The sequence below is a fragment of the Arvicanthis niloticus genome, chromosome 13 (assembly GCF_011762505.2).
Source record: "Arvicanthis niloticus isolate mArvNil1 chromosome 13, mArvNil1.pat.X, whole genome shotgun sequence".
Taxonomy (NCBI): domain Eukaryota; kingdom Metazoa; phylum Chordata; class Mammalia; order Rodentia; family Muridae; genus Arvicanthis; species Arvicanthis niloticus.
This window is the reverse complement of record NC_047670.1, coordinates 29,708,440-29,852,618: the sequence shown is the minus strand read 5'-3', so window position 1 is coordinate 29,852,618 and position 144,179 is coordinate 29,708,440. Positions and strand designations below refer to the sequence as shown.

Sequence of the window (144,179 nt, the reverse complement as noted above, 5' to 3'; positions counted from 1 at the left end):
TTATTGTGGAATATCCTATTTTCTCCATCTATGGTGGTTGAACATTTTGCTGGGTATAATAGTGTGGGCTATCAATGGTCTCTTAGAGTCTGTTGCACATTGGTCCAGGGTCTTATGGCTTTAGAATGTCTGTTGAGATATTAGATCTAATTCTAATAGGTCTGCTTTTATATGCTATCTAGTCATTTTCCATTGCAGCTTTTAATATTTTTCACTGCTGTATACATTTACTATTTTGAATATTATATGCCCAGGGGACCTTATTTTTCAGTTTAATGTATTTGGTGTTCTTTATGCTTTTTGTACCTTTATAGACATCTTCTTTAGATTTTGAAATTTTACTTCTATGATTTTGTTGGAAATATTTGCTGGGTTTTCAAGCTGGGATTCTTTTCCTCTCTCTATTTCTATCATTCTTAGATTTGGTATTTTCATACTCTTTCTGATTTTCTGGATGTTTGTGTCAGGAAATTTTCAGATTTAACGCTTTTTTTTTTTTTCACCAAGCATTTATTTATTCTAATATGTCTTCATTGCCCAAGATTCTCTTTTGCATCTTTTTGTATTCTGTTGATAATGCTTGTCTGTTCAAGTTCCTAGATTCTTTTAGTTTCAGAGCACCCTCAGTTTGGTTTTTTTCTTTTATTATGGATTTTAATTCCACTCTTTGGTCTTCAATGTTTATTCATTTCTTTCCATTGTGTATTTGTGTTTCCATAGAATTCTGTAAGGAATTTAGTCATTTTTTTCTTTAAGGACCTCTTTATATTCATATAGTTGAATGTCTTTTTCTTGTAGTTTATCTATATTAAAATACTCAGGGCTTGCTATGGTAGGCCTGCTGGGCTCTAGTGAAGACACATTGTCCTGGCTGTTATTGACTGTGTTTTCATGCTGGTGTAGGCAACTGGGGTTGAGAAGATAGTAATTCTAGTTGCTGATTTCTATCTGGTCTTGTCTTTGTTGATTGGATACGTTTTTCCTGTTACTGTTGCCCTCTTTTGGTTCTTAGAAGGTTCTGGTGTCTGTGCATTGCTTGGTAGGAAATTCTTCTGTCATCCTGACCTCTGGTGTTTACAGGTAAAATGCGTTTCTATGTATGGAGAGTTGACACTAAGAAATGGAGATGGGCTATGGGAAGTGCTAAGCGGTCCAAGTAGGGGAGAAAAGTAGAGTCTTCTATACCAGAATTTTGCTTACTCTCCTGATAATGAAGAAAGACCACAACAGAAGATCAGCTCCAGAGCTGGGGATGAGACTACGGGATTAGACTTGCAGGAATGGAGAGAGAGGTGATAATCTTGCCATTAGCCTATATAGTTCTTTGGCCTGTGGGTTCTTACGGAAGGTCTGTTGGAGTTGCAGCTAAGATAAAGCACTGAATTAAGAAGAAGGAAGTTTGAGGGAAAGAGCTGTCTAGGTCTACTGGGGATGAGGACAAATGGGAAAGGGAGGCTATAGCAGGTGTTCTTCTACATACCTGAGGAAAGGTTGGGGAGAGGAAACCGAGGAGAGAATGAAGGTCTGTAATTAGCCTGTCAGTTAGCCTGTAATGCGTCCCTGGCTAGAGTCACATCAAGTTTGTACATGCATAACCTACATACATACATACATACATACATATATCCTACTTATTTTTCTTCAAGACTTCTCACATTTTATCATCCTTATTATGTAGTACATAGAGAATTTTTTCACAATTTATTAGTTTCTTTCATTAATTAGAAATGCATATCCATCATATAACTACTAACATTTTCCCTTTAAATTTAGCTTTATAATACTTTTTCTTCTGCTTCTACTCCTAGATTGAATTTTGCACTCATCAAAGTTGCTGAAGTTGTCCCAAGAGGCTATTGTTATTATCAGTAGGAGGGTGTAGACTAGCTTAGGCATCATCAATCAGTATTGAGTTTGCAGTGAAAATAGTTTAACATGCTGCTGACAGACATGCTAACTGTTCAAATGCTGTTTCTTAAGTGCTGTGTCTATCAGTGGGTGGCAATTTACCATTCAAGGGGAAGCTTGCATATGACCTATGTCACTTCATCTTCTAGAGTGATAACATAGCAACAGCTTTTGTTAGTTTGCAAAATGCTGAAACAGATTGAATTCTTGGCAAGATATAGAAAGAACTTTCACAGACTCTGCTTATTGTGGTGCACCCTGTGTCGGAAATGTCACTGGAGACAGACCCTGTGAGCTAGACTGTCCACACTGTGAGCAACACATCACCAAGCAAGCACCTTCTTTTCACAATCTTACTTGGCAAAGTGAAAATATTAGGAAAGAGTCACTAAACAAAAGCCCAATTATTGTTCTGTTACTTCTACTTCTGCCTTCACTGTTGATTTTAATATGCGTTAAATAATACAGAGACCCACTCTTCCTATTATTCAGCTTCCAGACTTGTTTTCAGAGTCTTAATATTGTATTTATATTTCTTAGGTAAAATAAAATTTATATTCCTATTGTAGAGACTGTTTTTCAAACCAACAGACCACACAGGATACCTTCTGAAAACTAGGTTGGCCTGACTTGAGAAACAAGGCTTTGTGAAACTGTAGACCGCAAAGACATTAAAGACTTGTAACAGTGTGTTTAATACTAAATGCTATCACAAAAGTGGACTTTTGTATTAAGCTTTGCTTTCTTGCAAAGGTCATGATGGAACTATAAGAGTTCCCCTGACTGTAGCTTAGACTCTGCTTTTCTCCTACTCCCACGAAAATAAGTTGTCATGACCGACAATAAAACGTCTATTTTATGACACTGCGGTCTCTGAGCATGCTTCAATCTTGACTCTGATACTACACTAGTTCCTTCTAAATGGAAAAACTTAGAAACAAGCAAAAAGAATCATAAGATAAAAAAAAAATGAGGAGTAGAGGATGGGTATAGGAAAAGTTGGAGGAGGCAGTGATATGGATTAAACTCATTGTATGAAACTCTCATGAACTAATAAAAATGCATATACTGTGTGTTATCATTGTAGATAAAGGGATTTACAACAAGTTGCCCAAAATATTGTCTGTTGTACTTCATGCCTAGAATGTTGGCAGAGGCGAGGATAGAAACTCTGCTTCAAGATTCCACATGTGGAGAGGTGAGCTGAGGTGGGTTTGACTTCCTCTATTGGGAATCCATTTAGGAGGCTTGGGTGATCATACTGGGTTCATTTATAATAGTGAACCTCAGTTCATCACCTTTCTTAACATGGCAGGGATAGGGGGTTAGTCCTATAGATATTCCAATATTATAAAAATAATGCAAATTATTTTCTCATAAATATATATCTCATAACTTGGAAGCCAACATTATGAAGCAGGCTTTAGAGAAAAGGCGATTCCAGAGTTAAACGGGCATCATGATCCACGTCTTTTGTTTACTCTGGCTTCTGGGCTTTCTAACTCTGAATAAACTCTAATTTCAAGAAGTCTCCTGCAGCATGTCAATAAAGAAAAATACTGCCAGTTTCTGGGTTGTAATGAGTCATTTAGATTTTATAACAAAAGAAGATAAGATGTCTACAAGTGACCAAATCCTCTAAACAAGGGAAAGTTAAGTGGAAAAGTTATGTGGAATAGATAAAGTATCTCAGGAGAAGATGTATGAAACTACAAAAAAGAAACTTACTCTGGGTTAAAAAAAGAAAAGAAACAGTGATTGTATCTCCAAAAGAAGAACCCTAATCCTAACCCTAATTTGTCTATATATGTCTGATTTATTTCAGCTAACAATAATAACAAAACAAGTGAAAAAAGGCAAAAAAAGGAAAATCTGCCCACTCTTTTTAAGACAATATCAAAGAATTGATAACTGGAAAATAACTCATACATATCAATATCAATAGGATAATGGTTGAACATAGGGAGATACATGTAGTATATATGTTTGTGTCATTGACTAATGCTCATCTATAAAAGGAACACCTGTAATCACATAAAATAATATGGATAACTCTAAAAATAAGGCTTTGTAAAATCCAGATATAAGAGTACATAGCACATTCAACTACATATATATATATATATATATATATATATATATATATATATATATATGAGAAAAGTCATCTCTAGGAAGCAAGCTTAGGTGTAATGGGAATGAGCGTAAAGGGACACTAAATATGGGGAGAGGGTGGTAATACTACAGATTGTTGTAGAGGTCCTGAGTAACAAAAAGGTGTGCATTTTCCAGTACACAGATAAGATTTGTGGCATATCTCATATATAGCTTCTGTAATAAAAATATTAAACTCTGATAAGTATAAGTGTTAACCTACTTAGGAGAACATGAATTGCTGTGTGCCATTTAATTTAAAATGCATAAATAATAAGGAAGACTTATACACGACTATAGTGATGGATAAATGTGATGAGAAAGTAGCAAAAAACCCTATGTATGAATGTATGTATGTATGAATGTATGTATGTATGTATGTATCTATCTATCTATCTATCTATCTATCTATCTATCTATCTATCTATCTATCTATCTATCTGTCTGTCTGTCTATGTTTGTGTAGCGGGAAGTATTTAAAAGGAGCGCTTCTGGCTAGCTCCCGGGTTAGTCGCCATGTTCCCACACAGTCTGCAGCCCAGCACAGACTGGAGCTGCAGAGCTCCAAACTCTCATCACCCAGCTCGCTAAGTTCCCACTACCACGTCATTCCCATGCTTCAAACCCCCACGGCCTTTGAGGGGCACATCATACAAACCCAGGCTTTGCCATGTATCTTTCTATCTTGAACTAGGTCGAGTTCCTGTGAGAAGAAAAAGCCACACAGAGTTTAGTAACATGGTAACTCAATTTCTTAGTGCACACTAAAACCTAATCATGTAAACCTATTAAATCTGACCTTCCGGCGATACCGGAAACTCTACCACTACATCTTGTCCACGTGCTCACCCACTGTCCAAAACAGCCTCTAACTCTTTTTTTCCTTCTCTTCCTCCGTCCAACCCAGAAGTCCTCCTGCCTCCTACTCGCCCAGTGATTGGCTACTTTATTTATTAGGAGATGGTTCACAAGAAGTCCTTGAGTATGTGACTCATTCCTTGTTTGCAGCCTCTCCTAGGAGAACGGAGTTAACATCAGAGTACAAAATACCAGGGCCATCCACAATATGTGTGTGTATGTGTGTGTGTGTGTGTGTGTGTGTGTGTGTGTGTGTGTGTGTGTGTGTGTATGCTTGTATAAATAAATATATAACATACAACAAATAATACTGAAAAAAAAAAAAAAAAAACTTCAATTGTGCCTTCTGGTAAATTTTCTTATAACAACAACTGTCAACAAATAAGCCTTAGAGCAGAGGTTGAAATTGTGGATTTGGCAACCAAGAAAGTGTTACCTAGAAACCTTTTGATGAATCCGAATTTTCTCTTCCACACCCTGTCAGAGTTCCTGAGTCTTAGGCTATGTAGTGCTCCAATCTCTACAGACAATAAAGGTATGTGTGCCTAGGATTTAATTGCTTGTGATAGTTAATTGCAACAACCCTTTCCAGCACATACATTTGACAGTCCCCAGTGTCCCCCGCCCAAGGAAGAGAGAAGGAAAATGGGAGGTTATATGTCCTATCTTACTGTCCTCTGCATGCAGCACCATTTGACAAACCTAGTGGCAATTGGTAACTCCTAGAGGAAGGGTGTAATTGGCATGTATGTCGTGACTTTCTGTATGTCTATGCTTCCTGTATTCATCTGTGTCCTGTTAATGGCACCAGTCTCCCTCTCTGACTCTCTCCTACATCCTGGAATAGAGATGTCATATCTGTTACCTAAAATTACTTCATATTTCACTCACATCCTACTGATGTTCCTCTTCTAGATTCTGAGGCCTTTCAATTATTTAATATCTCTAGGTCATTAATTTCTGAGGTGTTTATGCTCAAATATCTGAGTTATTCAGTTAATCTAGTGTTTATTTGACTCTGTTGGATGTTTTATAAATTTATAAATTTTATAAACTCCATTTTAAGCACATATGTATCCTGACTGTTAAAACTCCTTGATATATTGTACATTATGAACATAATTGCTTTAATATATTTCCTCTACATTTGTTCAAATAATATTAAAACTGTTGTCATATCTTATTTGCATAATTCTGTCATAACTCCATATATAAAAGTGTTAATGTTTCTTTTCAAACTAAGTTCACTCAAGTACTTCCAATAAATATATCATATTCTGTTTTTACAGTTAATACAGAAATTTGAGTTTTATTTGCATTCATTTATATTAAATTCCAAAGTTCCAATCAGCAATACATTTTGCTAATTTCTTTAATCAAAATGTTGGTTCTTACACTTTATAAGATAATCTTTGACTATTTTTAAAAGAACACTGTTTTCCATAGTATTTCTTCTTTGGCAGTAGCATGTAATATTTGAGAAGGTCTAGAGGATTCATTTGGCTAACAATTCACAAAGATACAAAGATGTAACTCATTCCTTATACTGGGGTTGATTTAGTAGCATATGATGTCTAGTTGACGCATTGTCTATTTGTTAACTGCATTTTAATCTGACTGTAGCTTCTGCTGTAGCAAGTTTCCACATGGCTTTTGAAAAAGTCTTGTGTTAGTGATCCCTCCCAATATTCTCTCTTCATCTACTTTATCCCTCTATTCTAATTTTTCCTTTATCCCTTATAACACTATATTCTATTTCCCCTTGTTGGAAGATCTATTCCTCCTGAATTGGCCTTTAGTAGTTCCATAACCTCTGTAGATATTCTAAATGAACCACACCTGTTTAAGCTTAGAAGCTACCGTCCTCATATAAGAGGAGAACAATGATGTTTGTCTTTCTGGGTCTTGGTTACCTCTCTCACAATGATTATGCCTAGCTTCATCTATTTACTTACAAGTTTCATAACTTCAAGTTTTCTTAACATTTGAATGATATTTTATAGTGTAAATGCACCACATGTTCATTATCTGTTCATCAGTTAATGGACATCTAGGTTGTTTTCAATTCCTGGCTATTGTGAACAGAGCGGCAATGAATGTGGATGAGCAGGTGTCTCTGTAGTAACATGTATAGCACATGCTCAGGAATAGTTGGCCAACACAAAATGGTCTCCCTCTCCCTCTCCCTCTCCCTCTCCCTCTCCCTCTCCCTCTCCCTCTCCCTCTCCCTCTCCCTCTCCCTCTCCCTCTCCCTCTCCCTCTCCCTCTCCCTCTCCCTCTCCCTCTCCCTCTCCCTCTCCCTCTCCCTCTCCCTCTCCCTCTCCCTCTCCCTCTCCCTCTCCCTCTCCCTCTCCCTCTCCCTCCTCCTCCCTCTCCTCCTCCCTCTCCTCCTTCCTCTCCTCCTCCCCCTCCCCTTCCCTCAGTGTGTGTGTGTGTGTGTGTGTGTGTGTGTGTGTGTGTGTGATATTTTTTGGCTTGGTTTGGTTTAAGAAAAATAAAGAATATGAAGGTTGGTAGAGGGACACTGGAGGAGTAGAAGAAAAAGAAGAGACACTAAATGATACAAATATATTTATAAAACCATTATTTCCTCCCTGAAGCTGTGGTTTGTGTAGTACAAAGGACCAGGACTTAGCATTGGGGATCTCAACATGGCACTCTTGCTTTTGCTTCTCTGTTGGTGGGTAGGTCATTTTTCCTTTCTTGCTGAAATTGTGCCTACCTTGTAAAATATGTAAGATAATATATAAATGTCCTTTGATAAATGTTTTATTAAATGAAGACTACTAACATTTTTTAAAGAATAGTGAGAAGGTATTTATGTACCTATAGGTCACCTCTCTTCTCTAGGGATTTAGGTTTTGTTTCAACTACTTTCCTGAGCTAGGTTCAATTTTTATCAACTGTCCATGGCATCTTCTTAGTAGTATTTTTAGAGCACTTATCTTATTTCATCTGACCCATCAGTTGAGGTAGAAGTCTAAATTCCATTTATTTGTATTATTGTTGACTGAGATAAGATCTTACTATGTAATTGCAGGCTCTCCTCAAATTCATGATCCTCCTGCCTCACCCTCCATGGTGCTAGGAATGTAGGCATATCCCATCACACCTGTCTAATCTCTACCTTTTTCTTGAAAAATATATGATAGAGTTTGACTAATTGTATCCTCTGTCTATTATTAGTACATAATTCACACTATAATCTACATACATAAGATGAAAAAACATGCACTTTAAAATTTGTTGTTTAAAATTGTACTTGCTTCCTATTTTGTTGTTCTTCATACAGGAATGTGGAGTGGTCTTTAGAGGAGTTAACAAACTGATAATGGGATATCAGTATGTCTCAGCCTTTGAGACAGGAAGGTTAGATTTTGAAGAAGTAACCTGAATGTGCCCACTAACCATGGGTTGAACATAAACATTATTTGTGTTCATCTTCTAAGATCAATGTGCCTTGGGCTTTTGTTTCTCATGATACTCTAACGGATTAGTGTAAACAGAATGGGATCAAACTATAGAACTTTATTCTTCCATAGTTCTCTGGGCTAGAAGCCCTAAATCTGGAGATAAGGGGGAAGGGAATCTATTTTATGTTTGTTTATTAGTTTGGTGACTGTTGATAATCTCTAGAATGCCTGAGGTATTATGCTGTATCACTCTCACTATCTTGACATTGCCACCTGTTCTTCTAGCTATGTCTTCAATCCCTTATCTCTTCTAAAGGCTTTTGTTATTTGATTTAAGTCTCCCTAGGAAATTTATGATGATTTTATTTTAAATTTTTTAACTTTGTTATGTTTTGCAAAAGACCTCCTTTTCAAATTAGGTAATATCCACAGGTTTTCTAGGAAGTTAAACGTGGACCTATCTTTTGGAGGATTCAATCTGTAAATATATCAAATAGAGAAAATCTTGAATTTAAGATTCACAAGGAGAAAAATTATGTGTATAACTTACTCTATACCTCAATGCCTGGCATCTAAGCAAATTTTGATACGTCTATTTTAACTTTATGATTGAAGGACTGTTTTGTTTCCAAGTATTATGAAGGAAATCAAATTTGGTTTTACTTAATTACTGAAATCCTGATAAAGTTCCTATAAAACAAACAGCTACAAGAAAACTTAATGCTTAAAAATGGTGATTTAGAATGGCCAAAAGTCTGCTGGTGGTTTATGTTTGGCTGGGTAGAGGCCAGAAGACAGCGGAGTCTTCATTCTGGATTCTGATAGCATAAATTATCTCTTTGTAGCTACTATAAAATGTTACCTTCCAGTGGCTGGTGAGATTTTTTCTGATAAAGTGTCAGTGAAGAATGATGAATTTATGTCCTCTTGGAAACATTCACCTGCAAAAGACCATAAATTTTAAAAAATCAAAACAATAAGAGCTCAATTTTAACCCCTGTGTTTTTCCACAAAGAGACAGTGGCTAGGTTCTGAGGAAAGCATCCATTCTTCAAATTTTCAGTTTCTGGTCTCCCAGAAATGCTCTGATTAGCTGATATTCACTCAGAAGTCAAGAGCTGCAGGGAAGCCCAGTGATTAGGACAGATAACATTGGAGAAATTGTCTGAATGACATTCTCTATGGCCTTCTGAGAGACACTTGACCGCTCTGTGTCTCAATTATTGGCAAATTGTAGAAAGTGGTAACAACACTTGCTTACCCTATGGGGGATGCTGTAAGAGCCAATTAACTGTAGTCAGTGTCACAAGAGATTGAAGGATGGGCGCCATTAAGTAGTTACAAAGCATTATCACTGTAGTGTGAGTGGTGAATGGAAAATGGAGGTTTAGGGGGGAAATTCATGAGTCTACCTTGCAACAGCTTCCTGACAAATTGCCAATAAAGCCTTCCTAATTTATCTCATTCTGCCAGTGTGGTGACTTGTCCCTAATAGTCTCTGCAGAAGACAGAGAGGAAGAGCAAAGAAGCCAAGTCCGTTACAAAACGTTGACAGTATGAAAGCAGGTACTACAAGTTTTTGTTCCACTAAAGCTGAATCTTAACTATTGTAAATTATATTTAGAATATAGACTGTAAAGGGTATATACAGGGAGTTTTATGTGAAGCTGGGGAGAAGGGGGATACATTTTTGAAGAGGTGCTTTATTAGTACCAGAAACTTAAGGTTTTCACTAGTGACCTGTAGGATTTAGATTGGTGCTTATTACCTTGACAAATTCTAGTGAGAAAGGAGACTACTGAAATGCGGATCATGGTTCTGGATAAGCATTCTGGCAATGTGTAAAGCCTCCCTGGGATTGAGTGGAAGAACTGCCTTAAGATGTGAAACTATTGACCAGTGAGCTCACTCAGTAGGTAAAGACACTTGGCACCAGGCCTAAAGACCTGGTAAACATACTCATGGTGGAAGAAGAGAACCAAATTGTGAAAGTTATCCACATGTCATGTGGTGTGTACATGACTACAGATACACAGACATGTGTACATCCAAAGGAACATTGACAATGAATAGATAAACAGATAAGTAAATGTAATAAAAATATAAAAATTGAAATAAAAGTATAATCACTTATGGACCTACAAGTTTGGCAGTTTGCAGGAATAGCCTAGGGAGAAAGAAAGAATAGTTGTCTTTAAATCCAAGAAAATCAGCCAAGCCCCACCTGGAGAAAGTGGCACTGAGCCATCTTTGATGTGTTTATTACCAGATCCTTTGGGTGAGAAAAAAGAGGGAGGAAAAAAAAAAATAGACTTGCATAAGAAAATAAAAAAAAAAATCTTTTAACACTGAAAGAACCAAGACTACTGGGAAAAAGAACATCTGCTCCACAGGAATTTGATTCTGCCTGGTGACCAAGAAGGAGATGTGAGGATTACAGGTAATATCCTTAAAACTGGAATAGCACAGAGCATTAAAAAACATGTTGACAATGATTGACAGAGAAGCAATAATTTTAGCCTGAGAGGAAAGGGACATTTTTCTCCAGGGAATGAGAAGAAAGACTTCTTATTATTTGACTTCCATTAATTCCTTCTGCCTTGTAGTCACTATCATCACTGTCCTTTAGTTATAGATGAATGCTGCATTAAGGACTTAGATATATTGGGGAGCTTCTATCCTTTCGAAGGATCAACCTCATGGGCATTCTAGAACAGCTCTTTGTAGACTGAAGAGAGTTGCTTGATGGTGATTTTGATCTAGACCAAAGTTTCCCATGAGGGAGGGCATGTATACTGCTTATCAATTATTTCCTTTTCATGTTTGGTATAGTTCCTCATCACTGACTGCAACAATGATAACTATAGCTAACCTTTATTAAATTTCTGATGTCTGCCAAGATTTAGTTTAAGTTCTCCCTCCCTCCCTACCTCTTTCCCATCCCTCACCCCTCACATACTCTTTCTCATTCACTCACTCATGCATTCATTTCTTTCTATCTATCTGCCTGTGGGTAGTGTTGTCTGGGAACGCTGAAAGTTCCTCCAGGCGGGAAATTAGGCAAGGCTGCTGTGGCTACAGTGGCTCATTAAAGGCTTCTCCACGGTTCCTCATAGCTCAGCCCCAATGACATGAGATGGGTTTCCAAAATGACTTTATTGGCATGATGGATGTGAAACTCAGAGCAGACCTGAGTTAAATAGGGAGGGGGGGAGGGGCTGGGGAAGAATGCTTAATTGGCTCCACCCTCTGGCCTTCAGGCATTTCATTAGTATGTAAATCTCTCTAGGGCCTGAGGCCTGTAGTCACGCCCTCTACCTGTGCCCTTTGGGCGGGGCTGTATTGCCCTGAACAGTGCAGGTCAATGGAGTTCCACACCACGTGTTAGAAGCCTGGATTCTGGTAATTCAGAGGAATAGATGCCTGTTCCTTACAAGCAATGGACACCTGTTGGGTCTCGGGCTTTCCATCCAGTCTTCAACCAAAACCAAGACCCCTTTCATGGCCCTATATCTATCTACCTATCTATCATCTATATCTATACTACCTATCTATCCTGCAAGCAATTCTAGGCAAGAGGCATGTGTTTGATCTTTGTTTTATAATGAGAAAACAAAGAAAGTCATGCTAATAGATGTGTATTTTGTATTCCTGGTAGAAACCATTGCACTGAATTTCTAAGTCTCTAGCAACTTAGTTGCCTACTGTATTCATAGACAAGATTTCTGTATGGTTGTTGGTTTTTTTTATCCATTTTGTGGAAATAAAATTATATACAACATGTTCTAAATTTATTCATACAGTTTAATGAGGTTCAAGAACTGTGGTTATTTCAGAACAATAAAAATAAGTTTTTTTTAAATCATGTTTAGTGTTTTCTACATGCCTTTTCACAGACTCACTTTCTCCTATGTCCCAAACACTAAACTACCTTATATGTCTAAACATTTGTTTCTTACAAATAGAATTACATAACATTGTTGTGTTTTATCTGAGTATTATATATTTAGATTTATCCATTTTAAAACCTTAGTAGTTCATTTCTTTCATTTGCTAATGCTCTGTAATGTGGCTATACTATGAAGAGTTAGCCATTAAGCTCATGATGCGTTTGTATGTTGTCTCTGTTTGTGCTCAGACTTTCATGTGAGCATTTCTCATGGAGATGTTGTACTTACACAAGAAACACTTTTGAGTCCTAGTCTAGTCATTCCATCCAGTGCTTCTGTTATCAATGTGTTAACATTCAAGTCTCTCTATATCTTAGCCCAGACATGGTCCAATTAGTCTTAGATTTTCACTAGATGTACGGTGTAGTGCATATGTGGTAGTAACTTATTATAACCTCATTTGCACTGTTTGGTGAATGACTCAGGATATCTTTTGTTTGTGTTTACTATCCATTTGAATAATTTGAATGTCTTCTTAGGAAATCAATGTCCAGTGTTTTGTTGTTCTTTGTCCTATTTGTATATCATTGTTAAACCTGCTTATGGGTTTTGTGTATTACCCCATGGTTACTGAGACTACATTATTTCTGCCCTTTGTATCTATGTGCCTAAGTTGAACCAATTTCTGTTGCTCTATCTTCTGTTTGATCACTTTTCATAAAGGTTTTTTGTTTGTTTGCTTGCTTGCTTGCTTAGCTTGCTTTGTTTTTAAACAGGGTTTCTGTGTATAATCCTGGCTGTCCTGTCTGGTTAGCTTCAAAGAGATTTGCCTGCCTCTGCCTCCAGAGTTCTGGAATTAAAGGAGCATGCTACCACTCTAACACTGCCTGACTTGTTTCTGAGGTTTTTTTTCTCATAAAGTGTAATGTAAATTTCTAATATGGAGGATATCTGATAGGTGATCCCTGTGAAGGGTCTTTTGACCCCAGGTTGAGAACCATTGTTCTAGATAATAGTAACTGTCACTGTGTTCTCTTTTCTATGAGTTCGATTTACATTTAGACTCAACACATAAGAGAGATCATAAGTACGTGCTTTGTGCCTGGCTGCTTAATTTGTTTTACTTAGCATAATGCTTTTCAAATCCTCTTCATGACTGGGTAGTAACCATGCCCCCCTTTGTTTGTGTGTGTGTGTGTCTGTGTGTTTGTGTGTGTCTGTGTGTATGTACATATATCATACTTTTCTTTCATTCATCTGTCAGCAGATATTTAGGTATTTCTGTCTTATAGATAATTCTGCAATAAATGTGAAGGGCGAGGAGACAGATAACTTTTTAACACATAGATAAAACTGATTTTTTTTCTTTAAATATAAATCTGGATAAGATTGATACATCCCATAAAAATTCTATTTTTAATTTTTTGAGGAACCTCAGTACATCTATGTATGCAGATTGCATTGGACTGATTTCTCACCAACATTGTACAATGTCCCTGTTTTCTCTACAACCTCAATGACTACTATTAAAAAAATCAAACATTCATACTTGGTATGAAATTATTTGTTTTGTGGTTTTGGTTATATTTTGCATGTGATAGATGAAATTCTGTTCTTCTTTGGCATGTTTATGTCTCCTTCAAACAAAACATCTACTTATATTCTCAGTCTACTTTAAAGTTGTATTTGTTTCTGCCATTCAATTCTGGGAGTTCCTTATTTATTTTTGGCATAGGTCAATTGTCAATTACATGGTTTGCAATTACTTTTTCCCATTGCCTGGGCTGACTCTTCACACTGTTACCTGTTTCCTTTGCTGTGTTGAAGCATCCTACTATGATGTAGTGAAAACTGCCCACCTCTACCTGTGTTGACTGTGCTTATGATACCATGCTTCCCCTCAAAATAGTCATTGTCAATACTGGCTTCCCAGAGGATTTTTTTCATATTTTCTTCTTCTATAAGTTTTTAAGGATGTCCGGTCTTATGTTTAAGCAGTTCATTCCCTTTAAATTGTTTGTGTACAAGCTGTAAAAATGAGGATCAAATTCAATATATTTCTTGTGGATATACAATTTTTCTAAGCAATGTTTATTAAACAGACTATTCTTCCCCATGGGATACTCTTGGCATCTTTGTTAAAGATTATCTGTCCAAGGGTTTCTTCTAAACTATACTTTGTTCTACAAGTCTATGTGTCTTTTTCTGCCAGTGCTGTATGTCTTGATACGCTATGGCTTTGTAATAGAATTTGGAGTCAGGAAGTGTGAGGCCCACAGCTTTCTTCTTCTTACATAACATTAAATGGGCTGTTCTTTGTCTTTCTTGTTTCTTACAGACTTTAAGTTTCAGGATTTTTTCTAATGTTGTGGAAATGCTACTGAAATTTTGATAGTTTTTCATTGAATCTGTAGATTGCTTTGAGTGGTCTGGATTAATCAGTACTGAATTGAGTAATTATGTTCTTTTCTCTCATAACCACTCATCTGTGCCCACCACCATTTGTCATAGGTAAGAAAACAGTGAGCCTCCCAACAGCATCCTGCATGCCCAGGAAAGCCCTATGTTCATCCACTAAACTCCCACCTTTCCCTGTGGGAAACTGAGTGGGAATTTCCTGATACTGAGTCTGCCATGGTATGGACATTAGCAAGCAGCCTGTATGGCATTGTCACTAAAGACTGTTGGCATCTGTCAAAGTTTTCCTCAGCTATGTTTAAGCCAGATTAATGGATTAATTTGTGATTCTCCGAAGCTCATTCCCATGCCACTATATTCAAGCCTGGTCTCACAACGCTCCTCTGGTTTGTGCAGCCTAACATTTAGTCAAATAACAGTGAAAATCGTTGTAGCACTTTACAGTTATTTTCTTCCACAGAACCACTTGTCTGGTTCTGGTTCATTTTGCTAAACCTTTTAGCTACCTAAGTTTTTCCAAGTTTTGGTCTCTGTTATATAAGCTGAGCAAGATGACCACTGTATATCCTGAACACCACTACTCTTATGCTTTAGCCATTCTTGGCATCTTAGTTAGGCGTTCCATTGCTGAAAAGAGACACCATGACCAAGGCAACTATTACAGAGGACAGCATTTAATTGAGACTAGCTTAGAGTCAGAGATTCAGTCCATTATCATTAAGGCTGGATGTATGGCATTGTCCAGGCAAGCAAGATGCTGGAGAAGAAGCTGAGAGTTCTGCAACTTGTTTGGAAGGCAGCCAGGAGAAGACTGTCTTGAGGTAGCTAGACAGGGGTTCTCAAAGTCCACCCCCATAGTGACACACTTCCTCCAACAAGGACAAACCTAATCCATGACAAAGCCACACCTAACAGTGTCATTTCCTGGGCCAAGCATATTCAAACCACCACACTCAGCCATTTAGATGTGCTATCCAACAGGAGACACTTTTGGAACTTCTGTTTTTGAGCTGCTTTCTCAACTGGGCAGTGATTTTCTGGTCATAAAAAAAAATGACTGTTGTCTTATTTCTTGCCAAAAGGGGGCATAAAATTAAAAGCTTGGAGATCTTTGTTTCATAATTTTTCTATTGCATTCCAGATCTATATAAATTAGATATCTCACAAGTGTTCTCAGAATGAGGATGGGATGGAAACAGGATTTGTTTTTGTCAGTAGCAACAGTCGTAAGTCATGCACGTTTCTAATCTTTATTGTCATTGCCTCTTTTAATGTTTAGTGTACATTTAAATCTAAACAGATTTGCTGACTAAAAATCTCCAACACTTTTAACTTTACTAGTCTACAAAGAAAAGTGAAAATTGTAAAATTTCCTTGAGTTGGCTATCCTTTGTTTTTATGGTAAATACAGAGAAATATCCATGTACTTAGTCTAAGCCTCAGCTTTACTATCATCTGAGTCTGCCTCCCATCTGAAAACTTAATGCTAAATACGAAAACATGAAAATGTGAGTCTGTGGATAGAAGCATTAAGGCATCTAGTGGATGACTTCACAGACTGGGAAGGGAGTGGAGGAATGAATTTGCTCTCTCTCACTCTTCTGTTGTGTGCCACAATATTCTTTTCTTTCTGCCATATCTGTTACACCATGTGAAAACACTGAGATACTGCCATCTCTGAAGGACAAAGCTTTACAAGACACCTGCTGGCAACTTGACCTTAGATTTTCCAGTCTTCAGAATGCTCAGAAATAAATTCACATTCTTTACAAATTACCAGGTCTCATATATTTTGTTACAGAAGAACAAATAAAGACATCCTTTCAGTCTATATTCATCTTTGAGAGCATTTTAGAGGGCAAGGTATGAAATTCGGCAGGGAGTGAATTCTCAACTTGAACTTTAACTTTATGTATCTTGGATTTTCATTATTTATGAGAGAAGAAAGTCTTGTCAAATGTTTGGAATATTTTGAAGACTCCTTGGAGAAATGTCAGTGCTGACTACAATATCTAGACAGGGCATTTTTAAAGCTTGACACTAAAACCTGCACATTCTCTTCACTATACTTCATCTGTAAGGAAAACTCATTCTGCCCTGGAATTAAGCAGCTTTGAATAGTAGGAGAAAATTTCTTATGAGTCAGTAGGTTGGGTAAAGAAAGCTACTTTCACTTATGTAAATGGGCATCAATCAATGTCTTGAATCAAAAATATCTGAAAAGGGACCAATCTCCAGCTCAATCTCCAGTTCCTGCTCACATCTATCTCCCCTTGTTCTTCTTTTTTTGGGGGGGTGGGAGGTTCGAGACAGGGTTTCTCTGTGTAGTCCCGGCTGTCCTGGAACTCACTCTGTAGACCAGGCTGGCCTCGAACTCAGAAATCCGCCTGTCTCTGCCTCCCAAGTGCTGGGATTAAAGGTGTGTGCCACCACCACCCGCCCTCTCCTTGTTCTTCAATGCTGGTGTATCTGGGTCTCAAACTACTCAAAGCAGAGTCAGACTCACATCAGCATGTGAGTACTCTGTCATTTGGAAGAAACCACTGGATTTTCTGGCTCGCCACCCTATAGATGACAGGCTGTAGGGCTTCTCAGCTTCTGTGGCTGCTTGAACCAATGTCCACAATAAATCCTGTCATATGTATGTATGTATCTATCTATCTATCTATCTATCTATCTATCTGCATATATCATCTATTTATATCTATATCTATCTATATCTATATATTGTGAGTTATGTTTCTCTGGCTAGTGTACTGGATGAAGATGAACTGCAAAACAAGATTATTTTCCTTGATCTAAAAGAATGTGTGGAATACCGACCAGTTACTGGTGAGGTGCACAAATTTATTTATTTATTTACCATTTTGTCATATGCAGAGTTTTGATGGTGCAGACTCATGTTTTCTAATACACTCCAGGCACCATGAGTGTAGCTTCTCCAGTACACCTTATGCCTCAACCAACAATGCACAAAGGCCAGCATTTATTAATATTTATGAGTACAGGAAGGAAGTAAATAACAGCAAGTGGCTTGTGTTTGTGTGCGTGCCAATGGGGAAGCTCTGCTTAGGGGTTCATCTAACATTCTAACCACTTTCCCCAACCTCATTTTCCAGTTCCCTAATTTGACAAAGGCACCCTTGATGCTTACAGGACACACTGAGGCACTGCCACCCTTAGATCTGAGGTTCAAAATGCCACTCGTGTCAGTTGACTGTGACCACGCAACAGAGCATGGCTTCCTGCAGTCTGGCTCTGGTGTGTGCTCTTCTCTTGGCCCGTTGGAAGCTCATACACATCATGGCCCCTGCTTTCATTCTGCTGTCAGCCCTGGTCTCAACCTTATCCCTTCCTCCTGTTACATCAGTCCAAGCATTGATGCCTTATCAGGCTCCTCTAGAAAGCGCTGCTAAAGGAGACCAGCCCCAGGAGTACCACATCACATCTTCAAAGGGTTCTGACAAAGCAAGAATGTGAAGACTGGGCCACTTTGATCCTGTAAAATAGATCTTAAGTGTGGCTGCTTGGAATCTTTCTCTGGAGGTCCCTCACGGCTGGGTGCCCATGGAAGAGTGAAGAAAAGGGGCCTGTGGATACAAGTGAAATAAGCCACATCAGAACTCTTAACTCCTCCCCCAGTTTTCTAGCTTTCTCCCCTCACGGACAAGGTATGAAAAATGTCTAAGAAAATTCCTCTACCCCTGCAAGGCAGGCATCTGAAATTTTCCAGAACGCTAACCTGAATCTCAGGTATTATTGGCACATTTTTTAATTTGTCCTCGGGGATGTATATAATTAAAGGTTATGAAATTTGGGCAATTATCTGGGCTCTTTCTTCCTAATGGCAGACAGCAAATATTAAAACGAAAACGGCGCTCAGCATTCACCGCTGCCAGCAACAGCAGTGGTTTTTTTTTTTTTTTTTAAAGGATCACATTCTTTCATGCCACACTTAATTGGGAATGAAAAAGGCCTTTCATGCTCCTGTTCACCTCTGTGTGCGTGCATGCGTGCATGCGTGTGTGCGTGCGTGCGTGCGTGCGTGCGTGCGTGCGTGTGTGTGTGTGTGTGTGTGTGTGTGTTTTACCTCCCTTTCTGTTTCTTGAGGGAAGCCCGTGAGGTGTACAGTCTAATTCTGTGTCCGCCATTGCTTCGGTGCTGGCTACCTCTTTTCTATCACTTAGCATAGCAAGGTCTTCCATCCAAGGAAGTGTGTCGATAAGCAGGCCTGTTCTAGGTCCTTTTGGTTTTGCTTTTAGAGAGATCCTTTGAAAAGTCTGGCTTTGGAAGTTTATTTTTAGAGAGTGTGAGACGCAGACTTCATCACACCTTGTAGATCCTACTGATGCTGCAGCGAGGCTCTGCCCCCACCCTCCTCAAGGAACACCCTAGAGCACCAACAAGCTCATAAGCTGTTTCTAAACCACACGAGGAAGACTTCTAACTCTCTCATCACCTGGCCTCAGTGGGTTTTCTTTAACTCATCAAAGGTGAGTGACCAAGGGTGACTGCTGTAAACAACCAGACCGATATCTATTTGTAACCATTTTTTTTTTTTTTATTAAGCTGATGATGGCTTAATAAACAATGACACCAATGACACCACTGTCATTCTTTTGTCCTCAGTTGCCCTGGTGGGAAGGGATAGGTTGTCTCTCTTTTACAGATAAGGCCAAGGACACTCAGAGACTGAAAGGACCACACAGTAAGGGGTGTGAGCTGACAGTCATGCGCAGTGACTTGAATGGAATGTGTATGCCCCGTCAACCATGAGATGACAGACTGCAGCAGCTGACATTTCCAGTAATGACCCAGAAGGGATTTTTTTTTCTCCTTATTAAGCATAGCAGGGTTAAAACTTACTCATCTTGACTCAGATGTGCCAGATGAACGGTTATTTTTTTTTCTTTTTAAAATAGCAGGTTTCATCCTGCTCTGAAATTCTCCTTTCTGACTATGATAATGGGATGTACTCATGGAGGTGGGGGGGGGTCTGTGGATGTTGCAGAGTGTGATGTGGAAGAGAATAGTTCATAAAAGTAATTTCACCTCTTTTTACTTAAGATACACATGTGTGCACACATACACACTTGTGTGTGGTGTGTATGATAATATGCCGACGATCTGTGTTGAACGATCAGCTTTCCAGGTGAAGCAGGTTCTTCTGTTTGTAGCTTCTTCCAATTTCCATGGTGCAAATGCTCCTTGTGGCTTAGTTTGGTCAACAACATAACACATGACATTACTGAATGTGGAGTCAAGATAAGATGCATAAAATAGTTTTTTTTTTTTTTTTTTTCCTGGCACTATACAGCAGCCCCATCAGTATTCTGGACACATATAAAAACGAAGCTACATAGCAGACCGTTGATATTTACCCAGGGGGTTGTACTTGGTCTTCTGAAGATATACCTGTGTGCAGGTATGACCCAAGAACCTTCAGTTTGGCAGAGGGATATCATCGTCCATGGTCAGTGGTATTTTTTAAGCTCATCTGTAGACTCCTCTAAGTAGTCCCCAGTCCTTTGTGCTATCTGATCCTCTATCAGTGTCCACAAAATGCCAGTAGATCAACTATCTGTTTAACTTTACACTGGCTTCCATCACAGACAACTGGGTGTCCTGTCGTCATCTCACGCTTTAAAGGGTTGACTTCCTACAGCCTCACTTCCCACTCTCCTGTTCACCAGCTCTTTCCCACTCATCATTTCATGATCCACAGTCTGTGAGGCTTCCTTAGACTTCCTCTAAACCATTTCCCTTCTGAATCCCATCAGTATGGCACCATCTGGATTGTTAAGGTTATTCTGAAAGGATCTTACTATCCCCAAATTCAAGAACATGGACTGCAAGCCATTCAGCTCCGAAATCCATGTATTTCTGTTAATTGTATCCCAGAATTTAAACTCCAATACCAAAAGTATCAGGAAAATAAAAGTGAAACCATGTATATTCCACATCTTACCTTACTTCCCCCACCCCCCAGTCTCAACAGCCTTCCATGATACACATCCCTCTTGTGTCATATCTTGGTTCCTAGCCTGTTCCTTGATGTTCCTGCTGGCAATTCTCCACTGCCTATGCATGCTCATTCTGAACTCTTGAGGGTCTGAGCTGAAGTGTTTGTTAGTTAGTTAGTTTGTTTGTTTGCTTGTTTGTTTTTCTGAAATGGCAGAGCACTTTCTTTTAAACTACCAAGTTTTGCACTAATTTCATGCTGGAACATACAACCTAGTAATTGACTTCTAAACGGTACTGTCTTTCTCTGACTGGATCGATGTTATTGTTTTTTAATGGGAATGAACGCACAGGGTAGGACATTTTTCGAGGTTCAGGAATCTATCCACTTAACATTCCTACTGATATTTCCCCCTCTAAACTAATCTCGATGAAAGCAGGTCACAACTAATCACTCCTTCCCAACATCTTCCTTCTTCTCATTCTTAAAAAATTTAATTAAAATGTAATTACATAATTTTACTCTTTCTTTCTTTCAACATGCCCCATGTCTTCCCCTTCCCTCCCTCTCCAATTCAAGGCCTATTATTATTGTTGTTGTTCTTGTTGTTATTATTAATTATATAGGTACATAAATATATAACTACAACCCATTGAGTCTGTTATTGTTTCTATATGTACGATTGAGGGCTAACTACTCGGCATTGCAAAGTGAATTAGGGAGATCATGCCCGGGGAGACCCTTCCTCTCTCACAAGTCATTAGTTGCCTTTAGTTCTTTGTGTAAAGGTGGGGCTCCCATGAAATGTCCCCTTCCATGTGAGCATGTCTCTTGATGATGTCATTGTCCATGTCTTGTTTAGGTCACTTTGCTGGGTTATCATGGTGTAGCTTCCCTGTCATTTTTAGGAGACACAGTCTCACATAATTTTTCTACCCTTTCTTCTGTGATGTTCCCTGAGCCTTAGGTACAGAATATGTGTTTCAGATAGATGAACTGGAGTTGGGCACCCTATGATCAGCTCACAGGGGGAGAGGGAAAGGGAGGGGGGGAAGGGGAGAGGGGGAGGGGAAGAGAGGGAGAGAGGGAGAGAGGGAGAGAGGGGGAGAGGGAGGGGAAGAGGGAGAGAGGGAGAGAGGGAGAGAGGAAGAGATGGGGAGAGAGAAAGAGAGGGGGAGAGAAGGGAAGAGGGGGAGGGGGAGAGGAGGGGGAGGGGGAGAGAGGGAGGAGGAGAGAGGGGGAGAAGGAGAGGGGGAGAGGAGAGGGGAGGAGGAGAGGGGGAGGAGGAGAAAGGGAGGAGGAGAGAGGGAAGAGGAGAGAGGGAGGAGGAGAGAGGGGGAGAAGGAGAGGGGGAGAGAGAGGGAGAGAGGGAGCGAGGGAGAGAGGGAGAGAGGGAGAAAGGGAGAGAGAGAGGGAGAGAGGGAGAGAGAGAGAGAGAGGGAGGAGAATGACTGAACCTGACACAGGCCGTGAAACCTCAAAGTCCATCCCAGTGACACAATAATTTTTCCAACAAGGCCACACCTCCCAATTCTTTCCTAAACAGTCCACACAACTGGGAGCCAAGCATTCAAATACATGAGCCTCTGGCCTCTATTCTCACTCAAACCACCAGAGTACTTTATCAAAAGCAATTGAACAGGTCACTCAACATACAACCTGAGAAAGTCAGAATAGAAAGCTGATCATGCCATCACGTGCATTTGCGTTAATACTCTGGCTAAAATGGTTCTCCAGAAGTTAAAATTGAACCCTCCTTCAAAACACAAGAATTTTCAAGTGTGCATGTGTTTAAATAATTTTCTACTAGTTGGACCAAACTCAGGAGAAAAATCTCTAGTGGAGCTTGACAGGTCCTGTCTTTCTTCAAGCATGTCGGTAGGGGGAGCTCGTGCTTCGTCCTGGAATCTGGAGCCAGTCTCCCAGCAAATACAGATGGCTTTTAAGTGAGAAAGAGATCTTTTTAAGAGAAGTTTCGGATGTGAGAAAATAAAAAGGAGAAGAAAGAAGAAAAGAAAAAAATCTGAATTTATATTTTTTATCAAATATTATCACTTTGGTTCATCATGCTTTGAAGAATGGAAAATGTGTGCTGTCTATAACAAACTATCAAACTCACCAGCATGCCCCGCCCTCAGAATGCCTTTTCTGGGTGTGAAACTACCTCTCCTGAGTAGCATGGTTTGTAACAAAGGTACAGATTTTCTCTTATGTGGGAGAAGCTGGCTTTTCTGACATTTATCAGTGAAGGTGTGAATGCTGACCTGATACCTTTAATCAAACGTGTCTGTAGAGAAAAGGTACGTGACCGGGAGACACAGCAGAGCTGGCTGTGGAGGTTTTGCTGGTGAAGACGCGATGGAGGGCCTTTCTCGGGTCCGGCTGTGGGAAGTGAAGCACAGTGCAGTGCGCTGGATTGTTGAAAGTATGTGGACTCGTGTTCATTTGTGTGCATGCAAGTTTGGGTACATGTGCATATTCTCATACACATGTGCCTTTTACATATCTGTGTTCTGAGCCAGTAAATGAGGTCAGCTGGAAATCCATAATAGAAACTCAGCCCTTTGGACCATCTCTAGATCCCCCTACCCCATTCTCACCTCTAAAAAGTGCGAGCTCACCTCAAACGTGAGAAAAATTTTTGAGAGGAAAAGCCGTCATTGTTTCTTCCTAGATATCTTGAAATAAAAAGAATGAAAGTTTTCCATGAAAAAAATGGCTTGCTGTGAGATTCTTCTCTGGAAAGTGATCGCTTGATATTTAATATTTAACTAGAATTGGAATTAGAACAGAATTGCTCTATTTTTCTTCATTTCTGAAGTTCATTTTTAAATAGTAGGCTCATTTAATGTATCTTTTATTTTTGGCAAAATAATACAGAAAAATCCCGCATATTCTTCCTTATCTGAGCAATCCAGCCAATGACGAATGATCCATATAAACAAATGTGCTCGTGGGAACAGTATAATATGTATAAGGGAGAACAAGAAGCTAAACAGTACAGGTGAGAAAGGGCTCACGTTTATGCAGTATTCAGGCAACGAGTAGTTTTAATAAAACTTTTAATAATAAGGTTTAAAATACAGTTTAAAATGATGGTGATTAAAAAGAGGCCTTTACTGTTTTTGTTTTTTTTTTAATTACATTTTGCTTTTTGTTAGTTTTGTTTGCCTGCTGCGCATCTCGGCACCTCAGACCCTACCCGGTGTAGGTTAACTGTTGGACAGTGATGCCATCTTGTGGCCAGACTAGAAATTAAGTTTAAATATTAAAGAGCAAACAAAATAGCCAATATTTGAAAGGTACGGGAGTTAACAAAAGTATAGAAGAACCGTTAAATTTGGGTCTCTCTCTCCTAACCACAGGACTCTCTAATTCAGAGCTTCCTACGGGAAGCACTTGATACCGGAACACTGACACGGCGAGCTCAGCCTATCACGTACTCGGACGAGTATAGCATTCATTCCCTGTTTTTGGTTAGAATTAAAGTTTGTCTGAGGAGGTGACATCACAGACTCTTAAAGTGTCACGTTCCTTCAAGTACTGAGTGAAGCTCTCATATTTTGACAGTTGCTGACAAGAGGAAAAGATTCCCAGGAGTTTGGGAAGGAAAGTCAATCATACTTGACCCTGGATGGAGATGAGTGAGAAAATGGCATTTGGGGCAGCTTAATTTTCTCAAATTGAATCCATCAAGAAATCTTTGAAATACTACCTCTTCAGATACTGTAGGGAGCGCTATTGCTTCGTGGTCCACTTCCATTGGACTCTTTCGGGTGGTTCTGCCTTTTTTTTTTTTTTCTTTCTTTTTCTTTTTATATCTGAAAGTTCTTTGTGAACAAATATTGCAGACTTGGTCTTATTAGGGTGTGTTTCCCAGGTGTGTTTACCTAGTGCAATGATATTTATTATCCTATTCTAGACTGGCTTTCTAGAATTGAATTCCCTCCTTCAGGAAGCGACTTATACTCAGAACTCTTTGGAGAATGTATCCTTTCCTTGTGCACGGTGTGGGTATATCTTTCTGATTTGTTCTTTGCATTGTAAGTGAATGAATTTGAAGCTAGGTGGCTTGCCTTTGATCAGTAAATAACGGTTTTCATTATAACTCCAAATAAAAAGAGATAAATCAGTGTTTATTGTCATTTAAGATGTGTTATGGGGAATACAAATGAGCCCTGTCGTTTTGGAAAGCTGAGAGAGACTGATGCACTGGAGATGACTCGGGGTCAGATGAAACTCATTAGAATCCCAGCTCAGCTACTCACCAGCTGCATACATCTGAATAAATTATAAAATAATGTGAAATTTGGTCTGTAAAACTAGAGCAATATTCCAATCACGGAAGGCCTCTGTGATGATTAGAGGTGATGATGTGAATGAAATATTTGCCAGTTCTTTATTACTGGGAGAAAATAAATCCTCTTCAGTTTTTGGATAGTCACGGGCATGTTGGTTCCTAACACATCAGGGTCCTAAAGGAAGCACAGACACCCTTTATCTCCTGTGAGAATCATCACATAAAACAAAGGGCATTTACTGTTGGCCCAAGTTGTGGAAACCATTTTGCTTTCAGTATACGGGATGGGAAATTGGTCTACAGATTTGAGGCAATTCCCATCAAATTCCCAATAACATTCTTCACAGGACAGAATCCTAACATTGGTACAGAGGCACACAGTATTATGAGTAACTAAAGCAACCTTCAACAGAAAGCAATACTGGAGTGACTATAACACACAAACTCAAATCGTGTTGCAGAGCCATAGTAACAAAGCCAGCAAGGAACTGGCACAGAGACAGACAGGTGCTATGCAGCAGGGAAATAAAATGGAAGAACAGGAAGTCAGCCACAGCTACACCCACCTCAGTTTGAAAAAGGTGTCAAAAGCACACATCACATAAAAGACAACTTTGTTATCCAGTGCTCTGGGGAAACTGGATTTCACTGGATTTCACATGAGATGAATAGAACTAAGCCATTTCTCACACACAGCACAAAACAAAAGCAAATAAAACCCCCAAACAAAACGACAACAACCAAACTCAAAAGTAGACTAAAGAGCTGAATCCAGGACTTGAAACTTTGAAACTGCAAGAAGAAAATACAGATGAAATAATTCCAAGCAAGGGCCTAGGCAAATACTCTCCAAAGAGGAGTGCCACAGGTTAGGGAGTAACCCCAAGAATTGACAAATGGGTTTACAGGAAAAAGATTCCACACAGCAAAGGACGCCATTGCTCAAGTGGAGAATAAGCCTGTATCTTTTCCAACTCTACATCAAATGTGGTATTAACATCCAGGGTTTATAAAGAACTGCAAAATATATACACCAAACCCCACATCAGCCAGACTCCTGTCTGATGCTTAAAAGACAGAATGGAATGAGCAGAAATCTAATTTTTATGCGGTTTCTTTACTGTTTATTTTGGAATTGCTGGTAAAAGCTGGCATGGCTGTTTCATAATGTGGACTTTTAAACAAATACCTCATCATGGTCAAGTATTAAAACTTGAGGCTATGTTTACCAGCTACTCATTCCACGGCACTCCTCCACTTTAACCCTCCCCCCACTTCAGCTCTAGGCTACTATGGTCTCAGCAAATTTTCAATAAGTTCAAATCCTAGAAGAACACCATCCCCATATTTTAGAGGCCCTCAAAGGCTGCATACAAGCTCCTCTAGTAATCTTCTTAAAAGGCAAGCAAGCTGCTGCCTGGTTCATGCTGCACCAAAAGCTTCAGCAACACAAACAATATGGCCACATATTCATTTTGTGTCGCTTGAGCCTTTTTTTGGAATCTAGACTGGTATTAACCACCTAGCAGATGGCAAGAGATTCAATTGACGATGGGCTACTGGTATTAATTTCAAGTTGCAGAAATAGTAATATAATCAATGAAAACTCATTAGCGGGGAAATACTTGCCTGTTTAAAATAAAAAGTAATAATATAATTTGTGTTACTGTTGGTCAAACTGTCTGTATACTTACACACCAGTGTGAGCATGCACACAGGCAGCAGATGGGAACGGGAGGGAAAGTAAGTCTCCTGAAAGATTTCGGGCAACTCTAAGACTTAATATTTTTTTAATGGTTCATAGGTGCAAACATCAAAACATGGAGACCAAAAGTTCCCAGTGCTTTTACAGAAACAAGATTGGATCAGTTCTCTAAGTTCTATAGAATCTTAATTAGAGGGGTTTTGGTTGTTGATTTTTGGTTTTGTTTTTCTTTGTTTTGCTTTTTGTTTTGTTTTTTTAACTTTTAGTAAGCACTATCAGCAGAATCTGTTTATCTCTGTGTGTTTTAATATATTACAGTAACTGTGGTCTCTTAAAAAAGAATTCAGCAATGTTCCTTCTGTTTCTATTTTGTAGAATAATTTGAAAAGTATTGGGGTTAACTCTTCTTTTAACGTTTGGTAGAATTCTGCACTAAAACCATCTGGCCCTGGGCCTTTTATGGTTGGGAGACTTTTAATTACTACTTCTGTTTCACTTGGAGCTACAGATTTGTTTAAATTGCTTATCTGATCTTGCCTTGACTTTGGTATATATTGAGAAAATTACCCATTTCCTTTAGATCTTCCAATTTGGCATAACCTTATCATTCTCTGAATATCCTCAGTGTCTCTTCTTAAGTCCTCCTTTCATCTCTAATTTTGTTAATTTAGATATTCTCTGTCTGCCTTTTAATTACTTTGGATAAGGGTTTGTGAATCTTATTTTTTTTTTAAGAATTGCCTTTTTAATTCAATTAATTCTTCGTATTATGTTGATCTCTGAGCATTTGACACTGCTCCATCCAGAAACGTATGCCCTCTAGGATAACGTTTGTACTAATTCTCAAATCCTCTATCACTGCTGGGTCTGAGTTTGTTCAGTATTTTCTTTTTCTATTTTTTTTATTGTTTCTAATTTTCTAATTCTGAGTCTAAATGTTTTAATCCAGTCGATTTCTTTCTTTTCTTTTTTCTTTTTTTTTTCTGTTAAGAAGTAGTTCACAGTCAACCTAGATGTCATTGAAAATACTCGACATGACCTCTCTCTTGGGAAGGCATCATGTTCATGAATAAATCTAAGCCCAGTTAAAATCAGGAGTTTTGTTGTTGTTGTTGTTGCTTTTGAAAGCCTAACAATTTTATATCTTACTAGGCTTTGCCCACTTCTGTTATTAAAATAAAATGTAAAAATACAAAATGATGAAGACACAAAGAAGAGTTACAATTCAAGATTCTCTTTTGATGATGAAAAAAGAATGGAAGATTCATGCTCCATGGAAGTTAGGAATCTCTGGGAGCAGTTTCACTGAAGCCATCTATAAATTTGAGGGTGAATCTTCTCATCCATTTTTCTTTTTGGATGCAGCTCCACATTTTTATATAATAAAACTTTTGAAAACACTTATTCTTATATTTGTACTTATGAGCCTAATGTTTAACAGCTGAGCCATCTCTCCAGCCCAATTTTTTATTCTTTAAGATTTTACTCTAATATATAATATATTAACTTTTTATTAATTCATTGTGAATTTCATATCATGCATCCCAATCCCCTTCATATCTCCCTCTGCAAGTACCCACCTTCTACACTTACAACCTCCTCCACAACTGAGAAAAAAAAAATCTCATTCAAGTGTGTCACAGTCTGCCCCACTGTGTACCCTTTTCTCCACACTTCTTTGCTTGCGAATGTTCGTTGTAATGACTATTCGGTCTGGTATGAGGCCTCTGGCTTCTGCTACTCTGTCAATACTGAAACCTCACTGGGACTCCTCTTAGATATCCTGTTGTGTCATGGATATCCTATAATTTTTGATCTGTAGGACCGGCCTTTTTATGCACTCCAGCGATTCGCTGATGGGGTGAACGATGGGTTGGACCAATTCAAAGCCCTGGATATGAACCTGAGAGGTATCTAAGCTGGTCAACCTGCTTGTTCTCCTCTCATGCCTTTGGGACTGCAAACCTCAGCAACCAGGACCAGTTCTACTCTGCTGCCCAGGCCAAGTTCAGGGCCCCGAGTGCTGTAGGTGGTGAGAAGCGGCCAGTTCTCCTGCTTGCATGCGCCCAGGGCCAGTTCTTCTATGATGCCCAGGGGAGGGATAGGGCCAGTTCTACACAGCCCTCAGGTAACAAAATGTCCCCGGGCAGCAGCCCAAACCAGGGACTTTCTCCTAACCTTTGATAGCAACAGACACCTGCTGCTGCAGGGCCACAGACCCAAACACGGCCCCTGGTAGTAGCACAGGCCAGGACCCCGCCATGGTGCTAGATGGCATCACTAGCTACTCTCATGAGGCTGCTCCTCACTCCTCTCGAGTCTCCAACTCTTCTCCTCTTCACTGTGCCCACATCCTTCTGTTTATCTTTCTCTTCCATTTCTTCACCACGTATTTGCTTCTCTTAGTTGCACCAGGATCTCTGAGTGCCTGGGGTCATCTCAGGAGTGGTCTCAGTTGTGCTATGCCCCACTTGTGTAGGTAGCATTATGGCATTATGGCACCAGGCAGGACATATCTTGGGCATCGTATCTTCCCCGTACCCCTAGGACTGCACAACACCAGATTCAAGGTTATCTCAGGCTAGCTCCCTATCCGGGCCCCATGACACTGGTCTGGTCAACATCTTGGGCGCTCTCCTTGCCCAGCCCACCTAAGTGGTTGCATTCAAAGGTCGTCTGTCTTAGGTTCATTCCAGCCCAGGGCCCACATTCCCAAGTGGGGTTCTTCTAGTCTCTGGCTTCTAGATTCAGGGAGTCCATCTGGGCCTGCCTGGTGCTGTACAGGTGGTCATCTCAAGCTAGCTCCCTGTTGGGCCCCCTGGTGCTGGACAGGAAGTTGTCTCAGGCTCACTTTAGGTCAGAACACTGAGCATAGACATAGCCTCTTGCCTCTCTGCCATCTACGGATGCACATGTGACACAACAGTCACAATGGCGTTCTTGTCAGAACGACCTAAGACAGGCTCAGTTTTGTTTATGAAATAGAAAAAAAAAGGGGGGGAGAGGTGGAGAGCTTTTGGGGCTGCTTGGCAGGAACATGACATTGGCCAAGGACAAGGAAGTGCGCTTCAGGCAGGAATCGGACATTAGACTAGAACAAAGAAGTAATCTCAGGCAGGAATCTAAATATTAGGCTAGAACAAAGAAATAATTTGTTGGACATTTATTGACAGTTTGCACTTCACCTTTTGACAATTGTCCAATGGTCTCATTAGCCCCTTTAGCTATTGGATTGTTTGATTTCTTATTTAGTTTTTATGACAGTTCTTTTTGAATATCCTATGTATTAACTCTTTGTCAGTGTCTAGTTTTCAAATATTTTCTCTTATTCTATAGCACATTTCTTTACTTGATTAAGCTTCTTAATTCCACAGGACTTCATTCCTTAGTTGTTGCCATTATTTCTTGAGACTGGAGTCTCATTCAGAAAACCCATGCACATCTTGAAGTATTTTCCCTCCTTTTCACTCTAACACCTTCTGGTCTTACATGAAGACATCTGATTCATCTGGAGCTGACTTTTGTACAGGGTGAAAGGCAGACTGGCCATGTGTGGATACCTTGATTTTCCAGCCTTTTTTTTTTTTTTTTTTTTTTTGTCAAAGAAGTTGTCCTTTCTACGATGTATATTTTCAACTTTCTTCTTTGTCTACTTTGAAGTTAGTATTGGATAGCCTGGATCTGCTCAATGACAGTTTTGAAGTTTGAAAGATATCATACAATTACTAGCAACAACTTGAGATTTTTTTTTTAGTAACAAACTTGGCAGTTTCTTCCTAAACATTCCCACCCATTTTCAGATTCTAACAATCAATTGGAGCTTTCCTCTTCATAAAACTCTCAGTGCATCTCTTTGTCCCCTTAACACTTTAGTCTCTACTCTCCTCTTCCTTTCTCCCCCTCACTTATCCCAACAGAAATCATTTTCTGGCTACCCCAAATACAAGATCTAATGAAAGTGTAGCCTTTTAAGTGGTCTTTATCTTGGCCAGAATAATCTGGTCTAACTGAGAATCACATTAAGGCCTTTCTATTAAAGAATTTTTTGTGAGCCTGAAATCTCAGTTGTCATTTGACTCCCTCAGCCTTTCCAGGCCTGGAGGAGCTTGCTCTCCATTTATATCATGATCTTGCACACCTGGAATCTTCCTTGGAAACAATCTTTAAGGATGTGTTGGAGGCTCCTGAGATGGGATTATCTTGGATTTTTTTTTCTAGTGTACCTCAAATGTAATCACACATATTCTGATAAGAGAAAACAAAACGTGGGCTATCATACAAAATACAAAGGGAGAGATTGCTATGGAATTCATCAAGAATGGTCTCTCCTTCAGGTATGTGTTGAAAATTTGCCTGGTAAATCTAATAAAACACTCAAGTTATGCAGTCTAGTATGTCTTTTTCTTTTTTTATTAATTAATCAATTCATTTAATTAACATCTTGATTTGAGCTTTGCCTCTCCCCACTCCTCCCAGACCCTTCCTTTCATCCATCACACCCTATCAATCTGCCCTACCTCCCTTTTTCCTCAGGAAAGGGAAGGCCTCCCATAGATCTCTACCTGCCTTGGTATATCAAGTTGTAATAGGACTGGTATCATCTCCTATTAAGGTCAGACAAGGCTGACCATTTATGGAAGGGGACCCAACAGAAAGCAACAGAGTCAGAGACAGACCCTGATCTTGCTGATAGAAGTCCCACATAGAACCAAGCTGTACATATGTTATATATGTGTAGGGGCCCTATGTCTGTCTGATGCACGCTCTCTGGTTGGTGGTTCATTCTCTCTGTGCCCCTATGGGCCCAGGTTAGCTGATTCTGTAGACTTTCTTGTGATGTTCTTGAACTCTCTGACTCTTTCAATCCTTCCTTCCCTCCCTCCACAAGATTCCCTGAATTCTGCCTAATGTTTGGCTGTGGGACTCTACATTTGTTTTCATCAGCTGCTGGCTGAAGTCACTCAGATGACTGTTATACTAGCCTCCTGCCTCCAAGTGTAGTAGAACGTCATTAATAGTGCCAGGAGTGGACTGTCTCTCATGGCATGGGACTCAAGTTGAGCCAGCCATTGCTTGCCCAGTCCTTCACTTTATTCTCCCTCTTTATCCCTGCACCTCTTATAGGCAGAAAAAATTGTGGGTTGAGGGTTTTGTAGTTGGGTTGGTATTTCCATCCTTCCATTAGAAGTCTTGCCTGGTTACAGATATATGTGTTTTTATGTGTATATGTATATAATATATTTACACATATATGATAGGATATGTGAACTCTTTTGGTCTGGCATGTTTTTATTTGGTGTAATTATTTTGAGATTCTGTATAAGAGATATTGTTTATTAGTTTATTTTTTCCACATCAATTCTTGAAATACATGTATACACACTGATTGAGTAGAAGTGGGGGAGAAGATTTTTTATTGAGGTTTCATTAAATTATAAATCCAACGGCAAAGAATTAAGCACTTAATATTGGGAATTCCAAAATACAAATGTGTATTTAGTTATTTATGTTCTCTTTAATTTCCAGTGTTTGGTACCCAGTGAATATGCTGTACACGTCTTTGTCAAGCTTACCTTTACTATTTCATATTTTATAATTCCACTGTAAACAAAATTGGGTTTTAATTTCACTAATGATTTCTTATGATAGAAATGCAATGAACTCTTGTATGTCGACCTTTATGTCCTCAGTGTTGCTCTCCTGGTTTATTAGTATTAGTAATTTTTGTGAATTCTTTAGAAGGTTCCATATATATATATATATATATATAATCATTTTATCAGTTAATAAAGTCAGTTACTTTTTCCTTTTACTGCACATAGCTTTCATGCAGTATATTCTGATTTCAGTTTCCATTCCCCCTAGTACTCCCAATTCCTTCCCACTTTTCCTTCCATCCAGACTCACATTCTTTCTGTCTCTTATGAGAAACAGACTTCTAAGGAATAATACTGAAACAAAATGAAACATAATAAAATCAATCAAAAACAATTTGGAATATGAAAGAACAATGAAACAAACAAACAAAAAGAGCCAAGGAAAAAGCACAAGAAACACACACACAGTAATCACATAAAAACACAAAATCTAAAACCATAATGCATATGTAAAAGACCTATGGAGCTAAAAGGAAAAAAAAAAAAGACCCAATAACATTGTGAGGCAAAGAATCTCAAAAATAAAGAAAAATGGCATTGTCATTTTTTGTTGGCCATCTACTGCTGGGAGGAAGCCTGCCCTGAGGAGTTGTTGGTTTCCCCGAGTAAGACTCCCTTGAAGAAAACTAAGTTTTCATTTGCAATAGGCTTTCAGTTGGAGCTAGCTTCCAGGTTAGGGATGTAGAGGCATGTTCGCGTCTCCTTTTAGCTCTATAGTCATGTCTGGTATGGACCTGTGCAGGCTGTGTGAGTGTTGCCATAGTCTGTGAGTTCATTTGTGTACAAACCCTCACATCTAGAAGGCCTGATTTCTCGGTGCCTCCCATCCTCTCTGGCTCATATTCTTTTGTTTTTCTCTGCCACAGAGGTGTCTGAGCCCTGAAGGGAGGAATTTGCTGAAGACATCCCTTTTAAGTGTTCGTGTTCCAAGGTCTCTCATTCCCTGCACATTGCCTGGCTATTGAACTCTATATTTGTTTCCATCTGCAGGAGGAAGTTTCTCTGATGATAGCTGATCAAGCCATGGATCTATGAGTATAGCTCAATGTCGTAATAAATAATTTCACTGCTATGTACCCTTAAAAAAAACAGCATTATTTGGTTTTCTTCTAGGTCCCTGGCCCATCTAATCCCAGGTTCTTGGACATCCAAGAACCCCATCATTGGAGGGTCTTAGTCAAATCAGATATTAGTTGGTTACTACAAATTGTGTCCTTACTGTACCAGGATATCTTTCAGGCAAGTCATTCTTTGTAGATGAAGAGTTTATGGGTTGGTTGGAATTTATGTTTCTCCTGCAGCATGCAGAGTACCTTCTAGTACCAAAAACACTAGCTGTTTAGGTGAGTGCTTAAGGAAAACACATGCTTGAATTCTGTGTTAAACAAGTTATGTAGGTATTGTGTTAAGCAATAGAATCTTACTGTCTGTGCCTTGGCAATATCCCGGGTTGTTTGGGGGTTCCTATAGGATCCCATTGGCTAAGAACTCAATAAGATGTAATTCATTTTCAGTACTGAAAGCTTAATTTAGTGAAGAGAGATATCCAGTTGGGGCTTTGTCTCCCCTGTTATTTGGTTACTTCATTTAGACATTCTAGGATGCTTCTGCCATATTAAGTTTCCACAGGACTCTTCAAATGACCCTTAGTTTTCACTATCCTTCCTGTATTCTCTCTTTTACCCACTACTCCCCCTGTCTGCCTGTTTTATCCTCCCATTCCATCCACACACACACCCCAGACCCAATCCATAACAATCTATTGTATTTTTCTTCCTAGGAAGTTTCACAATTCTCTCTCTCTCTCTCTCTCTCTCTCTCTCTCTCTCTCTCTCTCTCTTGCTCTCACTCTCTCCTACTCTCATATAAAATCTATGATTATAAGGACTGAAGCTTGTTTATCAATGACTTAGCTACTAATATCCACATACAAGTGTGTGCATACCATATTTGCTTTTCTGGTTCTGGGTTATCTCAGGATATATATATATATATATATATATATATATATATATATATATATGCTTAAATTAGTTTTTCTACAAATTTCATGATTTCACTTTTTTTTAGCAGCTAAGTATTACTCCATTTTGTAAATGTATCACATTCATTCATAAATTGATGGATTTAATTCCATCAATTGATTCATTCATAAATTGATGGATATCTAGGTGGTTTCTATTTGTGGCTATCATGAATGGAGCAGTAATGAACATGGTTGAGCAAGTACCTCTGTAACAGGATAAAGTATCCATTGGGTACTTATCCAAGAGTGATATAACTCAATCTTGAGGTAAATATATTCCCATCTTTCTGATGAATCACCACACTAATTTCATAGTGACTGTACAAGACTGCACTCCAACTAACAATGGATGAATGTTGTTATTCCACATCCTCACCAAAATGATCTATCTTTTTAAAAATTGATCTTGGCCATTTCCATTGGTGTAAGATGAAATCTCAAAGTAGTTTTAATTTTCATTTTCTGTATGACTAAAGATGTTGAATTTTTAAAAAAGTTTTTCTCATCATTTTCTGTTTCCTGTTTTGAAAATTCTCTGTTTAGATCTATAAGCCAATTTTTAGATGGGTTGTTTTATTGATATCCATTTTTATATCTTCATATATTTTAGATATTAGCCCTCTATCAAATATGCAGTTGGTAAAAATCCTTTCTCATTCTGTAGGATTCTGCTTTGTCTGAATGGTAGTGTCCTTTGCCATGTAGAAGCTTCTCAGTTTCTACTGCCTGTATTGTCTGTTTTCTGTTCAGAAATTCTTTTCTTTGACTTTGGATGCCAATGAGTTGAAAACTATTCCTTACGTTCTCTTCTATCAGATTCAGCATATTGGGCCTCATATTAAAGTTTTTGATCCATTTGTACTTGAGTTTTGTGCAGGTGATAAGTCTGTATCTATTTAGATTCTTCTACTTTGATCCAATTTGACCAGAATGATTTGTAGAAGATGCTGTCTTTTCTCCAGTATATATTTCTGCTTCTTTATTTAAAAAATCAGTTGTTCATAGGTATATGGTCTTATTTCTGGGTCTTCAATTCAGTCTCACTGATCAATATGTCTCTCTCTCTCTCTCTCTCTCTCTCTCTCTCTCTCTCTCTCTCTCTGTGTGTGTGTGTGTGTGTGTGTGTGAGTGAATAGCATGCTATTTTTATTACTATAGCTCTATAGTTTAATTTGAGTTAAGAGAATGATTTTATCATTCAAGAGTGTTTTAGCTATTCTGGATTTTTTTTACACATAAAGCTAAACATTGTCCTTTATAGTTCTATGAAGAATTATATTGAAATTTTGATGAGGATTGTTTTGAATCTATACATTGCTTTGGGTAGGATGGCCACTTTTAGTATGTTAATCTTACTGATTCATGAGCATTGGAGATTTTCTATCTTCTGATATCTTTCTGCACTGTCTGAAGGTTCTTATCACACAAATCTCTCGCTTGATTACAGTTACCCCAAGATATTTTATATTTTTGAAGACTATTTAAAAACGTATCTTTTCCCTGATTTCTCAGTCCATTTGTCATGTGTATATAAGAAAACCACTGATTTTTATGTGTTTTATATCCTGCTACTTTGCTGAAGATGCTCTACAGCTGTAGAAGATTCCTTCTGGGGTCACTAATATGTACTATGTTATCATCTGCAAATAGAAATGATCTGACTTCTTCATTTCCTAGTTTTATCTCTTGATCTCCTTCAGTTGTCTCATTGCTCTAGATAAGACTTCAAGAACTATTTGAATAGGTATGGAAAAGTGGAAAACCTTGTCTTGTTCTTGATTTTAGTAGTTTTGAGTTTCTCGCTATTGAAGTTCACGCTGGCTATGGGCTTGCTACCAACTGCCTTTATTGTTTTGAGGTATATCCCCTGTGACACTAATCTCTCTCGGACTTTTATCAAGAAGAGGTGGTGAATATTCTCAAAGGTCTTTTATGCTGCTGGTGAGATGATTATGGTTTTTTTCTATTCAATCTATTTATATAGAAGATTGCATTTATCAATGTACATATGTTTGCAAGTATTTTATTGAAATTTTTTATCTGTGTTTATGAGGGAAATTGGCTGGTAAATCTTGCTGAATCTTCATGTGATTTAGACATCATAGTAACTGTCACCTCATGAAACAAATTATACAATGTTCCTTCTATTTCTATTTTGTGGAATAATTTGAGGAGTATTGGCATTAACTTTTCTCCAAAAGTCTGATATATTCTGTGTTAAAACCATATAGTCCTGGGCTTATTTTTGTTTGGAAACTTAAATGACTGCTTGACTTTTCTCAAGGTTATGAGTCTGTTTAAATTGCTAATATGGTCTTGACTTAACTTTGTGTAGGTGGTATGTAGGGAAAAAAACTCATTTATTTCTTTTAGACATTCCAATTTGGTGGAGTACCAATTTTTAAAGTATGTCTTTACAATTCGCTGGGCTCCTTTTCATTGTCTGTTACATCTCCCTTTTCATTCTTCATTTTTATAATTTTGATCTCTCTCTCTCTCTCTCTCTCTCTCTCTCTCTCTCTCTCTCTCTCTCTCTCTCTCTCCCAGCCTTTTACGCCTTTTAGTTACTTTGGAAAAGGGTTTAACAATCATATTGAATTTCTCAAAGAACCAACTCTTTGTTTCATTGATGCTTTGTAAATTTTTTTGTTTTTAATTTATTAATTAGGCCTCCATTTGATTATTTCTTGGCTTCTACTCCTTTTGGGTATTACCTCTTCTTTTCTTTGTAGAGCTCTTAGGTGTGCAATTAGGTTACTAATATGAGATCATTGTATAGCTCCCTTTTGTATATAGATACTTAACGTTATACACTTGCCTCTTACAGCCATCTTCATTGGATCCCAAGGTTAGTGTAGGTTATCTTTTCATTTTCATTCAATTCTAAAAAATCTTTCATTTCTTTCTTAATTTTTGTCTTGACCCAGTTTTCACTCAGTAGATAGAGAGTTACTCAGTTTCCATGCATTTGTAAACTTCTTGTTGTTTCTCTGGTTGATGCCCAGCTTTAATCTGAAAAGATCAAAGGATCAGAAAAGAATCACAACATGATTTCAGTTTTTTGGTAGTTGTGGAGACTTGCTCTGTGTATGAGTATGTTGCCAGTTCTGGAGAAAGTTGCATGAGGTGCTGAGAAGATATATTCTTTTATTGGTCTGGGTGTATTTACAGAACCTTTCTATAAATGTTCTGCAGATATCTGTTATGTTTGTAATGTCTGGTTTGTAATGTCTGTTAGCTTCAGCATTTCTCTTTTAGTTTTGTCTGGATATACATATACACATATACATCATATACATACACATCATATACGTATACTCATATACATATACACATACACACATACGTGTGTGTGTGTGTATCCTCTGTTGCCTAATTTGGTAAAATATTTGGTTTTGTAATTATTGTTCCAGCGTTTCTAGATAGAACTTGCATCTCCTCAGAGGCTATGTCCAAACGATGTTCTGCAATGTACTGTAAGAAACTTGTGACAGTGTTTTCATGTTCCCTCTTCAGCCCTTTGTGCTTTGTTTAACACACATCTTATTTCTCTCTGTGTGTTCCTGGCAACTCACTATTATGCTTAAACAATAGTTATCTTAACATTGTGTTTTCACTCATGCAATTACATAGTCTGTTTTTCTTCAACTTGGGCTATTTTCAGATTTCTATTTCATAATAGTCTTTTTTTCCACTTGAAAGATTTTATTTTATCTTGAAATCTATTGCTAATAAATCTTTTCAGCCTTGGTATGAATCATGAAATCTTTATTCCACAGTCAGACTTAAAAGCCATTTTCACTGGGAATAGAATTCTAACTTAAAACTTTCCCAGTCTTTGCAGATGTTGTTCCACTCCTAGAAAGATTCCCCTCTGCCATTTTAAATTCTATCTTTTCAAGGTTTTCTGAATCCCATATTTGAATCATGTTCTTATCATGTGCCTTAAAGTAGTTTTATTTTGCTTAATGATCACAGGGATTCCTGCATCTGTGTGTTCTGTGATTTTTCATCAAATTTGGGGAAAGTTAGTATTAGTTTTTCAGGTTTATTATTATTTTTTTAATCACTTCAACTTTAGGAATTCCAGTTACATCTGTATTGGCCATCATAATGTTGTATATAGTTGACATTGATTGCCCCCCCATCATCTTTCTTGTTTCAATAATAATTGGATACTGCCAATTTCTGTGTTTATTATTATGTTTCTTACACTGATGACATGATCTTTTTACTACTCTTTACTTCAGACACTTCATTTTTTTCCATTTCTAGAAATTTATGTTTTCCATCTCTCATATCTTTGCTTTACTTCTTGTGATTTATTCTGCTGTTAAAAACATCAGACATAGTGTGTCCGTGTCTTAATACTGCTGGCTATTTCAGTGCCTGTGGTATGCATTTTCATTGTTTTTTGGTCACCTTACTATGACCATACTTTTCTGTTGGTTCTTTATGTGCCTCATAATATTTTAGGATTCTGGATTTTCCATAATTTACTTTGTTTGCAGATAGTTCTGTGTGCCTTTACAATCCTTGATCTTTCTTCTGGTAAACAAACATTTAGGTTGTATGAAAGTGACCTGACTTTTTCATTTTCAAGCTTTGAGTTTTTTAAAGCTGAGATTAGACGAGGCTGTAGCCCTAAAGCAGTACTTTATGAAGTACTGCTTACATGCTTATATTTTTTAGTTAAATGATTTTTCATATGAGTTAAATAGTTTCTCTTCAACTCTAGACAATAAGACCTCAAGCCAGTCCATGCTGCATATGAAGCCCAAGGGATATTCTTTTTGGTCCTTCCTGGTTGCTCCTTGGTTTTTGTATCTGTGTATACTGAGTAGTGCCCCATGTAGTGCGTAGTGGTAATCATGAACGAATTTTAGATTCTTTCTGCAGATTTTTAGAGCACTCCATTGTTGGGAACCGACTTTTAGCAGAAAGCGGCTAGATCATCTTTGCAGCCATCTGGAACCATATACCCTGACGAAAGACTTGGTTTTCAAAAGCCTATAACAGCTGAAGCACACTCTGATAAGTACATTGTTTATCCCACATAGCTTGTTTTGCTGTTTACTGCCCCCAGCTGCAAGGCGCACGTGGTAGTCACGCCTGCAAGGCATTGCAGTTCACGTGCTGTCCACGTGCTATCTACGCCATACATGACGCCTGTAAGGCTTACGTCATATCAACACCTGCAAGGCACGTGGTATCCACGCGCCTACAAGGCACGTGGCAAAAGCCTATAAATAGCTCAGAATTCCCTTCAATAAATGAGACTTGATCAGAATCTCTGTCTTGTCTCCATTCTTCGCGTCTCTTTCCCTTTATCCCCACTCTCTCTCGCTAGACCCTGACCCTCAGACCAGAGCAGCAGCTTGGGCCAAGACACAGTGGCCCCCAAACGTGGAGCGGAGCAGGCCGCAACATTTTGGCCCACAAAGCCGGGCAGTACGGCTGCGACAGTTTGGCGTCCTACGTCGGGCTCCAGTAGCCGCGACACTCCATGTGATGAAATCTTCTCTCTGTGATGCAGTCTTATCTGTGGTTGTTTATATATTTTAGGACTACAATAACTGCACTCTGACAGCTAATATTACCAAGGAGAACACTGAGCAATGCTTAAATTTTTTCTCCTATCAACCATCCTGATTACTCTCCAAGCACTAATATGGGAGATCTCCAGACTTACTGTACCCATCTCTCTTTTTTCTCACTCTTCTGCGCTGCCTTTTCTTCGATATCTAAAGAGCATTATTTTGTGTACTCTTTTGTTTTATTTAGCTTTTTGATGAGGTGATAGGACCAAACCTACCCTTCATTCTTAGTCATAACAAAACTTTGAAGTTTGGAAGTAGGTTTTAGATATTTCCATCATGACAGATTGGAAATTTCTCCTTATAGAATGTTCTCCAGAATTATAACATGTAAAAGAACTTTATGTTGTACCCTATATGTACTTGAAATTGTAGGAACTACTTAAAAGTCAAATTATTCCCTTGCAGGTTCTCTTGCTGGAGGGCGTGTTCTATTTGGACTTCTTATGTATACTGTAATGTGTGATACTTCATTTCACATTCTCCAATATGAAAATCGCCTTTGCTCAGCTTGATTTGGGCTGATTGCCAGCCCATTGCTTGGATCATTGCCTGGCTCAATTTAGCTGTAAATGTAACTAAAATAATGGTTTCACACATGGTTATTTTGGACATTATAATATAAGCAGATACAATCTGCTGCAGTCTAAGTATTCCAATGGTCACTATTCACCAGAAAATGTCAGTGTGGTCATGCTTTATAGCGATGACCTTAGTATACATAATTTAATTTTTCTGGCACTGGGAAATGGAGCACATCTGCGAATCACAGCTGGCAACTTCTTGGATTAATCTAGGCATAAATACAGCTGTATCCATGAATAAGCATCTAAAAGAAAGAAAGTCCAAAAGCAAACAAACAAAATAAAACAAAACAGAATGAGGACCAAAGGTCACTATAGGAATTCCTGTTCCTTACCTTGTTTGTTTATTCCACATCTTGAGCTAAGCAGTAGTGTATAGGTCAAATCTAACAAGGTGCATATGCAAAACGGTGCATAGCCTTTTAGTATCTTGTTCTTCGTGAAACAAATGGGATTGTGAAGCAAATGGTTTGTGAAGTTCTTTTCCCTGGAACTGTCTGCAACACTTGACACATTAAGCATCCCAGGCCCCAGCTAAGGCTTTGCATGATCAGTCTTTAAAGAGAGCAATAGTCCAGATAGAGTCAAGATAGTTTCCTGAGCTTTTTGAGTTTCTAAAGTGAAATAATTAAAAGAAAAATAACAAGAAAAAGCTCCTCTGGTGACATTAGGTAAAAAGTCCCTAGAGAAGAATTGGAGTGAGAAACCGACTATTTTGAGGAAGCACTTCAGTTCCTGGGGAAAGAGACTTTGTCCTTTTCTACAGTCTTTGCTTAGGGACAGAGGGAGAAGGTATCTATGCAAAAGAGATTGATGTCTTCTTCTTTGAAAGATTTAGGAAAAGGAACAAGTGTTTGGAGCAGAAGTGCGGGCTTCTACACATACAAGTCCAGAAGTGTTTATTGCTTTCTATCCCAAAAAGTTGTCTATGCTTCAAAATAATTTGTGTGTATCTGAGATTGGCTTACACTTCTGCTTCCTTCAACTGAAAATAGTCGTGGGCTTCCATAAAGGGGTAGCAAGGAACTAATAGACTTGAGACCCTTGCTGACATGGAGCAAGTCTGAAAAATGTTGATTTCCTCACAGAGAAACATAGACTTAACAACCCAGAAATAGAAAAGGTCAGAGTCTCCGCACCCCCCCCCCCACAACCCTTTTTTCTCTTTCTTAAGTTTGAAATCTTTCAAAAGTCAAACAAATCTCTTGAGAAAGGACAAACCATGAATGGATGAAAAGATTTGTTTCTGCTACTCAGCAGAATGATAAATTCACAATAAAAATGATAAAACAAATATTGTAGTAAAAGTTATTTTATTGTACATATGAATTTGGAGATTAAGCCAAGGAAGGATACAGTGGAAATGAATGTGATAGAGCTACACTTACTATTGTCTGGGTGTATTGCTAATATCAGCACTCCAAAAGTTTCTCATACAATAAATCTTGGGGTGAGAAGCAAGATTCAGTAAGAATAGACTAGACGTTAAAGAAAGGATGTGAGATAATAGAGTCTCAATTTCTGATTAAATTAATATACCTCAAAACTCAATGGCCAGAAATGGCCATTATTTTCACATAGCTGTCTTCTTGATAGGTAAGATTTAGATGTTTAGACAAGGCTTGACATGGCTTGGTGGCTCTACAAATCAGCTTGGGCAGATTTGTTTTATGTGTCTTTTTTACTGCTTTTTTAGCCATTTGGATAACAAACATCTATTTTTTTTAATAGTAGCTATGGAGTAGCAACGGGAAAATAGAAACACCTGGTACTTTTTATGGCTACATTTCCAGACAGGTATCCCATTACTTCAACCTACATTCACTGGTCAAAACAAGTCATGACAAGAGAAAGCAGAGATAGGCAAAGGCACTTTAAACAAAATAGCACGGCGTCAATGACAGTCAATGAATTGAGTCTGGTCATTCATTGTTCACAATAAAGGAGAAGATTTACTTTATTTTTATTTTTGGACTACAGCTATGCATTAGTTACTTTGCTTCTACTATGATAAAAACCCAAGGGCCACAAGCAACTTATGGGACGAGGAGTTTATTTTGGCATCCAGTTCCAAAAGGCTGAAATTCCATCATGCCAAGGATGCATGACAGCCAGCAGTAGGCACTGCAACAGGGAGAGGAAGCTTAGTGATTGTGTTTTATGGCCAAGCACAAAGCAGCTAGAAAAAGCTGGAACCGATGTGGGGCCTTTAAACTCTCAAAGGCTCCCTCCAGCAACATCCATCCATCCTCAGGTTCACCTCCTAACCCTCTACAAACAGTATAACCAACTGGAAACCATGTGTACAAACACCTGAGCCAATGGGAGACATTTCTCATTCAGATCACCACAAGCTGACAGCTAGACATGTGCTTTGCCAGCTACACACCTCAGCCTACAAAATAATACACAATGTGTGTCTTTTTTCACTACTGTGAGAAAAACAAGTTTCCATGAGGCCAAGTAACCTGTCCATTACAATGTAATGTAAGATTGGGATTCTATCAGGTCATAGTTCAAAACCTATGTCTTGCAAGACTATACTGTTGGACAAGTCTCAAATTTCTACATATTCAACCAGTTCTTTCTCCTAGATGATCTTGATGGTAGACAGATAGCTCTGAGGGCTTCACTTTTTTTCTTTCATTGTCTTACTTCCTTTCCTTTCTGACTTGCTAATTAATTCAATCGCTCTTCCCTGATTCCTGTTAGTAGGTAACACCGTGATTGATACCATCTGGAAAGCATCCATCCAAAGCTTCTGTGAGAACCCTCGCAGACTAGGAGCTATAAAAGGAGACCCTCTAGAGGAGCTGCATCTGTGAAAGTGATAAATGACCAGTCTTGAGCTTCTCTGCCGGGAGCCCTCCCTAGAGGTTGGGGAGCAGCACCCTCCCTGCTGTGGTGCCAGCTGTGTTCCTTGCCACGTGTTCAGTAGAGCATGTGCCCTCTGAATGGAGTGAAGAGGGTAGAAGCACCAAAGTCACATAAAGAGCTATCGACAGCCTCTCTGTTCCTCCCATTGTCTCAAGTGCCTTCTCCCTGGCCGATCATGCATCATACATTTAGAAGCCCAGATCCCAACAGCTGGAGATAAAACTCTCTGTTTAATGGAGAAAAACATGTTGATACTTTTAATTGGTCCCCAAAGAGAAACCCAAGGAACAATTTATTGGTTGATGGATTTGAGGCTTCCAACTTAGCAGAGCTGGGAAGCATATGCGAAAAATAAACACATTAAAGTTGTGGCTAATTATTAGACAGTTAATTTTATCTCATTTGGGATAGGGTGCTCAAGTGAAAATCAGTTTGGTTTAAATACATTCATGTTGAAGGCGCTGATGTATGTACTCACCTGCGAGTATAAACACATGAATCTTTACCAGATTGTTGTTACCAATGGTCTTGCCCCAGGGTTCTGAGTCCATGGGCTTGATTGAATCAGTGAAATCTCCATGCCCAGATCTACAACTTTATTGCTCACCTGAAAAAGAACTGGGGAGACCCAGGAACGCTATAAACAAAGCATCTGCTCATCACAAACACATGAGAATGTCAAGGCCGTGAACCTATGAAAATCAGCAGTTGCGACAATAACATGATGTATAAAAATCAACTCTTAAATCTCAATGGCCTGTACAACAAGCATTTTTTATTTATGAACGGGTAAATACATTGCTTACTCATGAGTTTTCTGATCAACTAAATCCAATACTGCTTCAGGTTAAAGGTCCATTTTTATTTTTATTTTTTTTTTATGGAAAGATCACTTAGTGAGGATGCATCAATCCTAGCTACCAGCACGTCACTCACACTTTCTCTTGGTGCCGATGTGCATGCCCACCTTCTTCTTGATGAACTTGAGTGTGCGCTTGTCCTCGGATACTGTGAGCAACTCCATGGACTGCTACCATAGGGCGCGAAGCCGCACACCTTGAGGATCAGCTTGGTGTGCTTGGTGAGATGCCCACAGTGCCATCTGTGTCTCTTGCTGACTCGTCATCACCCTGTGCCCTTGTTGAGGCCCATGGGGTAGCGCTGGGCCATGGCTTCTGCTCTCTGGTGGCAGCAGAGACAGGAAGCAAAGGTCCACTTCATGCCTGCAATTTTTCTTGACCTACTGTCAAAGTTTAAGGCATGTTCTTCCTATAGAAATGCGGAGCAAGAGCAGAGGTGGAGAAAACTTGGTGTAGTTTCAGGAGTATCATCTTGGAGTAGGTAAACAGTCCTGCTCATGCTCCTTTAACCTGAGAAACAGTGATAGGGTAATAGTATGTAGCCACCATAACCACCAAGCCAAATCTCTTGGGACATTTCTGACACTTATTGAGTCCCCTGTTAGTACTAGCCATTATTGTGTTATGAGAAACAAACTTCTATGAAGCTAGAGCTTGGGCTTCTCTCTCTTATACTGTCTTCAAACTCCAATTTTAAATGATTTCTTAGAGTAAAAATGTTCCTTCACTATAACTACTTATAAGGTTAATTTTATGAGTTTCTAAAATACTATTTTCCAAATACCAAATGACTTTCTAAGACCAAAATTTCTCAAATTGTTCCACAAAATAGAAGGGTAAAGAACACACCAAACTTATTTGACAAAGTGACTATAAACATGGTATTCAAAGTCAGATAACTACACAAAAATAATAGGAGCAATTATAGACAAATCTCTCTGATAAAATACACATGCAAAATCCTAAACAAAATATTCACAAAATGAGTTTAAGATCACATTAAGAAGATACGCCACAACCAATTTGATTTTTATTCTAAGGATTTTTATTCAAGGTTCAACAAACACAAACCATAATAATAGACTTCACTCACTGATCATCTTGTCAGATCGAGAAAAAGCATCTGACAAAAGATCATCATACCTTTATGGTAAAAGCCCTGAAGAAACTAGAAAGAAATAGAGTATTCCTTAACATCCACCTGCAAAATTAGAATACTGAAATTAGATTCATATCTCACTCTCTACAAAATAAAATAAATAAATAAATAAATTCAAACCAGATTAGATTAGACCTTGATTTAAAACCACTGAAATGGTTAAAGGAAAACAGGGAATACACTTTAGGAAATGGGCATAGATAATACATTCCCCATAGAACCTCACCAGCTCAGGAAGCAGCCACAAGCATTGACAAATGATACCATGGGGTAAGTTTCTCCACAACAGAAGTAACTATCAACACATGAGACAACCAACATAATGCGAGAAGATATTTACCAGCAACACACACAAAAAAGGAGTAATGTATAGGCTATGTGAAGATATGCAAAAAATAAACATGAAAAAACCAAAGCTGATCGTCAATAAGAGGACTGTAGACATCACAGAAATGCGAACTAAAACTACCCTGAGATTCATTCTATCCAAGTGAGAACAGTAACCTTGAGGCAAGCAAATGACAAGAAGCACTGTGAGGACACAGGGAAGGAGAAACGCTCACACTGCTGTGTGTGGGGAAGCCGGTACAGCCACTATGGAACTTTTCTAAAAAATGAGGCAAATAACTACCATATGGTCCACATCCTAACACAGACCTTATTTATCTCTTCACACACACACACACTCACACACACACACACACACACACACACACACACACACACACACACACAGTAAAGGTCAAGAAGCTAGAGAGAGAAGCTCCTGTGATGGGAACCTAAAGGACCAGGGTGGAGAAGAAAATAGAGCAAAATGGAAAAACATTGGGGCAAAGGGGCAAGGGAGGGGTCAGGGAGACGTGGGTGGAGCAGGGTGTGGGAGAACCAACCAAAAAGAAATAGGTATGAACCCTTAAACAGGAACTGATAAATTGGAAGCTAATTTAAAATGTTTCTACAAGAGAGCTCAGCTGGTAAAGACACTGCTGTATGGGCATGACAACCTGAATTTGATCCCTGGAACCTATGTAAAGGTCAAAGAGAGGACCGTTTTCTCAAAGCTGTCCTCTGACTTTCTCCTGCATGCTGTAACACACATGTTCTCCTAAGCATCACATATATATGATATATATTATATCATATTATATTTTATATATCTATATGTATCTATCTACATATATATCTATATGTATCTATATATATATATATCTATATCTCTCTATCTATCTCTCTATCTATCTCTCTATCTATCTATCTATCTATCTTTGGATCTCTTTCCCTTAACTAGGTTGTCTTTCCTAGCCACAATAGGAAAAGCAGCACCTAGTTATCCTGCAACTAAGCTGTGATCACGATGTAACACACACACACACACACACAGAGAGAGAGAGAGAGAGAGAGAGAGAGAGAGAGAGACAGACAGAGAGACAGAGAGACAGAGACAGAGAGACAGAGACAGAGAACAACTCAGCAAAGTTGCCCTCTGATTTCCTCATGCATGCTGTGACACACAAGCTTCTCTCAGTATCATATAGATAATATGCACACATACTTATGCATGTTTATATATGTATGTATACACACACACACAAACACACACACACACACACCAGTATTTTTTTTTTAATAAAAAGCCCAATATCTGTATCACTCATCCTCCATCAAAATTCAGGTATCCTGGATGAAGCAGGGGTGGAGGGCAGTCACAAAGAGTGTAAGATCCAAAGATAGTGTTTTCAGGACATAGTAGGGCAGCTGCACACATGAACACACCTCAGTTGTTATAACATGGATAATCCCTGTGGAAACTTAAGTCAACCAAATCCCAGTGAGGAGAGGGGAGGTGGGTACAAGACCTCACTCCTAGCTGAGGAGCTATTGGCAGTTGATGGCTACTGGGAGAGGAAGATTTTCTTTAAGAAAGTAGCAACCATGCTCCATGCACATTTATAACATATGAGAAGAACAGGATGCACTTAGAGGATGAGGCAGAAAAGAATACAAAGTCAGGTGGGTAGGGAAGGGAGGGCTGGATCTGGGAGGAGTTGGTGAAAGAATGAAGATGGTCAAAATTTGTATGAAATTCTCAAAGAACTAACTGAAAATTATTAAGTGGCTGGCGAGATGGTTCAGTGATTAAGACAGTGTACTGCTCTTGCAGAGGATTCAAGTTCAGTTCCTAGCACCCACATTAGAACCCAAATTCAGTTGCTAGCACCCATACCAAGAGACTTACAACCACCTATAATGACAGATCCAGGGAAGCCAATACTCTTTTCTGATCCTCATGGGCATTTGCATGTATGAGCAAATATGTTTGCACACACACATAAACTTAGAGAAAGAGGCAGATATACAGAGACAGGGAGAGAAAATTTAAAAATATATATAGAAATGCATTTAAAAGTCCCCAAATCCTTTCTACGTATTTAACTGTCACCCTCAGAAAGTGCAATTACACTTTTTCTTATATCTGTGGAAAGAATCTTAGAATTAGGCAATAATCGCTTCAGGTATGTCAGGAGGATGTATATCAACTCACTTTTGAATGAATATTAAGCATCTCAAACTATAACTTATCAACAGAAATTACTTATAATTATTTGATGATAGGCTTATTAAAATTATTGAGTGTGTAGTAGATTTTAAAAATTGAGATGAACAGCTAGACTATATAAATTTGTTAGAGCACCTTAAAATTAATAGTGACTAGTTATATAATAGGAAAATTATACTAAAATCTCAAAGGTTCGTATTAGAAGTGTTAAATTAGGCAAGTAACAGGAGGTACTATAGGGATGCAGAGGGGACATTAGATTTATGGAAGTTGGTAGATAATAATCATAAGGTTTACTAAAAATTCAATATAGGGACCATTGCTCTGGACCTTGAATGATGAGTTCATAGAGAAACAAAGATTCCCAAGAATATTTGGAGTTGTTTTCCCTGAGCTATGTGACTAGCTCTAGAAATTTCATTTCAATGGGATCTATCTGTATTCATTACTGAGTAGTTATCCATAGTTAAATTAATATTTTAAAGACATTTACCTATGTGTTCAGGGACAACAGCTCTGTGTTAACAGTGACCAAGAAATAGTGAAGCATGGAAAGATCCACTCACCACAAGGACAAAGTTGTCAGTTTCTTCCCAAAGCAGAAAACCACAACCAGCAAAATCCCCAAATCAAAGTAAACAAGCACTTGAGAATGATCAGGAAAAGCACGGGAAATCCAAATGACGTGTCCTTCACGTTCCAGAATTCTATTTTTTGTAGACTGGAGACCTGTGATGAAAATCTCTCTGGAGGAGAATTTTCATAGACAAGGGTGGGACTGTGGTTGGTCCCAGAGGCAATCCATTTTTGAGTATTGTGAGAGGTGAATAGTTCCTTGGTGCTAGAGGAAGAGGTAGTAAAGGAAAAAAAAAGATGAAATAGCATAGATATAAGTAAAAATATAAGTGGCAAATACTATAAACTTGTAATGATTAAAATAGTATAGCAGGAGATGTTGCTAAATTCATATTAGCCTAGTGTCTAGTTAGGTTTCTGTTCCTAATAAACACCAGGTTCGAACACTATGGGGAAGGAAAAGCTTTACTTCATCCTACAACTTACAGTCAATCATGAGTAGGCAGGAACTCAAGCTCAATGGGAACTTAGAGACAGGAACTGAAGCAGAGGCCATGGAAGAGTGCTGTTTGATGCCTTGCTCCTCATAACTTGCCCAGCTTGTTTTTGCTCCAACCCAGAACTACTATCTGCCGTGAGTAGAACCCTCCCACATGTATTATTAATTCAGACAATTCCCTATAGTCTTGTCTCAAGCCAACCTGATGGCAGCAGTTCCTCAATTGAGGTTCTCTTTTTCAAAATGACTCTCGTTGATGTGAAGTTGACAAAAAGCTAACCAGCACAGTTAAGGAAGTGTGAAAGTATATAAACAGTGCTCAGTGAGTGACTTGGAGGTCAGCCTGGGCCACATAAGATTCTGTTTCAACACCCAAAGAAGCCTCAGAACTCCACCAAGAAGAACATCCATAGCATCAATCACCGAAATGAATAAAAAGAAATGAAATTTAACACTTAACCAAATTATAGGGGCCCAAAATTCTACAAACACAGGAGAGGAGAGTTTTAAAATATGAAAGCAGAAATCTGTAACAAAATGGAAAATACGAAGTAGGTTTAATATTGCACAGATATGATTCTGTAGAAAACTCACGAAAACAGTCAATCTTTTTTTTTTATGCAATTGGGGAAGAAGTTGGAGGAACAGAAAGAGGTAAAGCAAAAAAAAAGGGGGGAAAGGAAATGTAGGAAGAAGGAGAAGGGAAAGGGAGAGGAGAGAGAGAGGACAGGAGGAGGTACAGGAGAGGGGTGGACAAACAGCCATTTGTGTCAGTTCTTACTGCTTTCCTGCAGGAGTCTGTCCAGTAGAAGAACTCACTGGACTCCCCTACAGATGGCGGAGTTTTGATTTATCATTCTGATACATAGTGATAAAGAAGAGAATGTAGATACTTGTCTTGCATTTCCAGCTTGACCAGCATTTTAGAAATTATTACCTCAGTGTTGGGGAGAAAACAAAGTTCTATCCAGAGTAACCTTCACTAGTAAATATAAAAAGTACAGAATTAGAAGGATTGTTTTGTAAGTGGGAGGGTATCATTGACCTGGCTGTTGCTAAACAATCTTTTGTCAGTGGCTTGTGTGCTTCACCCCTGCATCAATATAAACACCACTAAGGCATCAGGAATAAACCTTTTGGTCCAACCCAAAGGAGCTGGAGGTGATGCTCAAGTGTTCCCTGTTAGAACAGTGTCTCCATGCATCAGATGGACATCCACGGCGGCTAAGAACTGCTTTGTGTCACCTTGGCTTGCATTGTTTCATTTCTCCAACATCCCAGGAAGGATTGAAGTTGACTCAAGGATATTGGAATTTCTACTCTAATTCTTGATTTTGTTGTTGTTGCTGTTTTGGTTTTTCACTTTCTTATTTTGCCAGAGTGGGAAGTTGGAGACTATGGAAACTTCTTCATTGTTGGATGCTCAACAATGCCATCCTCTTTCTTCTTCCATGAGCCCTGCAAAACCTTCAAAACATCTTAATCCAAATTTCCTCCCAGGTCTGTTGAATAGCAATCTTGGCTTTTGAAGCCTGTCTGAACAACTGGGCCAAACTAAGTTCATTAGAGATCCTCTTAGAAAGAAAAATAACCTGTATATGATAGAAATATTCTAACAAATCAACAAGCCATGCATTGCTTTGAGCTTTTTATTAGGCTATTATAGTATGTTTGGGTACTCATAATTTGTATACATTCCTGCAGGGCTAAGTCTGAATTTCATAGGGTTCCATTTGTAGTCTACCCAATGTTGTATATCAATGTGTATTAAATTAGTGCATTTTGGTCATCAAGTTTCTCTGTAGAAAATATTGTGTGCTCTCTCTCTCTCTCTCTCTCTCTCTCTCTCTCTCTCTCTCTCTCTTTCTCTCTCTCTCTCTCTGTGTGTGTGTGTGTTGTAGTTTTAGTGCTTTGTATTGAGAAATAGGAAGATTTTTCCCATCTTGGAAGATGAATTTTTCAGTTTTTACAATAATTAATTATAGCAGTGTGGTACTGTTGCTGATGTTTGCAGAAGTTCTTATGCAGTGTTCCAATATTTTCCCCATTCTTCCAGTAGTGTCCCATCTATGAGTGACAATCTATGGGTTTTCTTTTCTGTGCCATGTGTGGCCAGCCACTTGTTTACCACTCTGTTCTACTCCAGCTTGCCATAGTGATGCCTCTATGTAGATTTACTCCAAAAGAGCAGCTGAGTGGTTGGTGTCTAAAATGGTGACAGAGATGTCACAAGACTGATTGATGGCATGCTTTGCTCTCAATGATCATGCTTACAAAGCAGCTGCTGGAGATGTTTCCAAGGCCAGCATTACCCATTGCTGCCAGGATTCACAGGACTACCTTGTTGAACTGAACAGCTGAAGCTTGCCCTCAGATGTAGGCCTGTGACAAAGCTGACAGTCTCCCAGTCTTTAATTCCGCACTCATGATGTGAACTCTATGTTCTGGCCTATTGACTTCAATCCAAATCGATGCGCTCAACTTTCATGCTGTGAGATGAAATCCTGAGACCCACTTCACCAAAATTTAGTCATGTGCATTTATTCTGACTGCTAGGATAATCGCAAATCTCTAGCAACAGATATGTGTCCCTGCTTTGTGTCAAATTAAGGGGATGGGTCCAAATTTAAAAATATCGGCGGTAGTTTGCTAGAAGCATTTGTAAAAACACAAAACAAAATGCACTCTAAATTCAAGGGAGAAGCGAGGCACAAAGCCTCCTAATGCCCACAATCTTGTCCTCATTTATTTTTACATTCAACAAATATTTATTAAACACTTACAATGGCCTACACCAGCGATTACAAATAGGTTCCATCTTGTGTGCCAACTCTGATCAACGGTAGGGTTCTCTCTGGCAGTCCCAGTGCACATGTGGGCTCAGCTGGGAAGTGCCATGAGTGATCAGCAGCCTGGCTTACCCAGGTAGCATTAAATAGCAGTGACAGCAAACACACCAGGTATTTGGTAGTCCTGCTGCAGTCTCTGGAGATGGAGCAATAAAGGAGATGCATGCATAATGTTAAAGAACTGAATTCCCTGACAACAAGAGTCCGGAGGGGGTTTATTTTACCTTTTGGCTTCCATTCCCTTTTCAGGAGATGTGCCCTGTCATTCAAGCCAGCACGGCTCCATATATTCGTGCATTTTTCTCAGTGGCTTCATCAGGAACTGCTACATTTGCAGCTGGCTATAGCTCACCCCCTTGTTAATGCACAAGACTAATTCATCTCCTGCCCAGAGGAATTGGAACTGACATTACAAAGAAAAATTGCCCCCCAACTCAAGAAAAGTCTGTCCTGGACCAATCTCAGAAAGTTCAGCTCCCTACAGAATGATACAATTTGACATCCCAATTATGGCAAGCCAGGAGGAGAGTGGGGGATGAAAGGAAGGGACTCACATTTCAAGCAGTAAAGGAAAACCATTTAGTTGGCTTGCATGCAGATGAAAGAGACCTCAGTCCCTGGAGCTAATTATTCACGGCATTAATTCAGGATGTGAGAGACATAGGATGCACCTTTGTAAAAATGCCCCAAGATAGTCAATTGAAGCTGATTAGTAAAAGCTAAGCTGGTGGGGAGGACTGAAGAGTGTGTGCAGGGAATCGTGATTCATGGTGTCTTGTCTAATTTCCCAAAGAATTGCTAGCATGTGCATTCTATAAAAATCGATTAATCATTTGAAGCCAGATGCATCCTTTATTGAACCTGGCCCTTCCTTATTAAATATAGAGATTAAGACCAGGAATAAGGAAATAATACTTAGAATGATCTATCATCATCCTTATATATTTTACTGCTAATGAAACAAAAATACATTTTTATTGAGATAATCAAATATAAAACTCAAGCGTCTCTTCAATTTCCTGATACAATTAATGGAAGGATACAAAAATCCGTTTCAAAGGAAGGCTCTTCTTCACCTTCACAGTCATGGTAATTAAAGCATCTGGATTGTTTCCCTTTCAGGTCTTAATAAGGGGTGAGATCAGTCTGGTTCTACAGATGGCAGAGTCTAGGTCATGCTTGGTTTGTTTTATAAAGGAGAAAAAAAAAAAAAGCCTTTGCTGAGGCAGAAATTCTTTCTTCCTGTGGCGTCTACAATGAAGACTTTACCATTTTTTTGTTTTTAACCAACATTTTTTGTCTTCTTGAGAGAGCCATTCTTTTGTTCTGGGAACTTCTTTTCTCCTGTCAGTTGCACCTTTATAATTCCAAGTAAGAATACCTATAATTCCGTGGCTTCCCTCTCCTGGCTCCCCAAAGAGTAGCCACTTGACTCAAGATAGGTTGACTTCTTCCTTGTTAGTTTAAAACATGGGAGCAGAGTGAGATGTAAATGATTTTGACCCATTGTCTGAAGTACTTGGAGGGGGGGATTCAGATTCCCTACCATGCATCATGGCTATGTTGGGGGAGGTGCAATGTACAAGAAGAAACGGAGAACAGAACGTACAAAACTAAAAAATGGGAACTTTTGACTCATTCGAACTTCCAGTTACCTTCTGTTAATTCCTTAATCTGATCAAACTAGATGCTAAAAGAAAATGGCGGCTCTCTATCATGAAGCACAGCAGCTGGAAGGCTGTTTATATTTCCTAGGGCTGGCAAATGTGTTACAAGGCCTTATGCCCTACCACACGATGCTATATTAGTCACAGCAGAATTTACCGCCAGTTCTGATAACAACACAGGAGAAAGTCTGCCGGTGGCGGGGGTGGTGGTGGTGGTGGAGGGCAGTAGGTACGGTAATTAAAATGTTGGTGTTTGTGTCTTAGTTCTACCATTTAATGTCTTAGTAGCCCCACACTTGTGGCGTGGATCCTCAATAATTTACAGTCCTCATACCTCATTTACAAAGTGGGAATTTTAGCTATAGTCACTTCTTTATGTAGGTGATACAGTCAGTTAATCTGATAATTAGTGTATAAGGTCTCTGTCATATAATGAGTACTGACCAGCGATGGGTCAGCTGGGTCGAAGTCGCCCAGTAATTATTCCATCATATTGACAAGGATGCAGAACATGAGAGAGGTTAAACAATGGCAAGGTCTCACGGCTGCTCACTCTAAGGTGGGCGTTCTTACCTAAGTGTTCCAGCTTAGAAGTACTCAATGCACTACAACGGCCGCTGTAACCAATTTCTGTTTCTGTACATTGTTTAAAATTATTTTTTACCCTTTCATTGTAGGACACTAAGAAACTTGATTGATTTGTGTTCTTACTTAGCCCTGACACAGCTGACAATGATCCTGACAGATAAATTGGTACAGACTTGTCTCCTGGGACCTTCTTGCCTGAGCAAGCATTTTCCCATCAGCTACTTAGGAGTGGGCACTAAGGTCTGGTTCATTCCAATTCTCCTTTCTCTCGGTTGCTTCCAAAGTGAATGAAAGCTGCGACCTCGTATGAGAACAAAATTGTTGCTTTTTTTCATAACCTTTGTTTTACAAAACATGCATTTTCTTTTGTGACCATTTTTATCTTTTATTTTAACCAATAAGGAAAAGTGACTCATAGAACACTGGTAATTGACTGAAACCCAAACAGCAAGGAGAACTGGATTCAAATCTCGAGGCCTTTGACCAGATTAAATACTATTAGGCAGTATAAATGACCAGAAAGTCTGAGTATCATTCAAAGGAGACATGAATGTCATCAAGTTTCAATAAAAGAGTATTTCTGGTTCTGGAAAAATGACCCCTATTATTGGACAAGTCTTTGGACACGCCAGATTGGTCAAAACCATTTTTTAATGAAACTGTATTTTAAATTGTATGCTAATTACTTGCTATTGCAGAATTAATAGAGAAACTCAAAGGAGGCTTGCCATCTTTTATCTTATGGTTTAAAGGTTATTTCTGCTCCCTTTCTGCCCTCTTTTCTTAAAACCTTGATATTCTCTCTTGATGTAAGAGTTGATTATTAAATTTTAAAATTGGGAGGCAATGAGGGTGGGAAAGAGGGAGGGATGCAAAGAGGGAGAGAGGGAGAGAGAGAGAGAGAGTTAGAGAGGAGTATGTGTTTGTGAGTGTGTGGACCAACAAAGGTGGGAAGGGGTGCTGGAACCTCTGGAGCTAAAGTTACAGGACGCTGTGAACTGTCAAATGTGGCTGCTGGGGACCAAACTAGAAACTTGTCAAGAGAAGTAAGCATCTTCCACCACTGAGCCCTCCATGCTTCTGGGAATCTCCTTCTGCCATCCTACTCCTACTTAAGGCTGAGTGGTAGAGCTCTTTAGGAATAAAAATTTTAAAGATTTTTCTCATCTAAATTGAGTAGCTAATATATCTTAAAACATGAAATTTTCTTCAAGAGGGGTTTTGTCTAAGTCCTGGCTTTTAAAACATGAATATTATTAATAATATTTGGAACTGAAAGGTAACAGTTAACTTTTCCAGCAACAAACATATATTCTTGTTTTAATTCATTTTAAATTACTACTGCTGCTACTACTACTACCACCACCACTATTATTATTATTATTATTATTATTATTATTATTATTATTATTATTATTATTATTATTATTATTTAGTGTGTGTGCATGATATGCAAGTGTGAATACGCATGTGCCCTGGTTGGCCCTGAGATCAAAGTCAGGTCACCAGGTGACCTGCACTGCAATGTCTACCTGCTGAGCCATCTCATGGATCCCTTCTTTCTATCTTTCTCAGTCTCTATCTGTATCATCTATATCACTACAGATAGATAGATAGATAGATAGATAGATAGATAGATAGATAGATAGATAGTTGGGGTTCTATTGCAGTGAAGAGACACCATGACCAAGGTAACTCTTATAAAGGCAAACATTTAATTGAGGCTGGCTTACAGTTTCAGAGGTTTATTTAGTCTATCATCATCATGGTGAGAAGCATGGCAGCATGCAGTGCAGACAGACCTGGTGCTGGAGGAACCAAGAGTTCTACATCTTGATCCAAAGGCAGACAGAAGGAGACTGTCTTCCATAGGCAGCCAGGAGGAAGCCTCAAAAGCCTGCCTACTCAGTGACACACCTTCTCCAACAAGGCCTCACACACTTCAACAAGGCCGCTTAATAGTGCCACGTCCCATGGGCCAAGCATATTCAAACCACCACACACTGTGTAAGTGTCAGATCTGAGATTTTATTTAACATGCTTAATATAAATCTTATTCCTCAGGCAATTGTTAACCTTAAGGCAGTTTTTAATGTCATAGTTTGTGTTGATCCAATGAGACAAATATTTCAAACATAAGAAGTGTTTCCTCAGAAAGGGTGTGGAGGTATGTGTTTGTGTGTGTGTCTGAGTGATTTAACAATTGATTTAAATAATAACCATGGCTTAACTTAACATTTACACATTTATCTAAACACAGCAAACATGTTTCAACATAGAATATAGAGAAAAAGACCAGAGTTTTAGGAGATGATTAAGTGATGTTTGTAAATACTTGTGCTTAGCAAGTTTTATCAGAGAGTCACATTACAGTCTTGGGAAGTCATACTATATGCAGAACTGAGTGTTTTCAAAAGAAGACATTGTAAATATATAACCTGGAAACTTTCTCACTACCTTTTAAAAATTCTTTCCCTCATTGCTTAGTTATTTTGCTGAGGGTTACTGTACATTTAGTACGTTTTTGCACATGAGCAATAAACATGTATGAAACATATTACATTACCCTTATATCATGACAACCAAACATGCAATGACACTTAATGCATATACATGTGATATACTTTGTGCCTGAGGCCATTTATTTGCAAATATTGCTGTTGAAGGTTAGGCTGGCTGCTTCCCGGCTGCCTCCAAATTGCTACAGGATGGATTTTTCTCAGGCAGAGAATGTGCATGGTCAAGATCTGTATCTTCCCCATATCGTTAGTTTCCTGTACAGCTGGATCTGTCCCAGTTCACTGCCCCAGAGCAAACAGAAGCTATTAATATTTTAATGAATTACCTTTGGGGCACCATGAAAAAAAAGAAGAAGAAGAAAAGAAGAAGAAGAAGAAGAAAGCAATAAGATCGCCAGTTTCCCCGAGGGATTGAGAAGCCTGAGGCAGTTTCATCTCCTGTCAGCCTTGGTCCTTGAAATGTTTCCCTTGCTAAGTCTCCACACTGTCATTTCTATCTTGGCATGTCTCAGCTACACCATTCTCAGCTCTCCCTTTCTGTTTTGCAATTATCCAGTTTGCTGCTGGGGAAAAAGAAAATCTCTAGGCAATGTTTGTAACACATTTTGAACCGTTTGGGGAAAGAGGAAAAAGAAGAGATTTAACCCTAAGCTTAAAACCACATCCTATTTCCTCATGAAATAAAAGCTAGTGATCATATCTGATATTAGCTTTGACTGGCACCATGATGAAAGATTCATTTGCTAGTCAGCACTCATAAAGACTTTCTTAAATGTCAGTGACAAAGAGACCCCAGAACTACTGTGAGTCTTCCTGGTGAGTTTTCTCCAGGTTTGAGCACTGCCTTAAATCTGGTTCTGGGGTTTTCCGCCCTTGAAGCCATGTCTGTTGAAGGCATTCTTGCAAAGTACGACAGAGCCACTAGATGGCAGGAGTGCACCGCCTAAGATGAGAGCCATCATCAAGCAGATAGCTTCAGCCTCCCTCCTGACTCCTGGCAGATGTGGGGGAGGAGATGCTGATTATTGATTGGTTCACTGACCCCTGTCTCCTCCTCTTCTCCTCCAGCTCTAATTGCAATCCTGGATGCAGTTCTCCCATGGCCACCTCTGTCAGGGTGGGTGGCTTTAAAAACTGTCCTGCTGGACCCTGTATGTGGATCTGCAAGATGACAGAGCCTCCTTAGTTCAAGGTGGTCTGAATATCTTTTAACTTACCCAGCCCAGTAATCCTGGAAACTGTCAGAAAAGAGTTCTAAATATGCCCCTGACTGGGAATTTTAGTGTGGTGGGTCAATAAACCTGTGTCTGATAAACACACCTGGCTGTCCGCCATACTGGTGTCTGCTCATGCATTTTTGCTTTCATTAAATGTGTATGTAGTTCCTACCATGAATTAGGTGCCAGGAATACAACCATGGGTGAGACATATTTAGGTCTTTCAAAAAATCTTCTCTTTAGGTACCAGAGATTTTAAAAGGCACAATAGATGATACAAGAAGGGCAGATGCAGGGCATGTTAGCATCTCAGTTGTAGGAGACAGAGAATATATATAGAGAGAACAGGGACAACTAGGAAGGGGACAGGCAAGGAGTCGGGGTAGGAAAACCCCAACCTAGTGTCTAACCTAGAGATTAGAAGAATCTGCAACTGAGGTAGGAGAGGCTGCTATGAAAGAAAAATTGTCTGGCTAACGTGAAGTCAGGCATGTGGCCAGTGAATCGGCAAGCCAAGACCAGATTGAGACAGTCTCCTCCATGCCATGACAAAAACACTTCTGTTTGAATTTCTGTTGTCAGTGGAGAGACCAAGGAAAAGGCAGAGCCCTTCTCCTATCCAGCCCTACAGATAGATCCTGGCAGAGCCCTGCTCCTGTCCAGCCTTATAGACAGTATGTACAATTACAAAATGCACAAGTTCGGTCATACAAGGAGACACAGTCATTAGCCTATGAGGAGGAGCAGGTGGATATTTGGAGGGTTTTTTTTTTTTTTTTTTTTTTTTTTTTTTTTTTTTTTTGCATACATAGAATGAGAAAACTGCTGACTCACAAATGACCTCTAACCTTTGTTTGGTGCAAGTACAAAGAGTGAGTAGCCAGTGAGTAGAGTAGCAGGCAGGCAGTTGATGTTGAATCTCAATGTATAATGTTCAAATAGCACAAAACTGTAAGTGGGTGTCATTCATCAGCTCGCCCATTTGAGTGGCTTCATGCATGATAGGCTTTACATAAAGCAATATCTGGTTGATATAAACAGCAGCAGGGTAAATGAAAACACCAGTTGCCTAACCTTCACGGAGCTAAGAGATCAACTTTTCTCTCCTTAATAAATTCCCTTTTTGTGTTTGTTTCTATTACACATTTTGGATGTGGCTGCACATACTGTATTTCAAAGCCTTTCATTAGACATCTCAGTAAAATTAGAGTAAAAGATGAGATGCTCAGGACAAATCAGCAAGCACTAAATTGATGGCTCCAGAGAGAGAGAGAGAGAGAGAGAGAGAGAGAGAGAGAGAGAGAGAGAGAGAAAGGAAACAAACATTTGAGTTACCATAACTTCTCCCTGGTGACATTCTAAAAACACACAAATCAACATTTTTTTTTTTTTTTTTAAAAAGAAGCATAACAGAAGACAGCTAAACATCTAGGTTCTAAAGGATGAAAATTGAATGCATGCTCCACAGACTGATATACTGTAAACACATGAAGAACTGTGGCCTTCTGCAGGTCCAGGCTTCAGCTAACAGTGTGTGTCCTGATTCAATGTTTATTGAGCTTTACTAGGCTGCAAGCAGGGATAACAATACAGGTACCTTCCTTCTCATCACTCTTAAGACCCACAAAGGACAACAGATCTCAGACAAGGAAATATAAGTGCAATGCATTGCTTTAATAAATATGAACCTTGCACTTACTCTCCAGTATTTCTCTTCTTTGTGACTGTGCTTCTGTAGAAAGAAATGTGTGCCGGTGCTTGTGAGATACAGGGTAACAGAGCCACAGGACATAAGTACATTGCCTTGGTCATCATTACAGAGACAGAATTCTGCTATGTTTGTGTCCGCACAAAATGAGCACCCGCTGAAAAGAGACAAGGAGTCTCCTAGGTCCTTAGAAAAAGCTGCTGCTGAAAGGTGGGAAGTGTGCTAGACTTCATCTCCCGTATCAACTCAAATTGATTGCAATTGGCTGCACAGAGAGCCCTGCTGAGCAGTGTTAGTAAGAAAGAAAGATTGTTTTTCAAATGAGCAATTGCTTAGGAAAGGAGAGGAGAGGCACATAGCATGTATTCCTTAATCTTTCACTACACTATCGCTTAATCAATATTATTGACATATTTAGAGAAAGGAAGCATAGAGGAGTGGAAACATACTGTTAAAAACTATGGGGATCAGACAAGCCATCTAAGGAGGAGAAGGCTGGTTGCTGAGTCTTGGAGACTCTGGCCTTCAGATCTTTGGGCAGGTGAATACTGTTGAAGGATAAGTTTTCATTATGGCTTTGGAATTACTGAGAACCCATGTTCAGGGAGGCCTCTTCCTATCATTGCATAATAATGAGTTTATTGAACACAGTGAATTATTTTGATATGAGTAAAAACTGCAGTCATCAAATCCGGATAATTTTCCTAACAATCACATGGAATATTTATCATTTCCACGTGTTGGGAACATTCAGTCAAGAAAGCCTTTTAACTTAGCTTCTATGGTTCATTAAGACTGGGAAGAAACTCAACAGATAAAAAGTTTGGGTACGTAAGAAACAGATAAAATCCTGATTCTGAAACTATATGCCTAAAAGTTAGGTAGCTGGTTTTGGAGAATGCACTTGGTCATGCCCTCCTGACATTTCTTGCTGATCATTCCAGACTTCTCAGGGACACAGCTTGGAAGTGGCTTCCTTGTGATTTTGATAAAACCTACATCTGTTAGCCAATGACTGAACTTGTAAAAAAAAATTAAACCATGATATGATAGCACCCAGTTCAAGTAACCTCGGGTCTATGTTTGAACCGATACAAACTTTAAAAATAATCAGATACATGAATTAAATGAATCAAATACATGAATTCAATTTTAATGTTTTTGGAAAGAAAATACTATTCAGCTTTGCTTCCTCTGGCCATCTGAATGTGCTAGGGAATAATATATTTCCATATCATTTCCAGATTCTAGAGCAGGCTGGTACTTGCCTGGTGGTTTCTATTTCCCATGACTCTGATACCTCCTTTCCATCATTGCATCTCCTCTGATTGGACTCCTCTGTTTCCCTGTCTCATAAGGGCATTTGTGAATACACTGGGCTAATATAATGGCCCGTTCTCAAGGTCCTTAAGTTATTCACAATTCCATTTGTTATGTAACACAATAGATCCATACTCACAAGGGCTAAAGTTGCAGGTTCCATAGAGATCTTTGGTTTTGAAAGTTTTTACATGCAATTTTTAAGTTTATCTGCACATTCTGTTAGTGATGTGAGATTTTTATTGTATTTTGTTTCTCACTTAAAGGACAAAACAAAAGTAAATTTGAAGGAAGGTAGATTTTTATTTTTGTTTTTTAAAACCCTTGGAACAAGTGCCATCCAGTAAATTGAAATGAACAGGGAAAAAATGCCTATTATTTGGTCTTTGACAGTTGATACTGTATCACTTGCAAGTGAGTTCCTCAAGATTGAGTCACAGAAACTCCATGTGTCACATGAAAGTAATGAGAAATAAAATTCCTTTAAAAAATATACCTCAAGACACTGTGGACTCAAATACTATACTAATGTTCAAATGATTTGGCAATCTGAGACACTCATGTGCAATTACATATAGCTCAAGAAGAAACGAAGAGGAGAATGGTAGCAGCAGAGGAGAGAAGAGTTATGAGCCACCAGTTTCAGCTACGACAGGGTGGTTTATTATAGCTCTCTGGATTTATTATATCCACTCACAAGTTCAGATGCTGAATGTCCCACATTGGTAGTGTGAGGCTAAGATGAAGAAGCCTGTATTGTTTTAGTCTGTTCAAACCAAGAATTTTAATGAGTTAACCGGAGTCTCTTGGCTTATGGTTTGCAAGCTTGGAGGTCAATAGTTGGTCAGCAAGACCGAATTCCATCTGCATGGTTGAGACAATAATGTGTCTTCATATTATTTCCAGATTCTGGAGCAGGCTGATACTTGCCTGATGGGCCCTTCTTCCCCTGGCTCTGACAGCTCTTTTGCATCACTACATCACTTCTGGCTTGCACACTTCTGCTTTCCTATTTACAAGGGTTTTTATGATTATACTGGGCCAATATAATGTCCCTTTCTCAAGACCATTAACTTCTAATTCCATTTGTTATGTAAAACAACACATCCACACTCACACATTATGGAGGAGATGGGACCACAAAAGTTCCTATACCATTATCTCCATGCTATTTTTATAGTTGTGACATTTGTAGGCTCCTCTATTCCAATTAAACTGCCATCTATCATCTAAAATTTATTAAGCACTAATCTCTACATCAGGCTCTATGCAATATCATATAAACCAAGTTTAAAAAGACAAAGCCTAGCTCATCATGATCTTTGATAATATTTAATCCACAGAGCTCATTGGGGAAATAATGATTTTTAAATCTTTCATTAACTCAAATATTAAGTAGTCAATTTTCAGTTCAAGCAGCTAATTTTGAAGATGGCTGTTTGTGTTTGCCATGTGGGATATCTGCTGCCTGGAATGTCTTCTACAATGTTAATCTCATTGCCTTGAAAAGAAGGTAAACCTAAAGTTGATCATTATTAACGGTGTTTTCCTATGTGTGCATATGTGTAGTCCTCACCATTGACTCCTCTTAGGACTTTGTAACTTCATTGTGGGATGAATGGAGAAGAGATTGAAGCTTTGATCTAGGAAAGCCCTGGCATGCTAAGCTCATTTTTTTGTGAATGTCTGAGAAACAAGAATGCTGAGAAAAACATGGGCAGCAGAGGCCTGGCACATGGGGTGTCCGAGGGCAACAGGGACTCTATTTGGAACTGAGTTAGGCATTCTTCATGGTGTATTTTGATAAGGAATGTGGCTATATTCTGCCATGTCCTGAGAACTTGTATGAAGCTGAATACAGAGATAGTAGACTAATTTGCTTGACAGAGAACATTTCCAAACCACGTGGCATTCATGTTATGTCATGCTTACTGTTCACTGCTCTCATCCAGGTCCGCAGTGAAAGTAAGAAAAGAGTGAATTAGAAAAAAATAAAGTGTGGACTTTACTGGGGAAAATTATGTGAACAGTAGAATTTGGGGCAAGGAGAGTATAGAGAGATGCAAAATATCAATAATTAATAAAGAGAGACGACAATCGAAAAGAAACCTGGTTACCTTCATTGAGGCAGGAAGAAAGGTATCATTATCATAAGATCCAAGCCATCAAAGGCTCCATATTATAAAAATACAAATGCATTTGAAAGGAAAGATCTAAACTCAGTGCCACTGAAGGGGTTCCCTGAATCTCAAAAACAACTAACCACCTAGAGAAATATTTCCTCAGGGTCAGCATATAGAAAGAGATGTAACTATATTCCAAAGAAACTAGACTCCATTCCAAGCCAGCAGAAGAGTTTTATACATATGACAATATACATATGACATTGGTTTACATGCATGGAAGATGAAGGCTTGAAGGAGCCACAGAGTCCTGTATCACAGTTTTCTAGAACTGTGGCGGCAAGAAAGTGTGTGACAGGGTTTGGATCCCAGAAGAAGGTGTCGGGAGGTCACTGGGTAAAGCTGAGTGGGTAATGCCAAATTTGCAGTGGGAACCCCTGAATATCAGATATACCAGAATCATGGAAAATCCTCTAAGGAAAGTGCCTAGCACAAAATAAAACCAGTAAAATGAAAGGGTAAGTGTGCTAAAGGCAGCAAAGCTGGATAGGCAGGGCTATATGAGCTCTTTAGAGTCTAGATAATTTCATCACAAGTCCCAGATGCTAGACACAAAGTTGTTGAATTTGATGCTTGCCCTATTGGATTTTCTTGCTATAAAATTAATTCATCCCTTTGCAATGAGAGTCTTTATCCTGTGTCATTATGCATTAAAAACATGAAAGTTGTCTTTTATTTTATAGGAATTTGTAGCAAAAAGATTTTCTTAACTCTCAGATCAGACTTGGGCTGTGAACTTTTAAACAGGCTTAGAATTGTTAAAAATCTGTTGGGACCATTGAAATTGGAATGTATTTTGGGGTAATGGGATGGCCATGAACCTGTGAAGATGTAGGAAGGAAGATTATTGCTTAAAGGTGGTATGTTCAAGTTAACAAAGATTGGTATTATGATGCTTCATAATTGCTATCAACTTTATAGGATCTGAAATCAACTAGAAGACAAGCTTCTAGACATGAGAATGAGTAATTATCTGGATATGGTCAGTGTGTGCAGAAAAGTGTAAAGAATTATCTAGATAAGGTGATGTGAATTGAGAACCTTCAAATGTCCTGTGGTCAGCACCATTCTGTGAGCTCGAATTCTATCCTGAATAAAACAGAGACCGCAGGCTGAGTGCCAGCATTCATCTCTCTCTGTGGTGCAGCGTGACCAGATGCTTTAAGTTCCTGCTGCTCTGTCTTTGCACTACATACACAGCAACTGCAAAAAAATAAATATATAAACTCCATTCCTCAAGCTTCTTTTGTGAGGTATTTTGTTGCAGTAGCTTGACAAGTAACTATACAACCTGTAATATCACAAGCAAAAAAAATGATCTATATATTTTGTGCTTTGATGATGGGATAATTTATTATGAAGAAATAGCGATTAGAACTGCCATGCAAAGAAGGGTAGTAGGTAAGTGTCTAACAATATCTAAATCAACTTTCTCATTAAACGGTCATACAGGAAGAAAATCTTAACCTATGTTCTGTGTTTGGTAAACCATTCTGGAAGACAGGCAGCTTTTTGAGAATGGAGAATCTGTTTCTGCATTGAATATTGACGTAAGTTGCTCTGTGAGTGAGGTTCAATCATTACCCCGTTAGGACCTGCTTTTCATATCTGTAAAATTAAATTTAGACTGAATAATATGCATGATTTCTTCTATGCTTTAAATTTTTATGGTTTTAATGATTTTGGAGAACATTGAGATGAACAAATCAATAAAATAAATGGATGTGTAATTGTCACTCACAAGAAAGAAGCCAACTTCTAAAATGTAACCGTACACCAATAAATTTGTGAGCTCTATGTAAAAGTATTGAGACTTTAGACTGCAGGTTGAGAAAGGGAAAAAGTTTAGAAAGTGAAAACCTTTTATTGAGCTGATGGCAGTGAGTTTTTAAAGGGTGGCAGTGATTAGACAAAGCTTTCCTAATTCCTCTGCTATTAACTCACAAAGGGCATTACCTGTTACTTGAAATGATGTCAATGTGACATTTACTTCAATTATTCATCATAAGAAGCCTGGTTTTCTTTCTCACTCGCCACATGTCTGAACCCTTCACTTTTGTGTGACTGTTTCCACTTTCTTCTGAATGTGATCTTGAAAAGGGTTGAGACAACTGAACACGAATAACAATTTATCCTCCTTCTCTGAGGAGTCGGGGAGGAAAAGAGACTTAGGAGATTTTCTGATGTCAGATATCTCAGTAATATTTAACTACATGTTGGGAAAAGCAAGCATTATTTTGTAATAAGACAATAAAATTATATTGCATTTTAGATAAAGGCAAAAATAAGGTAGTTTTCATAATTTTAAACATTATTATGACTGCAGACAAATTTAAATTACCTATTGTATTTTTAAAAACCTGACTTTATCTTTGTCTGACTTTTAAACCTGACTTTTGTCTACCTCTGTCTTACTCTAAATTACTGTTGTCTTTAAGATGCTGCAGTCTCCAAGATGATAAACACTGTGAACACAAAAGGCTAATGGAATACAGAATAGTACAGCATTAATTCTGAATTAGGTAAGGGTTACATTGGAGACAAGCTAAAAAATTCCAGAGGTATGATTTAATCATTTATCCTTCCCTTAAAACACAAACTACCAATTTGTACTTCTTCAGCTTCTACATATACTACCCAAGCCCTTTTTGCAGATCAGACTTAGCTTTGTTCCTGGGCCTTTGTGACTGTGGCAGGTAGGGTTACACTAATACTAATATTGTATTACTGTCGCTGCAACCAGTACCCAGCACTAACTGAGCTAATAAGTACCTGCAACCTGTAAACAATGTAAAAGACACTGACTGTCAAGGTCATCTCCGGGGAAGAGAGACACAGTGGACTGACACAATCAGTATGAGCAAGGCCAAGATGTGGCACTAGAGAGATGAGTCTGTCCTACAAAGAGCTTTCCTTGGACTTCAGTCTGTGGCCCATTTTGGTGAACACTTCAATATCACTAAGTGACAGGTCCTGGGTACCTAGAGAGATGATACAATCACTAGAATAGGGTTACCCTTCTAAAACCTTTATGGGAACAGGGAACTGTACATATTTTTTAAAAGTATAATTGGATACATTTTAACACATTTGTTCTCTCATATGGAGCCATGACCATGGTCAAGATCATGAACACTTCTAAAATTCAGTGAAGTTTCCTCTTGTCTCTCTCCAATCCCTCAGCAACTGCTATACTGTCCAAAGACAAACATTTGTCTGCTTTCTGTCCCTGTTGACTAATTTGTATTTTCAATAAATTTACTTGGCTGGAACTGTAGATGCTGAATGTTTCCTTGAGGGCTTTATTCTCTCTATGTTGATGTATGTACCAATAGTTCATCCTTCATGTAGCTTGGGTATCCATCTGCTGCATGGGCTGTCATTCAGTAAGTCACTCAAAGACAAACATTTCAATTTTTTTGAGGTTTTAATATTATAAATAAAGGTACTATAAACATTCATGTAAAAATAATTTCAAATTTGATATAAATAGAAAGCCTAGATCCAGTTTTTCCTCTGCTAAGTTGTTCCCATATCACTTCAGGTTGTGTAGTAGAAAGCACTGAAAAATGGTCACTATAATGCTATTCTTTGAATGCCTCATTCAATGTTTCCATTCCATCCAGTGTCAGACAATCATCTCTCCACAGAGGTTTCATTTTATTAGAATTGGTGACTTGGGTACATCACCAGTGCCCTGCACAGTGCCTTGTACTTTTTCTCACTATGGGACTTGTCATTAATTGTTTGTTCATCTTCTTCTCTCAGGGGATGTTTGTTCACTTTTCTTGTTTGCTCACTGAGGTAGAGACTTTACACGTGGCCCAGGATGTTTTGATCCTCCCTATGCAGCCTCAGTTGGTCTCAAATTTGAACTAACCCTGTGCCAGCCTCTGCAATGGTGAGATTACAGGTATAAACATGCATGCCTGCCTCTCAGAACCTCTTGGAGAACAAGAACATTTCATATTCACCATGGTATCATCACAAATTATAGTATCTTCCTAAACATATGTTAAATTATTGAAATAAGTGAGAAGGAAAGATTAGTTTCAATAATAATCACACAGGAGAAATGAGAAAGTTCCATAATTTGATCATATGGCTGTACAGCTGTACCCATGTACTAAAATTGCATTGTGCGCACTAAATGGATAAATTGCATGGTATGGTTTCAGTTTCCGCCTCTCCTCTCTGGATGTCCAGACTCTGCCATTGCATGAGCTCGGAGAGGACTAGATGAAGCCTGGAACAGATGAGGTCCAAGTCTGCTTTTTCCTGGACACACCAGGTTGCAAGGATGAAGCAGAGTCTAGAATAGGAAGGGAGAGTGAGAGGGATAGCAGCTTCTCTGACCATCCTCAATAAAACAGCTCTCTGAGATGTGCATATACCTTTACTTGGGTAGACTTACACACATATGCTTTATTGGGGTGAACCAATGGTTATATAGTTTTTGGAAAGGGGGTGGGAATATCTAAGGTGTGTTGGGGGCCGACTTTTAGCAGAAAGCGGCTATCAGCTTTGCAGCCATCTTGAGCCATATACCCTGACATGAGACTTGAATTACAATAGCCTACAACAGCTGAGAACACTCCGATAATCTTGGTTTAGATACCTTGAGAGTAAAGGTGCATGAGATTAAAGGTGTGTGATTTAAGAGTATGACTTAGAAGTATAGAGATCAGAGTTAGAGACAAGACCTAAGGGCATGATTAAAGGTGTAACTTAGAGGCGTGGCTTAGAATCAGACTATAGAAGACAGAACCAGACATCAGACTAGAAAGAGAGATTCATACACATCAGACATTAGGTAGAATCTGCCCTCACCCTTGCTCTTGCTGAACCCCGACCTGCAGACCGGAGCGGCAGCTTGGGCCGGGATACAGTGGCCACCCAAACATGGGTTGGCCCGGGCCTCAACATTTTGCCTGGGCTGCAACGTTTTTGGCCACCCCAACGTGGGGCTAGTGTGGACCCCAACATTATTTTGGCACCCAAACAGGGATTCAAGCTTGGGCCCCAACATTTATTTTGGCCACCCCAACGTGGGGCTAGTGTGGACCCCAACAGAGGTGGGCAAAGGTCATTGGCTGAAGGCTTAAGGTACTGATGATGCTCTATTTACTTGGGGAAGAATTCCAGGGGCTGTGTTACATGACTGACTACCTTGTAGCCACCTGGTTTGAGGTCACCAAACCAGGTTATATGCTCTGAAATAGACACAGAAAGAGGGAGGAGTTAGTTCTACTACTGCTGGTCTCAGGATGAGATTCCAATCCAATTTTTAAGATTTCCATCGAAGGAGTATTAAAGTGTATTTTTATAGACACTATCTTAAAAATAGTTATAATTTTACAGGAAAAAGTAAAATAACATTATAAAAGTTCCCATATATTCCATACCCTGTTTCTATTACTATCTCCCAAATTTGATGGACAGCTGTGACATGTTACTACTGATTAAAGTTGATAGTCTCTATGGATTTTTTTCAGCTGAACTTGGTGATCTTTTCTGTTCTAAGTTATCATCAAAGACACCATAATACACTCAACTGCCACATCTTCTTAGACTTGGTTGGGACAGTTTCTTCAACTTTCCTTGTATTCATTATCTTGACCTTTTGCTTGATTGTTCTTGAGGCTGGGAACAAATCTGAACTCATAATGAGGTCATTTAGTTTCCCAGATAATATGGAAATGGAAAATCTCCCACGTAGCAGAAGGCAGATGACATGTTTCTGTTGTTATTACTTTTTTTTAAACAATGGCTAAACATCATAGAAGACTTAATATTTAGACAAAAATACATTTGTTCAGTAAGGATGAAAAGTTTTTATGTTCATACAATAAAAATGTGATAAATTCAAGAGAAGCTCACTAATAGAGAGAGAGTATTTTGAGTAACACTGATGAACTCAAGAAGACCAAATCACAAGAACTCCATGATATGCACCTGAGAATTCTCAGGAAATAGGCTGTGACATGGTGCCACTGCAATGTGTCCTCCACATAAACAACAATAATTTTTGGAGTTTAGATCAAATTATAATGTCACATCTATTGTGGGGGGAAGGGGAAGAAAATGCAAGAAGGTTCTAGACTAGTGGTTCTCAACCTGTGGATTGTGGCCCCTACAATCTTTTGACAGGGGTCACCTAATACCATTTGAAGTATCAGATATTTGCATTATGATTCATAACAGTAGTAAAATTACAGCTATGAAGTAGTAATGCAAATTAATTTTATGGTGGGGTCACCACAACATGAGGAACTGTATAAAAGGGATATCGTATTAGGAAGGTTGAGAACTAGTCAGCTAGACATTATTGTTCATGGAATCTCATCTCATTACATCCGCTCTTCAGAAAGTGACTGAGAGTCGAGTTAAGTTTTGATCCTTGAATGAGTACAACCGAAGAGGCTTCTGCACACTTCCCTTCACACAATTCTTTAATAGATCCCACCTTAGGGGAAAATTGACAACCTCGCTAGGGATTTTAATTAACTTAATGATAAAAAGAAAATACCTGTTCTCTTCTTGGCTTTCCCTGATGCCATGTTGACCATGTTGTATGGAGAATTCAAGGCATTTATTTCCCTTAATAAGTAGTATTTATTTGGTGTCTGGAGTTAGTGATTTGGATGTTTCCGTTAAAGAAGCTCTCTACGCATTATTAGATTGTGTTGTCTACAGAGCAGGCTATAGTATGTGGAGGCATGTTCTTAGAAACTTAATGGGAAAATGCAACACATGCAATCACCCAGGGAGAAGAAAGAAACATGCAGAGTTCATGTATGAATCTCTATGTCTCCCTTCTGTATGTGTGTGTTTGTGTTTGTGTTTGTGTAAAGTGTGTGCCCATGTCTACACATGTCATAGTGCATGTGTAGTAATCAGAGGACAACTTTGGGTGTTGGTCCTTGCTTGTTCGTGGCTGCATACATTAAGCTACATGGTACGAAAACTTCCAGCAATTCTCTGGTCTCTGCCTCCAATCTTGCTGCAGCAGTGCTGGAATTATAGCCATACACTACTATACCTGGCTTTACATGGGTTCTGAGGGTTCATACTCCTGTCGCAATGCTTGTAAAGCAAGTTTCTTTACCTACTGAGCCATCTTTTCCCCACCTAGAGTAACTCTTATTGCTTCAATTTAGGAATTCATAAGCCTGCCAATGATGTCCTGATTCATATGTTGAGCTTAGATTTCTCTCAAGAACAGATTCTCACTCTGCTTAATGCTCCATGTCTCTACCATAGGAATTGTACCCTGTTCATTTATTTGCTTGAGAAGTCTCTCTCTCTCTCTCTCTCTCTCTCTCTCTCTCTCTCTCTCTCTTCACTTTACGTCTTAGTTGAACTCTCCCATTTCTACTCTTCTCCCGGTTCTACCCTTAAAAATGCCTCCCCCATTACTCCCTTCCCTTAGAGAAGAGGAAGCAGCCCTCCTTGAGTACCATCCCTGCTGGAACATCCAGTGGCCATAGGCCTAAGCTCACCCTCTCTCACTAAGGCCCACCCAGACAGTCTAGTTAGGGGAAGGGGATTCAGCAGCAGACAGTAGAGTCAGAAACAGCCTCTGTTTCAATTATTAGGGGATCCACATGAATCCCAAGCTACACATCTGTTACAAATGTGTAGGGGGCCTAGGTCCAGCCTCTACATGTTCTTTAGTTGGTGGTTTAGTCTCTGTGAGCACCCATGGACCCCAGGCTAGTTGACTTTGTAGTATAACTTGTTTCCAGTTTTCTTCATGCCACACCTACCCTTTGCGTTTTGGCATTGTACTCTATTGGATGAACAACTGTATGGTGTTACATGTGAATTATCACATGTATGTATGTGGGCTCTAGGTAGAACGAGTGGTCTCTTCATCATTGATTCCACTCACAGAGCCTAATACCACAGTTATGCATGGTATTTACATAGTGCATATATACATGTACCATGTATGTTAAACAATGTGGTTGGAGAAATTGTGTATTAGGCATCTCTGACTTATGCAGTCAGACATTTAGTAATTTGCCCAACACACATTTATAGAGGTTTTGCTATGTAATAACAATTCTCCTCACCTGATAAATAACAAAGTGCATGAGACCCTGTCCATGATATCTGGTATCTCATAAAGGACTAGAAAAAAAACAATATTGAGAAACTAAAGCCAAGCTTTATCCAGTAATCTTCAAGTATATTCATTTTAGACATAAAATGTGTGCCATTTTACTTAATAAAGATGTTAAAGATTTTGCAATGATCCTTGCATGTTGTTTCAATGCAATACAAAATAAAATGTGTTAAACTCTTAGGCTGAATTATCACCATCAGGAAATGTTTTAGAAGATAAACTATTTTCTAATAAAGGATATTGTCCCGATGAATATAAAACCTGGCTAAGAGAACGTGAATTCTATGCTATCTTGTAACTCAAGCTAGTCCTGGCAAAAGCCCAAATTCATCCTACAACCTTGCATACTTGAGCACAGATCAAGATGCAGCAGTTTAGGGACTGCCATAGCAAGTTAATGACAAAAATCTGATAATATTGATTATAGAAGGTACACTGAGAAATTGCCTTGAGAAATTAATTGAATACCTCACAAAGGCAAAACTGCCCACTATCGAGTCTTCCCCAGAAGCCTTATCTCTCTCCTTTCAACCCAGGAGAGGAAAGAGGAAGCTTTCAGGCAGGTGTGAGTATTTACCCCATGTCCCCTTGTTGTCTGCCTGCCTTTAAATCTATTCCGAAGACTCTGAGGTTAAACAAGGTTTTCATCGCTCCTTTGAAGTACAGAAAAGGGAAAAAATATTGCATTCTCCATGTTGAACCAGCCGTCAGGTAATTCTCATTACTGCTAAGATATTGGAACAGTTTGCACTGTGCTTCCAGAATGGAATTAGTCTCCACAGCTACAAAAACCAAATGTTCTTTATGTTCAGAATGGGAGAAATGCCACCCAATTTTTTATCCCCAGAGACAAGTTATAGCACAGAATAGGCAAAGTACAAAGATCAGCACTTGGTACAGTATTTCATTTTAGCACATCATTAGAGTGATTAAAAGTCTCTCCATATTTGAAGTCCTCCTATGCTCAATCTCAGTCAACACTGCCTCACTTCTTATGTTACCCTGAACATTGAAGCCAGGAAGTTTAATCTCCATTCTTTGTCCTTCCTGTGTCCTAGCACAGAGTTTCTCTCCTCTTCTCTCCTCTAAAGCTTTCCTTTCATCACCAAGGCTATGAGACATCAATGCCACTCTGGTGATTTGTTCGACTCCTTGCAAAGTAGTAAAGAAAAATAGTAGCTGAAGCAAGATGAGGGACTGACTGAGTATTTTTAACTCATGTCATTAGCACCAAGAATTCTTCCTGGGAACAACTGGGACAGTTCTCTCTTGATATCAATGGCCCAGACTCTTATGGTCTTTCTGTTGCTCTTTGGTTAATACTTGGCTTTTCTTCAGAGAGTTGCCTCACGGTTAAAAACTGGTCCACGTAATGCCATCCACTGTGTCTGAATTCCTGGAAGGAAGGAGTCAGAAAGGGGGAAAACAGAAAGGGCATCTTCCAATGTAGCTAGCCATATTTTAAAGCAGAGTGTCTGAACCTAAAAATATTTTCTTTTACTTCTTGGGTTATGATTTCTTCTATTTTGTTGGTGACTTGCAGCCATACCTACAAAGAAAGTCAAGGGACAGATATTGAATCTTAGTGAGACATCACTTCTGAAAGGGAGAAAGAAGCAAGGGAAGGGAAAAGATAGGAACAGAAATAAAATAGTATGGGTAACCATGGACTTGAGAAACTGGCAAGGCACTGCTCAGTTACTGTGTATTACCTGTCTTCAAATGCTTCCCTGTTAGTGTGCTGTGAAGAGACCGGTAAGAAAAGGAGCAGAAACTTGGCAAATCAGATTTGTGTGGGCTCAGATTCTACCTCGATACAAATTAGCTCTTGGGTCTTGCTCAAAAAAAATTAGTATTTTTAATATCCACTCCCTCTGTCTTTGTTACCTTTTTATGGATATGAAAAAACAGCATGACCAAGAAACATATAGAAGAAATGGCCTTGCATACAATTATAGAAAGTGAGTTCATGCCTGCCATCATGGAGAACAGGCAGGCAAGCAAGACACTCAAGAGCAGTAGCTGAGATCTTACATCTGATCCACAAGCTGGAGACCGAGAGAGATAACTGGGAATAACATGGACCTTTGAAACCTTTAGCATACCCTGAGTGACACACCCCTTCCAATGAGACACTTCCTAATCCTTCCCAAACAGTTCCACCAACTAAGCATCAAGTATTCAGATATATGAGCCTATCGGACTCATTCTTATTCAATCAGCACACTTCCCACATGTAAAAGAGAGATGAATGCACTTATTGGGAATATCTATTTATGAACTGAAGAACTGTACAGAGGAATGGCAGGGGCTGTAGCACAGTGCGTCCCTGTGCATTCCTAATCATGCCTATACTGTGACTCAGTGCTTTAAATTCTCTTTGAGGCCACATGTGTGGTTCTGGTTCCTGCAGGCACCTTACAATTTTGTTTTATTTTATATGTATAATTTTTTGCTTGTATGTCTATGTACTACGTGCATGCCTGGTAATCTAAAGAAACTAGAACACCGACCTGAAGTGATGTACCATCACATGAGTGTGGGAAATCAAACCTAGTTCCTCTGCATGAGCCATCATCTCTCCAGCTTCTCCTACAGACACCTTGCCCCTCCTCCTGCCTACCAAGTGAATATCGATGTCCTTGGTTTTTTTCTTGGTCTCCTGATTTCTGAGTGTTGTTTCTCATTGATTTCTTCATTTTAATGAGCACTCAAATGTTGGCCTGTAGCTCAGATTCCTTTTTTCAGCTTCAAACTCAATTTGTGAAGACTCCAATGTACAGTGAATAGTATTCCCTCTAAAAGAATTTTCCCCAAATCTAAGAATGTCAAAGCAAAAATATATGTATTTCTGTTTGTGTGTGAATGATTTGCCTGTGTGTATGTGCACCTCCTGACTCAATGCCCTTGGTGGCCAGAAGATGGCACTGCATTCTCTGTAAGTAGGATTAACAGTCAGGTATCTGGGCCAACATACCTGTGCTGGGAAGCAAACCGGAAGTCCTCACCAAGAGAGACAATCAAGTACTCTTAACTGTCAAGTCATCTCTCCTTCAGTAGAATAAAGATCTTGAAAAGATAATGTTCTGGATTACAATGAGTCTTAAATCCAAGGTCAGGTATATTTGTAAGAGTTTTTTTTTGTTTGTTTGTTTGGTTGGTTTTTTTTTTTTAGAGATTATATACAGTCTTAGAGAAAGAAGTCATGTGAAGACAGAGGTACAGACTGAACTAATGTTCCCACAAATCAAGACATCCCAAGGGCTGTCATGTATATGTATACATACATATATGAATACATACACACACAAGCACGCACACACATATACACGAATAAGAGGCAGACAAAGCAAAATTTCCCTTAGAGTCTCAGGAAAATGTGAATCCTGATTATCTGGATTTGACACTTCCAGATTACAGAGGTGTCTCCTTTGAGAGAGACTGTCAGTTCCAGAAAACTGAATGGCAGGTGGAGTAGACATTATCAGTTGAGTCTCTGTAGTCTGGACATGAGTGATGTCTGACACATCTGGCTACATCACTCTGGCTCCTGGCTGCAGTTCTCTGAGTAACATTAGCAACTCTATAACTACAGACAGAGCTGTGAACTTTTGGATTTTATGTTTTTTTCAGTTTCATTCTTTTCTTTCTTTAAAAATTGTTAGGATCCTTCGGGGCAAAGAACAAAGTTCTCATATCCAACCGTTTGGTTTATGAATTATTTGTTGTAAAAGAGTGGGAAGGTTTTTTTTTTTTCCAATAACCACACAAATCATCATTAAACTACTGGTTAGAGGCTACAAGATGAAAGTACAGCAGTAAAATAGAAGGGAAAATAATGTACGGTTCATATTTATGCCTTTGGGCTAACAAGTGATAATTGCCTTTAAAGGAATTGTGGCCATGTCGTTATATGTGAATAAATTCCGTGTTTGACCATCCCTTAGGTTGGCTTAAATCTTTGCAAATCTGTTTCACATGTTACATCCAAGAGTCTCAAGATCCATGGAGAATCCTAACAGCTATTTATGCTAAGAATTGCTGAAATGACGATGCACCGTGTGGCCTGACAGACTCACTCATAAATAACTAATGAAAAGGAAGAATGCGAAAAGATATTCTGTGTGAACTGGATGACTTTTTATTTACAGAGCTCTGAACTGTGTGCCAAGCAATATGTTCCAAATACTTTCTCCAAGACAAATGATGTTCAGCATCTTTACGTAGCTATTATTTATAGGAAGATTGTTCTTTCCTATATGCCAAACAAATAAATTTATTAATTCTAACAAGCTTTTGATATATGAATTATTATTGTACCCTTCCCAAGATGTTCAAGATCATGCTGTGAGCAACAAGTGGAACTAGAATCTGACCCAAACACCCTGGCCCTGGAGTATTTCTTCTTCGTCAATGTGGTTTGTAAGCTATGTGGTCGGGCATAGGATTGGTATTTGTGAGACTTGGGAAAACACCAGAAGATAATTTAGGAGAACATTTGTGAATTTCAAAATGGTATAGGCCTTTCCAAGCATGAAGAAAAACTGAGAGCCACAACAGACTAAAATATTAGGTCACATGAGAAGTAAAACCCTTTGGGTTGCTAAAGTGAAAAACAGAAATAAAATGCAAACGTACAGCTCTGAGGTGAAGAAAAGTATTTGTCATAAGCTTGGCACACCAAGGTTAATCGTATCAAAACCAGCCACATAAATAAACCCTATAAACCAATACCCAGGAAAGAACAAACAAAAACACAGAAAGTACTTTAGGGAAAGGCAAATCATGAGGGGGAGGAAAAAATTTCACAAAGGTCACTAAGCCATATGAAAGCACTTAATATCCCAGCTCTGTGTAATCAAAGCATGTAATAAAGCAAAGCATTGCAAATGGAAACATTGACATGTAATGGCTATGTGACTGACAGATATTCAAAAAGGTCATGGAAGATAAAATTGCACATGGGTTGAATACACATGTGTATTTGACTCAAAAATCAGAAAAGCACCATTTGGAATCTCAGGATGTAGTTACTGTGCAATAATTTGAAAATTCTTGGGATAGTTAATGAAAGAATTAGTGAAGACGATTTATCTTTTTCTTTGAAAGCCATTGATAACATTCAAAATACAGTATATGAGAAAAGAGATAAAAGTATGGAAACACAAATATACTTAGTTGTTTGCCCCTCCCCTAGAAGTCCACACCGTTGTTCATCGTGAACCGATGCTCACGATGCTGGGCTTCATGGACAGACCACAACAGCTCAGGCTGTGTGGGATTTAGTTTAATTTTTGCTTTGTTGTATTTCCACACAAAACATGATATTTGCTCTCCAGACAACTAAACTAAAAACTTTATAAAACCTGAAGATAATGTGAAAAATGTAGAATATGTACATGATGTTATACTGAATTTGTCCGTCAGGCAAGGAAGGTCCTGGGGACAGTATTAAGGAGGTCGAGAAAGGCGAAGCACAGAGATTCGGTACTGTACAGAATGTGGAAGCTAACTGCAAACAATTAACTAACCACACAGTGACAAACTCCCTGCTCGAACAAGGTTCAGTTTGTGTTGATTCACTCTGATTTATCTAATAGCAGAATTTTAAAACTGGAAAATGGAAGGCCCCATTATCCTTCTCAAATGACTCCGACCTCATTGGCATCAATACTCTAAAGACGTAAGCAATTTTTTTTTGTATTGGATTGATAGAAGTCTCTTTTCCTGTTCCTCTAAACTTTTTGCTGAGATTCTCTCTGGATACCATGCACATTCTAGAATTTTCAAATTGAGCAACCTCAAATATAATACTCTCCTGGATCTTATTTAGTGCAGCTCTCTGCAGAGGGTAACAAACCCATTTGGAACATATGCTAACTCTTTCAGAATACCCTGATATCACTGCCGCATTCCAGATCATAACAATATATAAAGCATCCAGAGTGTAGGGTTGTGACGATTCTAGATTCAGAGATAACAGAAGAGCATTCAAATCTGACTCTGTCTTTGAATTACTGGGCTAGTTAGAAAAACTACTTTGAATTTTAGATATTTTTACAAGTGAGATGAAGAAGTCATGAGTGGTGATCTTCAACATCACTTAACACCTAAGATCTGGAAGTCTATGATTAAATGAGGTCTACCAAATATCCTATAAGTCCGAAGTACATATGTTCTAGCTATTAGACGGTTTTGTTTTGGTGTGTTCTTTACATCATTAAAGACCTGTGTAGGCTTACATTTTTCAAAGCCTACTTTATTTAGAGTTCTCACATGCTTCAACCTTCCTTCTAACTCACCAACCAGAGGTAGGGAAGAAAGAAGGTTAATATGAAAATAGTGTTGTGGACCTGTTTACAAGTAGTTCCTTAAGGAGATTCTATTCGTCGTTGTCAGGACCAGCAGTCCAGTTCAATAGCAAACATCGAACCTGAATCAGTAGCAGTGGTGTAATCCTGTAGAAACAGCAAGACTGCACCAAATTGGCACAAGACAGTGGAAACGGTCAGAATCAGAGTACCACAAGTTCTTTGGTGCTTCCTCTTTCTATGAAGTGAAGATCAGCAAAGACCAGTGAAGAAGCAAAGAGTTGCATGATGTAGCAAAATAAGAGCATCATCTTACTGTTTGGGGGGGTTCCATTTATATTCTTCCTAAACATCAGGCACTCTCTCAAGTGTCTATTTTCGCTAAAATGCCACATGCCCTCTCACAAGACAGCTTCCAGAAAAACATCACATGACCCAACTGAGATGTTAAGAAACCAGAAATTTCCACTTCAGAACTGTTTTTACAAAGCTGATGACATGATCAAGCTTTATCTATAGCACTTTTTCCATTTAAAAATCTGTCTTTGTTTTACTTTATTTCTGATACTATTTCTAATAATGATGATGCTCTTCCAGAATGTATTTGCTATAGCAGACAGATGACTTTTCTGATAGTGAAAAAAAGTCTATCTTCTTGGTTTTATAAACTTGGTTGTATTACAGAAACAGATTGATTCAGCATCAAATCTGGAAGTGTGTGATGGGAGCCCTCTGGTTGCCTTCTTTAATTTTTCAAGAGTTTTTTGAGATTATAACATAATTACAACATTTATCTTTTCCTTTCTCCAACCTCTCATATCCTACTCCTTGCTATTTCAAATTCATGATTTATTAATTCATAAATTGTAATTATGTACATACATACATACATACATACATACATACACTCATTTCTAAACACATAAGTATTTAGATTTTTTTCTCTGTTTCATCCTGTCATCCTAGAAACCTCTGTCATGCAGCTCTTTCCCCTCCATTTAGGCCCTCCTCAAATCACTGCTGCAGATTATGAGAGAGGGAGAAAGCCATAAGCTCTTAAATGCCTTAGGAAAAAAGATACTTGGATTACTTTGTTCACTGTTCTCTGGCCAAAACTAATCAGAAGAGCAACCCAACTGCTAAAGCATAAGAAATGTAGGAGTAGGGCATACAGTCTGCCAGTGAATTCTAGATTTTTCCACATCTTTCTGTCCTTTAATTAATTTTAAATTTAGTGTCATTATGTGTGTGTCTGTCTGTCTGTGTGTATGTGTGTGATTCTGCACATGAGTGGAGTACTGTCAGAGTTTAGAAGAAGATGCTGAGACTTCTGGAGTTGCTTTACAGTTGACTGTGAGTGGCCTGACTTCAGTTCTGGGACTGAACCAAGGTCCTCTGGAAGAGGAGCACATTATCTAAACCAGAGAGTTCTATCTAATAGCCGGGGCCTTTCTTTGCTTTTATAACCTCCTGTAACCTAAACACAGTTTTCCATGAATCTGTGAACCATTCACTGTCATGCAGCATACTCGCTACATGACTTGGATAACACAAGAGTAAATTTGATGCTTCCGTTTGCGTTGAGAAAAGAAGAAAATTTTCTTTTAAGACTTGCACAGATGTTGTGTGGTTCTACTTTTCCATGAGTACTATGTGATGGCTAGTTTTCAGTCATCTTGACACAAGCCAATCTCAATGAAGGAGGGAACATTGATTGAGAAAATGCCTCCATAAGATCTACTTGTAAGGCATTCTCTTAAGCAGTGATTGATGGGGGAATGGGTGGTGCCAATGCTAGGCTGGTGGTCCTGTGTTCTATAAAAAAGCATTCTAAGCAAGCCATGATGAGCAGGCCAGTAAGCAGGATCCTTCTATAGCCCCTTTAACAGCTTCTGTCTCTAGGTTCTTGCTTTTGCTGCTTTTGCTAATGAACAGTTATATCGATCTGTAAATTAAATGAACCCTTCCCTCCCCTATTTGGTTTTGGTCATGATGTTTCATCACAGAATTGAAACCCTAACTAAATAACAATTACTAAGCATGTTGTTTTCTATACTTTCACAGATTAAAAAAAAATTGAGACTCAAAAATAATCTAAATAATTCAGCCACATTTACATGGTGACCATAGGACCAGTCTCCTGGGTATGTTTCATGTGTCTCTGCATTTTACATCATGGTTCTTGTCTTGTTAGTGTCCAGCCTGTTAACCACAAAGACTGGCTTGATTTGAGGTTAGATGAATAGGTCGCTTTGTCTAATGCTTTTGAAGGCTAGCTGCTTTGTTTACTCGGGCAAGTTACTTGCATCATCTGTGTCTCAGCTTCCATATCTGAAGTAGTATCCTGAGACAATTAAGTAGAATATAAGATTTTGCAGAGTGCTTGCCACAGTGATTGTTCAGAGTGCCAGGCTGGCTTCACTGTAGCTCATTTCAGTTTATGGTGCATGGGCAAAGGTGTTTCTACTCATGAGTCAGTGAACCTTGCGATGTGGATTCCTCTTCTTTTGTTCCTCATGGCCACGTTCAGGATGCTATTGAACAAGACGTTGCTCAGACCTTTCAATCCAAGAAAAAATTTCCATTGGCCTTTAAAGACATTTAAAAATGAATTGGGGTTAGAAGGATGGGGGCAGCTAGAGAGATGGCTCAGTGGCTGAGAGCACTTTCTGCCCTTCCTGAGGACCCAACAACCACGTGACAACTTAAAATTATCTGCAATTCCAATTCCAGAAGACCAGCACTCTTTTCTGGCCCCTACAGGCCCTGGGTATGCACATTATACATTGCAGGTGAACATTCACACACATAATACAAATAAAATAAATCTTTAAAAATAAATGAATAAGGGCTGGGGAGATGGCTCAGTAAACAAAGTAAAGCTTGACTTACAAACACAAAGACTTGAGTGATTCTCAGAACTCATGTCAAAAGCTCAGCATGGTAGCTCACATTTAAAATCTCAGTTTTGAGGAGGCAGAGATAGGTATGTCCCTAGGGTTCAACAACCAGCCTGCCTAGCCTATATGGAAATTAATTAGGACAAGTAGTAGGTGGGTAGTACAGTGGAACAACACCCACGGTTGAGATTTCGTCTCCATGTGTATGGGCATGTGTGTATCCTCACCCCTTGATGTGAACTTGCACACACAAAAACATGCACACATATGCAAAGATAGTAAATCAAACTTTTTTGCTATCTTATTTACTTTATCTTGCATTGGCTTTTATGGATTTCTAGTTAACGTAAAATTCATGCAAATCTTACTCATTTTATATAAGCTAGTATGTAATACTAACTCGCTAGCACCCCACTTCTCTCCATTGTGCTCACCCACAGACATCTCGAATGTCACTAAAGAAACAGTTACCTTCTTTCTCTTGGAGCTGAACATGCAAGAAAACATATGGAAAGTTTGTACCAGAAGCAATTTGGCAGGGATGGTTCTTATTAAACATGGCAAGTTCAGAATCACTCTTTCAACAACTTACTGACATTCTCGACAGTATTTGCCCCACCTCTGATCTGCTTTCTGACTGGACTTCCAATGCAAGCCAACATTGAATCCCTGCCACTTAGCGTCTCTACTAAAATCCTTTATTTATGGACCCTACCCTTGTTTCTGTTAGCCTCTCTTATTTTCGTATGGCTTTTCTTGAGCTTCCATCTTTTGTATCACCAGTTTGTCTTTGCAAATCCTAACTCTTTAGCACCTGCTCCTCTCCATTGTGCTCAGCCACAGACTTCTGTCACTAAATAAACCGTTACCTTCTTTCTCTTGAAGCTGAACATTTACAGAAGGAAAAAAAAAATAAACTTGGCAACTCCTGTCACCTGAAAACCAGGATCCACATCCTATGTGGTAGTCAGCATTGCTGTTCATTTTAAGTGACATGTCTTGCTTTTCTGCTCTCCCAGAGGATAGCTTCTCCTCTCACTTCAAATTCTCACACCTATTCTCGCTGACATTATACTGTCAGCCAGTGACCTTGGTTCACACATCATTGAAATACAATTACATCAAGGGAGGCCTGCTCTCATCCCAGAATCTACAGTGTCAACTACACCTATGCAGACACCCTCTGCCCACACTTTCTGTCTCCTAATGGAGCCCCTTCATTTCTTTATGGGCCAGACCTCTCCTGTACTGAGTCTCCTCCTCTCTACAGACTTTCAAGGACTAACATGTCAGAATCTTCACATGTTGTCTCTGCATTTCAGGATCTTGTCTCCTCAATCATCACATTGGTGACTGCAGACACATTTTTTATTACTATATTTGCTTTTAACTATATACATTCTGTTGGTTGATACTGTTGGTTCCTGAATGTGCCAGATGTTTAGGTATCAGATGGGCTATTTCTGACTTTTGAACCAAAAGCCTTTCTAAAGTTTTACTGGCACCTCTGTCAAATCCCTTTCTCTGTGATACATATGGAATCATTGATACTTTCCTGCTGAAACCTCAATAGTCCCTTCAAGGTCATGACAGTAATGGTCTAAATCCATTCACTGGACCCCCAAGGAGGTAGCATTTGAACTGTATCTTGTGAAGATTAATCCCCATTGTCAACTTGACTGATTTCTAATCACCTTGGAGACTGGTGAGGTTTGTCTGCAGTGCTTCTGTGACAGAATTTCGAGAGAGGATTACCTCTAATAAAAAGACACACCTTCAGTGTGGGTAGTCCGTTCCATGGGTTGGAGGTGGGGGTTCCAGGGAGACTACAACAGAAAAGTGGGGTAGAAACATGAGTTCCAGCATCCAACTTGTGCCTGCTTCCTGCTCCAAAGGGCATAAACTTAACTGGTACCAATGCTTCCCTTGCCGCTGGGAACACAATGCACTGAAAATGTGAGCAAGATAACCCCTTCTTCTCTGAAGTTGTGTCTGGTCAGATTTTGAGAACAGCAATACTAAAAAGTAACCAATAAAAGCCTGAGAGAACTCAGGTTGAACAAGTAGGGAAGGCATTCTAGGAATAGAAGAGAGGCTTCTGAGTGGGGTCAAAACAGTGCTACAGCAAGCTCAGTGTACAGAGATTCGGAAATACTCCCACTTGGCTCAAAACTGGTGTGTGAAGAACAAAGGAACAAGAGACAGACTATACTCAGAAAATAAAGACACTGCTCATAAATCCCCAAGCAGACAAGGATTCACTCATTTTCACTTAAAAGCTACTTACTCCTTTATACATGCAGATTTTAAATTTATTTAAGGTGGGCATTAAGTTTGCAGTTAGAGAATAGCTCATTTATGCTAACAGCCTCGAGGCTGTAAGGATTCTGTTTATTACATTAGAAGCCACACAGTGTTCCACATTCTAAATGCTCTGTTTGAGATTCGACATTGTGAATCGTGCTAACTCTCTGAATATGAAGTAGGCTATATGCAAATGCATTTGTTCATAATGAGCTTTGAGCATCCCTCCTCCTCTCTGACGATGAAATCAGTATACAGGCTTCTTAAGGCACATCGGTAATCTTCCTGGAGCCAACAGGAGATGATTAAACTCACTCTGCATCATCATGAGCCTGTTGAAAGACATTTTCCTAGTGAAGTTCTGCTTCACTCTAACACAACGCAGCCATTGAACTTGGAACCATTTCAGGATGAAGTTCAAAGAAGCTATCAATCTTTTTGGGTGCTATTCAGCATGAAATAATAAAGCGATTGTTGCTATATTATAACTATATTAGTTTCATAGAAGCTTTCACCACAAATGAGCATCTTTCAAAAATTCATTCTCTTGTCTTGTTTTCTTAATCAGATTGCCTTCAGCAGCTGCATTAGAGCATTACTCACTTCAAACAACTGTTCTGAGTCAGATATTGTCATTTACTTAGGGTCATAGAGTTACAATGGGGTATAATATATTTGGTGTCACATAACCCTGGTCATTGTATATGAATAATTATATAAATAGAAAAAGAACACACAGCAAACATTCATATGTTTTAAAATAATCATCATAAATCAAGTCTTAATTTAAATTAAGCGTACCGCTGAACGGAATAAAGCTAAAACCTAATGTTCTGTTTGCCTTTTGCAAAAAAAAAAAAAATGGCAACGATTGCCTTTGCCAGTGATGTCTATTCTTTTATTTTGATGGAGTTGTATCTCTTTTGGGTGAAGTTATTCACTGTATATGACTCTCCTAAATCAGGGGAAGGATTCCAGAGCAATTAATAATTCATTAACTTCAAATGACTTTCTAGAAATGCTCCATTCCTTTAAGAAAACACTGCAGATACACTCTATCTTTAATCAGGTCTACTTTTAGGAGCTCAGGGAATTTTGAATTCTCACAAAACCTCTACAATAGACAAAGTGAGAAGTGGAGTGTATGTAGATTCATTCATTACAGACAAGGCTGTTTCTGTTGTTACTTAAATCCAAGTAAGAAGGCATTGACAAGAGCAGATAAAGTAGAAGACAAAGTTGGACCACATTTTAAAAACTTCGAATTCACTGCCAACAATGAATACTGCATTTTACTGACTCACCCTGCAGGCGTTTCAGATTCTAACCTCTATAATAGTATTTACTTTCAATTTTTGTTGTTGAACTAGATTGTCAGAGAATTCAGACATTTTGTTACAAGGCAGCCAATGGATAATTGAACAAGGAGTATATTGAGACAAGAGATTTTAAATATATTTTGTTGTCTTATTAATGTACAAACTCATGAATACCTCTCTTACTTGACTTACACAGAACAAATAACTTTAAACTAGTAATAGTATTTTAATGAAAGAAAGTAACTGCTTTTCTGGTCATTGTCATCTGTTACTTCATTTTCTCGAAGGAAAACAAAACTCTAGCCATTCTCTTAAAGTTTAACATATCTCAATAAACAGTATGTTTTAGGAAAACATAACGAGAGATATATGAGAAGCATAAGAGTCCATGAGGGTAGGTGTAGTAAGTGATCACAGCTGAGAGAGACATGAGAGAGAAAGGATCTTCCTACTTTGATCTTTATTATTTTAGCACTCTGGAAAATGTGGGCAGAGTTTAGCATAACGATAAAAATTTGTATTTTTCAAATTTCTATAAGCGCTAGGCGCCATGCTTAAGCAGTCTTGCTCACATAACCTTTCTCTGGGAAAGTGTTAGCAGTGTTCTCATAGAAGAACAATTGGGTTTTCTGAGAAGTTTACACACATCCAGATTTTCTGACTGAGCACAAAGTGGGTATGTCGGTGACTTATGTGTGATCCCTGGGAGGCAGGTGGATTATTTTCCACAGATAGAAATGCTGTGCAATCTAAAAGTGCAACTGGAGACCAACATAGTAAGAAAAGCAAATCAGACCCTGAAGGCAAATATCACATTTTCTCTTACACGTGGGATCTAGATTACAGATCTTTAAGTGTGTATGTGGGGGGCAGGGTAGGAGACGATGTAGTGGCAAAGAGGACTTGTCACCCAAGCATGAGGACTGCGGTTTAGAGCCACAGTACTGAGTAAGCAAGTTTGGGTGCTGTCCTAGACACCTAACTCCAGTACCTTGGCAGAAACAGAAGACTCTGGATCTGGTTGGCCAGGCAGTCTAGCCAATGACTAGCTCCAAATACAGTGTGAGAGAGAAGGGACCTGTGGGGAATAACACAAAGCAGCTGACACCCTTCTCTACTCTGTCTTCACACACGTGAACACGCCTGAGCACATACGTGCACACAGCCACCACACACAATACTCATCCAGACCATATACATGTACTCATGTAGACTTCGTGCAAAACACAAACTATGAAACAAGAGAAGGCCTGTTGGGAAAGAAGAAGGGAACAAAGGCTGAGGGACCATGAGAGGGTCATGGTGGTGAATATGACCAGAATATTTTATATCCATGTATGAAAATTGTATAATGAAACCCATTATTTTGCATAATTAATATATTCCAACAAAAAGTTTAAAAATGTCTTCAAAATGAATATTTTTAAGTGATTGTGAAACAAAGCATAAGCCAAATTTTAAACTACCATGCAACTAATCTAATTTTAAACAATTCTTTCCCCGGAATGAAAGCAAATTCCTTTAGGGTCTTAGTGGGGAACAATTTTCTTCATCTGAATTAATTGTGTTGCAAAATAAGAAAAGGGCAAAGTTTTTGGTGTTGAATATTCTTTAATTCAATCTCTTCTAGAATATGCAGCTAGCTCTATTCAAATTTATGGACATTTGTGATTTACATTCTTCATGAAATATTAAGTGCTAAGGAGATCAAGTATGTTGGACACACATTTGCATACTATGTGTACATGTATATAAATAATGCATATATATTTGTGAACTTCCTGAAGTATCTCAGTGTGACTCACAAACACAGGTAAATGTGACCCACTTATTTATAAACAATGTGTCTGTCTCTTTTCCAGAACAGCTAAGAGTCTCTACTTTGAAACCCCTTTCACTGTGAGCTAAATCTCTCCAGACAGGCAGAGGAGGATTAGAGTGTATTCCTTTGGGTAGCAGCCTAGCAGGGTCAAAGGAAGATAAAGGGATTTTCAAACATGGTTCTGATGGAGAAGGCAGCCATAATGCATAGCTGAGGGGTAGATACCACCTAACCTAGGATACATTCAGCCCAATCAAACCCCAGCGGAGCTGCTTCTGAAGAAAGTACACTCGTCTTTCACAGCCTCCTGGTATAAACCCTGTGAGCTTTCAGAATAGATTTGAATGGTGAATTACTCTGCTTGAAGATAGAAAAAGAGTCAGGAAGCCTTTCTTCTCCCACGAGGCAGCATCCCTATTTATAAATAGTAATGAAATTGACACAGGTAAACTGATTAAGCTAAGCATCCTGGGAGTACAGAAGCTCACAGGACCATTGCCTCTGCCTGTTCTTCAGCCTTTTGCAGAAACTTGTGACATCAGGGCTCAGATTCTTAAATCCCAATCAGTGAGTGATTCATTAACCGCTAATATGTTGCTGATCTCTTTGTATCTCAACATAAAATAGGAAGAAGTGTGGCTTTTTAAACAAATCGTTCGGAGTTTTCTGTTAAAAGGATAAATATGCAGCGATTACAAAGACACCTCCTTGATACACTGACGTAATCCTTTAGCTATACATGCAGTAGGAAGAATGTTGGGAGATCTGATTTTAACTTTTGAGGCATCTCCAAATTGCTTTCCAATGCTCCTGAACTGATCTATATTCCAACAACAAATATGCAAGGGTTATATCTTTTTCAACATTTGCTATGTTTTGGTCTCTTTGATAATGTTCATTCTATTGTCCAGGTGAAACCTCATTGTGGGTTTAATGTTCATTATCCCTGGATGACGAGTAATATCAAAACTATCCACATCCTCTCTCTTTGCATGTCTGCGTTTGAGAAGTGCCTTCTCAGGCCTTAGAAATAGTTTGCACAACCTTTTCCTGTTCTAGAGTAGGAGCAGGAAACCCTGAGAAATCAGGGAAATTGGCAAAATTGTAAAAACTTGCAATTCAAGACTTCTATACTATTTCTTTCTGATACTGTGCACGGAACTCCACACCCCATACATACCAGAGAAACATGTTACCCCTGAGCTACATTTCTTCTATTAAGACATAAGGTTTCAGTAAGTTGCCCAGGCTAACACACGCATGTGTGTTCCAGGCCAGCCTTGAACTCATCCTCTTCTTGTCATAGTGGTCTCCAAGGAAGCTTATTCTCTGTAACATAATTTTATAACTAAGTCAGTATGCCCAGGCTATGAGAAAGATGCATGTACTATTATATATACATCACACATATTAAAATATAGTTAATAATGGTGGTGTGTCATGTTCCATAGGTACATAAATATTATGGAATAAATTAAGTTGTTAAATTTATAATATTATAAGTAATCTATATAATGTGCTTCACATAGTGAATAATTTAATACAATGTAGGCATTTATTATTATTTTTTATTATATTTTTATACATCATATGTAAATGTTACCAGAAAATAAGTATTACAAGTGCTGCTTAGCAAGTCAGATACTCATTGTATAAAAATGTGTGCATTTGATTCTTATCTATAGGTTTGACAGGAGAAGATTTAAATAAACCATATGTTTATTCCAACACCAGTAACATGACAGCTTTCTCATGGTAATTTGATATCTCCAGTCACTTCCAAATGTTTTATACAGGATCCTCCAGTGGATCCTAAGAACAAAGCAGCTTCAAGGACATTTGGAAGGGACTTGAGACTCCAGCAGATGCGATCAAGGCAAGACCTATGTCGGAAAGAGCAACTTTCTCACTCACTAACTGTGATGATTTCTATGCAATGGAGGTAAGACTTTTACTGACCGCATTGTCTTGCGGACTCTGAGAACACAGGCTTTTAGTTCCTTCTGTGCTCCTGTGGTTGTGAGCACTCAGTAAACATGCTCTGTAAAATCAAGCTTTATGTTTTTCTTCAAATCCTTTTATAGTTCTCACTCTTCCATCTTCGCTTGAGCCCTTTAATTTTGTCACCCAGTGAGTGATGGAGAGATCATAAAAGCCATTTTGAATTATTTATATTCACCTTAGGGCCTTCCAAGAAAACAAACAGGCAGTTGTGTCAGACTCTGCCGCAGTGGCTCCTCATCAGCTCGCCTCAACAAAGGCGGTGCTGTGAGTTTGTAAAAGAGTCTTCTTTTGTAGTGACTCATCAGCAAAGATGAGAGAGAAGCAACATCAAAAGGAGATGTGAGCTACTTAACCAAGTCAGAAACAAATCCTGGAGTTCCTAAGCCTTCAACACATGGAGTGAAGCAGTATGGAAAGGAGCCCAAGGCCAGCATTTGCATATATATGTATGTGTGTGTGTGTGTGTGTGTGTGTGTGTGTGTGTGTGTGTGTGTGTGTTTGTGTGTGTATATGACTCAACCAAAATGAAAAGTAGTCTGGACAATTTGCAGGTAGAAACCAGGTGCTAGCTTCTTCATCCCAAATTATCTGCTTCTTTGCCTCAGTTCCTCCTCTCGAGTTTTCAATAAACGGCACTTTCCTCATTACTTCGATTTTTTTGTTTTGTTTTTGGATTATTGTAATGTTGACTTAATAGTGGTAAATACTGATTAATTATAGTGAACCTAACATTGACCTCTCAGGGTCATCTTTTGATATTCCCTTTCTGATTTTTAAGATGTATTTTAATTATTTTAAGTGATGTGTGTGTGTGTGTGTGTGTGTGTGTGTTTGTTTGTGTGTAGACGTATGCCTGGCTTTGGATCTCCTTGCAGCTCAGCTCCAGGGTATTGTGGGGTTTCCTACATGGATGCTGGGAAGTGAACTTGCAACCTGTGCAAAAGCAGTACCCACTCCAGGGTCTGCTACCTCCTAATTTTATTCTTTAAGGTTTTATACATGAATACAATATATCTTTTTCTCTCTCTTTTGATTTTTGAGACAGGGTTTCCCTGTGTTACTGAGCAATCCTGGAATTCGCTCAGTAGACCACATTGGCCTCAAGCTTAGAGATCTACCTGCCTCTGATTCCCAAGTGCTGGGACTAAAGGTATGCACCACCACGGCCTGCCTATACAGTGTGTCTCGATGATATTCACCAGTCATTCTCCATCTTCAACCACTTCCAAAACATCCCCTTATCAAATTGCTCTCCCAACGTTACAGCCTCATTTAAAAATTACCGAAACTATGCAATTAGACTTCTCATTATCCTAGAAAAAAGTAAAATATGAACTCTGACTATAGCCTTCAAAGCCCGACATGTTGTGTCCCTGACTTGTTATATCACCCAGGTCTTTCCATGCACCTTCATTCTCTCTCAGTCTATTCTTAAGTGACCCAAATGGGATCTCACTAAAGCCTTCGGGCTTCTTGTTCTCTCTCCGAAGTTTATCTGGAAACTCTCCCTGAGGCTTAGCATAGCTGATGTCTTTTGCATTCTACATGGCTTCTTGGAAAGGTTTATGACTCGTTACCCTCACCAAGTGTCCCCTCTACATACCCTTTGATGTTGAATGCAGTTCTTCTTTATCACACTGTTTGCAATTAATGAGTTACATCATGTAGGTCTCCACAGCAGTGCACACTTACCAACAACACATAATACCAATGTCTAGTACCTGGTGCTTAAGATTATGTTTGCATGGATGAAGAAATATGAAAGGCATTTTCAAAGCTTATACTAGAGGATTGGGGCACAGAGTAAATGTGTTGAGAACTACTAATTTAAACTTCATTCAACTTGTAGTGCAGTGTACAGCCTTCATGACGAGAACACATGTTAATGACATCACACTTCAATAGAATAACTTCAAATATGAAATTTCAGTATGCCAGTAAGTCATTTGTGAATTCTTTGCTTATATTCAATTTGTTGCCAATGAGTTATACACAGGCTCTCTCTTACTCATACAGAAACACACTTTACATGCTTAGGCTTTGGCAATTCTGGCTCAATGATTAAATCTGATTACAGAATATGGCAGTCCTTGGTACTGGAACTGACTGTAATGCCCAGATTATACTCAAGGCCAAGAGAAGGTCTAGCCTGACTTTCAGATCTTCCCATTTTGTGTAGACACTTCAGGGATTTAACATTGGAGCTGTTTGGAAGGAAACAATGTATAAGGCCTGTAAAAATCTATTTTTACTGCCAGAGAAGAAAGATTCCATTTTCACCAATGTGAGCCTGAGCTCACCATTGCCTCTTTTGTGCCCAGTTGAAAAGCTTGTTGGCTCCAACATGCAGACAGAGGCTATTCTGTTCATCTGAATTTTTGGAGGACAGCAATGGCCTAGATTTTCTCCTATTGCACAGTCTAACTAAAGAAGTCATTTTGGGTGCTGCTCCCTCAAGCCCTGTGTATAATTAGCTACATTTCAGACTGAGACAGAGCAAAGGAAGGGATAGGGAGGGGAGAAAGAGGAAAAGAAAAGAAAAAAGTAATGTAACTTGGCTTCTTATTAATTCTGAAAACCAAATGTATTTGTTTCTTTGAAAAAAAAAATAAGTGTCTCCCAAGTCCTTGGCAGAATGCTCGAAGCAGCCTTTATGTAAGTGCTGGAAGTTGTCTTTAGTCTGAGGCCCAACGACTCCAGTTCTGTGTGCATGAGATCAAACACAGGTGCAGCAGAGAGGCTGTGCAGTTCATCGAGTCACCTGGGGGGCTGCCAGGAGGATCGCTTTTCATGCTTTAAAAGACATTGAAGTACCACTGCCTGGAGACTGGAAGTGTTTAAGGGGTCTCTCTGGAAGTGCCTTTCTGTGCAGAATGACACAGGGAAGTCTCAGAATAAGGGCTTTTGCCTCCAGTGAAGTTCTGGTTTCACCTCTGTCACAGCCCTTAAGGTTTGAGGAAAATAAACTCGGGTAAAACACGAGATTCTACAACTTCAAGAGGAGAGCTTCACCCCTGACATGGGTACTTTGGTTCCATGTCCTTTGGCTTATTACATGTTTATAGACTGCTGCTACTTGCATGAATGTGGTGAGAAGGAAAATATGAGCTTTTGACACAGGGACACTAGTTTCACTTCAAAATGGCCATGCCATTGCTGTCTTGACTCAGATATGGAAGAGAACCTGATGAAGTATAAGATCCTTTTCTTTCATGTTCATGGTTCATGGTGGAGCTTGGAGACAGGCTTCTGTTAGTACTCAGAGGCACTTGCAAATAGTGAACTGAATGACCCCCTCAGGAACTTCTGCTACCTTCTCCAGTCTACTTCTACAACCTCTGATAGGAAAAGACAGCCAAAATGTGGATGCTTGCATTAGGCAGCAGGGTTGAAATTTTGGCAGGTTTTTAGAGACAACTGCTAGGTCACTAAATAATTCAGATTGGAAGCAATCAATGTGTCATTATCTCCACTGAATAAATTCTGACTGTATCCAAATTTTTGTTCACACCTCTACTGAGATCTTAAAAAAAAAAAAAAACCAAAAAGCTACACAAACATTAAAAACATTTACAAAAATATTTACTGGGCCCCATATAAATAAATAAATGCAGAGTTGAGTAAGACACATCTTGCCTGAGTCAGACACAGTTCTAAACATAGGCATAACTCTTTTCTAGGTGGTGACTGCAATTCACAATGGAATGTGTGTGGCATTTAGGGAAGAAGAAATAAGCCTAACATGACTCCAGGGTGAAGGCCATCTGGAGAAAGAGCCCGGGTGTTGAGAACCGCACTAGCCCCACGTTTGGGTGCCAAAAATGTTGAGACCTGAGCAAAATGTTGAGGCCCGGCTGCCCTGCCTTTGGCGGCCACTGTATCCCTGTCCAAGCTGCCGCTCCAGTCCGAGGGTCGGGGTTCAGCAAGAGAGAGAGAGTGAGGACAGACTGGAAGAATGGAGACGAGACAGAGTGTGTTTCAATCCCTTTTGTTCTTCAGTCTCTCTTCCTCTAAGTGTCTCCTAAAAGTGTCTCCTCTGTATGCTGTGTCTCCCAAATGTCTAATTCCTACTCCAAGTTGTACTCTCTGAAGTGTCTGATTCTCTGCCTTCTCTGTCTCTGCCTTTTATATGTCTCACTTCTAAGCCATGCCTTTTGGTCACACCTATAATCATGCCCTTAGGTCTTGTCTCTAAATCTGATCTCTAGGTCACTTCTAAGTCACGCTCTTAAATTACACACCTTTAATCTCACACACCTTTAATCTCACACACCCAAGGTATCTAAACCAAGATTATCAGAGTGTGCTCAGCTGTTGTAGGCTATTGTAATCCAAGTCTCATGTCAGGGTATATGGCTCAAGATGGCTGCAAAGCTGATAGCCGCTTTCTGCTAAAAGTCAGCCCCCAACACCCGGGTAGGGCACAAATGAGCTCATTATAGATAGCATGGATTAAAAGGCTTATTATATGAAAAAGTAAGGAAGAACACTGAAGACCAAAGGAAAAAATGTGGGCAAAAAACTAAAAGTTGATCTTGAAAGTTGAAGGTTGGTGTTTGAAGGTGAGATGTAGCCTTGCTTTTATTTCTGGGTTTCTCCAGATGTTACTCCAGCCTCTGTTTATAACTGTACGCCTACAGGTTAAAAGTAGGCAATTGTTGGAGATTGGTTCTAATGCTTCAATTCAATCAGAAATCCTCATGTCCAAGTGCTGAAGGTCCTTGTCCCCAGTTGTTTTTTGATTATCAATAAAGATGCCAATGGCCAATGGTTGGGCAATAGGAGACAGGGCAGGACCCTTAGAGTTGAGAGGGCTAGGACAGAGGAGAGAGGAAGAGATGCAGAATCAACATGACTCGGGACAGAGACAGATCTGATTTAAAGCTACAGAGGGAAGATTGACTAAAATTTAGTTGGAAAGGGAAAGTGGCCCCTGGAAGGACTGCCCAGAAACATCTTGGGAAGCATAGGCCTCACAGAAAGTCACAAGGCAGCAAAGTTAAAGGTTAAAGTTAAAGGTAGATTTAGAAGATATTGATCCAGGAATACCAGAGAGAAAAGTATGCTAGCTGCAGGAGGATTAGAACTGCCCAGTCTTTGAGTAACCAAGGCATTCCGAAAATAAGCTAGTGTGTGTGGCTTTCATTCGAGGATGCAAAGAGTTCCTGGGTGGGTGGGTGGAAGCACAGGACTCTCTGGGAGATAAAATGGGGATAGCTGAAACCCCACACTACAGGTAATAAATTTATGTATTCAACAAATAGCTTTGAGTTATCTACTATGTGTTAGGCAATGTAGCGAGTCTGCTTCTATTAGGATCATCAAATGTTGTGATTATAGTATTTGAGTGATCATAGTAATAAAATGAGTATTTCAAAGTTTCCTATAATGATCCTACCTACATAGTTAGTGCCAGAGGTGAGTTCATTCTAGACTAGTTTAGTGTTTATTATTATTCTAGTGAGATAAACATATTTTGAGAAAGAACACAGAGCCTCTCTATGCATTGATCAAAAATTCAACTATTTAGGAAGTTTTTCCAGAGGAGACAACAAAACAATGGGCAACTCTTTTGCCTAAAGACAGTGCTTTGCAAAAATGAAAACATCATACTTTCTCAACATGCTTTCTAAGATGGGTATTTCCAATCAGGGGGAAGTATCTTTTCAACCATGCCTCAAGGATTTAATCAAATATAGCTCCTTTCCAGTTTCCCTGTGTGGTGTGGAATTTGTATGTGTAAGAACCGAAAAGGGTAGTCTTAGGTCTTGCCCAACAGAAATTAGTAGCTAGGACACATCCTGCCCATGTGCACAGCATTGAGATGTTAATGACTCTTCAGTTGTGATGGAGTGACATGGTGGAAATGAGGAGAAATGATAAGTTATGTATATTCTGGAGAGACTGAATGGCTTGTCACCATGGCAACGGGTATCATGATCAGATTTTGTTGTCATTCACAATGGCTAGTCACAGAAGCCACCTCCATTCCTCACTCCTTCCCCATATACTAGACACAAACAATAATGCTCTGTGAAGAAGCAGGTTGTTAGCTGGCTGTTACATCCTCTGAGAATCTGTTTGAAAGAATTTTAGTGATAGATGTTTGTTTATAGCTATTCAGGACAATAAAAAAAAATCTTCTTATTATTTAGATCCTTTATCTGCTGTTTTTGTTACTGTGGAAAAATAGTACAACCAAAAAAAATTAAAAAAAAAAAAAGTCTTGTTTGGTTTATGCTTCCAGAAGGACAGAGTCCATTCTGGAAGGGAAAACACTACTTGACATAATTGGGAGAAATGGGAAGCTGCTTGATCACATTTTATCTATATACGTGGGAAGCAGAGAAAGAGAGCAGAAAGTGGGATGAAACTAATCCTGCACCCTGAGTCCTGTCCTGCCCCATTCTGTGATGGATAAAACTTTCTTTAGCAATGTTGTAATTTCTAAAGGTTCTATAACCTCCCCAAACATCACCATCAACTGAAGACTGAGAGAACCAATACATTCCTTATTTAAATGACCAGAGATCTTAAGTATTATGTGAGGAGGCAGTTAACCCAAGGGGTTGTTTAGTGAAGACTCAGTAGAACTAACACTCAAGCACAAGCCTCAGCCAATGGCTTCATGACATATATTCAATTTTACTTCAACTTAAACAGATGTGCTTATCTATTTTGTACCTAACAGAACTAATGATTTCTAGGGAAGGAAAGCTCAAAGACAAACTCTATGTAACCCCGTAGTGGTCAACCAACTCCTTTTAGCACATTATGTTTTCATTGCTACTTCATATGAACTCAATTCTCCTTTCTGTTTGTGTGTTAAACATTCCCAGCACCAATTTATTAAGCACTTACTCTGTGTGAAGCATTATGTGCATCTCAGAGGATCTAATGGTAAGCTCTCTACCTTCAAGCTTTAGTGTGAGAAGACACACAGGGACATCTGTAATTCAAGAGGGTCCATGCCATAATTTTTTTACCCAACATCAAATTGATTATCTTCTATCTGCCAAATACTACCATAGACCACAGGAAGAAACTCAGAATTTAGAAGAAAATGTATTGGCAAGGAAGATGAGAGCTGGGGAGATTGTTCAGTTGGTTAATAAAAAAGACTTGAGTTCACCCTCAAACAATAACAACAAATCCCAACCAACCAAACAGACACAATGTCTTAAAATGCCAGGCATAGTGAAATATGTTTGTAATATTAGCACTGGGCAGGCAAAGATAGGTGGATCTCTAGGTCTCCATGGCTGGGCAACCTAGCCTACTTAGGTGAGCACCAGGACAATGAAATACTTTGTCTCAAAAGAAGGTGGACAATGTCAGTGTCATAAGGAATGAGATCCAAAGATGGCCCTCTGGGCTCCACATGTATGTGTAAGTACACATATATGTGCACTTGCACACATGTGCACACATACATTCATGCATACACAAACAAAACTCAAAAAGATAAATTATTGTAAGTAATGTTACAAGACTATTAATAAGTGTATGTGAAGAATGAAAGTGTCAAAAAGTAGTTAGTACTTTTATTTAGAGGCAACCAGAGAAAATGTGCTGAGCAGGTGACATTTCAGACTATTTTAAAAGATGTTCTGGGACTCTCCAAATGGACCGTTAGACTGGAGCATTTCAGTAGGTGAAAGGCAGAGATTGAGGCAATGGATAGTTTCCACCTAAGCAGTAGATATGGCAGTAAGTCTTACTCACAAAGGAGAAAATGACTTGAATTTAGTTCACTGAATATGAAGGGGAAAGGTCTTACATGTCTGAAAATAAGATTAATACAAGTAATCATAATTTAGAATGATTTCTCTAGTAAAGGAGTAAAAGATTACCGAAGAAAACGTCTCGTCTCCATGATCACAGAAATTGATCCAAATGTTGTAAGTGAGCACTTGATCCAATTGAGAACAATGAGAATCATTTCTTAAACAATTTTACCTGAAACTAAGGAACAACAGTTTCCTCTCGTTTCCTCAAATGTCTTTTGCTGTTCTGACAAACAGAGTAAGGCTGACCAAAGAAGGAAAGGGAGAAGATCGGAAGGGAGGAGAGGACCCTGTGGGGTCTGAATCCACATCTTCTCCATATTTCTGCCCATAACTATGTTTCTGTTTAAATACTTTGAAGTGATGTATTGGTCCTAACTCAACACAGAACGCTTGGACTAGTAGATGAACAAAATCTTAGAGCAGCCAAATGAAAATATAAAAGGTATTCCAGACAGAGGGCATTTGTAAAAGTCCAATGCTTGTAACTCTGTCTAGAGTATGACACAAGGGAAGAGAAGGAGCAAGGCAGTGGAAAAGAAGTTGGTATGGGTCAGGTTACAGAAGATCTTATACACTGTAAAAAAGACCCTGGACCTCAGCCATAGGTCAGCACCTGCCAAACTCCTTAACAGAATCAGTTTTCTTTTCTTGGTTTCTATTAGAAGTTATCTTAGTTACCATTCTATTTCTGTGAAGAGACACTATGCCCAAAGCAACTCTTATGAAAGATACATTTAACTGGGACTGGCTTACACGTTCAGAGGCTTAGTCCTTTATTGTCATGGTGAAGAGCATGGCAGCATGCATGGGACAAGCTGAAGCAATGGCTAAGAACTACACCATGGTCCATAGATCAAGGGAGAGGGAAATGAAGCCTAGCATGGGCTTTTGAAACCTCAAATTGCACCCCAGTGACACACCCTCTCCAACAAGACTGTATGTATTCCAACAAGGACACATCCCCTTACCCTTCTCAAATAGTACCATTTTTGATGACTAAGCATTCAAATATATGAACCTATGCAGCCCATTCTTATTCAAGCCACCGAAGAAGTCAATTGGTTTCAGAACATATTAAGGTGATTTTTTTTAATAAAAGAAATAGGTCTATGAAACACCACTCGAAACTACTTGAGAAGACGTTGGTATTCTATTACTCTTTCAACTAGCTGTGCACTTATTATCAATTTCTGTGCCCACTTTGGTACACATGAAAATAAACATGTTTCCTTCTAGCACCAGTTGAGAGCCCATATTTTTAGTAATCCTGGTAAAGATAAAGAGAATCTGTTAGGTTTTAAAATAAATATGACAATGGCCTGAAAAGATGAATCAGTGGTTAAGAGCATATACTGCTACTGCAGAGAATGTGAGATCAGTTTTAATCATCCTTGTGTCAAGGGTTACACAATTGTCTGTAACTTCAGCTCCATGAATCCCAATGTCCTCTGGCATCTTCAGGTTCTGTATTCATGTTCACAGACATATGCAAACATACATAAAAACGCATGAATAAAGAATTAAAATAAATACATCAAAATATATGTTAATCTTCCTATAATGACTACATCTAAATTACATATGCTAACAAATACATTTTTCCTATTTTCATACCTCAGTCACAATTTGCTAAGGTTCTTAGATAAACAAAGAAGGAATGGGAACATATTTTGCATTAAAATGTGCTGTTCCTTGAGAGATCATCCACAGGACTTAGACAAATTATACCATCCATATGAATTCATTGGTGTGCATTCCCCACTTGTTAAAATTACCTTTCTTGCCAATATGTTTTCAATGAAAAATAAGTCCTTAAGTGGTCTGTGTTCATATGTGATCCCATGATAGCATGTAACCTTACTGGATAATCTGAATTTTACATTGTTTTTCATTGTCTGAATATTGTTGTAGGCCATAGTTAAATGAAATGCATTTCATTCCTCAAGCACAAAGTTTATCTATTAAATAAATAAACTGTGAAGATCATTAAAATGATTTTAAAAATATTCAGAAATTTGAAATTTCTGAGAATATTTATTTATTGTCCCAACATCTCAAAGAGTAACTTGCCAGGAATTTGAACACACTGAGAGAATTGCTTCTTTTCACTGTATGTTACAATTCTAAAAACCCATAATTTCTGGTGAATAAGTGCATGTTTTATTTTAAAATTAAAAAAGAAGGCACATGCACAATACACCAATGACACTAATTATTGTGTGTGTGTGTGCATGCTCACATGATTGCTACAGTGAAGACAAATCTGCTTTTTAATTAATTAATTAACTTTACATGCTGATCACCGCTTCTCCTCCTTCCTCTCCTCCTAGTCCCTCCTCTCCTCTCCCATCCCTGAATCCTGCAGTCCTCCCTTTCACCTCAGAAAAGGGCAGATCTCACATGGATATCAGTATGCCTTGGCATATCAAGTTGCATGCAGTACTGGACTAGGCACAACGTCTCATACTGAGGCTAGACAAGTTAGAGGAAAGGGATGCAAAGGCAGACAACAGAGTCAGAGATAGCCCCTGCCCCTGCTCTTAGGGGTCCTACATGAAGACGGAGATGCACAATTATTTCCTATGTGGAGAGGGTCTGGGCCCATCCCATACTGTTCTCTGTTGGTTCAGGAACATAAATTTGTAATCTCCTTAGATTTGGTTTTGCTTGGACCATTGGAAATAATAAATAATAATAATAAGCAAATAATAAAGGTACATTTGGCTACAACTTTTAAGACTGACTTTGTAACTGCTGCCACTGGCCAATCAGAGCTTGCTGGTTCCAATTGCTTTTACTACCAACAAACTTACATTCAGATTAACCTGTGTAGATTTCTTTGTCCTATAAGCTCTCCCTTCACACACAAAAAGCTCTCCTTTGTGACCTCTATATCAGGAGCTACCTAGTTCGTGCATGTATTTTTTGAATTGCAAATCTTTTCATGTTCTCAAGCAAGATGTCCTATATTGGACAGTTGTCTTTATATGTCTTTGTGTTTAACAAAGCATCAGCAACTGCACTGGTGGCTTGCTTGGGAACCATAGACTAGTTCTGGACCACCCTTCTTGGACTTTGTGAAGATGAGTGCTTCCCTCTGCTTGAACTGGTGCTGTAAAAGAGTTCCTAAGCACTGTATTTTCATGAGCACACAGGTTATGTTGGGCTATGTGGTCTATGTTAAAAATATGTTGGATTGGGTCAATATGTACCTTCAAACTTAAGAGACTAAAAATAGAATCTTTCAAAAAAAATTCTGAAGAGATACTTTCAAAGTTCTGGAAGTGAGAGAAAGGCTTTGCTCCTTGGGGTTTGTCTCATACTGTTCCTCTCCTTCTGGACTAATAATTCAGAGCAAAGATCCCTCTAGCTGACTCCTCTTACTCTCATGGCTGTCAGATATATTTTCTTTCTTTTATTTTTTATTTATTTATTTTTTTTTAGTCATCTTTGAGGACAATCTTGATTGAGTTAGTCAATCAATTTTCTACAGTGCTGATTGTCTGATGTCTCACTAAAGGCACATAATTAAATTGCCTGTGAAGTGTAAATTGCCCCATGGTGTTCAAGTTTGCAATCTGGTTCTCAAGGTCCTTAAGTCGATAAATGTCTGGAAAGCTTTTCAGAAGTAATAGCAAAGATTCAAAAGAGAGTAATAAACATAGTCTACTTATAAATGTTGGGAGTTTGCTAAGACTCAGACAAGATGCTAAATATCTGAGTGGGTTACACTCAGTATTTCTACAAGTGACAGAGAATATGTGGCTCTCAACTCATCCCTAGAGATAGAGAAACTCATATATTCAGAAAATTCAGGTTATTTACCCAAGGTGAAAAAAAATAAAATATAAATAAAAATACATTTTAAAATTGTAAAACCAACCCATCAAGTGTGGGAGACTACATGAATAAAGAAACCAAAGCACCCTTGTAAAAACAAAGAACAGAAAACAGTAATGAGGAAATTCATAAGTATGAGATCCCAAGTACATGCACATTAATCAGTAACAGTAAAGGTAACAGTAAAGTTAATCAGTTTAGGTATTTAAGGGCTACGTATTATTTTTAGAAAGACAATTTTAAAATAGGCTTGAAAATACATCTGATGCTGATTTGTTTCTGGTAGTATTAGCAGAGTGAGGTGAGACAACAGGAACCCACAAATGACAAAGTGATAAAGAACATTCTAGCAATACAAGTACCAGCTCAGCACAAAGACATACCAATGCTAAACTAGGACTTAATATAGACTGAAAACACATTGAGCAAATTTTGGGAAAATAACAAGCAGGGGCATTTAATTAATTCAGAATGATAATTAAAGATTTTAAATAGATTAACTTTACACAATGCTGATCAAGCAATCAGAAAACTAGTCAAAGTATAAAATTAAAACAAAAATAAGTAAGACAGGTTTTGTAATAACAAATTAAACCATCATTAAATTTGCTAAATCAATAAATCAGATATATTTTAAACAAGGTTTGCCTAGAAACTACAGGAAATTGTCACGAATAGCATGCAACACAATGGGAAAATATCTCCACAATGGAAAAATCCAAAACTGAATGCAATAAAATCAATGAAAATTTGAAATTTAGAGAAACTGATCTAGAAAGATTGGTTAGATTTACAGATATTGAAGAAACTTAACCAGCTTCAAATAATTATCATTAATTATATAAGTTCATGTTTCTATATTTCTGTGAATATATTTTATGCACATTTTGAGGTAATAGTCAATCTCTGTTTTTATAAAAGTCACCAAAGGATATGAAACCAACCATTAAACCAATGAAACAGTTTAAATAGTGAGTCCCACCGATGTATGGATCCTAGAAGGACTTATGAATATAATGTCATAGGACAGAAGAGTGAATAGTAACTTATACAGATTGATAAGATGTGACTGGTTTTATTCAGGACACTGAAAAAGAATCCACCAATCTTAATGTACTCTAAAGGCAGTAACATACATGTCTAATAGAGAGACAAAGAAGAAGGGAGGAAGGGGAGACACAGAGAGTAAACTAAGATGGGCATTTCTGGGTGGGATGACCTGTAAAAATGAAGCATAGTAAAATTCCAGATCTCAACCCTAGGAGTTATTGGGAGTTAATGTCCACTGGGAGAAGACACTTATTTTTCTTCAATGATATGGTCACTGGTCAGCTGTCCATGTTCCAGTGGATAGCCTCACATGAGGAGTATATGTGTAGTACTAACTGGAGTGGAAAAAAAACAATGACATAAAGTTTAGAGAAAAAAAATGTTAGAGAGTCTGGAGAAAGTTTGAGGAGGAAGAAATGGAAGAATGGATATAATCAAAACACACTGTATATGTATTAACATTCTCAATGAACAAATAAAACACATTATTAAAAGAGATAAGGAGAAAGCCATGTGAGTTTCTGATTTACTAATATGTACACAAGCCAAAAAATGTCTATAGATACAAGAAGGTGGAGGCAGTGAGAGAGGTACTCCTGCAGTCTTATGAGAGTCTGTAGTCCTGCTGTCAGCTTGACTCCATACTTGTGGACTTCATACTTGTAAGGGATTAAGTCTCTTGGTCTTTATCTTAGGTCTCTAGTTTAAGCCAAGGCTGTTTGCTACAGAAACACAGAAAACTAATGCTTCTTCTAACCCATTCAAAAAGCATAGTAAAACTTGATTGCTGAATAAGATATGGCTATTTTGAAAGGGAAAAGAGCTCGACAAAAACATTATCAACTACAAAACATTACAAAGATTCAGAAGAAGACTATACTTCAGAATTAGATGAAATATGTATCTGTATGCAAAATGTTCATCCAGTTGCAGACCTGATTGATTTTCTGTTCTTTAGTGTATGTTAGAAAGCTTCACTTTGTAAGGATGGATACACACGTGTGTGTGTGTGTGTGTGTGTGTGTGTGTGTGTCTGTGTGTCAGTTTGTGTGCATCTATATATGTGTATATATATATACACACATGTATATATATATGTGTGTATGTAAATATGTATATTACATATTTATAAGTATGTGCATACAGATTTCTGAAGTACTCCAAAAAAACATAGAGAATATTTTATAAGTTCTACAATATATTTCTAGATGTAGTTTTTTAATAACACTTATAATAATTTCTAAAATATGTAACTGTTTCAAATAGCTTTAAATGGTCAGCTTTACACCCTCTGGAGACATTTGAAAGTAAAGGCTCAATTGAGGAATTGCCTAGTTGAGATTGGAGTGTGGTTCTGTCTGTAGGGGATTGTTCTGATTGTTAACTGATGTAGGAGGGGTCTGTCCATCCTATATCAGATGGTCTAGACTGTGTAAGAAAGCTAAATTTGAGCCTGCCAATGAGCCAGTAAGCAATGTTTCTTTATGGCATCTGCTTTCAAGTTCTTACCTTGACTTCACTCAATGATGATCTGTGACCTGTAAACTAAAACAAACCCTTTTTTAGGAAACTAAAAATCATTTTCTAAAGACAAGTTTACTACATGCATATAAAATTAATTTAAAAATTAATTTTATTAACCACACCAAGAGATACCGCAGAAATTTAAGAAAACAGAGAACATCTTACTAACTTCCTGGAAGAGTTAAAAGGCCGATCAAGTGTTTTCATGATTGCACCACAAGGCCACTGACAAATACCTTCTAATAATGTGAAGAGAAAATAAAGACAATAGCTATAGTAGACCAACATGTATAAAATAGGATATAATATCGGGAGAATATAGGAGAGTAACAAAGTATGTCCCTAGAATGATACTTAGGTAAAAGTGGGTATTACAGTTGTACAGAGACAGTAACTGGTCCAGAAGTGAGAAAGATGCCGGGAGAATCTATTACAGTGCACCGCTTGAATTGGCAGTACCACCTAGAAAGTAGTTACAATACGAATTTTACAATACAAAATCTACAGCCCTATCTCAAAAATTCTGTGGTGGAGACAGGACAGGTAGTCTTTGTTGATGAGTCTATCGAGGGATTTGAACTGTCTAAATTATGGGAGGCACTATGCTATTATAACTAATGATTGATTAGATGCTATGATGGTTTGAATGTGAAATATTCCCCCAAAAGGATCATTGGCTTTATCACCTGTCCCAGGCTAGTGGTGCTGTTTTGGAAAGTTGTAGAACCTTTAGTAGGTAGAGCTTTGCTGGAAGAATTGAATCACTGGGAATAAGCTTTGAGGTTTGAAGCTCAGTACCACTTATTGTGCATTCTGTCTCCTCACTGAGGATGCCTTGTTGCCATGTGTTTTCCACCATGTTGGACAGTATTCCCTTCAAATGTAAGTCAAATTAAAACCTTACTTTCTTAAGTCACTTTTTGTCAGAATTTGGCCACATCATCCAAAAAAGTAACTCATATAAACATATAGTTTGTAGGCAGATAGAAACAAGCTAGTTGCATGAGCAATGGGACAGGAAAGAAGAAAAAGTCAAGATAAGCAATGTGCAAACATTTTGTTAAGTTCTGTTTTGTTCACCTCTCACTGGTTCATAAACAGGAACCAGTTAGGACTGGATCCATCTCTGAACTGCAGGATCTACAGCCAAATCCCATGAAAATGATACTGGTTTTCACAGCTATTTACATTTGAATTGCCCCATTCTTCTGCTCAAGGTAAATTTTTGTTTTAGCAACAAACAGCTATACAACAAGTTCTTGCAGGGCCTGATGCTGGCTTTCATCAGTGCTGAAGTGCTACATGAGAAGGGAAGAAGACTGTTAGTGACTAGGGGACACCGTCCATGAGATTGATCTTCCTCTCAGCAATCTAACTTAGGCCTTTAAGTGTGTCTCATAAAGCACCCAGTAATTTTGAGGGCTTTAAAGAATAAGTAATGTATGAACAAATGTTTTATTTGTAGTAGGGACTAGCCTAGGTGTCATAACACATCAGTGAATACAACTGGCATTAAAAAAGTTTTCCATGCAGCAATACTGTGATTCAATCAAAAGCCTCCTGGACCCACTTTTCCCACACCACTTCCATCTAGGACTGCAGGATCAGATTGATTTTCTTGAAGCATCTGCTGTTATGTGTTGTTAAATACCTTCGTTTTGTCTGAAGTCCACACTGAAATGAAGAAAGTAGTCATATAACTCAATAGGTGAGGACTTTTTTTTTTTTAATCTCACTGAGTAAAGTTTTTGTTTTTTAATTATTTTTTTTCTGTCATTTTGACTTATTTGAAAAATCTTGCAGAATGATTCAGGTGAAAAAATAACTTAGGCTTGTAAGCTCATATAGAAGCACAAAGAAGAAATATTGTCTCTGAAAGATACTTTGACCTTGAATAAATTGAGCAAACACATTGCAAAAATATTCAGCACATGGTTTGGGTTTCTTCTAGATGTAAATATACGTCTTATATGGAAGAAAGTAGCCCCAGCTAGGTAAGGTGCCAGGGTATAAATTACAATCACTTGTGTAAGTGTTTCCCCAAAATTGAAATAGTCCCTCCCGGGAAGAGAAAGAAAGATCATAACACTCAGAAAGCTAATGAAACTTAGGAGAATCTGGAATCTCTGAAAGATTCAGTGCTTTTGAGGTCTCTCTTTCTAAGATTATGTAAGCAGCAAAAGTTTGTTGGGAAAGAGGAAACTTTTGATTGAGCCACCTGCAAGTGGTGTAGGGAGCTCAGATGTATAGGTTTCAGACGTCTCCACCCATGGGGCCCAAAGGCTTTTGAGGGATGCATCTGTTTGTGACTCATACTCTTGTAACTAATCCCAGTAAACTCAGTGCTTCCCCATGGTACACTGAGTACAGTCATTGCTGTCCTGTAAGATGTAATAGTCATTTGTCCACATCTCCCCAAGAACCAGCATCCAACATTATTCCTCTGGGATGACCAAGCAGCCACACACTGTGATCTCAGAGAGACAACGGGATGTGACTCTGAGGTATGGAGTATTGGATGTGCATAAGCTGACATCAGTGGCTACCTCAGCTTCCCTGTGGCTTCTACCCATTGATAGCAAGCATAATTCTGGAAAGGAGCCTAGGCATTCTGCATTTCTATTAACTTGGGTCTCTTCAGGTCCACCATCCTGTATCGCAATATTTAAATACCTACCTAACCAGAGAATTTGCTATCCTATAGGAACGGCCAACAGCTTCCTGTTATAATGGATGTTTTGTCTGCTTATTTTTTGCCTAGCCACTTGAGGGGAAAATTCTTGCTCTTATCCCAAATGAGGTTTGGTTTTTGCTAGAACATTTTTCTGTTTCTTAAATTTTTTCTTTTCATTTTTTGAACCATAAAAAGAAAGAAAAATTCTTTCCCCTTTGCTTTCTGTGTTCACCTTTTTATTTTGGAGTAGAGAAAAACAATTATCTCAGGTCAGCATAGATTCATGAGTGAGAGAAAAGGAAGAAGCTGCAGGAAAACAGTTTTCCACAACATGATGGATAGGATTAAGCTGAAACATAGGAAATTGTTGTATTTCATCCTCTACCTGCAAAATAACAATTCTAGCTTGTCTGACTAATAATTGATAAATCTTTTCCTGCTTCATAAAAGTATATCAGAATGTTTCATTATAGCTAAATCAACAACAACCACTACCATATTTTTTAATGTACTACCCATCATGGTATAATGAATTAAGAAACTTGTAGTTTCCAAAATAAAATTAAGATAGAATTTATTACAAAGAACTTTCTAGAGGAACTGAGCTGTGTTAATCTTAAGTTAATGGGGCCCAGGGATTGCTTTATTGGGGACGTGTTGTTTGAAAAGAAAATTTGTTGAGTACTTTGTATGAGTTATCATCAAGATACAAAGTGGCAGCAGGTTCAGGGTTCTCATGGTTACTCTGCCCTGGGTTTGTGGCTCTGTATAGAGTTTTTTTTTTTTCTTTCAACAAACATCACTGAATAGTAGAAGGAACATGAAGCTGAGAATCCCAGTGCCTCAACCCTCATATAACTGACTGAAAAACGCAATGGCTTGATGAGTCTCCATTTCTATGACTACTGAATGAGAGCAGAGAATGGTTCTCCCATGCCCTCTCAAGGGACAGTTGTCATAAAAAAGCCATGTAATGCTAGTGATATACAATGCAAGTAATTTATTTCTCAACCACACAAGTCTCACATCAGCACTGTTTGGATCCATTACTAATATGAAACTCAGAAAAGATGAAACAAGTTAAACTCATCTGTAGAAACCCCCAAAATGTAAATAACGTTTCAACTCCCACAAAACAATCCTTAACAAAATTTCAAATTTTTGCCCCAGACCAGGCTTGGATAACTTCTTTCCTAGCAAAATAATATCTAACATTGATTTTCTTTGTTTTTCTGCTTCCTACCCATCTTCCTCCAAATTCTTCTCTCACTTCTTTCTCTGGTCTTATCCTCCATCTCCATTCACTGAGCTTTACTTGAAGGCGGAGCTTAGCATGAATTCCTTGTGCAATCCTTTACATTTAGCTGTCCGTTAGTACCTGTTCTGTAACCTTCTGTCTTCTGACTAGCAATTGTGCTGAGTATATATTTAAAATGTCAATTAAATAGTGCCTTTTCTTCAAAATTATACATAAGCATATACACACACGTATACGGATAGATACATTTCCCCTTTGTGTGCTCACGCGCGAACGTATGTGTTGGGCACTGAACACAAGTGTCCCTTTGCTAGTCAAGTGCTCTACCACTAAGCTATGGCCTTCACCTTATAAACGTGTTTGATTAGAAAAACAAAGAAAACAGCCTATTTTGGGCCAATACCTCTCCATCTCTTCTTCTCACCAATACCTCAAAACAGATTTTGCCCCGTCAGCTTCCCAATGAATTTGGAGTCCCAGCCGTGCATCAACCTATTTCTATAAACCTTATCTTCCACACCCTTTTGAGCTTGAGCTCTTGGTGCAGGGTTGGCTGCCTTGGTCTCTGTCCCGCCCTGCACAGCTGTGCCTTGATCTTTTTGGACACTCCTGCTGCTGCGAGAGTATCTCCCATAACCCCGTGCACAGGCTTCCCTGTGTTGTTTCTTTTCCCATCTAACTTAACTTCTCATATTAACAGCGGCAACCGTCTCTGGGATGCTGAAGGCCCATCTGTGAGGGGCTAATTGATTTCCCTCCATCACTCCATATTTATTTTCTTTTTTTCTCGCCTCCAGAAGCATGCCCTGAACCAAAGGCCATGGCAGCCGCTCACGCTGGCAGAATCCTGCTTTTATTATTTCTTCCCTGGCAACAATTATTTATCCAGCTTGTCAAGCTGTGGAGGACATCGCAGCGACCATCTGTTTCCCTCTGTCTGAATCCTTTAATGCAGTCAGACTCCACTTTCTGGAGCGCTCCTCTGATGCTGTTCTCATTTTTCTCCATTTCCCTTTGCGGGCTTTGGCAACTCTTCTTCACCGAGGCTGGCATTTTTGCACCATGCTTGCTCATTTGATTAGCTTCCTGCTGTCTGAATTAACTGTGTAGCTTCCGCAGAGTGCTCTCAGGGTCGGTGGTCCCTTAATCCTTGAAAACTTGAAAGGGTGCTTTTCGTCTCATCTCTGCTGACACCATCTCTCTTCGGTACCAAGTTCTGTTAGTTCAACCACTTAGGCAGCCCTCAACTCCCCTTCTACTCTCCTGAAGTGCCCTCTCTTCAAGCTTTCATCTTTTCTTTCGTGGAGGGGTGGGGGGGGAAGCCTGTTCTCTGTAGGCAAGCCACAAATGCCAAGTGATTTTCCTAAAACACTTGGCATCACTTCAGTCTCTCAGGACTGGGCCCGGGCTAAGCCTGTTCATCCTCTTTGACCATGACATATATGGTCTTCTAAAATGTCCCTGCTGTTTTTGCTCTCTACTAGGATGTTGTGTTTGGTCTCAATAATTATTTTCCTCACTTGAACAGCCCTTTCGTGATTCTGAATTTAGTGGAGAGTTACCCCTTGAAGACATTTGGCAATGCTGAGAAGTACATGAGACTATCACAGCTGATCTCTGAGGTATGGAGATGCTACCAACACACAGCTGGTAACAGTGATGGATGCTTCTGAACAGCCTACAATGAATGCCTGGGAAAGCAGCATTCATTTAAAAAAATGCCAAACCCCGTGTGAATTGTGGAGGTTCTAGAGCACTATTCCAACAGACCAACTTTCTTGAATCATGGTACTTCCTTATGCACCTACACATAGAAACGTACAACAGCGATCTTTACTCTCCAATAGAGCTCTCTCTCTCTCTCTCTCTCTCTCTCTCTCTCTCTCTCTCTCTCTTTCTCTTTCTCTATCTGTCTTTTTCTCTCTCCTTCCATCCCTCCCCCCCCCCCCTTTCTCTCCTATCATTTTCTTGGGTCTAATAGATACAGAATTTTTGAGGGTGCATACTCCATGGGTCCTAAGGGTCAGGGTACTCTATAGTCACAAAATGTCAACCCGAGACAGTGACTTTAAGTTTTGTTGTCTCTTGCCAATAGGAATTAAAAATTCAGATTCTTATGGAAATGTGCAAAGTACCACAAGATTTATTAAGAACTATAACAGAGAAGTGAGAAATTGAGGAAATGAGTCATAGTAAAACTCAGAGTAACTTTTAAGAGCGGGAGACATTTCCAAAAGAGGAAAAAGCTCTGAAACTCTTTTTACAGAGGAACATGATAGAAACTGGACAAAACCTCACAAGTAACCTCTGTGGATTGCGGTTAGTTCTTGGGGCTATCGTGAGCTGAGCCAGTGGTGGGTGCACACCCTCTATGCATGACCTCATAGCCCAAACAGGGAGATGATCATACACCATCCATTTGCTTAACCACTTAGATGTCTTTAAAGGTCCCATCTACCCATTTCTGCCTTGGACTCTGTTAGATGCTCACCTCGACTGTCTGCTGGCTATTAGCTGCTGGCTGGTGATGATGCTTCCAACCTTGAATGTTGTTCAACTGCTGTTCATTATACACAGCTCCCACTGTTCTCACACTTGCATGACCAGCCCATACATGTGCCACAGGGTAGGTTGCTGCCACCTAGATGCAGCTGCAGTCTTTCTTGGTTAACATATACTTAACTCTTGGTCAATAGAGTGCTACAAAGTGGTCTACCAGGTAGAATTCTTCCATTGTTGTTAAAAGCCATCAATTTAGTTTTTTACAATTAGCTGTACTGGACACAAGAATCTACTAAAGGAGATGGTGCCCTTCCTGTAATCCTCAAGAGGGTAATGATGGATAAGGATCTATTGGCTTGCTGTCACTGGCCCAGAACCCTCTCCCTATTTAATTTGTCTACTGGGTTATCTTATACCCAGCTATAAACTCTCTTAGTAAGTGTATCCACACTTTGATATGTCAATCTTGAATCTTCCTTCCTCTTCCATCCTTTTGCATCCTTTACCCTCAGGCCTGCTGTGCTCCAGGATATGGTTTGAGATGATTGCCTTTATCTCTTCACCTTTTTTTTCTGAAAAAAAATATAGACAGACAGACAGACAGACAGACAGACAGATAGATAGATAGATAGATACTAAGAGAGAGAGCAAGAGAGGGAGAGCACACAACTGAGATGTCTTTGTATTACTTCTGCCTTGCAGATTTTTGGGATATAGACCTGACTTTGTTACTTGTGGGTAACCTTCACAGAAAACATAGATCCCACTTCAGTATTCAGTTCAGGGAAAGCCATTTCTGGAAAGTGATAGCTCTGAAATTTCATTCTGGTAGTACGATTTAAGTGCTTTATCTTAACAGTACAGAAGACAATGGTCTCTTTCACATTTTTGAATACACACACACACACACACACACACACACACACACATATATATATATATATATATATATATATATATATATATGATCCTGTGCAGCCTTAACAATTCAATAAATGTTAATGGTTGTTTTTACTGTCTCTAGCATTATAATTGTCAATATGAGAATTGTATAGCTCTCTCATGAATGAAGCACTTTCTCCTTGAGCATAAGAGTTTTATTCATTACTGCAGCCTAGAGTCAAGACATATGAGGAGATAGGGGAGAAGTACAGAGGGTCAGGAATTTGAGAGTAGGTGTGTAGCAGTGGGAGAGGGTAAACTGGGTAGAGCCACTAGAAAGTCCCAGATGTCAGGGGCCCAAGAAGTTTCCAGGACCCAACAGGGAGGACATTAGCCAAAATACCCAATGAAGGTGAGGCAGAACCTGTAGAGACCATATCCAGTGGGTAGGCAAAACCCCCAGTTGAGGGATGGGGCCATCCACCCACCTCAAAAATATTAATCCATTATTCCTCTTGTCAAAAGGAAATTCAGGAAAGATTGGAGCAGAGAGTCAAGGAAAGGCCATCCAGAAACTGGCCCAACTAGAGATCCATCCCATCTGCAGACACCAAATCCAGACTAGTGTGGATCCCAAGAAGTGCTTGCTGATAGAAGCCTGACATAGCTGTCCCCTGAGAGGCTCTGCCATAGCCTGAACAATACAGATACGTATGCACTCAGACAAACATCAGACTGAGCTTGGGGACTCCAATGGAGAAGTTAGGGTAAGGACTGTAGGAGCTGAAGGGGTTTGCAACCCCATAGGAAGAACAACAATAGCAAACAACTAGACACCCCACCCCAGAGCTCCCAGGGACTAAACTACCAACCAAAGAGTACACACAGGCGGACCCATGGCTCCAGTTGGGTACATAGCAGAGGTTTGCCTTATGAAACCCCTCAATGGATGGGGAGCCGCTTGGTCCTGTGGAGGCTCAATGACCCAGCATAGAGAAAAGCAGGAGTGGATGGGTCGGTGGGGGAGCACCCTCATAGAGGCAAGGGTAGGGGATAGAGATAGGGGCTTTGTGAAGGGGAAACTGGGAAGGGGGATTTGAAATGTAAATAAATAAAATAACCAATTAAAAAAAAGAAAATCTTGAACAGGCGATTGCTTGAATCTACAGTGTTTGTGTCTACAGTGTTAACCCACACACATTTTTCTTGTAGCAAATAAATGTCTAAAATTACATAAGGACTTACTAGATCCACACACTGAGTAAATTATTTCAGAACTTGCCTTCATTAGTGCTTAAAATAACTGAATGGAGCTAGAAGTCATGGGAGTCATTATTTTCAGCCTGCATCTTACACAAGAAAAAAACATAGCATAGAAAGATCCAGAATGCAACCTGTTACAGAGTAAAGTGGCAGATTTACAATTTAAATACACAATATCTGATTTAAAATGTTTAGATTCTGTGATGATGGTTTATAATGACTACCAGCTTTGCAGGCTCTATGCTTACCTTGAAGACAAATCTTAGAATGATTTTCTAGGTTAGAGTAATTAAGGGGAAATGGCCTACCATAAATGGGGGCAATACCATTGCACATCTAGCTGGGATTTTATTGTCTTTGCTCTCACAATCATTATCTCATGCTAAGGAGTGGAACGACAAGCATCAGCGAGACATATATGAGGAACAGTTCACACCACTCCCCAGTCCTGGATGTTCCCCAAGAAGTCACTTGGGGAACATCACTTGGCTATTCAGAGGACTTATAGAGTTTTAAAACTATCTTGGCTGCTAAACACTTATTAAATTCTTACTTTTAGCCAAAGAAGGATCATCCATGGAGCCAAATAGGGAGACCCATTGAGTGCCATATTTTGATCTTACTGAATGATGCAAGCAAGCCTCTGAAAAGTCACAGGAGATATAACATTTGCAGTAGAGAGTAAATATAAAATCTTCATGGTTTTCTCATGAATTAATGATGCTGTCACTTCATCCCAACACGCAGCCCTGTGGTCTCAGGTTATAGCTGACATTGGTCTAATGAGGTCCTGTAGACTTGCTTGGTTATTGAGTCTTTCAGCATTGGAAGAAAACAAGAGGTTCTTATATATCCTCAAACCTAAAAGGTACAGAAACAACCTCAGTGAGACTAATGCCCATTTAGCAAGCTGAAGTGCTTCAGATGCCCGTCAACTCCCTTTGCTCTTCACTCTTCAGATGAGGAAGTGTGTAAGCCACAGTGACCTCCAAAGGCCAAAGTCTGTGGGAAGAGTGAGTTCAGGAAATGGTACCAGCAGAAGACCAGGAAGGTGAGGAGTGTGGACGAAGAAGCAACTGGATCAGAAATTTGAGAAAATCATGGCTCTAATAACCTCAAGTTAATTGATTTGTAGAAAAGGAAGAATGGACTAAAGAGCAGGCTAAAGGGAATTGCTTGACTTACAAATGATCCAATGACAGATAAGTAAAGTATTCCTGAACGTATTGGATTAAATAAATTCCCTGTACACACATTATTTTATATTTGCAAACGGATGATAGGTAGTTCTTCAAAGATAAACTGAAGCAGCCTTCACAAGGCAAAAGAAGACATGACATGCTGAGCCAACAAAAATTAGTAGACGGAACTTGAAAAAATTTAGTATGTTGAATTATATACTGTTTAACATATGGCATTCAACAAACAAGAAAGAAAAAACAAGCTTGACCTTATATGAACACTTTATACACACACGCATGCACACACACACATGTACAAAATTATATCAATGACTGCCAAGTTATGGACATTTGAACTTGTGTGTGTGTGTGTGTGTGTGTGTGTGTGTGTATGAGAGAGAGAGAGAGAGAGAGAGGTATGTATACATATAATATATATTATACAATCTATTTTTCTACTGGCTATAATTTTGTATTCCAGGTTTTATCACACACAACATTTATTCCATTGTTATTGAAGTGATGAATGATTTCTGAGACTGTGAGAGATACACTCCTTAATGTAACTGAACCAAGAGTTCTTTCTTCGTATCTTTTATTACATAATTAATGCTATTGAAAATTGCCAGGGGTTATCTTACACTTACATTATGTATTATAAATGGCACATAATTATATGACCCAGTATATCTATTATAGATAATCATATAACAAGACTATACATAGTTACACATATATATCACATAACGTTATATTAACAAAACATCAGTAATGAAAATTTCTTGTTAACAAATTCCTCTGATTGGTAGAGTTTTTGGTAAGACTAGAGTTTTACTATTAGCCAGTAAAAGATACATTGGAATCAGAATCATCTTGAGTGTTGAGATCAGCAAAAAAAGTCAATTTCCCTCCAAGATTCACTTCTGGCCTGAGAAGCCAGCCCATTCTACATCTATAGAGATGCTTGCCCTGAAAGCAGAGCTTTCTGATTCTCAGCCCAGTTATGCTTACTTATAATCTCTACTTGCTTTGGCTTCGGAACTTATCTCGACAAATGCTTTCTCTGGAATATATTTCTTTCTTTGTAAGTATGAGTGAAATGAATCAGCAATCAAAGAGACAGCCAGGGTGTGATTAGGCAGCGTGCACTGGGTAAACAGTGGCTTTGTTCCCTCCATGTTGACAAAATTCACAGTATTGCAAATTACAAATTTCACTGTGAATTATTCTTGGGAAATGAAAATTAAATTCTGTGCACCATGACTTTACTGCCCTCCTGGCCAGACTTAGAGTATGCAAACGGCTTTGCTTCATTCCTCTTTTGGGTCTTGTAGAGCTCTTGACTTGGGATCAGCATCCTAATACGAATGCTATCAGCAGCACCTGGCTCCCATATCTATTCCAGCAGTGCCATGTTGTGGTCATAAGACCCTGATGTGAGACTCTGCTGCCAGTACAGACATCCATATGGCACTTCAGTCCTCAAATTAAACCCCCAGAATGAGATGGGGTCCAAGAGAACTCACTGAGAACAGTCAGATGGAACACAGCCAAGCATGTAATCAAGCAGACTCATTTGTCAGGAAGGAGTCAGGAGCTTGGGAGAGGAAAGAGAAACACGCACGAGTTGGTTCAAAAAAGAATAAAGGAAAGTTCAAAAGGAAAAGCAAATGGAAGATGGAAAAGGTACCACAGAAAGATACAGGAGATGAGGGTAAGATTTAGCTCAATAGAGACAGACTGAGGGTTAGCACTGGACAGGACACTAGATGAACTATACCAGGAGACAAGTTTTAAGCTTCTCCATTCAGCAAATGCACCTGTTTTCTGATAGGGTAGAAGACCCTGCTGGAACAGCTATCTAGACTGGGCTGGTATAATAGAACCAGGAATCTTCAGGTGAGAAAACTGTGAAACAGCACAAAACACACAGACACACAGACACACACACACACACAATGCGATCTTCACAAGCCTAGAAATGGCTGATTGTACATGTTTCAGTGATCAAAACAGGAAGGGCAGGAAAGAATAAAATTGATCTATAGTTTTAACTGACTAGTAGTAATAAGAGCAGCGATGGCTGTATTTACTAGAGATCCCTGTTTTTCAGGCACGATGCTTAGAGTTTTACACATACAGAACTGTTTAATCTGTAAACTTACTGTATGCAGTGGGTCCTACTAGTCCCCCTGTTTGTCAAAAGACCCTGTGAGATACTCAGGATAAAGCCAGATGGGAAGAGACTTAAGAAGTCACTAACAAAGTGGGGACAAGAACCATCTCTTGACTTCAACCTCACAGATCAGGGTTTATCTCAAGACACTTGGGTCGCACAAAAGAGAATTTACCAGCTAGAACTGTGTTATAGCCGTAACTAAGCAGTTCCCAGGATTCTTTTCTGCTTTTAAGCCAGTACAACATATAAAACCACTGGCACTAACCCATAAATGGCACTTAGATTTTAGGTGGCCTGGGAATCTTTCTCTGAAGTATTTCCCTTTTAAAAGGCTCTTTATCTTATGAACAAGAGAGTAAGATACCCATAAACACCAGAACACAGTGGTTATAACCAATTTTTACACCGTATTATATAGAATGACAAGAAGAAGCACATAGCTTTGTTCTAGAAATATGCAAAAGTCTCTGAGAGAGAATGAGAGTGTCTGTGGCTATGCACGCTATGATATTACAGTCACACACTGCAGCCTTGGTCATATCCACTCTTTCCTAATAGTGTAAATAATACAGCAAGAGAAGTCTTTGTACTCCCAGAAGCCGAATTAAGTCTTTGGGAAGCCTTGCATGCTGTACCAGCACCTAGCCATTTCCTTCATTAGCCTCTCCTGGAGGTGGTAACCATGGTGCTAACCTCCAGCTGCTTCCTGCACTGGGGAAATCCAACTCAATCAGAACTCACTGCGCAGGGCTGACTAGAAGATGAGTAGTGCACGTTGAAACCTGCTGGATGTAATCTTTACCCTTAGTGTAGGACAAAGAAAAAAACCAAGATTTGGAATCTTTGGAGAATTAATAAATGAGAGATGAGAAGGATTAAGACCAACTGATATGAAGAATAATGGTTCATTAATGAGTAACCCACTAGGAAATTCTAAAAGACCATACAAAGTGACTAGAGGTTCCTGCTCTAATATTGTAACCATAAGATGAAGGAAAAAGTTAATCCAATTAACTAGTGCTTATTTGCTACCCATTTATCTTGAAAGCAGTCTAAATGGAATAACTGACATCTTATCTAATATAAAATGTCAACTGTAAATAATATTCCTAACATTAAATACCAAAAAAATGGATGTCAGCAAACAAATAGTATTTGCAAAATTGAAAACAAAAAAAGTCCCCACAATTTGGTATCTTAGGGAGAAATTGATAAGAAACTACTAAAAGAATCTTAATGAACAGAAAGTGCTCTTTTCAGCAGAAAGGGGGGCCACACTTCTTTCTCCTGCCTCCCTCCTGGTTCTTCTAAATGGAAATCAGATGCATGTGTCAAGGGGACTCGGTCAGTTCGTCTGCATATTAACTGTTACATTAAGATTTGCTGCAAAAAGGAAAGTCCATTAAACATTTGCCTGTGATGAGGGGAAAGAGTGGGAATAAATTATCAGCTGAAGGACACTTTGAGAAGAGCCCTTTCGAGCATTCATTATGACCATTTAAAACCCACTGACATCCAGGGACTCAACTTCATCCAGTTCACTGTAGCCTTTGAGGAAGTTTTATTTCTTTCCACATCTGCATCTGTAAACAGGGCTGTGAGGTTTTTCTTTTTCTTTCCCTTTTTTTATTCCCCCTACCCCTGGGAAAACATTCAAGATGATCTATGATCTAATTCAACAGTCTGTGCTCAGTAGGAAAAAACAATTGAGGAGTACTCCCGTTCTTAGAAGTCAGAAAAAGAGGGGTCTTAGAAGGTGACCCTGACACTCACTGAGTGACAAATGTCCAGGAAAGTACAGCTTAACCTTACCTTTTTGCTTTCAACATTGTGATATATCCGGCCTATGATTCTCTTTCTTATTCTGATGTTCAGGTGTGTGTGTGTGTGTGTGTGTGTGTGTGTGTGTGTGTGTGTGTGTGTGTCTCTCTGTGTGTGTGTAATGCATGCATGTTTGCATATGTGTGGGTACATGTGCACATGTCTATATGTCATATGGAGGACAGAGGTTGATGATCTGGTATCTTTTTCAATGTCTTTCAACTTCATTTCCTTTCGCAGGATATCCAACTGAGCTGGAAGCTGGCTAATTCATCTACTCTAGCTAGCTAGTCAGCTTGCTCTGGAGACTACTGGCTATGCCCTTGAGCTCTAGATTACTGGTAGGTTACCTCATCTACCTGACTTTCATGTATGTTCTAGGAATCTAAGCTTTGTTTCTCACTCTCATGGCCAGTGCCTTATCCATGAAGCTATTTCTCCAGTGTAGCAGATGAATTTTCATGCTTTGGTGGAAACCCATACACTTAAAACATTACATGACCAGATCTTGGCGTCTAAACTCCTAACACAAATCCTTACTAAGATTATAGCTTTGAAGGCAGCTCTTAAACAATCTTTCCAATTAGTTATAGTTAATTAAAGCTAAGTCACCTTATCACATTAATGACAGGAAATAACAAGTAGCCAAAATATGGTCCATGGGATAGAAATATTTTTGGTAGGAATTTCCATGAAATAGAGAGGGTATCTGCTTGCAGAGGAGTGGAATGTGGACGGAGCATTGAGCTGACAGCCAGAAATTTGGCTTTTTGAGTCTTTAGTTTCTTGCAAAATGTGTAAGTTTGCATCTATCAATAGCAATTTTACAGTTGCATTTACATGTGTATATGTATATGTTGTACATGTGTGTTTACATGTGCATACCATATATAAAAATGGTTTCTTCCATCCAATGGGAGAAAAAAGCAAAGCAACAACATAACAAAGAACATGTACATCACTAAGTTTGTGCTCATTGTGGAGGAATGTGTACCACGGAGAGGACTAGAATTCAAAAACTTCATGAACATTGTGGCCAATTGGTACCTAATATATTTGTTAGTGGTCACTGTAGTTGGGACTACAAGATGCATGGAAGGCTGTTTCCTTGTTTCCTATGGATAGATGTGTCACTTGATAGAAACCCAGTAAATCAACTATTGTTCTAACCCTATGGCAACAAACCATCTAAACTGAAGGTTTAGATTGTATGTATTACAACCAAAAGATAAATTATTTAGTTGAATTTGTCCATTTACTAAAGTTTCTTCCCTCAGAGTGCACACACCCAATGGAACGGATAGATTTTTGGAGTGAATATTTCAGACTGTAAAAACCTAAGGCATGTACTTTTTTTTTTTTTTTTTGGAAGGCTACTATTTACAACAAACCATTCCAAAGTTACTAGATAAGAAAACAATCCTCAGGTGTTTTTTTTTTTTTTCTTTTTATGAACTACTGTGTACCCAGAAGGGTAGGTATAAAGGTACAGTCCTTGAGTGACTCTGACTGCAGGAATCTCTTGGGTTTGCAGTAGGACCTCTAGGCGTTCCTAAGGAGGAAGGGTTTATTCTGAATGGCTGGCAAGTTAGTGCTGGCTCTTATTTAGGAGCCTTCATTCTTTTCCTGATACCATCGTTGCTTGTGTAGCTTGTAGCTCCTCACCATGAGAAAGCTGCCTCCAAGACAAGCAAAGAGAAGAACTTGCCAATCAATGTCATAATGACATTTTGACACAGCATCAGACTATCATTCTGTCTTTTCTGTTGCAATGTATTGATATAGAAAGTTACAGTGTTGTTCCAGATGCAAAACTGAGACTTGACAACATGACATAATCAAAGAATATGTAGTATGGGAGATATATTGATATAACTATCTTTCAAAAAGAATATCATGCACAAACCTTATATAAAATGGTAATAAAGAAAAGTATTCATATCTACTTTTATCAAGAATGAGTATTTTAGGCGCTGGTTTCTTCTGGTCTGGCCCCAAGCACTGAGCATATCTGGAATGCCCATCCCAAACAGGGAGTAACTGGGACCCACAAGGACCCAGGAGGTTACTCCAGGCCCAGAGCACTGGTTCCTTCCAGTCTGGACCCGAGCACTGAGCAGATCTTGGGCGGCAGCTCTGCCCTCAATCTCTAAGAACCCAGAGGAAGATGGGCTCCCAGGAGCTCTAACCCTGGCAGTATCCTGTCTTCACTTGAGCACTGAGCAGATTTTGGGCCCCAGCTCTTACCCCAGTAGTAAAACCCACCCAACACAGTTCTGATACAACTAAAAAAATAGGAAAGACAGGCTCCAGTCAGAGACAGGGGCAGGTAGCACTAAAGAGATCCAGATGGCAAAAGGCAAGCACAAGAACATAAGCATCAGCAACCCAGGGTATTTGGCATCATTAGAACCTAGTTCTCCCACAATAGAAAGTCCTGAATTCCCCATATCACTAGGAAAGCAAGATTCAGATTTAAAATCACTTCTAATGATGATGATAGAAGACTTTAAGAAGGACATAAATAACACTCTCAAAGAATCTGAGAACACAGGTAAACAGGTAGAAGCACTTAAAGAGGAAACACAAAATTCCCTTAAAGAATTATAAGAGAGTACAACCAAACAGGTGAAAGAATTGAACAAAACCATCCAGTACATAAAAATGGAAGTAGAAACAATAAAGAAATCACAAAGGGAGACTACCCTCAAGATAGAAAACCTAGGAAAGAAATCAGGAGTCATAGACACAAGCATCACCAACAAAATACAAGAGATAGACAAGGGAATCTCAGGTGCAGAAGATACCATAAAAATATTGATACAACTGTCAAAGAAAATGCAAAATGCAAAAAGTTATAAACACAAAATATCCAGGAAATCCAGGACACAATGAGGAGACCAAACCTAAGGATAATAGGTATAGATAAGAGTGAAGATTCCCAACTTAAAGGGCCAATAAATATCTTCAACAAAATTATAGAAAAAAACTTCCCTAATCTAAAGAACGAGATGCCCATAAACATACAAGAAGCCTATAGAACGCCAAATAGACTAAACCAGAAAAGAAATACCTCCCATCACATAATAATAAAAACACCAAGTGCACAAAACAAAGAAAGAATATTAAATGCAGTAAGGGAAAAAGGCCAAGTAACATATAAAGGCAGACCTATCAGAATTACACCAGACTTCTCACCAGATACTATAAAAGCTAGAAGACGCTGAACAGATGCCATACAGACCCTAAGAGAACTCAAATGCCAGCCCAGGCTACCATACCCAGCAAAACTCTCAATTACCATAGATGGAGAAACCAAGATATTCCACGACAAAACCAAATTTACACAATATCTTTTCACAAACCTAGCATTACAAAGGATAATAGCAGGAAAGCTCCAATACAAGGAGGGAAATTATACCCTAGAAAGAGCAAGAAAGTAACCCTCTTCCAACAAATCCAAAAGAAGATAGCCACACAAAAATAGTTTCACCTCTAATAACAAAAATAACAGGAGACAACAATCACTGTTCCTTAATATCTCTTAACATCAATGGATTCAATTCCCCAATTAAAAGACATAGACTAATGGACTGGATACATAAACAGGACCCAGCATTTTGCTGCATACAAGAAACCCACCTCAGTGACAAAGACAGACTCTACCTTAGAGTAAAAGGCTGGAAAACAATTTTTCAAGCAAATGGTCCTAAGAAACAAGCTGGAGTAGCCATTCTAAAATTTCCAGCCTGAGAACACAAAGGGAGGAAATCATGCCTCCACTTGTATTGGCAGTTGAGGGTGGGCCAGACATCAGTGGAAGTGGACAGCCTTGGTGCCTGAAAGTTTGGATTCCCTAGTGTTGGGGAATTTCAAGAGCAGGGAGGTGGGAATGAGAGGATGGTAGGAGCACACCCTCATAGTAATTGGAGAAGGGGGGATTGGGTAAGGGGTTAGGCATCAGTGAAAGTGGACGGCCTTGGTGCCTGAAAGTTTGGATTCCCTAGTGTTGGGGAATTTGAGAGCAGGGAGGTAAAAATGGGAGGATGGTGGGAGCACACCCTCATAGAAACTCCCAGAATTATATGGATTAGACATGACAGAGGCAGGACACCAGAAGACTAGATTCCAGAATGCAAACAAAAAATTATCTTGATACTAAAATTTGTTTTGAGAATTGTATATTGCAGAATACACAGTCTTGATGTATCTACTCATCAAGCAAGCTGAGCAGACCTGCTTGAACCTCTGACGCCCTGGAATTCCAGCTGGATGCAGTGAAGACACAGACAGATGTCAAAGGCTTATCAATTTACTCTTCCTCCTGCCCCTCTTCTAATATCTCAATGCCCATAATTAGCTTGAAGAAGTTAATGAAGATTCGGCACCCCTATTCCCTGGGCTTGGGGACTGAGGTGGTTAATATTGAGCTATCTTTCTAGGGAAAAGTAGTGGTTTTGTTGGAACAGGGAGGATTAGCTAGGATTTATTGCATAGCCATAACCTACTTGTAGAAATATGTATTATTGTTATTAAGATGAAGTTATAGCCTGGCCCAGATACTGGTGGCTGGGGCAGTCTCCCAGCCGATCTTCTCCCCTCTGGAAACTGAGTCCGGAGGCACCCTAGGGAGGGCATGGACCTCAGAGCAGCATGTAGGAGAACCCACACACAGCCCTAGGCCTTAGAAGCACAACTGGCAGTAGGGAGCCCCCAGAGCGCACCTGGATCCAGACCCTGCCCCTGTGAAGAACCACTCCCCTTTAGCCTCCCAGCTGATCTAGTCCCCTCTGGAAACTGAGTTCGGAGGCACCCTAGGGAAGTCATGGACCACAGAGCAGCAGAATACACAATCTTGATGTATCTCCTCATCAAGCAAGCTGAGCAGACCTGCTTGAACCTCTGATGCCCTGGAATTCCAGCTGGATGCAGTGAAGACACAGACAGATGTCAGAGGCTTATCAATTTACTCTTCCCCCCAGTCCCCTTCTAATATTCAACACCCATAACCAGCTTGAAGAAGTTAAAGAAGAGTCAGCGCCCCTATTCCCTGGGCTTGGGGACTAAGGTGGTCAATATTGAGCTATCTTTCTAGGGAAAAGTAGTGGTTTTGCTGGAACAGAGAGGATTAGCTAGGATTTATTACATAGCCATAACCTATTGGTAGAAATCTGTATAATTATTATCAAGATGAAGTTATAATTTCTTAAATAGTACAAAATTTACTTTGATTTAAAATTTAAGGTTTTCATTGGTATTAGCTTCTTATTGATATAAAAGGGAGATGAATATTGATACTCTCATGGGCATTGTGGCTGTATAACACATTTAGGAATACAAGGCTTAGACCCAGTCCTTCTTTAACTTTTTTAACTGATTTGGGACAGTTAGCCTATGAGTTAAGGGACTATAGCAAATTCATGGCTTTGAGTTTATTGTTAGGGTGTTTTCCATATTTTCTTTAGAAATAGCTGAGAGGAGTTAACAGACAACAGTCCAGGTTACCTTACATGGATAGTTAGTTTTCAAAACGTCAGAAGTCCATAGAATTGACGTTACAAATATTTCTATATTAATGTTCATTTTGATTAGAGACCTGTCTGTTCCTGACTGCTTCCTGTTGTGGATTCTAAGAAGAAATTGAGCATTCTTGGAGTTACTCCAGTTGTGGTGAGACAGCCACTAGGCAAGAATTGCCTCTTTCCATGTACAGACAAATTACTGTCCAGAAAAGGAAACACTTGCAGAATAGTTGACTGATTATATCTGCCTAGACAAAGTAATCAGCCCTTAATAATCCTGCATCACTAAGGTCTGTCAGATGATTCTGGGCCAGAAGGCTGAAGATTTGATGCTCCAACATTCGGTAGTATAGGGGCTTTCCAGGTGTTCAGTGGTCTCTATAAATTGGCTAAGTTTTAGAAGCTATGCTTAGTGCTTACCATACTTTCAGTTAACTCAGTCATTCTGGATTTCTGACGGGGTTGAAGACCTATAGTCTCATAGTCAATCCTGGCTATTTACTTTGAAAGAAAAGATCTGAGTGGATAGTTTTCAGCTGACATTCATTCTAAAGCCAAGAAAAAAGCCAGGTTCAAAACTAAGTGTTTTAGTTAGGAGAGATGACAGAGGTTCTGGTTAGTCAACAAAATAATGAACCGGGTATTAGGACTATCTTGTACCTCACTGGTACAAATAGGAATAATTATGCTCTAATTGTATTTTGAGAGAAAAGTTTTATTTTAACAGGAAGGGTGATATGTAGGAGGAGCTAAGGGGGAAGGAGTACCTCGAGGAAAAGTTGGAGTAAGGAGAGGAGAAGATGAAGGAGAGAAGCTAGGTGATGAGAGAGAGAAAGAGGGGGGGCATGGAGGCAGATGTTCACGTGTCTCCACCAGTCAAAGATAGTTTATATATCTAGGTTGGGTTTTGGGATACACTTCTGATTGAGCATTACCAAACTTATAAAGCCTTTGATTAATATTTAAAAAAAATGTGTAAAAGCAAAAAGGAAAAGGGGGCATGGGATAGGGCTTTTCTAGGGAGGGGAAATGGGGAAAGGGGATGGTATCTGAAATGTAAATAAAATATACAATAAAAATTAAAAAAGATGAAGTTATAATTTCTTAAATAGTACAAAATTTACTTTGATTTCAAATTTAAGGTTTTCATTGGTATGAGCTTCTTATTGATATAAAAGTGAGATGAATATTGTTACTCTCATAGGCATTGTGCCTGTATAACACATTTAGGAATACAAGGCTTAGACCCAGTCCTTCTTCAACTTTTCTAACTGATTTGAGGTGGTTAGACTGTGAGTTAAGGGCCTATAGCAAATTCATGGCTCTGAGTTTATTGTTAGAGTGTTTTCTATATTTATTTAGAAATAGCTGAGAGGAGTAAACAGACAACAGGCCAGTTTGCCTTACATAGATAGTCGGTTTTCAAAACATCAGAAGTCCACAGAATTGACATTACAAACATTTCTATATTAATGCTCATTTTGATTAGAGACCTGTCTGCTCCTGACAGCTTCCTGTCTTGGATTCTAAGAAGAAATTGAGCATCTTTGGAGTTACTCCAGTTGTGGTGAGACAGCCACTAGGCAAGAATTGCCTCTTGTCATCTACAGACAAATCACTGTCCAGAAAAGAACACACTTGCAGAATATTCGACTGACTATATCTTCCAAGACAGAGTAATTAGCCCTTAATACTTCTGCATCACTAAGTCTGTCAGATGATCCTGGGCCAGAAGGCTGAAGATCAGATGCTCCAACGTTTTGTAGTATAGGGACTGTCCAGGTGTTCAGCGGTCTCTATAAATTGGCTAAGTTATAGAAGCTATGCTTTGTGCTTCCCATGATTTCAGTTAACTCAGTCATTCTGGATTTCTGACGGGGTTGAAAACTTATAGTCTCATAGCCAATCCTTGTTATTTACTTTGAGAGAAAAGATTTGAGAGGATGGTTTTCAGCTGACATTCATTCTAAAGCCAAGAAAAAAAAAAAGCCAGGTTCAGATCTAAGTGTTTTAGTTATAAGAGATGACAGAGGTTCTGCTTAGCCAACAAAATGATGGACTGGGTATTAGGTCTATCTTGCACCTTACTGACATAAATTGGTATAGTTCTAACTGTATTTTAAGAGAAAAATTTTATTTTAATAGGAAGGGTGATGTGTAGGAGGGAATAAGGTGGGAGGAGTACGGAGAGGAATAAGTGGCGTAAAAAGAGGACGAGGAGATGTAGAGGAGGAAGTAGGTGACAAGAGAGAGAAAGAGGTGGGGGGGCAGACATGGAGGCTGATGTTCACATGTCTCTACCAATCAAAGATAGTTTATATATGTAGGTTGGGTATTGGGTTACTCTTCTGATTGATATTGAGCATTACCAAACTTATAAAGCCTTTAGTTAACATTAAAAAAAAAAAACTGTATAAAAGCAAAAAGGAGAAGGGGGCATGGGATAGGGGTTTTCTAGTGAGGGGAATTGGGGAAAGGGGATGACATCTGAAATGTAAATAAAATATCCAATAAAAATAAATTTAAAAAAAGAATGAATATTCCAAATAAATGTATCTGAAAGGACTCTAAAGTTATGAGTTTAAATATAACTTCCATATTTTCTTCTGAGAATCGCTTGAATTTAATCTCTGAAGGACCATGCTGCCTTGTCTTATTATGATAGAATGTTCCTCATGGAACTTAAATAAAGAACCTGAGGGAATAAACTCACTTATTGGTGCATTGTACGTGTTCTATTGGCAGGAAGAACATTTTGGAGATGAATAAACAGTGTTATTATACAATTACTCATTAAAAGATTTTTCAAGGTAACAAACCAGAAATAGCCAAATTATTGAAGAATGATTTTTTTATCAAAATGCAATATTTTCTTCACATTAACAAACCCCTGAATATTGCACCCACATACTGAGTAAACAGTCAGCACTTTGAGTGGATGTTTACATATGCTTTGCTTTACACTCTGGTTACAAAGAGAGGTCCTTCTTCTAAGATGACTTCAAATGCCAAGCAGAAAGTTAAAACTTTCCAACTCTTAGATGCTAATATTTATTGTTACATGATAAATGTGATCCAGATTATTGATGATATAAGCACTGAACTTATGAATTACTTTTTAATTACTCAATTTGATAAGCTATGCAGTATTCATAGTTAATAAGAGTCTAGAGTTGGAAACACATTTTCATCTTTTCCTTTAGTTAACGAGCTTCATCTAAACAACAATACGGCTAAGTTTAGGACAGGAAAATATGCTCACATTTCTGAATTGTTATACAAAAAACTAATTGTGTTTCCTTTTTCAGAACATTAGAGGTGATGAAGGGGTTTTGTTTATTTAAAACTACCTGAGCTATGTTAGCTTGGAGGTTAAAATTCCGGGTGAGTAAAAATTGTTTAATGTGCTGAGCATACATATAAGGTTTCCATAATTCATCAGCTCCAGTTTTTTGCACCTTCCTATGCATTTACTGAGACTGCATACATTATGCAGTGATGGATGGGGTGCTGATTAAATAAAATTTGATACTCTTGCTCGGAATACATATATTTTCACATTAACTTGAGAAATTATAAATGGTGCCCCTTAAATACGACTGCATATTTATACCAGAATTGAACATCAGGGTTAACCAGAGTTATAATCAGTATTCAATAGACAAAAAAAAAGTTTTCTTTCCTTGACTTTATATAAGATACTGTTCACCTTTGTTCACTAAAGCAAAGAAAGCAAGCTAAATCTATAAGCACTGTAATTGGGCCTTTGGTGAGTTCTTCATGGTGTGCACCATGGTGTGCTAGGTAAGGGTTCCCTATTATCTGAATGATGCTGGAGAAGCTCCCCTTTTCTAAGACCCACAGCGGAAATCACCTCTACACATTTTAAGGTCTCCACAAGTAGAAATAAAATACACTAAGCTTAGTATAATACCGTGTTTCTAAACTAAAACCATGAAGTTCTTTTGTCCTTCAGAGAGCACTGATAGACATCTCATAGTCCCTCTTCCTCTTCTTAGTGCCTCTCAGTTCTTACCGTGAATGTACAAATACCACTGGATTTAACCGATCTATGACTGACAGACATTTCAGTTGTCAGCTCTGTAGCTCACAGCCATGGTGTGTGTGTGTGTGTGTGTGTGTGTGTGTGTGTGTGTGTGTGTGTGTTTGTAAACCTTGGGATGCAAGATTTTTGACTTGTTCTTGATGTAGTGCCAACAGCGCAGTTTCCAAAAACAACTAAACTTTACTACTAATAGATCAGAGTATAGCAAGCTGTCCTTCACAGTAGAAAGTTGATGGATTCTTTGTAGTGATGATTAGAGAAGCAGTAGAGATGATTAGGTGATAACACAAGACACAGACCAAACCCCATCTGCTACCTTGCTGCAAATGCCCGGTCTCTGGTTGGCCCAGGTCCCATTCTAGATGAGAATATATATTCCATCAAGTGCCAATCCTCTATCAAAGCAGTAGGTGAGCAGCTCAACAGCCTAGATGAGCAAATCTAGGATGTTGTCTACAGTGATCCTTCACCTTCACTGGAGTAGCCTCTGAAATGGCATTGAGCTACACATCTCCAAGTGTGCCCTCTTCCACATCCCTTTACCTGGTGCTTTTATTCTGTTATTTGTTTTCTATTGCCAGCTTCTGCCATGAAGAGAAGCAGCACCTGAGATACAAAGAACAATTTTCCAAACTCCTTCTGATGCCTGAGACATTCATGAAACTCATTTCTACTTAGCGTTCAGCCCCTGTTTGCACTGATGAACATAATTCCTCAATCAACATTTGGTCAAATCGCTTATTTGCTATAAGGGACCAGATATATTCTTATGAATAATGATTCATGTATTCTGGAAAAACACTACATCCATCCAATTCTCATTATGACTGTGATAGTTACATAAACCTAGGCTTAACAATATTTGTGAAAAATTGCCAGAACAAACCTCCATCACCAGTGCTTTCTCTAAGCACTGGTACCTAGTATTGAACTCACTCCTGTAACCCTGCATCACTACCTGACAACATTTTTCTTCTCCACATAGTTCTCAGCCTTTAACACCTTCCTTATCTTTGTTACGATGAAGGAAAGAAAAAGTGTTATTCTGGACCCAGAACTCATCCAAAGCCTTCCTAGGCCTCTTCCAGAAGCCCTCCTAACCCAGTTGAATTTTGTTTGACCTCATTTCACTAGATAGTTCTCATGTTTAGCTTTGTTACTTTATTTTTAAAAGTCATGTGTTCCCTCTTACTTAGCCCACAAGCCACCTGAAGTTAATGACCATCTTTCCATTGTTTCAGATTCAGAACTCTCATGTATTTGCTGGGAATTATCATACAAGGAAGTCAATATTATCTAACTTGACATAGAACCTACCAGGTAACAACTTCTGTGGCTTTCTTTGCCTATAATTGGTGATTATCCTTTTAAAAAATAGCACACCCAGGTTAAGTCACATGGTTTGAAATTGTCATTCATTTTTCTAATGCATAAAATTTATTACTGCCCTTGAAAATTGGAATGTCTCATTGCAAATCTTTTACAAATTTTAAGCAATACCATGATAGAGGATAGTTATTTGAAGGTATTGACTAATGGTAAGTAGTAAATTGAATGATGATAACTAGTTCTGGAAGAAAAATTATTCTCATACATTTCACGAGAGTTTCATACAGCTAAGACCTATTCCAAGTATTAGAATCAGAAAGTAAGACAGACACAGTCCTTGTTATCATGAAGCAAGTGCACTGAATATCTTTTGCTCTTGAGAAACTATGAACCCAACCTTGAATGGAGAGGAAAAAGAAATATGAATGGCCATTTGGAATTCTGGACATAAAATATATGCATCACCTATTTTATGCAGACATGCCCATCCGTGGCTGCATAAAATGAAGCCTTTTTATTATTCTTTTATGGATCGACCATAGACTATGCAATACAAGTGGGACATAAAAAGAAAAATGTAAAAGACGAGATCTGACTAAATAAATCCCTTGAAAGCCTTTTGTTTAAAAAAAAAAAAGTACTCCACCATGAGAATAAATTCCCCTTACCCTGTTATTTTGCAACTGTTCTTTTCTAGGTCACCAGAAATGAAAATATATTAGAAGCCTGGAACATGCATTAAAAATTGTTGCAAGACCTCTGAGTCAACATTATACATTTAAAAACCAAAAAAGAAGTACCCAAACTGACACATAGTAAGAAGGGCACTAAACGGCACTGGGAGACCCAAAGGTCCTGTCCCATTTGTGTAGGCTGATAGCTGTGACAGTAGGAAGAAACCAAAGTCAGGCAAATTATGAGGTAATTTTTATTAACAGCTTTCAGATTGTAATGAAAGACATTGTTAACACACAGTAAGTGTGAGATGATCCTCATGATAAAGAAATTAGGTATGTTCTACAAATAAATAAAGAACGGCGACAATGCAGTCTTTACTACAAAAGTTAAACTTATATATAGGAGACAACAGGCTGTAGATGTGTCATAGTCTTAATACGATACAAAAGAGATCCTTTTCTTACAAATTTCCAAGCCGAGGGGGATGATAGATGAATGATTGGGTAGTAGAATCAGAACATCCTATGATAAAAATGAGATATTGATTCTGTGAGATTTTAATTTAGATTAGTTCACTTAGAAAAAGTAATAAATTGGAATGTACTCAACACAGCACACATTTGAGATGACTTATCAGAATTCCAAAAGGAAACCTTGGGCAAGCCATAATTTTATCTGTAGCACTCACCCAGGTTGCCCACACTAAATTACAGCATCTTTGCAAATAATTTGGACAAGAACAAGACAAGTCATATATCCCCGAATGACAAATGGGAACCCACATCGATGCCAGAAGGAAAGATGGGGAGAGAACAGGAAGTGGGTGTCTGGTGGTGATAAATTAGGAAGACAGCAGCTGAACTATCAGACTTGGTATAAACCATGCCAAATATTTGTCTGGTGCTTATAAAAATGGTAATTTCAAGTGGTCAGATGAAAGCAATTATCTGTGAGTGAATTTGTAATAGAGGTTTTTAAAATTCTTGTCTAGATTTTTTAAGCTTTTAATGTATTAAATCTCAATTTTGGTGTGAAGAATTTTTTTTTTCATTCTTAGCTTTCTTTCTTAGTTTCTTATGTATGAAATTAAATGCAACCGTGCATATAAACCAGCTAACACAGTACTTGGCCCACACTAAGAAGCAGATAATAATTATAATCAAGTCAGTGTTTGAGATCTTATTAGAAGCTTTGGAATGAAGGAAATATCTTTCCTAATATATTTATTTGGGAGCTTAAAGAATAGAGTCCCAACATATGCAATTGTGTTTCACTTTTGCATTTTGTTTTAAATTTTCAGCACTTAAAGCACTGCACACCTATATTAAAGCACTGTACCTATACTGTGCTTCATCAGGTCTTTGTCTACATTATAAATGTTTTGTTTCTCTCTCTCTCTCTCTGTCCTCACAACAACTCTCAATTTAATTAGCTTTTCTTTCTGGTTCATTTTGGTGAGCTGACCTTTTTCAATTTCATTTTTCTCCCAGATGACCATTATTGTTGTTTTCTTATTTTCTGGTGGGATAGTTGATAGATATAGCCATCTTTAGAATTGCTTACTGCATTCAGTAAAGCATAACTTACTTTCTGTTCTGGCAGGTTCAATACCTACCTCCTTAAAAGTAAGCTTCTTTGTTAAAGGTTTAGACTCAGTATCATGCTGAGATGCTTCAGGGGCCATTAAGCCTAATGAGTTACCTTCTTTCCTGAACTGTATATGAGGTACCTACTAAAAGATAACTTTTACAGGTCCTGATTTATTACAAAGAAATGCTCTTTTTCAATAAAACTTCCCGAGTGAACTTTCATGCTAGTCTAAGAGGAGCAAACTTTGGTCTCAAGTGCTACATAATACATCACATGCCACTTCTGTATTCTTGACTATTATATAACCAAGCTATCAGTTACATCAAAGGTCGTCTCTCCACATAAAGACACACTGACAATAGACAAATCCCTCTTCTCTCCAATTGGTTTTTTTCCCCCTCATAGAACTCCATTGAACAAGGATCATTTTTTCTCTTTGAAATGATATTTTAAATTTCACACATATTTATCAAAAAGAGTCAAAGAGAAATAGGTAATTTTTTATCATAAAGGTGTTTTCCTTTCTTCCATAAAGCCTGCAAAAGAAGAACCCCATGGAATCATCAGACACCCTTTTCAGAAGCAGGTCTTCAAAGCACTCCTTCAGCCCAGTGGTCCCATTTCATAATACAGAGGTTCCTAGAGTCACCTCCCACCCCATCCCTTCTAGCTGAGTCTTCAAAGAGAATTCCTGACCCAGAGGAGAGAAGGAAGAAACAGAAGAAGAGGAATACCTGGATCCTGTCAGAGCTATAGCTCATGGATGGGAGGCAGCTATGTGAGGTCACTTTCCTGCTATGTTCTACCACAAAGGAAGCTATTGCTTGCAAAGACCTCGCTGACCTTCATCAGACTCCTGATCTCATCCCACCTCTAATATCTCTAAAGAGATAAGTGCCCAGAAGACATTCTCTAGCTCAACAAATTGTGCCCATCACTCATAGAATAGCCATCCAAGATCAGCTTGAACAGCTTTCTAACATCTCTGGGATCCTGGCCCTCATGTGTAAGTTATTGTACATTAAATCAACACTTAGATTTTTAAGTGAAGTTATTCAAGTGCCATAGGAAAAGCAAAAGAGGTTGGAAAATACGAGTGAGAATTTTAACAGGAGGGGCTGGAAGCTTTCTGAGATTGTGACCTGTAACATGACAGCAAGGACTGGAAGCAGGTGAGGATGAGCTATAAAGATACCCGGGGCTGCTAATTTTGTACAAGCTTTGCTGATGGGAGAATGTTTGAGCCGCAGGGAAAGAAAGTTGCATAGAACAGTGGGAGGGAGTGAAAGATTGGGTGAATAATCAGACTTGAAACCAAAGAGCCAGGCATGGCACAAATCTCATTATGCCTGCCATCCCTTGTTCGGTCACCCTTTATCTTGAGTGAAATGCAAGGTTATTTTAAAGGTAATCTTGACTACTTGTTCAAGAGAGTGACTAGAGGAAGCTATCCAAGAAGCAGAGAGATGGTGACCAATCTCTAAGAAGATATGCCTTGTGCTTGGAGGTGATGAGAAAGGAGAACTCTTAGCACACTGTGAACACAGAATTAGCCAGACTCACTGAAAGATAAGACGTTCAGTGTGAAGAAAATAGAAGTGTCAAAGATGACTTTGATCTGAGCTCCTGGACATAATAAGATGCTAATGAATCAAAGAAAATCTGTAGACCCTGCAGTTTAGAGAAGGACAGGGTTTGATTTTTTTGCATGTTGTTTGAGAGTGTGAGTTTTACAACTCTCTCTTGCTCTGGAAAAAGGCAGCAGAGAACTGAACTGAAGGTGAAGTCTATATAGCATTTATTGGGGAGGTCAGAGCTTTCCAGGGTGGAGACTTCCAGGATGCAGATTGGTGGGATTTGAAGTCCTGATCTTGAGCTTTTTATTTTGTAGGGCAGAGCTTGGCTGTCTGTGTCTGCAGAGGCTAAGTCCGGTCTTTACAGCTCTTAGAGTGTTCTGTAGGCAGAGCCTGGCAGTTGGAGGTCATCAGGGGCAGGGTCTAGACACTCATGCACCTCGAGGGGCTTACAAAGAGGCCTGGTAGATGTCCAGTGAAGATACTGACTGGTTATTTGATGAAGGCAATTTCAATACTTTTAATAGCATTGGAGTCTAAGAGCTTATTAATCAAAATCCTGTCAGTCTTTCTAATCACACATCTACCACCTCCCAAAGCTTAGGCACCCCAGTTTTTGCAGTTATTGTTGTCATTTGTTGATTCTATCCCAAGATGGTATTTCCTTCTTATACACATGTTTTTTTTTTTCATTGTGGGTCCACATTTTGCCCTGCTGCTGGGGTTCTGGAAAGATGAAATGTGGAGCACTAGACTGCGTTTACCCTGTACTTCTGCTGTAGGGTGCTGGGCTTGAGCAAAGCTCCAGTATAGGATGTGGGAGGCAGAAGTTGGAGTTCCCACGCTGCTGGGAATACAGTCACAGCTGGAAAATGCATGGAGTAGGGGGCGAAGAGTCGAGGATCCAAAGGCCCTTGATGAGGAGCCTGGGCTCAGGGCTCCCAAACTTCTGGGCATCAAGACGTAGTTGGGTCTCTGGAAGTTAGAAATGGAGTTGTGAGTCTATGGGTCTGTGATGAGGAGTCGTCCCCAAGGAAGAGCCAAGATCGGAATAGGCCATAGGGCTGAAAGGAGGAGAACTCTGGCTTAGCTCCTAGGTGAAAGTCCTTAGCTGAGAGGTGCTTTTCTGGGAGCAGAGAAAGAGCCTTCTATGGGAGACTTAGGCAATGTGGCTCAGTAGGCAAGGCCTTCTCCATGCTCCCCACAGCACCTCTTGATGAAAGAGACAGTCCTTGGTTTCAAACTGTTTATTGATTGTTCATCTTGGAAAATGGGTGCATAGCACCTCCTCAGGGTGGACCAGAGATTAAATACCTTTTGCAGAGAGGACTGTCTGAGATGGGAAGCTTATTGGCTAAACCCTTAGAGTTTATATATATCTTCTTAGCATGGAGAATTCTGTTCTGGGCTACAGGACCACAGGTCACGTTTCCTATGTAGGACGTGTCAGGCCAGAAATCTCGTAGGGAGCAGGGAGCCACTTACCATCTCAGGTGGATGCCTGGGAGCTGGGGACGCCCAACCTACTCAACCTTACCAAGTTTCCTGGCATGATCCATTGCCTCACAGCTGCAGGTAAGTAAGGTCATATTTCATCACTGATAACGAAAGAGATAAAGTAGGGAGGAATGTGGCACTCAATTAGCTTTTCCTTTTTATTTAGTTCAGGACCCCAGCCTATGGAATGGTACCACTCACATTCAAAGGGAATCCTTCTTTCTGATTAAACTTTCCCGTAAACATTCTCATGAACACACTCAAAACTTCGGTTCTATGATGATTTTCAGTACAGTCAAGTTGACAATGAAGATCAACCATCATTTTCCTATAGGAAGTATTCTGAAGCTTTAATACCAGTCTTTATCATATTCATTATTAATTAATAGTTACTTAATTATCATTATACTCAATGATTTTTATGTCTTGCTAATAGCTCTATAAAAAAAAATCAATAGCTAGGTTTAAAGAGATCACAGAAAATGGGCCAAAAGATTAAAGGGCCAGAGATTAGGAATAACAACAGTCGAGTGATGTCTGGGCATGAAATCACCTTGCACTCCTAAACTCAGAGTGGCCTGACTGCCTTTACAAGTCCAAGCCAGTCACCGTTCTAGAATGGATAGGAGAGGCACTCATAAGTCACCACCCTTGGTTGAGATCTATTGGTAATAGATGCCTGTTGGGAGGAAGGAGTCAGTTATCAGAAGGGTGTTCTTTGTTACGATGCCCATACCTAGTGGCCCTACTTCCAAAGTCATACATCAGGTATCTCTAATTGGACTCTACTTATAAAGAAAAAATGAAGAGCATATCACATTGGCAAGGGGAAGTTAAGGGCTCTGGAAGAAGTTAAAGGGGGGGGAGAAAAGGTGTTGTCAAAATACATTGTATACATACACAACATTCTCAAAGAAAAAATAATGTTGTGAGAGGAAAATATTTAAATTGTCCAGCTTTTAAAATATGTATTGTCTGGTTTAAAGGATGTGGTTTAAATTGCAGGAATAAAATAAGAAATTATTTCTTGAAAAGTATTTTTTTTAATGGAGCATTTGTCATGAAATGTGTTTGGACAGAGGCAGATTTTAAAGAATTCTTTCCGCTTGAGCTTTTCCTAACCCAAGATGTTTAGCAACAGTATCTAGCACATCATCCGAACCTGGGAGGACATTATTAAATATGTGCAGATAGATGCACCAAATAAACTTCACAAATGAGGCACAGAGGCAATATCATGTCTCTACAGTCTAAGCAACTGTGCAGAATTAGTCATTGGATGGAAACTGGGAATTTAAATTTCAACCGCTTGGATAAAAAGTAACTGTGAAGAGTCACTTCACACAAGTCATTACTGTCACAGCCTTCTGGAGAGAACTTACTCTTAAACATGTCTTAGATGTGTCAGGCTCTGAAGGCGCCTATCAGCATTGGTTTGCCAATCTCATATAGTTCATAAGCAACTGTTTTTGAAAACAGCAGCTGCCAGGAGGTGTCAGTTATCCTTATGAATGTGGGAGGACAACTATTCTGCCCCCTAAATGTGCCTCCCTCTGCTTCCCATCTATCTGTGATGTCCTTTCCCCTCTAACACACATGGCTTGCTTCTGGTCCTCTAGTTTTCAGTCTGCTATGTCTCATTGGAGTTCTTCACTGATCCTCCAATATGGGTGGGGCTTCTTGCTCGATGGTGTCCAGAGCATCTCATCATGTCTTCTTCATAGTTCAATAGTCTCCTCATGACTCATGAGTTGTCTGTATCTTCTTTGTTAGGATTTTATAAAGGAGAGTCCTAGCCATAGAATGTTCCAGAAATCATCAATTACCTATGACTTGTCCCATAGTATATCATGGGTCAATTCCAAAAATAATACCTTAAAAACATATCACTTGGCTTAGTCATAGTACTTTGAAACACTTAAATCTCTCATTTTAAACTTTTCTTTTGTAAAAAGTCATTTCTTATTTTCTGTGATTATAATATAATTACATCATTTCCCGTTTCCCCTTCAAACCCTCCCATACACGCTTCCTTGATCTTTTTCAAATTTATGATCTTTTTTTTTCACTCGTTGTTGCTAGCTTTATTTCCAAATACAAAAATACAAATTGTTTAGTCCATATAATCCAGTGCATCAGGGAATTTGCTGTGAGTTTGTATCTCCTGGATCTGCCAGAAGTTACACCCATAAAGTCTCACCCACTCGACTGCCTAAACAAGAGCTGAACAAGAATAACAACCATTGACATGCTAAAGTGGATGGGGAAAGACCATGAACTCTTAGCCCTATAACAAAAAGCTACAATCAACTAAGGCATGAGAAGAGCGAGAGCAACAGCCTTCTGCAGAGACGAGCAAATCAACTGCTTATTCAATATGTGTTAAGCCCCAAAGACATACATACAAGGATTGTAAATATCTTCTTGGAAACGGCACATTCCCTCAGTTTATTTGGCCTGATCCATGTACTCTTCACAGAGCAGCAGAGATTCTAACTGTGAATAAGAATGGCTGAAATTTAGATTTGACCCTGCCAATTTCTGTTCTAATGGGGCTTCTGGGAGTTCTGATTGACATTGAGCAGGTTGCACTATTTCCTCCCTCCCTGCCTCTGCCTTCAATTCCCAAGTGCAGTTGTCTTCTGAAGGCTCCATTTCAAGTGGAGTATGGGAAATACAGTGGATGCAGTTGGATTCCTTTCCAGTCTCCAGAAGCACACCTGGGCGAAGCCTGCATTGTTCTTCCCTGTTTCTCTGAGAGTATCTTTTATGTCGATAGCAAATAGCACATGAACTGTGTGAAGCTATAAAACTCATATTGGTTGTCAGAGCAGTAGAGTGAGTGAAAAATATACAAATAGAACTCTAGTGGAAAAGAAATCAATTGTGAACCAATCCTAAGCTCACTTAGCATGCAGGTGATGTAGAATAGAAAATGTAAATTAAGCAAGGCAATCTCTAAGTTGTTCCGATCCTTTCAAGATGCATACAGGAGGCAAATGGGCATAGCCTAATTATGCCTTATGAAATGAGCTCAAAAAAAAAAAAAAAAAAAAAAAAAAAAAAAAAGAAAGAAAGAAACGGCCATTGGATAAGAAATCTCAAGTTCTGGTTACTAAATACCACCAAACATATTTGTTCGTCCGAGTTTTAAAAGTTCTAATTTGAAAACATGCACTTGAAGCCCATGTGTATGCTAACATCATTAAATCCTAACATGAAATTTATAAAAGCAAATTAAATTCCAATTCTAACCATAGGATAAATTAGTGCTAAACTCTATGTTTAAAAACATGTATTTTCAAATCCAATGCAGTGTTGTTTTAATGCGTATTGTACCAGAACAATAAGAGAAATGGAAGAGAACACTACACATTTCTACAAATGTCTACGAATTTCTAAGAAAACTCTGTGTGAATTACTAAGTCCTAATGTTGAAGATATATGATTGTAAAGCTAGTGCATTTTTCTCCATAAATTCAAAGCACCATTAGTTTGTGACAAATAGCAATGGCTTTTATGAAGCAGCAGACCATAGTTCAAAGAAATAATGTTTAAATTAAATTAACTGTGAAATGCAGTAATATGTTTCCCAGTTAAGAGGGTCTATGCAAGCATTTTTGCAGGTTTGTGAGACTTACGTGCTGTGCGTTATCTGTCTACTGCTTTGCCTTTGGGTTTCATAACTCTGCATATGTGCGCTGGGGTGCATCTGTGGCAGATTCATTTGTGGACGTCTAGGCAGCTCTGGATTTCTCAAGAAACACCAATATTCTAGTTTTACTAACCTATAAGTCTTATTTTGTTAGTCTTCGATTTGAATGTTTGCCTGAAAATGCAAGTGTAGTAAAGTCAAATCTTTACTACAAAGTCATGTCTTTGTGGTGGCCAACTTTAGGCATTATCTTCCCCCACCAAATTCCAGGTCAAAATATAAGTTTCTTTATTTTCATCACATGATGACGTATGAATCTTCTTTTCTACCCTTTGAGCCCAGATGCAGCATTTTGAGGCTCAGCACTAACTCCTTGCTTTGTGCAGACTGAAGAGGCTTATTTATATGTCATACTGTGGCACAGATACTGAGTCTTGTCCACTGGAAACCTAGAGACCTACCCAGGTCCAGTGCAACTCCAAACACTGCTGTTGAGCTTGCAGCTTCCTTTTATCAGCTCCTGGAGATGGTTTGCAATTTCTCATGAGCTCAGCTATTCAGCTTCAAATCCACATTGCCGCCTGCATTTCTGAGTGTTTTGCTCTAAGGTTTGCTGGGCGTATGCTCATTCATACTCTCAGGAATGGAGACTTAATCAAGCTATTCACAGAAACTGTGATATGTACTCATAACAAAAGGAAACAAAAGCAAACAGACCCCCTGAAGCTCCAGTTAATTTTTCTCTTCATTGTATAATTCTTAGAATATGTTACTTTCATATTTGTTATTTTACAGAAACAAAGCTAGTGCTACATAATTGCTTTATTTTCATAATCATAAAATTTGGTTTTGATGCATTATAATTAAACAGAACGTACAATGGCTTAGAATAAGATAAGAATAAATCTAATTGCGTATAACATATGCTTAACTTACTTATGCTCTCTTTGTAGAGAATAGCATACCCAAAGAGACCTTTGTATATCATTCTGGAATGATTTGCAGAAATATGAGATGACATTCTTAACTGCCAGTTCTACCAGTTACTGAGAGAGGAGTGCTGACGCATCCCACTACTTTGGGGGGTATTTATTTCCTTCTAGTTTTGTTAGTCTTTGCACTGAGTGTTTTGAATCAATCTTCTTTAGTGTGAAACTAAGATTGTTATACCTTATCATCCAGTTGAGCCCTTTATCACCACATAATTTTATACCTCATAACGATTTTAACTGAAGTTTGCATGTAGAATATGTATTAATATTGTTGGTCTTGGTTTACTTTGTGTCTTCATGGTTTAACATTTTTGTTTTCTAAAAGCATTTCACATGTAATAATTCTAATGTTTATGAGGCATATAGGACATATGGGATGTTTCTATACATATGCACACACATATACAGTACATGATATGAAGAAGGAGGAGGAAGAGGAGGAGGAGGAGGAGGAGGAGGAGGAGGAGGAGGAGAAGAAGAAGAAGAAGAAGAAGAAGAAGAAGAAGAAGAAGAAGAAGAAGAAGAAGAAGAAGAAGAAGAAGAAGAAGAAGAAGGAAGAAGAAGAAGAAGAAGAAGAAGAAGAAGAAGAAGAAGAAGAAGAAGAAGAAGAAGAAGAAGAAGAAGAAGAAGAAGAAAGAAGATAACTTGCTCAGCCATCATCAGAGAAGCTTCCCCCTGTAGCAGATGGGAACACATAAGACCTTGGAACACTCAGCCATATAGATTGTCTCCATCAAGTCCCTCCTTTCAAGAATCAGGTAACCCAAGAGAAGATGAGGTGGAACTGATGTTAAGAACTATAAGGGATGGAGGACACCAAGAAAACAAGGCCCTCTAAGCCAATGCAATCAAAGCTCATATGACCTTACAGAGAGTGGAGCAGCATGTAAGGGCAGGCAGAGTCCTCTATGCATATATTATGCATATATCAGGTCCTCTATGCATATATTATGGTTTCCAGCTTAGTGTTTTAAAGGGATTCCTGAGTCTGCAAATGTGTGAATGGGTCTCTAGTTATTTTTCTTCATTTTTCTCTCCTATATTACTTTTCTACTACAGTTTCTCTTTCCTTCCCCCGAGTCACCCTTCTCCACATGCCTCCTCTCTTCCCCAAACCAACGCCTCTCCACAGAGCAAGCCTCTGGATATCAAACAAACATAGCAACAATGAGACCAGGCATATGCCATCACATTTACACAAAACAACCCAGTGGGAGAAAAGTGCCCTAAAGGAGACAAGAGAGTCAGGAACATCCCTGCTCCTGCTCTTAGGATATCCACACCCAAGCTACTCAGCCATAACATATATGCAGAGGACCTAGGTCAGACCCCTACAGGCTCCCTGATTTCTGCAAGTTCCCATAAGTCCAGGTCACTCAATCTACTAACCCTGTTCTCCTGGTATGTTCCTGACTCCTCTGGTTCTCCAATTCTCCCACACAGAACTCTCCAAGCTCCACCTAATGTTTATCTGTCAGACTCTGGATCTAATCTCTAGTTCCTGTGTCTTCTCTTGGGCTCTTTGGTTCTATTTGCCTTGTTCATCTCTGATGTACTCATCCCTTTTTCTTTTTAACAAAACTACATCTTGGATCATGAGACGTTTGCCTTAAAAGGGCAAGTGACAAATGTGTAAATGTATGGCTCCTGTGGTTTCTGTTATACCTAATCATCCCTGCCATTGAAACATCAAAGTAACAACAATCTATACAAAGATAAGTAACCGTGGCTCTTCTAGTAAACTCTATACAAAAACTAGCAGCTGAATCCTAGGCTGTAGTTTACTGAACCATAAATTATGAATGAGAAAAATGGTATTCTGCATGGGCTTCAAGGCTGGAATAATGTCTAGATGAACCCACTTAAATTTGGGATCCCGAAGTACAAAGAATGAAAGATGTGTCATGTTCCTGCCTCAGAAATTTTCCAGGTTCTCTACAGCAGGACTTCCTTTCTCACATTTCAGCAAGTTTTTAGAGGATTATTAACACAAGATTTCTTTCCTTCCCCCAGTTCCTCTGAGTTGACTGACAGTTTGTTTCTGGCTTAAAACAGGGCTATGAGTTTCCTGATTCAGTGTCTCAGGCACAGCAGCCATGTCTAGAATTTTCTTTGGGAATCTAAAAGGGAGTCCACAGATGTTTTCTTAAAGGGAAAGATACTGTTTTAAGCATTTTAGGTCCAGATGGAAAAGCAAGGAGACTATATAGGTGTTTACATAGCCATTTTAAAATAGAGAAACATTATTTTTTGTTCTTGTTGTTCCTGTTTTAAAAAACAAACAGTGTCAGTAATAAATAATCTTTTGTGGCATTTGGCTTTAGCGGCTCTTGTGTAGTTTCTATACAACTCATGGAATAGACCTAACAAGAAAACTAGAAACTCTTTTCCTTAGTAGAATTTTTCATGGATCTAAAATGAGGACAGTCATGATGAATTTGGAGACTGTACAGGAAGCTGAGCGCCATTCCTGTGTGATGCCCAGGACTAAAAGCACCTCTGATGGGTCCTCTGGGAAATAAGATGAGAAGCAAATGCAGGGATGATGCTCTAGGCAGCCCAAACCAGATGCTTGTGCACTAGCTGGACCCCGAGATATCGAGCTGGATACAAGTTTGGCTAGAGCCAAGATATTGGTGCAGCGAGATGGACAGGCACCTTGCTCAAGTTTACTATATTACATAATCCATCTGGGGATCTAGTCCAAATAAAAGCAAAAGAAGACATTTTGGCCTTGGAGACACTCAAAACTAGATTTAATAGGATGTGGGGGAGCAATTAATGTGATGATTCTATCAATAAACAGACCCTAGAGCTGCTGTCTCTTCCCGTAAGCTCTAGTACAAACTCACAGCTTACTTCAGTGTGACTCATGAATGCCTTTCCTATGGTGGCAGGCTTAGTGCAGACACAATGCAAATGACATCACCATGTCAAGTGTAACCCTTGGTGCCAGAGGGAAAGAACTGCAAGACTTGCAGAAACCATGTCCAGAGGCAACTGACTGTGCCTGCAACCTTCTGTCTCCTTATATACTGGCTTTGTTCTTTAAACATTGGGGGGCTACCTCTTGCACTTCAGCACAAGCCTCAGTATACCCTCTGATGGACGGCGTGGATTGCTTATTCCTTGTTTTTCTTAGTGAATTGTTCATGTCTTCACATGCACATATGAGAGGAGAGTGTATAGGAGTATGCATGCATACACACGATATAGTATAAACTTGGGCATAATTTCTCAGCAGTGATCCATCTTCAGTTTTGACAGAGAAAGAGAGAAAGAGAGAGAGAAAGAGAGAGAGAGAGAGAGAGAGAGAGAGAGAGAGAGAGAGAATTTCTTATTGATGTCGAACTTGCAGAGTAGTTCTCTGGATAGCTAGAGAGTCTGAGAAATCAATCTATCTCTGTCTCCCTGCTCTGGGATTTTGAGCACACACTACCACACCCAGATTTCCTTATGTGGGTTCCGGGGATCAAATCAGATCCTTGTGCTTGCAAGGTAAACACTTCACTAACTAAACAATTCCCCTAGGCCCTCTGGAGTTCTATCCTGACTAAGCAAGAAACCCACACACTATGTTGTTTCTTTAAGATCTGGCTACTCTAGCTTATTGGTAACAGCATCCAGTTTACAAACCAAGGAAGTGCTAATTCAGAAGTACAATAAGCCTACCACGCAGTATGTTCTCTAAGCTCCATAAACTCCTGTCTTGTAACCAGGCTAATTAGCACCAAATGAACAAAGTCCACAGTGCTTTCAGTGCTTTTCCTACTCAGGCTCCCTTAGAATAAAGAAGGCTTTGTAAATCTTAAACAGCATCCTCCCTATCGGGTTTCAAAAGTGCTACACCAGCTTCACATGGTTTACAGTGAAGACACGTTCGACCCTTTTATTGCCAGTGGCATCTGTCAGCCTCCTATCTGGCATACGCTTCCACTGCTGAACCTTATTATCCTGCCTTGCCACTGTTGAAAGTGTGCACTCTTCTATTACAGGCTTCGCGGGAGCTGCTCGGCTGTACCGTGAAGTCCAGAGTGTCAGCTAGACGCTTGGGTGTGAATAACATGTCAGCATCGAACCTTGCCCAGCAATGAGATTTGGCACTTCTAGGAGCTCAGATTCTCCGAAGCCAGCACCATCTGCTGAGAGTGGATAAATATATAGATGAAAAGTGCCTTTATTGCTCCCATGTCCTATCTGTTTGATTGCACATTGTGCTGTTTTGATTTATAACCCACTCTCAAATTCCTGCTTTGATAGTATCTATTATATGTGGCTGACACTCCCAAGAACTGTGCTTTATTTTCTCTACTGCTGTTTTGTACCCACGGTGGGTGAGAAATGGCCCTCTCTGTGCCTTTGTTTTTGCAGATGATCCATAAAGAGGTTGACAGGGAAGTCCCTCAAAAGCGCATATACAGCGTGTACAGCAATTGAAAAACAAAAGGGCCCCCCCCCAAAAAAGTAAGGAATCTACTGTGAGCTCTGAAGTAAAAGAAAAGAAGAAAAGTACTTTGTGTGTTTTAATAGGAAGAAAGGAGGTAGTTGAGGAACTCAGAATGAGATGCCAAATTATCCAGATACCCACTCCACTTCTAAGTTTTAAATGTATTAGTATTTTTAGAAATAAATATTTCTTTGTTTAAGGCAGTGATTACAATCCCTCCCCATATATTTTTTTTAAAGAATAAATCAGATGTTGCATGGTGCTTAGCACTTGGGAAGAGTAGACATCATCTTTGCTCTTGTAGTAAACAAATAAGGTATTCAGACTGAGTTATGGGAGAATGTGTGATAACTGAACTCTTTACAAAGACGGTGGTAAACTTGCGGGAACTTGAGTAGATCAGTTTCATAGTACTCTAAATAACTGCTAAGACAATTAATGTATAAGAAGAAAAGCTTCTTTAGTTCACTCTCATTGAGGCTTCGGTCCCAGGTGAAGTGGCCCTGTTGTCTTGGGTCTCTGATAAGGCTGCAACATTACAGCAGGAATGTGAAACAAAATAAACCACATACATCATTACCTGGTAAACTGAAGAGGAGGCAAGGAGTAAGGTCCCACAATCCCCTTGGAGGGCACAATTGACCATGTAGTCTGTTCTAGGAGTGTACACTTCTGGGCCTATAATAATTTCCACTATTACTCTCTGCAGATCAAGAATTCTGCCCAGGAATTTTGTGGGATATTTATCCATAATCAAGTCATTTGTAGACGTCATCAAGCCTTGCCATCCTTAACCTTGAATGATGAGAAGTGGTCCCGAGCATTGAGCGTAGGTGTGGAAAATGATTTAATGAGAACTGGCTATGACAGAAAAGTCCAATTAACCCATGTTTTCCCTCAGTAGGAAGGCAAAACTCCCCCAACACACTCACTCTGTACTGTTCACTCCTCTGCTTGGGTCCCACTCCCATTCCACTTCTGTCCAGACCAAAACTAGTGAGCAAGAATAGCAAGAATGCATCAGTGTGTGTGTGTGTGTGTGTGTGTGTGTGTATGTATGTGTGTGTGTACGCGTGCTTGGGGGTAGAGGGATATAAATGAACCAGAATAGGTAAAAGAAGTGATGGCATCCAGAATAATAACAGATGCTTATGTCTCTACTTATTTCCACTTGAAGGTTTTGCATGACAGAGAATATCCCTTCTAAATAACATCCTTCCCACTGTTCACTTTCGACAGAGTTGTGGTACAAACTGGAAAATCTGCTCAACTCCCTTCTGCTCACCACCTTCCATAATTTACAAATTGCCCTTGAAGGTTTTTCTCTATGCCAAGAATTCTCTTCCTTGTTGGTTACATTCAACTCACACCCGTCTTTCCTCCCTTCTTTAAAACCCACCACAAGTCCTCTCCCCAGCCCACGCTCTCCTCACTGTACCCATTTTCCTAGAGCTGTTCACACCCTTACTTCTCATCCCTCAGAAAGGCTGTCAAAGACCTTCTCCACAGAGAACTAATCAGGACAGTTCATTCTACGATAGTCCTTCTGACAGACTCTATTAGCATCTGCTTGGTACCGAGTGTTCTCTTCTAAAATAACACAAGTGCAGTTAATCACTGGATGAATTCATGATCTGAATGTCCAATGTTCTTTATGGGCTCACGAATTTGCACAATTGATCTCCATTCGTGTGAGCTATTTTTGTTTGGCTTTTGTTGTTGTCTTTTAAATCTTTTTTTTTTTCATTAATTTATTTATTTGTCAATCCCCCTTATCACAGAGGCTCTCCCCAACCCCAAATCCCTTGTCCTCTGTGAGCAGGTTTTGGTTTTTTTCTTTTTTCTTTTTTATTATTTGAGAATTTCAACATGTATTAATGAAACACAACTGAACCCATTTCTTGTTTCTGCTCACTAATTCCTACTGGATTCACATGTCCATCCACTTCTCAACTCCTTCTCATCTTTTAAAAAAATTTATTTACTTATTTATTAAATTTTCAAATTTTATTTATTTATTTACATCCCAGTTGCTGTTCCCCCCTCCCAGTCCCCTGTCCTAGACACCTTCCCCCATCTCCCTTCCTCCTCTTCCCTGAGACAGTCTCCCCTCACAAACCCACCCTGGCACATCAAGTCCCTGCAGGATCAGGTGCATCTTCTCCAACTACAGCCAGACAAGGCAGCCATGGAGACTCAGCTGCATGTCTACTATATACATGCCAGGACCTTGGTCCAGCCCATGTATTCTATTTGCTTGGTGGCTCGGGCCACGAAGCCTTTAGGCAGGAAGCTAAATGTTAGGCTAGAACAAAGAAATAATTTCAGACAGGAATCTAAATTTTAGGCTTGAATAAGGAAGTAGGCTTCAGACATAAAAATGACTTTGGGCTAGGACAGGGAAGTAGGCTCAGATATTTTGGTCACCCTGATAAGCCCTTAGAAACAGTGATCACGGGAGTGTTCACGTAATTGTGTTTTTTGTCTTGCTTGTTCCTTGACTATTTGCATCTATTGTATTGCTAGACTGCATGTAATGAAAATGGTATAAAACCAAAAAGGAGGATGGGGATGAAATAGGGGGTTCTGGGGGGGGGGAAATGGGATGACATCGGAAATGTAAATAAATAAAATATCAAATTTTTTTTAAAAGCTTAAAAAAATGAAGCTGTGCCTAACTGGAAAAAAAATGGCTCCCAAAGGAAGATCTGTTCTTATGATTTTATACACCAGTACTGCTGTCTTCTCTCTGCTTCCTGATCACCTAGGTGTGATGGAGCAGCTTAGTTCTTCCTGTTACCACAACTGAGGCCCAGTCTCAATACCACTTTTCACTCTGGGACATACCTCCCAAATTTGAAACAAAATAAAACCATCCTCCGTGAAGTTGTTTTCTGTCACAGATTTGGTGACAGCAATGAATAGAAGGACATTACTACCTAATTGCAAGGCTATACTTTGCAGCCCCTTGAAGGTTTGCAGGACTGGACAGGGTGACTTAATTCATTCTAAAGAGATGTAAA

General features: G+C 39.0%; 1 pseudogene; it reads right to left on the bottom strand.

Annotated features, from left to right (window-relative positions):
* Window positions 1–29,445: 29,445 nt before the first annotated feature.
* Window positions 29,446–29,556, bottom strand: LOC117719444 (small nucleolar RNA SNORA17; annotated as a pseudogene).
* Window positions 29,557–144,179: the final 114,623 nt, after the last annotated feature.